We start from the raw sequence: 105,286 nt of genomic DNA, 5'->3' as shown, positions 1-105,286 counted from the left end.
TTGAAAAATGAAAGTTCCCTTTTACCCTAGCCCCTCACACAAACATACACACACACACTGCAGAACCAGAAAAAAAAGATTTTCTTTTTAGAACTCTGTTATAAAAACAAGACAAAAAGGAATACTTTGGCCTGATACTTGCTAATTCTTGCAGATAAAAGAGAAGATATGGAAAGATGTCAGTTGTCCCTTTTTTTGTTTGGTGTCCCAAATACCCTTAGGCGGCTGCCACTGGGATCTTTCCAGAATAGTTCTTTTCAGGCGACATTGAAGATCAGTTTGGCTGGTTTTCCAGGTGAGATGCACCATCAGGGGTTTCTGGCAGCCTTTTCAGGAGACATGCAGCATCAGTTTCTCTATTTCTTACACTTAATTCACAGGAAGTTCTCAAAAAGATGGAAGAGGATGCTGATGGTGACTGCTCTCTTGGCTGGTTTTCTCCAATTGCCTTGAAACAGTTTATACCCCAATACACAGTTCAAAGCAAAACCAAAAACAATATCTCGAGAGTCAAGCCTCCTGACCCCTGTACATTTTGACCTGTCACTTCTCTGTAAATATCTTCTCCAAGTCAAAAAGCCCCTGCTGATATTTATCTGAAGACAGGTAACTTCCAGTGAGTGTTGTTTACAATAAGTCCTCTCAGTGCCCTTTCAATGACCCCAGTGAAAAAAAAATCCATACAATCCTTTTCAATTTTCCCAAAATAAAACAATGTCCATAATTGTAAAATATGAGTCCTCAACAAAAACCAACGTGAAATATAGCAACACCGTCACAACGATACCTTATCATATCTATTATTCATGTTCAACATATCAATTGTAATAATTCTTTACTCTTCTATACTTGAAGAATACAAAAGTCATTAATGCAAACTGTCCTCGTAATTTAACCCTTTTATCCCTGGTATCATTCTGGTGAATCTGTGCTGCACTCCCACCAAGGTCAATATATCAAAGCTGAACACAGTACTCCAGATGTGATCTAACCAGGGCTTTATACAAATATACAATAACCTCCACCCTATGTTTTACAGACTCCTTGAGATGAAGACTAACAGTCTATTAGACATTTTAATTCATTTATGTACTAGTCCACTAGCTTTTAGTAATTTCTGTACACGGACCCCTAACTCTCTGTGCTCCTCCACAGTTCCTAGCTCCTCACCATTTGGAAAATATTCTGATTTATGTCTCTCTGTCCTCACTCTATCTGACATTGAAATTCATCTATCATAGTTTTGGCTACTCACCTAATCTATCAACATCCCTTTTCAATTTTCTGCTCCAAATTACTCTACCTACTGTAACACCTAACTTAGTGTCATTAGCAAACTTGGATATATGGCTCTCGATTCCTTCATGTCATTTAAAAATGTAATGAAAAACTGAGGCCCAGGTACAGATCCCTGGGAGAGATGACTCGTCGTATCCTGCCAATTGGAGTACATACCCATTATCTCGACTCTCGGTTTCCTACCTCCCAACCAACTCCACAACCATGTTTAAAGGTTTCCTGCAATTCCACGTGCTTCCGTTTTTCCTAATCTCTTGAGTAGAATCTTGTCAATGATGTATTTGATGTTGGCTTCTTGGAGTTTTCTCAAAGTGAACCTGATGGAATCTGTTCTCAGATTCAGAGTTTGTCAACATAATTGCAGCAGTCTGCAAATGGAACTTCATTTTGTGTTGAACACAATTAGATCCATCTCTTGGAGAATTGACACTGCGTTTGATGGGTGTAGAATGAATCTATTCTAACAATGCTAACCACAATATATTGAAAGAGATTGTCCAGCCCGAAACATTCCACAGCACATCTGCAAACCAACTGACATGTTGGGGAAATGAAAAGTGGAGAGCTTCGAACAGAACTCTGTTGCTCCGTCTAAGTGCAACATGGAGTTCAAGCCCCAGGGCATTTAGGAGTTGTAAAGTCCTGTGTTGTTGCTTCTGCAAAACTGAAGTCTATTGAGACTTGATTACGAGGGAAAATTACAACCTGACATAGAGTGTTATAACTACCTGACCCAAGTATTTCTGCACTCACTCATCCCAGACATTCGTAAGTATGGCTCCTGGTGAATAGGGGTGCAAGTAATGGTTGAACAAATGACAACCTGGCCACGAGGCAGATTAAGATGGTGAATATTTTACAATGAATAATGTCAGTCATCTATGACACAAGAGGCCATTCGGTCCACGGAGTCTCTGGTTACCAGTACACTGCATTCAGTCCCATTCTCCTACTCTCGCACCTACAAGTTTTTTTGCCTCCACATGCTCACCCAATTTCTTTTTGATGTCATTTTTTGCTTTCGGTGCAGGATGTTCCAGGTCATTAAAAAAAAAAAGCTTCACCTCAGCTATTCCGTCATCTCTTGCCCAAACCCCCTACGTGTGTGTCCCAAGTACTTGTACTATCAGTTAACAGGAATAGATCTTCCTTTGTTCCCCTGTCAGCATCTTCACATCTCTATCAAATCTCTCTGCATTGCCTTGTGCTCCAATGAGAACAGGGGTCAAAACAAAATTCAGCATCCCTTCCTCATGTTGCACACCATTTCAGCTGCAGATGTAAGAAACTACCTTTGTGATAAAAATTGCATATTTCAGATATTCCCTACAAGTTTCTCAGTGAAATTGGAAGATGTGAACAAACTATCCTAAGCAGACATTGAAATCAGTTCTCAGAAACTGGATGTAGGAGGGCAAAACTCAAAAGGCATGGTAAAGTTGCAGTGGAACCAGATATTAGACAGCTAGGTATCTTGGTAATCTGAATAATGAAATGAGTTACTTATCTATACAAAGAAAAACAAAAGACCACTCCATGATAAATACTTTTATTTCCACATACAGCAAGAAATGAGAAAACGACATAATAACCAGAAATGGATCACATTTTATTTCTACCAATATTACAGAACTATGGTTCTATAATGCTAATCAACTCAGGGTGAGCTTGTCAAACAGGTACTCTCCCATGCCATTGTCAGGGGCTCCCAGTCTCTTCAGGTTGGTGATGTGATCTCTTAGCTTCTTGATCATCTTCACTTGCTCCTCCAAGTAGAGAGGCTCCAGGAAGTCACACAACTAGAACATGAAATAGAAAATGCCAAACAGGTGTTTAATGAGGATCTTCTCCAGAAGGGAAATTACACTGGTTTGGAATTGGGACAGTGTGACATGGGCACATTTAATCAGACAAGAGCAGAATTACCCAAAAATGGCAAACCAATTTTAATAAAACAGGGAATGGACTGCACAAGAAACATTTTGATGCTGCAGATACACAGTGCCTTGGGAACAGTTTAATGATCCAGGTCTACAGCGTAGATGGCTTCTTGGCCCAAAAACAAAAATCTAAAAATGAAAAACAAACTGACACAGAAGTTTACCAATGTAGAGTGAAGGGCAGATTCCAATATCACCAATGCATGAAAAATTGCAATGTTAGGAACTTACATGAGGGTCAGTGTTGCCAGTGGAGAGTTTGTGCAGATCCAGCAGACTCTGGTTCACATCCTTCTCCATCTGCAGAGCTCTCTGCATTGCCTCCAGACCATTGCTCCACTCATCCTGCTCTGGCTTCTGAAGAGGAAAGTCAGACAGTTCACTTACAATGGATTAAAATAAAAACACATGAGAAAGTAGAAGGTGAACAATGGGGAAAAGCAACTAGTGGGTCACAAATGTATACAATTACTGCATTAAACCATGGAATCAATTCTTTCAAATACTTTCTAAAGCATCAATTTACAGGGATCCAGACAGGAGGTCACTCATTCATTAAACCCAACCTTGATGTCCTCCAAGATGATTCGGCCTCCACGTTTATTCTGGAATTTCATCAGTTTCTCAGCGTGCTCCCATTCCTCATGTGACTGCTCCTTGAAGAACTCAGCAAAGTGACGCAGGGCAACATCATCCCGATCAAAGTAATAGGACTGCAGGTAGAGACAAAAAAAAAAATTGAAGAAGCCAGGTCACATCCAAAATTCCCTCCATGGTCACATCAAAAATGGTGGCTGTATCATAGTAGATGAAATACCCATTCATGACTTCAATACCTTGCTTTTGAAAGCATTTACAGTTTAAGGGAGAAAGTATGATTCTTACAGAAAGCACAATTGGCTTCATTAATCTTTTCTGAAAAGGTTGAAAGTCCCTCCTCGTGAAGTAGAAACAAGGCAAGTGGCTAAAATTAGACAAGAGGGATCCATGATATTTTTTGGTAGAATCTATTAGAGGTCCAAGTGCAGGTTGAAAGCTCAAATTTCAGTGGGACATTGTTCCCTCCTCCCCCTCCTTGAACAATCTCTTTCCCCAATTCAGGGATTTAAATTAAAAAAAAAGTAAAACTTTGCAGATTGAGCAGTTTAACATTTTGGCACAATCAAGTACCAAGATCCAGGTTCCGTGACCGAGGATTCAAAGAATTTCACTCAATTAGTAAAAAGAGAAAGCCAGTCCATATTTCACTCACGAGTCACTCAATTAAAGTTAATTGTTGTCATCCAAGTTACAAATTTGACCAAGTTAATACTTCAAGATGAATCCTCAATTACAAGCTTCATGGAACCATGGAGCTGGTTTCAGGTATAAAATATCTCCGAATAAGACAACTACAGAGCCAGGAGCAGTCTGTTAATGAGAGCTTCTACAGAATTACTATTAAATATAATCCACTGGATTAAGTCTAGGGAGAGCTATTGAGATACATCCAAAAGCCAATTCATTAAACAACAGCATACAATGAAGTCACAGCCTGAATTTTGAATTAGGACCCCAAAACATACAAAACTCACTATGGACAGGTAAACATAGGAGGAATAGAGTTCCAGGTTAATCTGCTTGTTAACAGCATCCTCACAGTCCTTGTGGTAGTTCTGTCACACTTGGGAAACCATCTTCACTTCTAATATTGACAGAAGTTAAATCAAACACAACAACAGCAATCTAACCACTTCCCTCACAAGCTCTTGTATTTATGCAACTGGATCAGTCTGTATTCAAACAGGGAATGACATCACCAATGATGATTGACAATGCCCGATCGCCAGTCAGGAATCCTCTATGCCTCGAGGCACCAATTAAGGAGCAGGGGGTGGGGTGAGATACCCAGAGCCAATCAGGGATGTGGAGTGCAGGTTGATTTACAAGATTATTCTGTGATTGGAACAAAGGAACAGGAGGAGGCCAATTCAAGTCTGTTCCACCATTCAATTAGATCATGGCTGCTCTGTGTCTTCATGCCATTTCCCTGCCTTGGTTCATGATCTTAACTCACAAAAACCTAACATCAATTTTGAATGTTGACTTGATCCATTTTGGGGAAGAGAGTTCCAGATTTCTATTTTCCCGTGTTGTGAAGAAATGCTTTCCAATATCATCCCTGAATTGCCTAATCTGAAGATGAAGCCCTGTCCCAGAGAAAATAGTTTCTCTCTATCTACGTTATTAAACCCATTAATTATCTTCAACAGCTCAATTATAATCATCACTTAATCTTCAATACACGAAGGAATACATACCAGTCAGTGCAAAGTGACCTTATCATTTAGCCTGAGTATCATTCTGGTGAATTGGTGCTGTTCCCCCAAGGCCAACAGATCAAAATGAACACAGTACTTCAGATGTGGTTAACCCTGAGCTTTATACAACTGTAACATAACCTCCACCACTTTGATTTTCAGCCCTCGTGAGAGATGAACATTGATTTTGTTTTTTCAATTTTGTTTGTATCTCTCCACTGGTTTTGATTAATTTCTGTCCATGGAACCTTAACTTCACATTAAACTCCATCATTCATAATTTTTCACACTCACTTACTCTATCAGTGTCCCTTTGCAAATTCCTGCTCCAGTTTACACTAACTGTGCCACCCAACATAGTGGCATCAGAAAACCTGCATATCCTGCACTCTATTCCTTCATCGATATCATTTATAAATATAATGAAAAGCTGAAGCCACAGTATAGATCCCAGGAAAGGATGACGAGCCATAGTTTGGAGTACATACCCATTATCCCTACTCTCTGTCTCCCACCTCAAAAACCAAATCTCCACCCATAGTGAAAGATTTCCTCCAATTGCACAGGCTTCCATTTTTCCTTACCTCTTGTGTTGAACCTTGTCAATGATGTATTTGATATTGGCGTTCCTCAAACTGAATCTGTTCAGAGTCAGTAATTAATAATGTAATTGTATGAGTTTGTTAATGGAAATTCCATTTTGCACAGTTGGGTCCAAATTAAGATGGCTTGGAAAATTGATGTATTCCAGGTGGGTCTAGACCAAGCCAGGGATACCAATCTTGACCACAATAGATGGAAAGTGATCCACACTGACTCTGCAACCTAACCAGCAAATTAGGGAAATAGAAAATGGAGAAGCTTTAAAGTGACCATTGTTGCTCCACATAACGCTGGAGAGATGGAGCACAATCCCCATGGAATTTAAGACCTGTAAAGTCGCAGTGCACTTTCTGCAACGTGCAAGACTATTATGAGGGAAGATTTAGGAGGTCAACTCGTAGGGGTCTCCTACTACCTCACCCAAGCATCTCCCTGTACTGAGGCTAGACATTGGTAAACATACCCTTTAGGTGAATTAGGGGTACAGATATTAGTTAATCAAATGGCAGATTAAAGGTGGTTAATTCTTGTCTATAATAAGTGGACAAAAAGATCATATGCAGGTAGAAATTGGGTATCCTTTCCCCATATTCCACAAGTTCATGCTACCTCAGCTACAGCAGCAAGAACACTTCTGTCGCAGAAACTGCATATTTCCGATATCCTCTCCAAGCTTCTCGATGAAAATTGGGAGATGTGAGTAAGTTATCCTCAGAAGGCATTGAACCAAGTTTGGGAGGCTGGCCAGGGAAAGGTTTAAATGGAATCAGTATATAACTAGGCATAATGATCTGAATAATCAAGTCAGCTATTGAATTATACAAAGATCAGATCCATGATAAATACTTTTATTTCTATATACAGCAAGAGATGAGAAAACTGGCAATCAAAAAGAATTCAGAAAGTATAGAACTAATTGTTGCAGAACCCTAATTAACTCAGCGTGTGCTTGTCAAACAGGTACTCTCCCATGCCATTGTCAGGAGCTCCCAGTCTCTTCAGGTTGGTGATGTGATCTCCAAGCTTCTTGATCATCTTCACTTGCTCATCCAAGTAATGGGTCTCCAGGAAGTCACACAACTAGAACATAAGAGAAACAGGCGAGTATAGTTAGCTTAAAAAAGCAAGAATCTTCATTAGATAAGATTTTTATTTGCACTGGGATAATAGCACAAGTACTGCACATGGGAGCGAGACTTTCTCTGGAGAAAGAAGCACAGGCAGTGGGCCAAGTGGTCAGCACAGAAGGAAATCATTCAGATTCTGTGGATATATTTAGCCAGACAAAGCCTAAATTTACCCACATGTGGCAAATCAATTCCATTAAACTGGGAGTCAAGTCAAGATTGATGCCAGAGAAACCAAGTACCTTGCAAACTGTTCAGTGATCCAGATCTAGTGTGGATGTCTTGGTTTTTAAATATGAAGACAAAAAAAAACTTATGGAATTCTACCAGAGTTAAGGGTAGATTCTAATCATCACCTTCAAACCTGAAAACTCATTCCAATATTAACTTACATGAGGGTCAGTGTTGCCAGTGGAGAGTTTGTGCAGATCCAGCAGACTCTGGTTCACATCCTTCTCCATCTGCAGAGCTCTCTGCATTGCCTCCAGACCATTGCTCCACTCATCCTGCTCTGGCTTCTGGAACAGAATAGTAGTCTTTTTAGTGGGAGTGCAAAGTCCAAGGGATGTTATGCTCAAGGTCAACAATGTTATCAGTAACAAAGACAATCTGTGCACCCCAATACTATGAGGGATGGGGTTTAATCACTGGGTTGACAGACCATTACAGGACACTGGATCAGTTCATTGCCTCTGCACTGCCATTTTTGGCCAAAGCTCTGATCCCAATTCCCCCAAATATGCTAAATTTTCTTTTTCTCCTTCATAATCCTCAACTACATCTAAGGGACATCTACAGCTGTGGCCCACATTCTCAAGACTGTTACCTAGTTAAGCACTGTATGTTTCAGCCAATAGTTGACAAAGCAGACGTTGTTCCTTCTGAAAATCCATTTATTGATTTTATAAATATAGGAGACAAAGGTCAGTCATACCAACTCACCAACACTAGAAATTTTACTCATTAAACTCTAGATTGAGTACTGACATTATTAGAATAAAGGAACATAGGATGAAAGCAAAATACTGCAGATGCTGGAAATCTGAAATAAAAACAAGAAATGCTGGAACCACTCAGCAGGTCTGGCAGCATCTGTGGAAAGAGAAGCAGAGTTAACATTCCGGATTTCCGAAGAAGGGTCACCGACCCAAAACGTTAACTGCTTCTCTTTGCACAGATGCTGCCAAACCTGCTGAGTGGTTCCAGCATTTCTTGGTTTTATTTCAGATTTCCAGCATCTGCAGTATTTTGCTTTTATCCTAAAGAATCAAAACTGCAGTCCAATCTGTTGAAGGGAGCGGCTTATTAAATCTAACCTTGATGTCCTCCAAGATGATTCGGCCTCCACGTTTATTCTGGAATGTCATCAGTTTCTCAGCGTGCTCCTTTTCCTCACGTGACTGCTCCTTGAAGAACTCAGCAAAGTGACGCAGGGCAACATCATCCCGGTCAAAGTAATAGGACTGCAGGTAGAAGCAAAATGGAAAGGGAGAGGTCAGACCCAAATCTTATTCATGGTCATGTTAAAAATAACATCCTGGTAAATCATCCATTCTTTATCTCAAAAGAATTTTCTTCAATTAAGGGGCTTGGTTTTTCAAGTTAATATTGTAAAATACTAACCATGATGAAATGCTCCTCCCAGTGACATTACTAAAAGCAGTAACACTATTTGGATCCAAGTTTCATTTCAGCATTTAAACTACATTTATCAGCAGGACATCCTTCGTCCACCAATGAAGAGACAAGTGATCTAAAGGTCTTATTGGACTGAATGAGACTTCTCAATTACTGCTTCATGCAAATTCATTACTCAAAACAAAAGAATTCAGCACCACAGGATTTACTCATTTACAAAGGGGGAAAGACAGACCAGAACTAGTCAGACAGTGTTCCACTAACTAGTCACTAAACTTAATTGTTGCCATTCAAGTTGAATAGGTTTATACATGATCATGAATCCTCTATTGGAAACCACGCGGAACTTTGGAGTTACTTTCAAAATTGGACATAAATATTACAGAGCAAGGAATAGAGTCCCTGTTTCAAGGGTGTTCACTGATTGAAGTCTAGGAGAACTAGAAAGATACATTATAAACCCAATTAATATTTAGTTTTAGTTTAGAAATACAGCACTGAAACAGGCCCTTCGACCTACCGAGTCTGTGCTGACCATCAACCACCCATTTATACTAATCATACACTAATCCCATATTCCTACCACATCTCCACCTGTCCCTATATTTCCCTACCACCTACCTATACAAGGAGCAATTTATAATGGCCAATTAACATATCAACCAGCAAGTCTTTGGCATATGGGAGGAAACCAGAGCACCCGGAGGAAACCCACGCAGACACAGGGAGAACTTGCAAACTCCACACAGGCAGTACCCAGAATTGAACCCAGGTCGCTGGAGCTGTGAGACCTACAGAAATTCTAGCTACTCAAAATACATTGAAATCCCAGTCTTAACTTTGAAACAGGACCCCAAGAAAACAATACACACCATGGATAGATAAACATAGGAGGAATAGAGCTCCAGGTTGATTTGCTTGTTAACAGCATCTTCACAGTCCTTGTGGTAGTTCTGACACACTTGAGATGCCATCATAATCTTTCCTACTAACAGAAGCTAAGTTCAAACAACAATGTAACTGCTTCCTGCACAAGCTCTTGTATTTGTACTGTTGGGACAGCCTGCATTCAAACAGGGAATGACATCATTAATGATGATTGACAATTCCAGGTCGCCAGTCAGGAATAGCTATTGAGTCCAGGCACCTGTTAACAATGGAGTTAGGCTGTGGGGGTTGGACCCAGCGACAATGAGAGCTGTGGAATTCAGGCAGGTTTGGATGATGATACTGTGATTGGAACATAGGAACAGGAGGAAGCCAATCAGCCCCTCAAGCCTGCTCCATCATTCAATTAGATGATGGTTTGTCACTTAAGGACATTTGCCTGCATTGGATCCATATTGCATCATACCTGTACCGAACAAAAATCTAACAGTTTTAGTTTTGAAATGTTTAATTGATGTCAACATTTTGGGGGAGAGAATTCCAGATTTCCATATCCCCTTTTGTGAAGAAATGTTTCCTAACATCACCCCTGAATGGTCTAGTTCTAATATTCAGATTATAGCCCCTGTCCTGGACTGCTCCACCAGAGAAGATAGTTTCTCTCTATATACTGTTCTGACTGAGGTGGGAGGAGGGCATTGTTTTTTCTAGTTCCACTTCTCCACAGGTCACAACATATATTTAAATGTTTACCCAGTTACCAATATGGTCAATCATAGACTCTATTTTTACCCCAAAATAAAATACACCAACCAGGTTTCTTTAATAAACAACAAAATTATCAGTTAATTATAAAACAAGACTTAACCAGTAACACACAGATTGAAATATGGAAGTTCCCTTTTATCTTAGCCCCTCACACTAAAGGCCTGCTCAGGTCACGAAAAAAAACCCGATGCAAACCCAACAGAACCACATCTGACCCGAGCCCCATCCGGCCCGAGTCCCTCCATTTTCTTCCCATGCCCTGACCCGAGCCCGACCCCGACCCAGCCCAAACCGACCTGAGCCCAACCCAACTACCGGAATGTTCCTTTTACCTACCTTGCGACTCCCAATCTGCAGGAAGCTGCAGTATGAGCGTGATGACGTCAAAGGGACGTTCACTCGCTCACTGCGCAGACTTAGAGTTTCCCTCTTTGACGTCCCGGACTCCCACCTCAGCTGGGTTTTTTACTTTTAACACTTCTTACCTGAAGTGCCTGAAAGCCGCACCCAAATGAGCGACCCGACCCGACCTGTACCCGACACATGTCGTCAGGTCCCGTCGTGTTAGGGTCGGGTAGCAGGTCTTTACCTCACACAGACACATACACACACACACTGGATAACCAGAAAGAGAGATTTTCTTTTTAGAGCTCTGTTACAAAAAAGGCAAAAAAGAATACTTTGCCCAAATATTGTTAATTCTTGAAGAAAAAAGAGAAGATACAGAAAAATGTCTGTTGTCCCTTTTTTGGTTTGGTGTCCCAAATACATGTAGACTGCTGCCACTGGGATCTTTCCAGAACAGTTCTTTTCAGGCGACATTGAAGATCGGTTTGGTATGTTTTCCACGTGAAATGCGCCATCAGGGTTTCTGGCAGTCTTTTCAGGAGACATGCAATATTAGTTTCCCTATTTCTTACACTTAATTCACAGGAAGTTCTCAAAAAGATAGAAGAGGATGCTGATGGTGACTGCTCTCTTGGCTGGTTTTCTCCAATTGTCTTCAAAACAGTTCACACTCCAACACACTGTTCAAAGCAAAATCAAAAACAATATCTCAAGAGTCAAGCCTCCTGACCCCTATAAATCTTGACCTGTCACTTCTCTGTAAACATCTTCTCCAAGTCAAAAAGCCCCTGCTGGGATATTTATCTGAAGACTGGAGACTGCCAGTGAGGGTTGTTCACCACAAATCCTCTCAGTGCCCTTTCAATGACCACAATGACAAGAAAATCCATAGAATCCTTTTCAGTTTTCCCAAAATAAAACAATGTCCATAAATCTAAAATATGAGTCTACCAAACAAAACCAACAAGAAATGTAGCAGCACCGTTATAACAACACCTGATCAAATCTAGTACTCATGTTAAACACATCAATTATAATAATTCTTTACTCTTCTATATTTGAAGAATACAAGAGTCGTTAATGCAAACTGTCCTCGTAATTTAACCCTTTTATCCCTGGTATCATTCTGGTGAATCTGTGCTGCACTCCCACCAAGGTCAATATATCAAAGCTGAACACAGTACTCCAGATGTGATCTAACCAGAGCTTTATACAAATAAAGCATAACCTCCACCCCTTTGTATTCCAGACCCTTGAGATGAAGTCTATTCGACTTTTTAATTCATTTAAATACCACTCCACTAGCTTTTAGTAATTTCTGTACACGGACCCCTAACTCTCTCTGCTCCTCCACAGTTCCTAGCTTCTCACCATTTAGAAAATATTCGGATTTATCTCTCTCTGTTCTCGCTCTATCTCACATTGAAATTTATCTATCACAGTTTTGGCTACTTACAATCTATCAATGTCGCTTTTCAATTTTCTGCTCCAATTTACTGCACCTACTGTAACTTAGCATCATTAGCAAACTTGGATATATGGCTCTCGATTCCTTCATGTCATTTATAAATGTAATGAAAAACTGAGGCCCAGGTACAGATCCCTGGGAGAGATGACTAGTCATATCCTGCCAATTGGAGTACATACCCATTATCTCTATTCTCTGTTTCCTACCTCCCAACCAACTCCATGACCATGTCTAAAGGTTTCCTGCAATTCCATGTACTTCCATTTTTCCTAATCTCTTCAGTAGAATCCTGTCAATGATGTATTTGATGTTGGCTACTTTGAGTTTTCTCAAAGTGAATCCGATTGAATCTGTTCTCAGATTCAGAGTTTGTCAACATAATCGCAGGAGTCTGCAAATGGAACTTCATTTTGTGTTGAGCACAATTGGATCCATCTCTTGGAGAATTGACACTGCGCTTGATGGGTCTAGAATGAATGTATTCTCACAGTGCTAACCACAATATGTTGAAAAATATTGGCCAGCCCAAAGCAAATTTGCAAACCAACTGACATGTTAGGGAAATGAAAAGTGGAGAGCTTCGAACAGAACACTGCTGCTCCGTTTAAGTGCAAAATGGAGGTTTAGTCCCATGGAATTTAAGAGTTGTGAACTCCTGTGTTGTTGCTTCTGCAAAGCTGAACTTGAGACTTGTTTGCTAGCGATGATTTTAACCTGAAATAGAGGGGGTTATAACTACCTGTTCCTAGTATTTCTGCATTCACTCATCCCAGACCTTCGGAAATATAGCTCCTGGGTGAATAGGGGTGCAAGTAATAGTTGGCCAAATGACAACCTGGTCAAAGGTAGATTAAAATGGTGAAAGTTTTACAATGAAGTGTCAGTCATTTATGACACAGGAGGCTATTCGGTCCATGGAGTCTCTCGTGTCGAGTACAATACATTCAGCACCATTCCCCTACTCTAGCACCTACAAGTATTTTCCTCCAAATGCTCATCCAATTTCCTTTTGAAGTTATTTTCTAACTGCATTGCCACCATCCTCATAAGCAGCAAGTTCCAAGTCATTGCCACTGGTTGTATTAAAAAAAAATTGTCCTCAGATACTCCGACATCTCTTGCCCAAACCCCCCAAGGCTGTGTTGGCGAGTACTTGTGTTATCAGCTAACAGGAATTCATCTCCCTTGGTCAACATGTTACCATCTCTATCAACTTTGCTCCAATGAGAACCAGGGTCAAAACCAAATTCAGCATCCCTTCCTTATGTCGCACAACTGCATGATATTTCATTGCAGATGCATGAAACTAACTTTGCAATGAAACTTGCATATTTCAGATATTCCCTACAAGTTTCTCAATGAAAATTGGAAGATGTGAGCAAACTAGCCTAGCAGACATTGCATCAATTTTCAGAAGATGGATGTAGGAGAGCAAAACTCAAAGGCATGGTAGAGTTTCAGTGGAATTAGATATTAGACAGCTAGGTATCTTGGTGATCTGAATAATGAAATGAGTTACTTATCTATACAAAGAAAAACAAAATCACTCCATGATAAATACTTTTATTTCCACATCCAGCAAGAAATGAGAAAATTGCATATTAACCAGAAATGTATCACATTTTATTTCAATTATTATAGAACTAATGATTCTAGAATGCTGATTAACTCAGCGTGTGCTTGTCAAACAGGTACTCTCCCACGCCATTGTCAGGAGCTCCCAGTCTCTTCAGGTTGGTGATGTGATCTCCAAGCTTCTTGATCATCTTCACTTGCTCATCCAAGTAGTGAGTCTCCAGGAAGTGACACAACTAGAACATGAGAAACAGGTGAGTATAGTTAGCTTAAAAAAAAGCAAGAATCTTCATTGGATAAGATTTTTATTTGCACTGGGATAATGGCACAAGTACTGCACATGGGAGCGAGACTTTCTCGAGAGAAAGAAGCACAAGCAGTGGGCCAAGTGGTCAGCACAGAAGGAAATCATTCAGATTCTGTGGATATATTTAACCAGACAAAGCCTAAATTTACCCACATGTGGCAAATCAATTCCATTAAACTGGGAGTCAAGTCAAGATTGATGCCAGAGAAACCAAGTACCTTGCAAACTGTTGAGTGATCAAGATCTAGTGTGGATGTTTTGGTTTTTTTTTAAAAATAAGACAAAAAAACTTATGGAATGCTACCAGAGTTAAGGGTAGATTCTAATCATCACCTTCAAACCTGAAAACTCATTCCAATATTAACTTACATGAGGGTCAGTGTTGCCACTGGAGAGTTTGTGCAGATCCAGCAGACTCTGGTTCACATCCTTCTCCATCTGCAGAGCTCTCTGCATTGCCTCCAGACCATTGCTCCACTCATCCTGCTCTGGCTTCTGGAACAGAATAGTGGTCCTGTTAGTGGGAGTGCAAAGTCCAAGGGATGTTATGCTCAAGGTCAACAGGGTTAGCAGCAAAGATAATCTGTACAACCCAATACTATGAGGGACCATTGGAGGAGACTGGATCAGTTCATTGAGTGTGCTTTGCCATTTTTGGCCAAAGCTCCAACCCCAATTCACCCAAATATGCTCCATTTTCTCTTTCTCCAAATCCTTAACTTTGTCCATGGGAAGTCTACAACTGTAGACCACATTCTCCAGACTGTTACCTCATTAAACACCAAGAATTTAGGGAGCTAGGCAGCAGATTAAAAGCAGTACCTCAAAGGTTTAATCTCTGGATTATTCCTGGTGCCACATGCTTGTGGGTATAGGAATGAGAGGATAGAGCACAGGAATGCATGGCTGAGGTGGTGCAAGAGGGAGAGCTTTAGTCTCCAGACTCCTGGGTCAGTTTCTAGCAAAGGTGGGACCTGTTCAGATGCAATCCATCCAACTTGAACAGGACCAAGATCCTTGTTAGGAAGTTTGCTGGTGCTGTTGGGGAGTGGGGTGGGGGAAAAGGGGTGGTGGCGCTGGAGTTTAAACTAATTTGGCAGGGGGATGGGATAGAGAAGTTACAGTAGGGAGCGATGCATAGTCAAATATAGAAGAAATTGAGTCAGTCTGGAAGGCAGAGCAAATATAGATCTGTTGAGGCACAAGGGGAAAATGCATGTTGGATTGCATCTGTTTTAGTTTAGTTTAGAGATACAGCACTGAAACAGGCCCTTTGGCTCACCGAGTCTGTGCTGACCATCAACCACCCATTTATACTAATCCTACACTAATCCCATATTCCTACCACATCCCCCACCTGTCCCTATATTTCCCTACCACCTACCTATACTAGGGGCAATTTATAATGGCCAATTTACCCATCAACCTGCAAGTCTTTGGCATGTGGGAGGAAACCAGAACACCCGGAGTAAACCCACACAGACACGGGGAGAACTTGCAAACTCCACACAGGCAGTACCCAGAATTGAACCCAGGTTGCTGGAGCTGAGGCTGTGGTGCTAACCACTGCACTGCCCAGGGTTCTTCCTACTAAGGCAGATGAATTGAGGGCATTGATTAACACATGAGTGATATTGTTGCAATCACAAACATGGTTGAGGGAAGGGAATGACTGACAGCTCAATATTCTAGGGTACAGAATCTTCAGGCATGACAGGGGCAGGTGTAAAAGAGGTGGCATTGTCCTGTTGATCAAGGAGTCAATTATTGCAGTAAAGAGGGATGATATCTTAGGTTCCTCAAATGAGGCCATATGGGTAGAATTTAAAAACAAAAGGGGCAATCACTTGGAGTGTACTACAGGCCTCTAAACAGTCAGGGAGATAGAGGAACAGATATGTAGGCAAATCTCAGGTGTAAAAATAGGGTAATAGTAGGGGATTTCAACTTCCCCAATATCAACTTGGATAGTCTTAATGCAAAAGGCTTAAAGGGGCAGAATTCTTAGTGCATGCAGGAGAGCTTTTTGAGCCAGCACATGGGAAGTCCCACAAGAGAACGGTATGGGACCTAATCCTGGAGAATGAAACCAGACAGGTGGTAGAAGTGTCAGTGGGGGAGCATTTTGGAGATAGTGGCCATAACTTGAAGATTTAAGGTAGTTATGGAAAAGGACAATGAGGGACTGCAAATAAAAGTACTAATGGGGGTTGGGGGGGGGAAATAAAAAAAGTGGGGAGAGGCCAATTACAATGAAACAGGATCTGGCCAAAGTGGACTGGGAGCAGCTACTTGTAGGAAAGACTTCAACAAAGCAGTGGGAGTCATTAAAAAAAGCAAATAGTGAGTTCGGGCCAACATGTTCCCATAAAAGGTGGCAGGTAGGACCAACAAGTCCAGGGAACCCTGGATCTCAAGGGATTTAGAGGATTGGGTAAGGAAAAAAAATAAGCTTACGGCAGATTCAAAGTGCTGAAAACAGTGGAGGCCTTAGCGGAGTAAACAGAGTCTAGAAGTACTTAATGTAATAAGAGCAAAGGGACATGAAAAAACACTGGCCAGCAAGATAGAGAAAAAATACTTTTAAAACACCTTGGAATTTAAGGGCAAGAGGATAACCAGGGCAAGAGTAGGGCCCATTAGGGTCCAGAGTAACAATCTGTGTGGAGCCAGAGGACATAGTGAGCTTTTAAATGATTACTTTTCATCTGTGTTCACTCTGGGAGAAGGACGACGTAGGTGTAGAGATCAGGGAGGGGGTTTGTGATATACTTGAACAAATTAGCATTGAAAGGGAGGAAGTATTAGCGAGCTTAAAAGTGGATAAATCCACAGGCCCAGATGAGATGTACCCCAGGCTGTTATGTGAGGCAAGAGGGGAGATAGCAGGGGCTCTGAAGTTTTCAAAACATCTTTGGCCACAGGAGAAGTACCAGAGGACTGGAGGACAGTAAATCTGGTACCATTATTCAAGAAGGGTAGCAGGGATAAACCAGGTAATTACACACCAGTGAGTTTATCAGTGCTAGGTTAACTATTGGAAAATATTCTGAGGGACAGGATTAATCTCCACTTGGAGAGGCACAGATTAATCAGATAGTCAGCATGGCCTTGCTAGGGAGAGATAGAGTCTAAAACTAGATTGAATTTTGAGGTGGTGACTAGATGTGTAGATGAGGGTAAAGCAGTTGATGTAGTCTACATGGACTTCAGTAAGGCTTTTGATAAAGGTCCCAGAAGGGAGATTGGTTAAGGTGGTAAGAGCCCATGGGATCCAGGGCAATTTGGATCCAAAAATCAGCTTAGTGGCAGGAGGTTGAGGGTGATGGTCAAGGGTTGTTTTTGCGAGTGGAAACCTGTGACTGGTGGTGCACTGCAGGGATCAGTGTTGGGACTGTTCGTAACATACGTTGATGATTTTCACACAAATATAGGAGGTACAATCAGTAAGTTTGCAGATGACATGAAAATTGGTGGTGTTGTAAATAGTGAGAAGGAAAGTATTAGATTGCAGGATGATATAATGGGCTGGTAAGATGGGTGGAGCAGTGGCAAATGGAATTTAATCCTGAGACGTGCGAGGTGATGTATTTGGGAGGACTAACAAGGCAAGGGAATATACAATGGGAGACAGGACCCTAGGAAGTACAGAGGGTGAGAGGGACCTTGGTATATTTGTCCATAGATCACTGAAGGTAGCAGCACAGGTAGATAAGGTGGTTAGGAAGGCATATGGGATACTTGCCTTTATTAGCCGAGGCATAGAATAAAAGAGCAGGGAGATTGTGATGGAGCTGTATAAAATGCTAGTTAGGCCACAGCTGGAGTAGTGTACAGTTCCAGTCACCACCCTATAGGAAGGATGAGATTGCACAAGAGGGTGCAGAGGAGATTCATCAGGATGCTGCCTGGGCTGGAGAATTGCAGCTATGAAGGGAGACTGGATAGGCTAGGGTTGTTTTTCTCAGAGCGAAGGGTGGGGGGGGGGGGGGGGGGGGGGGGGGGGGGAGGGGGAAGCTGACTGGTATACAAAATTATGAGGGGCATTAATACAAAAGATAGGAAGAAACTTTTTCCTTTAGCAGAGGGATCAATAACCAGGAGGCATAGACTTAATGGAAGGGGGCAAGAGGGTTAGTGGGGATTTGAAGAAAGATGTTTTCACCCAAAGGGCTGTTAGAATCTAGAACACTGAACGGGTGGTAGAGGCAGGAACCCTCATCATTTTAGTGTTTCGTTGTGTACTTGAAATGCCATAACATGCAAGGCAAGGGGCCAAGTGTTGGAAAATAGGATTAGAATAGATCAATGCTTGATGGTTGTCTCAGAAATGATGGGCAAAGGGCCTGTATAACTGACATTTATGTTTGAGCCAATACTTCACAATGCAGAAGTTGTTCCTTCTGAATATCCATTTATTGACCTTATATCTATAGAAGAGGCAAAGATCAGCCATACCAACTCATTCTATAGCCACTCACCAACACTAGAAATTTTACTCCTTAATCTCACCATATGGAGAACTGAAGTTATTAGAACAAGGAACATTCTCTGAAAGTATCCAAGTTAGATCATAGACTCCTTCATGTTAAAAACCCAACCTTGATGTTCTCCAAGATGATTCAGCCTCCACGTTTATTCTGGAATTTCATCAGTTTCTCAGCGTGCTCCCGTTCCTCATGTGACTGCTCCTTGAAGAACTCAGCAAAGTGACGCAGGGCAACATCATCCCGGTCAAAGTAATAGGACTGCAGGTAGAGGCAAAATGGAAAGAGAGAGAAGCCAGACCCAAAACTCATTGGCAGCCATGTCAAAAATGGTAGTAATATCATGGTAGATAAATCACTCATTCTTTACATCAAAAGAGTTTGCTTTCAATTAAAGGGGCTTGGTTTTTCAAGTTTATGCTGTAAAACACCAAGTATGTTGAAAGGCCCCTCCCTGTGACATTACAAAAAGCAATAATACTATTTGGATCCAAATTCCATTTCAGCATTCAAACTATTGTTCAGCAGGCCATCCTTTGTCCCCCAATGAATATTTAAATGATTGAAGAAAAAAAAACAAATCAGTAGATGACTGCTTCATGCAAGATTATCCCTCATACAAAAAAAAAAAAAAAAGAGTTCAGCATCACAAGATTTACTCATTTACAAAGGGGGAAAAGTAAAGACAGACCAGAACTAATCAGACAAAGTTTCACTAAACTTAATAGTTGCCATCCAAGTTGGAAAAGATAACTAGGTTTATACATCTTCAAAATGAATCCTCTATTGGAAACCAAACAGAACCTTGGAATAACTTTCAAAAATTGAACACAAATATTACAGAGCAAGGAACAGGGTCTCTGCTTCAAGGGTGTTCACAGATTTAAGTCAAGGGAGGACTAGAGAAAAAGATTATGAACCCAACTGATTAGCCTAGAGAAATTCTAGATTCTCAATGCATTGAAATTCCAATCTTAACTTTGAAACAGAACCCCAAGAAAACAATACACACCATGGAAAGATAAACATAGGAGGAATAGAGCTCCAGGTTGATTTGCTTGTTAACAGCATCTTCACAGTCCTTGTGGTAATTCTGACATACGAGAGGCCATCATAATCTTTACTACTAACAAAAGCCCAGTTCCAATAACAACAATCCAACTACTTCCTACACAAGCTCTTGTATTTATACTGCTGGAACAGCCTGCATTCAAACAGGGAATGACATCATTAATGATGATTGACAATTCCAGGTAGCCAGTCAGGAATCGTTCATGAATCCAGGCACCAATTGACAATGTAGACGGGCTGAGGGGTTGGACCCAGAGACAATGAGAGCAGTGGAATACAGGCAGGTTTGGATGATGATACTGTGATTGGAACATAGGAACAGGAGGAGGCCAATCAGCCCCTCAAGCCTGTTCCACCATTCAATTAGATCATGGTTTGTGTTTTAAGGCCATTTACCTGCATTGGTTCCATATTGCTTCATACCCAAACTTGGCCCGTAGCCTAATATGCTATGACATTTCAAGTGCTCATCTAAATACTTCTTAAATGTTGTGAGGGTTCCTGCCTCTACCACCCCTTCTGGCAGTGTGTTCCAGATTCCAACCACCCTCTTGGTTAAAAAAATGTTTCCTCAAATCCTCTGTAAACCTCCTTCCCCTTCCCTTAAATCTGTGCCTCCTGGTTATTGACACCTCCGCTAAGGGAAAAGGTTTCTTCCTATCTGCCCTATTTATGCCCCTCATAATTTTGTATACCTCAATCAGGTCCCCCCTCAGCCTTCTCTGCTCCAAGGAAAACAACCCTAGCCTATCCAGTCTCTCTTCATAGCTAAAATGCTCCAGCCCAGGCAACATCCTGGTGAATCTCCTCTGCACCCTCCCCAGTGCAATCTCATCCTTCCTATAGTGTGGCGACCAGAACTGTAGACAGTACTCCAGCTGTGGCCTAACTAGCGTTTTATACAGCTCCATCATAACCTCCCTACTCTTATATTCTATGCCTCGGCTAATAAAGCCAAGTATCCCATATGCCTTCCTAACCACCTTATCTACCTGTGCTGCTGCCTTCAGTGATCTATGGACAAGTACACCAAGGTCCCTCTGACCCTCTGTACTTCATAGGGTCCTACCACCGATTGTATATTCCCTTGCCTTGTTAGTCCTCCCAAAATGCATCACCTCACACTTCTCAGTATTAAATTCCATTTGCCACTGGTTTGCCCATCTTACCAGCCCATCCATATCGTCCTGTAATCTAAGACGTTCCTCTTCACTATTTACGACAGCACCAATTTTCGTGTTATCTGCGAACTTACTGATCATAACCCCTATATTTGCATCTAAATCATTAATGTACACTACAAACAGCAAGGGTCCCAGCACCGATCCCTGTGGTACACCACTGGTCACAGGTTTCGAATCGCAAAAGCAACCGTCGACCATCACCCTCTGCCTCCTGCCACTAAGCCAATTTTAGATCCAATTTGTCCTGGATCCCATGGGCTCTTCCCTTCTTAACCAATCTCCCTTCCGGGACCTTATCAAAAGCCTTACTGAAGCCCATGTAGACTACATCCACTGCTTTACCCTCATCTACGCATCTAGTCACCCCTCAAAAAGTTCTATCAAGTTTGTTAGACATGATCTCCCCCTGACAAAGCTATGCTGATTATCCTTGATTAATCCCTTGCTCTCCAAGTGGAGATTAATCCTGTCCCTCAGAACTGTTTCCAATAGTTTCCCAACCACTGATGTTCGACTCACTGGCCTGTAATTACCTGGTTTATCCCTGCTTCCCTTCTTGAACAATGGAACCACATTCACTGTCCTCCAGTCCTCTGGCACCTGTCCTGTGGCCAGAGTTCCTGCTATCTCCTCCTTTACCTCACATAACAGTTTGGGATACATTTCATCTGGGCCTGGGCTGCTACCTTCAGTGATCTATGGACAAATATACCAAGGTCCCTCTGTACTTTTAAGCCTGCTAAAACTGTGCATACCTCCTCCCTTTCAATGCTAGTTTGTTCGAGTATATCCCGATCCCCTCACTGCACCTACATTGTCCTTCTCCATAGTGAACACAGATGAAAAATAATCATTTAAGTCCTCACTGATATCCTCTGGCAGCACACAGATTGCCACTTTGGTCCCATATGGGCTCTACTCGTTCCCTTATCTAAATATAATGAAAAGCTGAGGCCCCAAGCATAGATTCCTGGAAGGTTTGACAAGCCATAGCTTGGAGTGCATAACCTATTATCCCGACTCTGTCTCCTACCTCAAAACCAAATCTCTAAATATGTTTAAACGTTTCCTCCAATTCTACAGGCTTCCATTTTTCATCCAGTATTGAACCTTGTCCATGATGGATTTGATGTTGGCTATCCTCAAACTGAATCTGTTCAGAGTCAGAGTCAGCAATTCAAAACATAATTGTATGAGTTTGCTAATGGAAATTCCATTTTGCATCGAGTGCAATTGGATCCAAATAATTACTTGGAGAATTGATGTACCCCCATGTGGGTCGAGAACAAGTCCAGGATACTAATCCTGACCATAATATAGATGGAAAGAGATCCACACTGAATCTGCAACCCAACCAACAAATTGGGGGAAATAGAAAGAGAGGAAACTTGAAAATAAACTCTGTTTCCACTATCGCTGTCAGGTGATGTGGCAAACAATCCCCATGGAATTTAGGACCTGTAAAGGCATAGTACACCTTCTATTAAGGTAATGTCCATTGTAAGGGAAGATTGATAAGCTGAATTATTGGGTGCCTCTTTCACTACCTGACCCCCTATCTCCATGTACTCATCCCAGACATTGGAGAACATAGGCCCCTTGGTGAATAGGAATGCAGGTTTCAGTTGAACAAATAGCAGATGAAGGTGGTCAATTTTTAGCTATGATGTAGGCCAAACAGGCAAAGTGAAGGCACTAATGCAATGCCCTTTCCCAATTTCTAATATCCCACAACTGCCTGACAGTTCACTTGCAGAGGTAAGGACACTTTTACAGAAGAAGCTGCATATTTCAGATATCCCCTACAAACTGGTCAATAAAAAAAATTAGGAGATGTAAGTAAACCATCCGAAGCAGGTATTGAAGGATGTTTGGGAGGCTGGCCTGGGAGAAGGAAACATTTTCATAGAATTATTACACAGCTAGGCATCATACTGAACATTAAAATCAGCTACTGAATTATACAAAGACCAGTTCCACGATGAAGACTTTTATTTCCAAATACAGCAGGAGATGAGAAAACTGGAATTAACCAGAAAGCATTCACCAGAATTGGATCACATTTTATTTCCACCATGTGGAGAATGAATGTTTCAAGAACCCCAATCAACTCAGCGTGTGCTTGTCAAACAGGTACTCTCCCATGCCATTGTCAGGGGCTCCCAGTCTCTTCAGGTTGGTGATGTGATCTCCAAGCTTCTTGATCATCTTCACTTGCTCATCCAAGTAGTGAGTCTCCAGGAAGTCACACAACTAGAACATGAAAAAAAAAAGAGAAAAAAAAAAAAGCCAGCTGAAATAGACATTTTCATGATATTCTCCAGAAGTTATTCTTAATCCTTTGAGATTGAAAAAAAATAAATGGGAAAAGTACTGCACTTGGGGTGCATATATTTAGCTAAACAAAAACTATAATAAGTGGCAAGTCATCAATTCTATGAATTAAGGGCAAAAAAAAAAAAAAAGAGCAAAACTAGGTCATTATAGTTTGCTTAAAAAGGCAAGTATCCTCATGGGATAAGATTATTTGCACTGGGATTTAGTGGTGCAAGTACTGTACATGGGAGTGAGACTTGCTCGACAGAACAAGCACAGACAGCAGGCCAAGTGGTCAGCACAGAAGGAAATCATTCTGATTCTGTCGATATATTTACCCTCTGTGGCAAGTCAATTCCATTACACTGGGAGTAAACTCAAGATTAATGCCAGACCATCGAAGTGCCTTCTGAACAGTTTCGTGATCCAGATCTGCTGTATGGATGGCCTTTTATTTTTCAAAAAACAAAAAATATGGAATTCTACCACAGTTAAGTGCAGATTCTAATCATCACCCTAAAACTGAAAACTCATTCCAATATTAACTTACATGAGGGTCAGTGTTGCCAGAGGAGAGTTTATGCAGATCCAGCAGACTCTGGTTCACATCCTTCTCCATCTGCAGAGCTCTCTGCATTGCCTCCAGACCATTGCTCCACTCATCCTGCTCTGGCTTCTGGAACAAAATAGTGGTCCTGTTAGTGGGAGTGCAAAGTCCAAGGGATGTTATGCTCAAGGTCAACAGGGTTAAAAGCAACAGAAGTTATTCTGTCCACCTCAATATTATGAGGAAGTATGGAGGGTGGAGACTATTAGATCAGTTCATTGGCTAAAAATGGCAGGGCAGAGTCAAGAAACTCCATTCCCAGTTACACTTTAAGGGAAAAAAAAAACTTCAAATTACTTCATCCATGGAAGTTTACATCTGTGATTCATATTCTCCAAAATAGTTTCCAAGCCAAACCCATAAAATTGGAGCCAATAGTTAATTTATGGTGCACAAACTCATTCCTTCTGAGCATGCACATTTAGGGATCCTCCTATATTCATTAGCTCAGGTGGCCAGTCATAACCCCCATCGTCATATCACTAACACTCGCAATTTTACTCATTAAATCTCACTGGATTGGGAACTTATGGGTGATCATGAGGAAACATCTTTTTAGCAACCTAAAATGACATTACAGAAGACTCCTTAGTTACAATCCAACCTTGATGTCCTCAAAGATGATTCGGCCTCCACGTTTATTCTGGAATTTCATCAGTTTCTCAGCGTGCTCCCATTCCTCATGTGACTGCTCCTTGAAGAACTCAGCAAAGTGATGCAGGGCAACATCATCCCGGTCAAAGTAATAGGACTGCAGGTAGAGACAAAGAAAAAGTGCAGAAAGCCAGGTCAGATACAAATCTCCTCCATGGTCACATCAAAAATGGTGGTTGTATCATAGTAGATGATTTACCCATTCATAACTTCAATACCTTGCTTTTGAAAGCATTTACAGTTTAAGGGAGAAAGTATGATTCTTACACAAAGCACAATTGGCTTCATTAATCTTTTCTGAAAAGGTTGAAAGTCCCTCCTCATGAAGTAGAAACAAGGCAAGTGGCTAAAATTAGACAAGAGGGATCCATAATATTTTTTGGTTGAAAGTATTAATGGTCCAAGTGCAGGTTGAAAGCGGAAATTTCAGTGGGACATTCTTCCCTTTCCCCACCCCCCCCCCCTTCACTAATTCAGGTCCAATATCAGGGATTTAAAAAAAAAAAGTAAAGCCTTTCATATTCAGCATTTTAACACTTTGGCACAATCAAGTACCAAGATCCAGGTTCCATACAGAGAGGATTCAAAGAATTTCACTCAATTAGCAAACATTGGGCGGCACAGTGGTTAGCACCGCAGCCTTACAGCTCCAGCTGTAACCCTTACAGGGTTCAATTCTGGGTACTGCCTGTGTGGAGTTTGCAAGTTCTCCCTGTGTCTGCGTGGGTTTCCTCCGGGTGCTCCGGTTTCCTCCCACATGCCAAAGACTTGCCAGTTGATAGGTAAATTGGCCATTAGCAATTGCCCCTAGTATAGGTAGGTGGTAGGGAGACATAGGGACAGGTGGGGATGAGATTTCTTCTTTTGGGCCTCCTTATCTCGAGAGACAATGGATACGCGCCTGGAGGTGGTCAGTGGTTTGTGAAGCAGCGCCTGGAGTGGCTATAAAGGCCAATTCTGGAGTGACAGGCTCTTCCACAGGTGCTGCAGAGAAATTTGTTTGTTGGGGCTGTTGCACAGTTGGCTCTCCCCTTGCGCCTCTGTCTTTTTTCCTGCCAACTACTAAGTCTCTTCGACTCGCCACAATTTAGCCCTGTCTTTATGGCTGCCCGCCAGCTCTGGCGAATGCTGGCAACTGACTCCCACGACTTGTGATCAATGTCACACGATTTCATGTCACGTTTGCAGACGTCTTTATAACGGAGACATGGACGGCCGGTGGGTCTGATACCAGTGGCGAGCTCGCTGTACAATGTGTCTTTGGGGATCCTGCCATCTTCCATGCGGCTCACATGGCCAAGCCATCTCAAGCGCCGCTGACTCAGTAGTGTGTATAAGCTGGGGGTGTTGGCCGCTTCAAGGACTTCTGTGTTGGAGATATAGTCCTGCCACCTGATGCCAAGTATTCTCCGAAGGCAGCGAAGATGGAATGAATTGAGACGTCGCTCTTGGCTGGCATACGTTGTCCAGGCCTCGCTGCCGTAGAGCAAGGTACTGAGGACACAGGCCTGATACACTCGGACTTTTGTGTTCCGTGTCAGTGCGCCATTTTCCCACACTCTCTTGGCCAGTCTGAACATAGCAGTGGAAGCCTTACCCATGCGCTTGTTGATTTCTGCATCTAGAGACAGGTTACTGGTGATAGTTGAGCCTAGGTAGGTGAACTCTTGAACCACTTCCAGAGCGTGGTCGCCAATATTGATGGATGGAGCATTTCTGACATCCTACCCCATGATGTTCGTTTTCTTGAGGCTGATGGTTAGGCCAAATTCATTGCAGGCAGACGCAAACCTGTCGATGAGACTCTGCAGGCATTCTTCAGTGTGAGATGTTAAAGCAGCATCGTCAGCAAAGAGGAGTTCTCTGATGAGGACTTTCCGTACTTTGGACTTCGCTCTTAGACGGGCAAGGTTGAGATAGGAATATGGAATTAGTGTAGGATTACTATAAATGGGTGGTTGATGGTCAGCACAGACTCAGTGGGCCAAAGGGCCTGTTTCAATGCTGTATCTCAAAAAAAAAAGTGGGCAAAACCAGTCCATATTTCACTCACGAGTCACCCAATTAAAGTTAATTGTTTTCATCCAAGTTACAAATTTGACCAAGTTAATACTTCAAGAAGAATCCTCAATTACAGGTTTTATGGAACCATGGAGCTGGTTTCAGGTATAAAACATCCCAGATCAAGACAACTACAGATCCGGGAGCAGTCTGTTAATAAGACCTTCTACAGAAGTACTATTAAACATAATCCACTGGATTAAGTCTAGGGAGGGCTATTGAGATACATTCTAAAGCCAATTCATTAACCAACAGCATACAAGGACATCACAGCCTGAATTTTGAATTAGGTCCCCCCAAAAAATACAAAACTCACCATGGACAGGTAAACATAGGAGGAATAGAGCTCCAGGTTGATCTGCTGGTTAACAGCATCCTCACAGTCCTTGTGGTAGTTCTGACGCACTTGGGAAACCATCTTCACTTCAACTATTAAAAGAAGTTAAATTCAAACACAACAACAGCAATCTAACCACTTCCCTCACAAGCTCTTGTATTTATGCAACTGGATCAGCCTGCATTCAAACAGGGAATGACATCACCAATGATGATTGACAATCCCTGATAGCCAGTCAGGAATCTTCCATGCCTCGAGGCACCAATTAAGGAGCAGTGGGTGGGGTGAGATACCCAGAGCCAATCAGGGATGTGGAATGCAGGTTGGTTTACAAGATTATTCTGTGATTGGAACAAAGGAACAGGAGGAGGCCAATTCAAGTCTGTTCCACCATTCAATTAGATCATGGCTGCTCTGTGTCTTAATGCCATTTACCTGCCTTGGTTCAATATGATTTCATGATCTTAACTCACAAAAACCTAACAACATCAATTTTGAAATGTTGACTTGATCCATTTTGGGGAAGAGAGTTCCAGATTTCAATATTCCTTGTTGTGAAGAAATGCTTCCTAATATCATCCCTGAATTGCCTAATCTGAATCTGTTCCAGAGGAAATAGTTTCTATCTACATTATTAAACCCATTAATTATCTTCAACACCTCAATTATAATCATCCCTTAATCTTCAATACTCCAGGGAATACAGACTGTGCAAAGTGACCTTATAATTTAAGTCATTTAGCCCTGGTATCATTCTGGTGAATCAGTGCTGTGCCCCCAAGGCCAATAGAACTGAATGAACACAGTACTTCAGATGTGGTTAACCCCAAGCTTTATACAACTGTAACATAACCTCCACCACTTTGATTTTCAGACCTCTAGAGAGACGAACATTGATTTTGTTTCTTCAGTTTTTTTTGTATCTGTCCACTAGTTCTTATTAATTTCTGTACTTGGAACCTTGTCTTCACATTAAACTCCATCATTCATAACTTTTTTGCTTAATTTCACTTAATCTATCAATGTCCCTTTGCAAATTTCTGCTCCAATTTACACTACTAACTGCGCTACCCAACATAGTGGCATCAACAAATTTGCATATACTGCACTCTATTCCTTTATTGATATCAGATAAAAATATAACAAAATGCTGAGGCCCCAGTATAGATCCCAGGAAAGGATGACGAGCCATAGTTTGGAGTACATATCCATTATTCCTACTCTCTCCTATTTCAGAACCAAATCTCCACCCATATTTGAAAATTTCCTCCAATTGCACAGGCTTCCATTTTTCCTTATCTCTTGTGTTGAACCTTGTCCATGATGTATTTGGTGTTGGCTTTCCTCAAACTGAATCTGTTCAGAATCAGCAATTCATAGTGTAATTGTATGAGTTTGTTAATGGAAATCCCATTTTGCATAATTCAATCCAAATTAAGATGGCTTGGAAAATTGATGTTACCCCAGGTGGGTCTAGACCACATCAGGGATACCACCCTTGACCACAAAAGATGGAAAGTGAGCCACACTGATTCTACAACCCAACCAACAAATTAGGGAAATAGAATATGGAGAAGCTTTAAAGTGAACATTGTTGCTCTGCATCATGCTGTAGAGCTGGAGCATAATCCCCATGGAATTTAAGACCTGTAAAGTCACAGTGCACTTGCTACAAAGTGCAAGTCTATTTTGAGGGAAGATTTAGGATCTCAATTCGTAGGGGTCTCTTACTACCTGACCCACGCATCTCCCTGTACTCAAGCTGGACATTGGTAAACATACCCATTTGGTGAATAAGGGTAGAGATATTAAACAAATGGTAGATTAAGATGGTTAATTCTAGACTATAATAAGTGGACAAAAAGGTCACATGCAAGTACTAATTGGGTATCCTTTCCCAATATTCCACAAGTTCATAATATTTCATCTACAGCAGCAAGAACACTTCTGTAGCAGAAACTGCATATTTCAGATACCCTCCACAAGCTTCTCAATGCAAATTGGGAGATGTGAGTAAGTTATCCTCAGCAGGCATTGAACCAAGGTTGGGAGGCTGGCTTGGGAGAGGGAAAAGGTTTAAATGGAATCATTATATAACTAGGCATAATGATCTGAATAATCAAATCAGCTACTGAATAATACAAAGATCAGCTCCATGATGAATACTTTTATTTCCATATACAGCAAGGAATGAGAAAACTGGCAATCAAAAAGCATTCAGCGAGTACAGAATTAATAGTTGTAGAACCCCAATCAACTCAGCGTGTGCTTGTCAAACAGGTACTCTCCCATGCCATTGTCAGGGGCTCCCAGTCTCTTCAGGTTGGTGATGTGATCTCCAAGCTTCTTGATCATCTTCACTTGCTCATCCAAGTAGTGAGTCTCCAGGAAGTCACACAACTGGAACATGAGAAAAAAAAAAGGGTGAGTATAGTTAGCTTAAAAAGAGAATCTTCATCAGATAAGATTTATTTTTATTTGCACTGGGATAATGGTGAAAGTACTGTACATGGGAGCAAGACTTGCTTTAGAGAACAAGCACAGGCAGTGGGCCAAGTGATCAACACAGAAGGAAATCAGATTCTGTGGCTATATTTAGCCAGACAAGGCCAAAACTTACCCACATGTGGCATTTCAATTCAATTACACTGAGAGTTAACTCAAGATTGATGCCAGAGAAACCAAGCACCTTGTGAACCATTGAGTGATCCAGATCTACAGTGTAGAAGTCTTTTTCCCAAAAAGACCTGAAAAACTTACAGAATGCTACTGGAGTTAAAAGGCAGATTCTAATGATCACCTTCAAACCTGAAAACTCATTCCAATATTAACTTACATGAGGGTCAGTGTTGCCAGTGGAGAGTTTGTGCAGATCCAGCAGACTCTGGTTCACATCCTTCTCCATCTGCAGAGCTCTCTGCATTGCCTCCAGACCATTGCTCCACTCATCCTGCTCTGGCTTCTGGAAAAAAATAGTGGTCCTGTTAGTGGGAGTGCAAAGTCCAAGGGATGTTATGCTCAAGGTCAACAGGGTTAGCAGTAACAAAGATAACTTGTGCACCTCAATACTATGAGGTAGCATTGTGAGGAATGTGGTTTCACAATTGGGATGTCAGACCATTACAGGACACTGGATCAGTTCATTGACTGCCATTTTGGCAGAAGCTCCAATCCCAATTTTCTCTCAATCCTAAACTTCATCCGTGGGAAGTCCACAGCTGTGGCCCACATCCTCCAGAAAGTTAACTAGTTAAGCATTATGTTTGAGCCAATAGTTTACAGTACAGAAATTGTTCCTTCTCAATATCTATTTTTTGACCCTGTATGTATAGAAGATCTGTCATACTAACTCATCAATACTAAGAATTTTACTCATTAATCTCTAGGTTGAGAACTTCAGTTATTAGAATAAGGAAGTCACTGAAAGTATCCAAGTTAGAACATAGACTCCTTTAAGTTCAGATCCCAACCTTGATGTTCTCCAAGATGATTCGGCCTCCACGTTTATTCTGGAATTGCATCAGTTTCTCAGCATGTTCCCATTCCTCATGTGACTGCTCCTTGAAGAACTCAGCAAAGTGACACAGGGCAACATCATCCCGGTCAAAGTAATAGGACTGCAGGTTGAGGCAAAATGGGAAGGGAAGAGGTCAGATCCCAATCTCATTTATGGCCATGTCAAAAATGGTGGTAGTATCATGGTAAATAAATCACCCATTCTTTACCTCAGAAGAATTTGCTTTCAATTAAGGGGCTCGGTTTTTCCAAGTTTATGCTGTAAAATACTAAATATATTGAAATGCTCCTCCCAGTGACATTACAAAAAGCAGTAATAATATTTGGATCAAAGTTTCATTTCAGCATTTAAACTACATTTATCAACAGGACATCCTTTGTCCCCCAATGAAGGTACAAGTGTTTGAAAAGTTTCATTCAGTAGAATAAGACTTTTAGATTACTGCTTCATGTAAAATCATTACTCATACAAAAAGATTTCAGCACCACAGGATTTACTCATTTACAAAGGGGGAAAGATAAGCCAGAACTAGTCAGACAATGTTTCACTAACCTTAATTGTTGCCATTCAAGTTGGAAAAGTTAACTAGGTTTATACATCTTCAACATGAATCCTCTGTTGGAAACATCATGGAGTCTTGGAGTTACTTTCAAAACTGGAAACAAATATTAGAGCAAGGAATAGAGTCCCTGTTTCAAGGGCATTTACTAATTTAAGTCTAGGGGGAAAACTAGAAATATATATTATAAACCCAACTGATTGACCTAGAGAAATTCTAGCTACTCAAAATGCATTGAAATTCCAGTCTTAACTTTTAAACAGGACCCCAAGAAAACAATACACACCATGGAAAGATAAACATAGGAGGAATAGAGCTCCAGGTTGATTTGCTTGTTAACAGCATCTTCACAGTCCTTGTGGTAGTTCTGACACACTTGAGAGGCCATCATAATCTTCACTATGAACAGAAGCTAAATTCAAACAACAATATAACTGCTTCCTACCCAAGCTCTTGTATTTATGCTGCTGGGACAGCCTGCATTCAAACAGGGAATGACATCATTAATGATGATTGACAATTCCAGGTAGCCAGTCAGGAATCGCTCATGAATCCAGGCACCAATTAACAATGTAGACGGGCTGTGGGGGTGGACCCAGAGACAATGAGAGCTGTGGAATTCAGGCAGGTTTGGATGATGATACTGTGATTGGAACATAGGAACAGGAGGAGGCCAATCAGCCCCTCAAGCCTGTTCCACCATTCAATGAGATCATGGTTTGTCTCTTAATGCATTTTGCCTGCATTGGATCCATATTGCTTCATACCTGTACCGAACAAAAATCTAACAGTCTCAGTTTTGAAATGTTTAATTGATGTCAATATTTTGGGGGAGAGAATTCCAGATTTCCATTTCCCCTTTTGTAAGAAATGCTTCCTGACATCACCCCTGAATGGTCTAGCTCTAATTTTAAGATGATACCCCCTATCCTGGACTGAGAAAATTGTTTCTCTCTATATACTGTTCTGACCGAGGTGGGAGGAGTGCATTGTTTTTTCTAGTTCCACTTCTCCACAGGTCACAACATATATTTAAATGTTTACCCAGTTACCGATTCGGTCAATCATAGACTCTATTTTTATCTCAAAATAAAGTGCACCAACCAGGTTTCTTTAATAAACAATAGAATTATCAGTTTATTATAAAAACAGACTTAACCAGTAACACACAGATTGAAATATGAAAGTTCCCTTTTATCTTAGCCCCTCACACTAAAGGCCTGCTTAGGTCATGAAAAAATATCCCAATGCGAACCCAACAGAACCAGATCGGACCCGAGCCTGATCCGGCCCGAGTCCCTCCATTTTCTTCCCACGCCCGACCTGACCCGAGCCTGACCCGACCCGAAGCCAACCTGACTACCGGAATGTTCCTTTTACCTACCTTGCGACTCCCAATCTGCAGGAAGCTGCAGGTTGAGCATGATGACGTCATAGGGAAGCTCACTCGCTCACTGTGCAGACTTTTTAAAAATTCATTCAAGGATGTGGGCGTCACTGGCTAGGCCAGCTTTTATTGCCCATCCCTAATTGCCCTTGAGAAGGTGCTGGTGAGCTGCCTTCTTGAACCGTTGCAGTCCATTTGGGGTAGGTATACCCACAGTGCTGTTAGAAAGGGAGTTCCAGGATTTTGATCCAACAACAGTAAAGGAACAGTGATATAGTTCCAAGTCAGGATGGTGTGTGACTTGGAGGGGAACTTGCAGGTGGTGGTGTTCCCATGCATTTGCTGCCCTTGTCCTTCTAGTTGGTAGAGGTCGCGGGTTTGGAAGGTGCTGTCTAAGGAGCCTTGGTGCATTGCTGCAGTGCATCTTGTAGATGGTACACACTGCTGCCACTGTGCGTCGGTGGTGGAGGGAGTGAATGTTTGTAGATGGGGTGCCAATCAAGCGGGCTGCTTTGTCCTAGATGGTGTCGGGCTTCTTGAGTGTTGTTGGAGCTGCACCCATCCAGGCAATGGAGAAAATTCCATCACACTCCTGACTTGTGCCTTGTAGATGGTGGACAGGCTTTGGGGAGTCAGGAGGTGAGTTACTCGCCTCAGGATTCCTAGCCTCTGACCTGCTCTTGTAGCCACGGTATTTATATGGCTACTCCAGTTTAGTTTCTGGTCAATGGTAACCCTTAGGATGTTGATAGTGGGGGATTCAGCGATGGTAATGCCGTTGAATGTCAAGGGGAGATGGTTAGATTCTCTCTTGTTTGAGATGGTCATTGCCTGGCATTTGTGTGGCGCGAATGTTACTTGCCACTTATCAGCCAAGCCTGGATATTGTCCAGGTCTTGCTGCATTTCTACACGGACTGCTTCAGTATCTGAGGAGTCACGAATGGTGCTGAACATTGTGCAATCATCAGCGAACATCCCCACTTCTGACCTTATGATTGAAGGAAGGTCATTGATGAAGCAGCTGAAGATGGTTGGGCCTAGGACACTACCCTGAAGAACTCCTGCAGTGATGTCCTGGAGCTCAGATGATTGACCGCCAACAACCACAACCATCTTCCTTTGCGCTAGGTATGACTCCAGCCTGCGGAGGGTTTTCCCCCTGATTCCCATTGACCTCAGTTTTGCTAGGGCTCCTTGATGCCATACTCGGTCAAATGCTGCCTTGATGTCAAGGGCAGTCACTCTCACCTCACCTCTTGAGTTCAGCTCTTTTGTCCATGTTTGAACCAAGGCTGTAATGAGGTCAGGAGCTGAGTGGCCCTGGCGAAACCCAAACTGAGCGTCACTGAGCAGGTTATTGCTATTGGTAGAGTGGGGGATATGCCAGGCCATGAGGTTACAGATTGTGGTTGAGTACAATTCTGCTGCTGCTGATGGCCCACTGTTGGTGATGGACATTGAAGACCCCCACCCAGAATACATTTTGTGCTCTTGCCACCCTCAGTGCTTCCTCCAAGTGGTGTTCAACATGGTGGAGTACTGACTCATCAGACACAGACGTCCCGGACCCCCAGCTCAGGTAGGTTTTTTACTTTGAACACTTCTTGCCCAAAGTGCCCGAAAGCCGGACACAAAAGAGCGACCTAACCCGACTGTACCCAACATGTTGTCGGGTCCTGTCGTGTTAGGGTCGGGTAGCAGGCCTTTACCTCACACTGAAACATATACACACACTGGATAACCAGAAAAAGAGATTTTCTTTTTAGAGCTCCGTTACAAAAAAAGACAAAAAGAATACTTTAGCCAAATACTTGTTAATTCTTGAAGAAAAAAGAGAAGATATGGAAAGATGTCAGTTGTCCCTTTTTTGGTTTGGCGTCCCAAATATGTGTAGACAGCTGGCACTGGGATCTTTCTAGAATAGTTCTTTCAGGCGACGTTGAAGATCAGTTTGGCTGGTTTTCCAGATGGGATGCACCGTCAGGGTTTCTGGCAGCCTTTTCAGGAGACATGCAGCATCAGTTTCTCTATTTCTTACACTTAATTCACAGGAAGTTCTCAAAAAGATGGAAGAGGATGCTGATGGTGACTGCTCTCTTGGCTGGTTTTCTCCAATTGTCTTCAAAACAGTTCACACTCCAACACACTGTTCAAAGCAAAATCAAAAAGAATATCTCAAGAGTCAAGTCTCCTGACCCCTATAAATCTTAACCTGTCACTTCTCTGTAAACATCTTCTCCAAGTCAAAAAGCCCCTGCTGGGATATTTATCTGAAGACAGGAGACTGCCAGTGAGGGTTGTTCACCACAAATCCTCTCAGTGCCCTTTCAATGACCCCAGTGAAAAGAAAATCCATGGAATCCTTTTCAGTTTTCCCAAAATAAAACAATGGCCATAAATCTAAAATATGAGTCTGCCAAAAAAGACCAACAAGAAAGTAGCAACACCGTTATAACAACACCTGATCAAATCTAGTACTCATGTTAAACACATCAATTATAATAATTCTTTACTCTTCTATACTTGTATAATACAAGAGTCGTTAATGCAAACTGTCCTCGTAATTTAACCCTTTTATCCCTGGTATCATTCTGGTGAATCTGTGCTGCACTCCCACCAAGGTCAATATATCAAAGCTGAACACAATACTCCAGATGTGATCTAACCAGAGCTTTATACAAATAAAGCATAACCTCCACCCCTTTGTATTCCAGACCCTTGAGATGAAGACTATAAGTGTATGAGACTTTTTAAATTCATTTATATACCATTCCACTAGCTTTTAGTAATTTCTGTACACAGACCCCTAACTCTCTCTGCTCCTCCACAGTTCCTAGCTCCTCACCATTTAGAAAATACTCTGATTTATCTCTCTCTGTTCTCGCTCTATCTCACATTGAAATTGATCTATCACAGTTTTGGCTACTCACTTAGTCTATCAATGTCGCTTTTCAATTTTCTGCTCAAATTTACTCTACCTACTGTAACACCTAACTTAGTGTCATTAACAAACTTGGATATATGGCTCTCGATTCCTTCATGTCATTTATAAATGTAATGAAAAACCGAGGCCCTGGTACAGACCCCTGGGTGAGATGACTAGTTACATCCTGCCAATTGGAGTTCATACCCATTATCTCTACTCTCTCTTTCCGACCTCCCAACCAACTCCACAACCATGTCTAAAGGTTTCCTGCAATTCCATGTACTTCCGTTTTTCCTAATCGCTTCAGTAGAATCTTGTCAATGATGTATTTGATGTTGGCTTCTTTGAGTTTTCCTCAAAGTGAATCTGTTCTCAGATTCAGAGCTTGTCAACATAATCACAGGAGTCTGTGAATGGAAATTCATTTTGTGTTGAGCACAATTGGATCCATCTCTTGGAGAATTGACACTGCGCTTGATGGGTCTAGAATGAATCTGTGATACTAGTGCTGACCATAATAGATCGAAAGAGATTGGCCAGCCCAAGACATTGTACAGTGAATCTGCAAAGCAACCGACATGTTGGGGGAAATGAAAAGTGGAGAGCTTCAAACAGAACTCTTTTGCTCCGTCTCAGTGCAACATGGAGGTCTAGCCCCATGGAATTTAAGAGTTGTAAAGTCCTGTATTGTTGCTTCTACAAAGAAGACCTCTATTGAGAGTTGATAGCGAGGGAAGATTTTACCTGAAATACAGTGTTGTGATGACCTGAGCCAAGTATTTCTTCATTTACTCATCCAGGACATTGGTGAACATGAGTGTAAGTAGTAGTTGAACAAATGACAACCTGATCACAAGGCAAATTAAGATGGTGAATGCTTTACAATGACTAGAGTCACAGTCATTTATGACAGGCAGCCATTCGGTCCATGGAGTCTTTGGTGACCAGTACAATGCATTCAGTCCCATTCTGCTGCTCTGGCACCTGTGAGTTTTTTTCCCCCCTCCAACTGCTCATCTAATTTCCTTTTGAAATCATTTATTGGCTACACTGCCATCATTCACAGCACGGTTATTGCCACTGGTTTATATATCCAAAAAAAGTTCTCCTCACATATCTCTTGCCTAAACCCTTTAAGTTTGTATGCCCTAGTACCTGCCATAATCTTTACACTGCTATCAAATCTCTCTGCAATTTCCTTTTCTCCAATCAGAATAGGGGTCAAAACAAAAGCCACTAATTCATTGCCCCTCCCTAATATTCCACAACTGCATGGCATCTCATTTGTAAATGCCAGAAACTACCATTGCAGCAAAACTGAATAGTTCAAATATCCCTACAAATTTCTCAATGACAAATGGAAGCTGCATGTAGGAGGGCAAAACTCAAAAGGCATGCTAAACTTTCAATGGGGTCAGATATTGGACAACTAGCAATCTTGCTGATCTGAATAACAAAATGAGTTACTTATCTGTACAAAAGGTGAAAAGAAAAAAAACCAGTCCATGATAAATACTTTTATTTCCACATATTGCAAGCGATGAGAAAACTACATATTAACCAGAAATGGAACACATTTTATTTCAACCAATATTATAGAACTAATGACTCTAGAATGCTAATCAACTCAACGTGTGCTTGTCAAACAGGTACTCTCCCATGCCATTGTCAGGAGCTCCCAGTCTCTTCAGGTTGGTGATGTGATCTCCAAGCTTCTTGATCATCTTCACTTGTTCATCCAAGTAGTGAGTCTCCAGGAAATCACACAACTAGAACATGAAATAGAAAATGCCAAACAGATGTTTAATGAGGATCTTTTCCAGAAGTGAAATTACACTTGTTTGGAATTGGGACAGTGTGACATGTGCACATTTAACTAGACAAGAGCAGAATTACCCAGAAATGGCAAATCAATTTTAATAAATGGGGAATGGACTGCACTAGAAACATTTTAATGCTGCAGATACAAAGTGCCTTGGGAACAGTTTAGTGATCCAGGTCTACATTATAGATGGCTTCTTGGCCCAGAAACAAAAATCTGAAAGTGAAAAACAAACTGACACAGAATTTTACCAATGTAGAGTGAAGGGTAGATTCCAATATCACTAACTCATGAATAATTGCAATGTTAGGAACTTACATGAGGGTCAGTGTTGCCAGTGGAGAGTTTGTGTAGATCCAGCAGTCTCTGGTTCACATCCTTTTCCATCTGCAGAGCTCTCTGCATTGCCTCCCAACCATTGCTGCACTCTTCCTGCTCTGGCTTCTGGAACAGAATAGTGGTCCTATTAGTGGGAGTGCAAAGTCCAAGGGATGTTATGCTCAAGGTCAACAAAGTTAGCAACAACAAAGATAATCTGTGCACCTCAATACTACAAGGGACCATTGTGAGGAATGGGGTTTAACCACTGGGTTGACAGACCATTACAGGACACAGGATCTGTTCATTGCTCTGCCATTTTTGGCCAAAGCTCTAATCCCAATTACCCCGAATATGCTCCAATGTTCCTTTCTCCGCATCCTTTTAACATCAACTTCATCCACAGGAAGTCTAGAGCTGTGGCCCACATTCTCCAGACTGTTACCTAGTTAGGCACCATATGTTTGAGCCAATGGCTTTTGATGCAGAAATTGTTCCTTCTGAATATCCATTTATTGATTTTGTATCTATAGAAGAGGCAAAGATCAGTCATACCAACTCATCCTGCAGCCACTCACCAACATTTGGAATTTTACTCAACCTCACCAGATGGAGAGCTGACATTAGAATAAGGAATATTCTCTGAAAGTATCCAAGTTAGATCATAGACTCCAAGTTCAAAATCCAACCTTGATGTTCTCCAAGATGATTCGGCCTCCACGTTTATTCTGGAATGTCATCAGTTTCTCAGCGTGCTCCCGTTCCTCATGTGACTGCTCCTTGAAGAACTCAGCAAAGTGACGCAGGGCAACATCATCCCGGTCAAAGTAATAGGACTGCAGGTAGAAGCAAAATGAAAAGGACAGGGCGTCAGACCCAATCTCATTTATGGCCAAGTCAAAAATGGTAGCAACATCATGGTAAATAAGTCACCCATTCTTTACCTCAGAAGAATTTGCTTTCAATTAAGGGGCTTGGTTTTTGAAGTTTATGCTATAAAATGCTAAATATGTTGAAATGCCCCTCCCTGTGACATTACAGAAGGCAGGAATACTATTTGGATCAAAGTTGCATTTCATCATTCAAGCTATAATTATCAGCAGGACATCCCTTGTCCCCCCAATGAAGATGCAAGTGAGTTTTTTTCTCTCTTCATTCAGTAGAGAAAGACTTAGATTACTGCTTCATGCAAGATCATTACTCCTCATACAAAACAAAGAAGGAGCTCAACACCACAAAATTTACTCATTTACAAAAAAAAAAGGGGAAAGACAGACAATGTTTCACTAACTAGTTACTGAACTTAATTGTTGCCATCCAAGTTGGAAATGATGACTAGATTTATACATCTTCAACATGAATCCTCTATTAGAAACTTCATGGAACCTCGGAGTTACTTTCAAAATTGGACATAAATATTATAGAGCAAGGAATAGAGTCCTTATTTCAAGGGTGTTCACTGATTTAAGTCTCGGGGGAACGAGAGAGATAAATTATAAACCCAACTGATTGGCCTAGAAAAATTCTCGCTACTCAAAAATGCATTGAAATTCATTCTTAACTTTGAAATAGGACCCCAAGAAAACAATACACACCATGGAAAGATAAACATAGGAGGAATAGAGCTCCAGGTTGATTTGCTTGTTAACAGCATCTTCACAGTCCTTGTGGTAGTTCTGACACACTTGAGAGGCCATCATAATCTTTACTACGAACAGAAGCTAAGTTCAAACAACAACAATCTAACTGATTCCTACACAAGCTCTTGTATTTATACTGCTGGGACAGCCTGCATTCAAACAGGGGAATGACATCATTAATGATGATTGACAATTCCAGGTAGCCAGTCAGGAATCATTCATGAATCCAGGCACCAATTAACAATGTAGCCGGGCTGTGGGGTTGGACCCAGAGACAATGAGAGCTGTGGAATTCAGGCAGGTTTGGATGATTATACTGTGATTGGAACATAGGAACAGGAGGAGGCCAATCAGCCCCTCAAGCCTGTTCCGCCATTCAATTAGATCATGGTTTGTGTCTTCAGGCCATTTGCCTGCATTGGTTCCATATTGTTTCATACCCGTACCTAACAAAAATGTAACAGTCTCAGTTTTGAAATGTTTAATTGATCTCAACATTTTGGGGGAGACAGTTCCAGCTTTTTACTTCCCTTTTTGTGAAGAGATGCTTCCTGACATCACCCTTGAATGGTCTAGCTCTAATTTTCAGATTATACCTCCTGTCCTGGACTGCCCCACCAGGGAAAATAGTTTCTCTCTATATACTGTTCTGACCGAGGTGGGAGGAGGGCATTGTTTTTTCTAGTTCCAGTTCCCCACAGGTCACAACATATATTTAAATGTTTACCCAGTTACCGATACGGTCAATCATAGACTCTATTTTTACCCCAAAATAAAATACACCAACCAGGTTTATTTAATAAACAATAGAATTTTCAGTTTATTATAAAACAAGACTTAAGCAGTAACAAGGCAAAGCATTAATACACAGATTGAAATATGAAAGTTCCTTTTACCTCAGCACCTCGCACAGATACATACACACACACACCGGATAACCACAAAAAAAGAGATTTTCTTTTTCGAGCTCTGTTACAAAAAAACGGCAAAAAGAATACTTTGGTCAAATAGTTGCTAATTCTTGAAGAAAAAAGTGAAGATAAGGAAAGATGTCAGTTGTCCCTTGTTTGGTTTGGTGTCCCAAATATGCTTAGACAGCTACTACTGGGATCTTTTCAGAACAGAAACCGAACAAGAACTATAGCAGCACCGACATAACCAACCTGATCAAATCTAGTATTCATGTTCAACACATCAATTATAATAATCCTTTACTCTTCTATACTTGAGAAATACAAGAGTCGTTGATGCAAACTGTCCTCGTAATTTAACCCTTTTATCTCTGGTATCATTCTGGTGAATCTGTGCTGCACTCCCACAAAGGTCAATATATCAGAGCTGAACACAGTACTCCAGATGTGATCTAACCAGAGCTTTATACAAATATAGCATAACCTCCACCCCTTTGTATTCCAGACCCCTTGAGATGAAGACTATTCGACTTTTGAATTAATTTATATACCAGTCCACTAGCTTTTAATAATTTCTGTACACGGACCCCTAACTCTCTCTGCGCCTCCACAGTTCCTAGCTCCTCACCATTTAGAAAATATTCTGATTTATGTCTCTCTGTCCTCACTCTATCTCAAATAGAAATTCATCTTTCACAGTTTTGGCGACTCACAATCTATCAATGTCTCTTTTCAATTTTCTGCTCCAATTTACTCTACCTACTGTAACACCTAACTTAGTGTCATTAGCAAACTTGGATATATGGCTCTCGATTCCTTCATGTCATTTATAAATGTAATGAAAAACCGAGACCCTGGTACAGATCCCTGGGAGAGATGACCAGTCATATCCTGCCAATTGGAGTTCATACCCATTATCCCTACTCTCTGTTTCCTACCTCCCAACCAACTCCATGTCTAAAGGTTTCAAGCAATTCCATGTTCTTCAATTTTTCCTAATCGCTTGAGTAGAATCTTGTCAATGGTGTATTTGATGTTGGCTACTTTGAGTTTTCTCAAAGTGAATCCAATTGAATCTGTTCTCAGATTCAGAGTTTGTCAACATAATCGCAGGAGTCTGCAAATGGAACTTCATTTTGTGTTGAACACAATTAGATCCATCTCTTGGAGAATTGACACTGCGTTTGATGGGTCTAGAATGAATCTATGATAACAATGCTAACAACAATATATTGAAAAAGATTGTCCAGCCCAAAACATTCCACAGCGAATCTGCAAACCAACTGACATGTTGGGGAAATGAAAAGTGGAGAGCTTCAAACAGAACTCTGTTGCTACGTCTACGTGCAACATGGAGGTCCAGCCCCAGGGAATTTAGGAGTTGTAAAGTCCTCTGTTGTTGCTTCTGCAAAGCTGGAGTCTATTGAGACTTGATTACGAGGGAAGATTTTACCTGAAATAGAGAGTGTTATAACTACCTGATTTCTGCATTCACTCATCCCAGACATTCATTAAAATGGCTCCTGGTGAGTAGTGGTTGAACAAATGACAACCTAGCCAAAAGACAGATTAAGATGGTGAATATTTTACAATGAATAGTGTAAGAGTCATTCGGTCCATGGAGTCTCTCGTGACCAGTACATTACATTCAGCCCCATTCCCCTACTCTAGTACCTACAAGTTTTTTTCCTCCAAATGCTCATCCAGTTTCCTTTTGAACTTATTTATTGGCTACACTACCACCATCTTCATACGCAGCAAGTTCCAGGTCATTGCCAATGGCTGTACAAAGAAAAAAGATTCTCCTCAGATACTCCTACATGGGGCGGCACAGTGGCGCAGTTGTTAGCACCGCAGCCTCACAGCTCCAGCGACCCTGGTTCAATTCTGGGCACTGCCTGTGTGGAGTTTGCAAGTTCTCTCTGTGTCTGCGTGGGTTTCCTCCGGGTGCTCCGGTTTCCTCCCACCACCAAAAGACTTGCAGGTTGATAGGTAAATTGGCCATTATAAATTGCCCCTAGCATCGGTAGGTGGTAGGGGAATATAGGGACAGGTGGGGATGTGGTAGGAATATGGGATTAGTGAAGGGTTAGTATAAATGGGTGGTTGATGGTCGGCACAGACCCGGTGGGCTGAAGTGCCTGTTTCAGTGCTGTATCTCTAAATAAAATAAAAATCACTTGCCCAAACCCCCCAAAGTCTGTGTTCCCAAGTACTTGTACAATCGCTAACAGGAATAGATCTGCCTTTGTCTACCTGTCAGCATCTTCACATCTCTATCAACTCTCTCTGCATTGCCCTTTGCTCCAATGAGAACAGGGGGCAAAACAAAATTCAGTTTCCCTTCCTCATGTTCCACAACTGCATGACATTTCATCTGCAGATGGAAGAAACTAACTTGGTGATAAAAATTGCATATTTCAGATATTCCCCACAAGTTTCTCAGTGAAAATTGGAAGATGTGAGCAAACTAGCCTAAGCAGACTTTGAATCAATTTTCAGAAGCTGGATGTCGGAGAGCAAAACTTAAAAGGCATGGTAAAGTTTCAGTGGAATCAAATATTAGACAGCTAGGTATCTTGGCTGACCTGAGTAATGAAATTAGTTACTTATCTATACAGAGAAAAACAAAATGAGGCCATGATAAATATTTTTATTTCCACATACAGCAAGAAATGAGAAAACTGCATATTAACCAGAAATGGGTCACATTTTGTTTCTACCAATATTTTTGAACTAATAATTTTAGAATGCTCATCAACTCAGCATGAGCTGGGCAAACAGGTACTCTCCCATGCCATTGTCAGGGGCTCCCAGTCTCTTCAGGTTGGTGATGTAATCTCCAAGCTTCTTGATCATCTTCACTTGCTCATCCAAGTAGTGAGTTTCCAGGAAGTCACACAACTTGAACATGAAATAGAAAATGCCAAACAGTTTTTTTTCAGGTTTGCACTTGCTGCTGTTCGATATTCAGTGTATTAACACCTAATCTGTACTAATGCTTTGTCTTTCAACACACCATTAACATATTGTTTGCCTTTGCTCCGTGACCTTTTGGTTAGCTATGTGGCCTGGTCCAATCTAGACCTCCTTTGTTATCTCTTGCCCCACCCCCACCTCACTTACTTATAAACTGCGACTTTACTAATATTTGTCAGTTCCGATGAAGAGTCACTGATCCGAAACGTTAACTCTGCTTCTCTTTTCACAGATGCTGCCAGACCTGCTGAGGGGTTCCAGCATTTCTTGTTTTTATTTCAGATTTCCAGCATCCGCAGTATTCTGCTTTTATTTTAGATGTTTAGTGAGGATCTTCTCCAAAAGAGAAATTACTTTATTTTGTATTGGGATAGTTTGACATGGGCACATTTAACCAGACAAGAGCAGAATTACCCAGAAATAGCAAATCAATTTTAATAAATGGTGAATGGACTGCATAAGAAACATTTTAATGCTGCAGATACAAAGTGTCTTGGGAACAGTTTAGTGATCCAGGTCTGCAGTATAGATGGCTTCTTGGCCCAAAAACAAAAATCTGAAAGTGAAAAACAAACTTACACAGAATTTTACCAATGTAGAGTAAAGGGCAGATTCCAATATCACTAACTCATGAAAAATTGGTATGTTAGGAACTTACATGAGAGTCAGTGTTGCCAGTGGAGAGTTTGTGCAGATCCAGCAGTCTCTGGTTCACATCCTTCTCCATCTGCAGAGCTCTCTGCATTGCCTCCAGACCATTGCTCCACTCATCCTGCTCTGGCTTCTGGAACAGAATAGTGGTCCTGTTAATGGGAGTGCAAAGTTCAAGGGACGTTATGCTCAAGGTCAACAGGGTTAAAAGCAACAGAAGTTAATCTGTCCACCTCAATATTATGAGGAAGTATGAAGGGTGGAGTCCATTAGATCAGTCCATTGGCTAAAAATGGCAGGGCAGAGTCAAACTCCGTTCCCAATTACACTCCATTTAAAGAAAAATCTTCAAGTTACTTCATCCATGGAACTTTACAGCTGCGATCCACATTCTCCAGAATAGTTTCCTTGCCAAGCACCATAAAATTGGAAGCAGTAGTTCGTTTCTGGCGGACAAACTCATTCCTTCTGAACATCCACATTTAGTGATCCTCCTCTATTCATTAGCTAGGCTGGCCCATCATAACACCCATCTTCATTTCACTAACACTAGCAATTTTACTCATTAAATCTCACTGGATTAGGAATTTAAGGGTGTTCATGAGGAAACATCTTTTAAGCAACCTACAATTACATTACAGAAGTTGCAATCCAACCTTGATGTCCTCCAAGATGATTCGGCCTCCACGTTTATTCTGGAATTTCATCAGTTTCTCAGCGTGCTCCCGTTCCTCATGTGAATGCGCCTTGAAGAACTCAGCAAAGCGACGCAGGGCAACATCATCACGGTCAAAGTAATAGGACTGCAGGTAGAGACAAAATGGAAAGGAAGAGTCAAGTCAGACCCAAATCTCAGCAATGGCCAAGTCAAAAAAATTGATAGCAACATCATGGTAGATAAGTCACCCATTCTTTACTTCAGACAGTTTGCTTTCAATTAAGGGGCTTGGTTTTCAAGTTATTGCTTCAATGTTTTCCTGAATATGTTGAAAGTGCCTCCCATTGACCAGCATTAATAAAAGCAGTAATGAGTTTTGGATTAAAGTCTCATTTCAGCATTCAAACTACAGTTAATTATCAGGAGATCTTCTTGTCTCTCTTCACCATCAGCCCACCCACCCACACCACCCCCTCATATTCCCCCCCACCTCACAAACCTCATTTCCTTTCCCTGCCCCCACCACCCGACATTGAAGGTGCAAGGAAGTGCATTCCAGGGCCGAAGACAATACAATTCACAAATGCAGAAGTGGTTAAGCCAGTTAGTCACATGACTGACCTACTGGCCAACTTGGGTTTTTGTTTGTGCCATACCTGAAAAGAAATCAGGTGTGCAACTGAAGCTCGAACAAGGAAGCCCCTCTCCTGGCTGTCTCTCTCGCCTTCTCCCAAGCACCCGGCCACATGGAAGACACGTACACCTCAAGAGAGAAAAGACTCGGACATCAAAACAAGTTGAATGCTGAACGGGTCCCCAACAAATAGCAGGAGGTACCAGCACCCACACACTCCACATTGAACTCCAAGGTCAGTAAATAACTAACAGATATTGCCTCAAACTTTTCCCCCTTGACTCTATCTGCATGTGTTTATTGCGTATGCATGCTAGTGTGGTCGTGTTACATAGTTGTAGTCGTTAACTGGATTAGAGTTTAAGATTAATAAACTTCTCCCTTGTTTGCTGAAATCTAAAGAAACCTGTCTGATTTCTTAACCTGACACTTGGAGCAGTGAACAAGGATTGACTCAAGGGAGCTTAAAAGCACTTGTTAAAATTAAACCCCGTCACAGTTAAACCAGACAAAGGCTGAGAGTGAACTCCTATCCCTCTTCTCACCTAGTCATAATGTAATCCCACAAGTTTGCTAATGGGAATCCCATTTTGCATTGTGTGTGCAATTGGATCTAAATTAACATGGCTTAGAGAATTGATGTATCCCTGTGTGGGTCTAGAACAAGTCAGGGATACCAATCTTGATCACAATAGGTTCAGCAAGTTCCAGGGCATTGGCAGTATAAAAAAATATTGTTCCCCTCAGATACTGCTACTTATCTTGCCCAAACCCCTTAAGTAGTATTCCCGAGTACTTGTACTATCAGCTAACAGGATTAGATCTTCCTTTCTCAACCTGTCAGCATCCTTAGACCTCTATCAAATCTCTCTGCCTTGCCTTCTGCTCTATGAGAATAGGGGTGAAAACAAAAGGCACTAATTCAGCATCCCTTCCTCATATCACACAACTGCATGACGTTTCATCTGCAGCAAAATTGCACATTTCACATATCCCCTACAAGTTTCTCAGTGACAAATGGAAGACATGTGCAAACTATCCTAGTCAGACATTGAATCAAATTTAGGAAGCTGGATGTAGAAGGGCAAAACTTAAAGGCATGTTCAAGTTTCAGTAGAAAATCAACCATTAGCTGGGCATCTTGGTGATCAGAATAATGAAATGAGTTACTTATCTATACAAAGAAACAAAATCAGTCCATGATAAATACATTTATTTCCATATGCAGCAAGAGATGAGAAAACTGGGAATCAAAAAGCATTCAGCAAGTATAGAATTAATAGTTGTAGAACCCCAATCAACTCAGCGTGTGTTTGTCAAACAGGTACTCTCCCATGCCATTGTCAGGGGCTCCCAGTCTCTTCAGGTTGGTGATGTGATCGCCAAGCTTCTTGATCATCTTCACTTGCTCATCCAAGTAGTGAGTCTCCAGGAAGTCACACAACTAGAACATAAAACAGGAAACGAGCGAGTATAGTTAGCTTTAAAAAATGCAAGTATCTTCATAAAATTTTTTTTATTTTTTTTTTTATTTGCACTGGGATAATGGCGCAAGTACTGTACATGGGAGCAAGACTTGCTCTAGAGACCAAGCACAGGCAGCAGGCCAAGTGGTCAGCACAGAAGGACATCATTCTGATCCGGTGGATACATTTAGCCAGACAAGACCAAAATTCACCCACATGTGGAAGTCAACTCCATTACACTGGGAATAAATGCAAAAGATTGATGTCAGAGAAACCAAGTACCTTGTGAGCAGTTTCGTGATCCTTTTTTATAAAAAAAAAAGGCCCCAAAACATATGGAATGCTACCAGAGTTAAGGGCAGATTGCAAATATCATTTAATCCATCTGAAAACTCATTCCAATATTAACTTACATGAGGGTCAGTGTTGCCAGTGGAGAGTTTGTGCAGATCCAGCAGACTCTGGTTCACATCCTTCTCCATCTGCAGAGCTCTCTGCATTGCCTCCAGACCATTGCTCCACTCATCCTGCTCTGGCTTCTGGAACAAAATAGTGGTCCTGTTATTGGGAGTGCAAAGTCCAAGGGATGTTATGCTCAAGGTCAACAGGGTTAGCAGTAACAAAGACAATCTGTGCATCCCAATACTATGAGGGATGGGGTTTAATCACTGGGTTGACAGACAATTACAGGACACTGGATCAGTTCATTGCCTCTGCACTGCCATTTTTGGCCAAAGCTCTAATCCCAATTACCCCAAATATGCTAAATTTTCTTTTTCTCCTTTATGATCCTCAACTACATCCATGGGGCATCTACAGCTATGGCCCACATTCTCAAGATTGTTACCTAGTTAGTTAAGCACCATAAGAACCAATAGTTTACAATGCAGAAATTGTTCCTTCTGAAAATCCATTTATTGATTTTATAAATATAGAAGAGGCAAAGGTCAGTCAGACCAACTCACCAACACTAGAAATTTTACTCATTAATCTCTCGATTGAGTACTGACATTATTAGAATAAGGAACATAGCCTGAAAGTATCCAAGTTAGATCATGGATTCCATGAAGATAAGATCCCAACCTTGATGTCTGCCAAGGTGATTCGGCCTCCACGTTTATTCTGGAATTGCATCAGTTTCTCAGCGTGCTCCCGTTCCTCATGTGACTGCTCCTTGAAGAACTCAGCAAAGTGACGCAGGGCAACATCATCCCGGTCAAAGTAATAGGACTGCAGGTAGAGACAAAATGGGAAGGGGAGAGGTCAGACCCAAATCTCATTTATGGCCATGTCAAAAAGAATGGGTGATTTATTTACTATATGATTTATCACAAAAGAATTTGCTTTCAATTAAAGGGGCTTGGGTTTCCAAGTTTAGGCTGTAAAATGCTAAATTTGTTGAAATGCCCCTCCCTGTAACATTACAAAAAAAGCAGTAATATTATTTGGATCAAAGTTTCATTTCAGGCACTCAAACTATAGTTATCAGCAGGACATCCTTTGTCCCCCAGTGAAGGTACAAGTGATCAAAAAGAAGTTGCACTCAATACAATAAGACTTTCAGGTTACTACTTCATGCAATATCATTACTGCTCGTACAAAAGAGTTCAACACCACAGGATTTACTCATCTACAAAAAAAAAAAGGGCGGGGGGGGGGGGGGGGGGGTGGGAAGACCAGAACAAGTCAGACAATGTTTCACTAACTAGTCACTAAACTTAATTGTTGCCATCCAAGTTGGAAAAGATGACTAGGTTTATACATCTTCAACATGAATCCTCTATTAGAACCTTGGAGTTACTTTCAAACTTGGGAACAAATATTACAGAGCAAGGAATAAAGTCCCTGTTTCAAGGGTGTTCACTGATTTAAGTCAAGGGAGAACTACAGAGATAGATTATAAACCCAATTGCTGGACCTAGAGAAATTCTAGCTACTCAAAATGCATTGAAATTCCAGTCTTAACTTTGAAATAGGACCCCAAGAAAACAATACACACCATGGAAATATAAACATAGGAGGAATAGAGCTCCATGTTGATTTGCTTGTTAACAGCATCTTCACAGTCCTTGTGGAAATTCTGACACACTTGAGAGGCCATCATAATCTTTACTATTAGCAAAAAAAAAAACTAAACTCCAACAATCTAACTGCTTCCTGCACAATCTCTTGTATTTATACTAGTGGGACACCCTGCATTCAAACAGGGGAATGACATCATTATTGATGATTGACAATTCCAGGTAGCCAGTCAGGAATCGTTCATGAATCATTCAGGAATCAGGCACCAATTGACAATGTAGACGGGCTGTGGGGTTGGACCCAGAGACAATGAGAGCTGTGGAATACAGGCAGGTTTGGATGATTATTATGTGATTGGAACATAGGAACAGGAGGAGGCCAATCAGCCCCTCAAGCCTGTTCTACCATTCAATTAGATCATGGTTTGTGTCTTATGGCCATTTGCCTGCATTGGTTCCATATTGTTTCATACCCGTACCTAAAATAAATCTAACAGCCTCAGTTTTGAAATGTTTAATTGATCTCAAAATTTTGTGGGAGACAGTTCCAGATTTTTCCCTTCTTGTGAAGAAATGCTTCCTGACACCACTCCTGAATGGTATAGCGCTAATTTTAAGATTATACCCCCTGTCCTGGACTGCCCCACCAGAGAAAATAGTTTCTCTCTATATACTGTTATGACTGAGGTGGGAGGAATTCACTGTATTTTCTAGCACCAATTCTCCACAGGTCACAACATATATTTAAATGTTTACCCAGTTACCGATACGGTCAATCATGGACTCTATTGTTATCCCAAAAGAAAATACACCAACAGGTTTCTTTAATAAACAACAAAATTATCAGTTTGTTATAAAACGAGACCTAACCAGTAATATAGCAAGGTATTAACACACAGATTGAAATATAAAAGTTCCCTTTTAACTTAGCCCATGACACACACACATACACACATCGGATAACCAGAAAATTAGATTTTCTTTTTAGAGCTCTGTTAAAAAAAAGGAAAAAAAGAATACTTGGGCCAAATACTTGCTAATTCTTGAAGAAAGCAGAGAAGATACGGAAAGATGTCAGTTGTCCCTTTTTTGGTTTGGCGTCCCAAATACGCTTAGACGGTTGCCACTGGGATCTTTCCAGAACAGTTCTTTTCAGGCGACATTGAAGGTCAGTTTGGCTGGTTTTCCAGGTGAGATGCGGCATCAGGTGTTTCTGGCAGCCTTTTCAGGAGACATGCAGCATCAGTTTCTCTATTTCCTACACTTAATTCACAGGACGTTCTCAAAAGATGGAAGAGGATGCTGATGGTGACTGCTCTCTTGGCTGATTTTCTCCAATTGCCTTCAAAACAGTTCACACTCCAACACACTGTTCAAAGCAAAACCAAAAACAATATCTCAAGAGTCAAGCCTCCTGACCCCTATAAATTTTGACCTGTCACTTCTCTGTAAATATCTTCTCCAAGTCAAAAAGCCCCTGCTGGGATATTTATCTGATGACAGGTGACTTCCAATGAGTGTTGTTTACAACAAGTCATCTCAGTGTCCTGTCAATGACCACAGCGAAAAATATCTATCGAATCCTTTTCAGTATTCCCTTAATAAAACAATGTCCATAATTGTAAAATACAAGTCCTCAAAAAAAATCCCTAACAAGAAATGTAGCAGCACCATCATAACAATAACCTATCAAATCTATTATTCATGTTCAACGCATCAATTAAAATTATTCTTCACTCTTCTATACTTGGAGAATACAAGAGTTGTTAATGCAAGTTGCCTTGTAATCTAAAACCTTTATCCCTGGTATCATTCTGGTGAATCTGTGCTGCACTCCCACCAAGGTCAATATATCAAAGCTGAACACAGTACTCCAGATATGATCTAACCAGAGCTTTATACAAATATAGCATAACCTCCACCCCTTTGTATTCCAGACCCTTGAGATGATGTCTAACAGTCTAGTCAACATTTTAATTCATTTATGTACCAGTCCACTAGCTGTTAGTAATTTCTGTACACGGACCCCTAACTCTCTCTGCTCCTCCACAGTTCCTAGCTCCTCACCATTTAGAAAATATTCTGATTTATCTCTCTCTGTCCTCGCTCTATCTCAAATTGAAATTCATCTATCACAGTTTTGGCTACTTACTTAATGTCCCTTTTCAATTTTCTGCTCCAATTTACTCTACCTACTGTAACACCTAACTTAGTGTCATTAGCAAACTTGGATATATGGCTCTCGATTCCTTCATGCCATTTATAAATGTAGTGAAAAACTGAGGCCCCGGTACAGATCCCTGGGTGAGATGACTAGTCATATCCTGCCAATTGGAGTTCATACCCATTATCCCTACTCTTTGTTTCCTATCTCCCAACCAACTTATGACCACATGTAAAGGTTTCCTGCAATTCCATGTGCTTCCATTTTTCCCAATCTCTTCAGCAGAATCTTGTCAGTGATATATTTGATGTTGGCTTCTTTGAGTTTTCTCAAAGTGAATCTGTTCTCGGATTCAGAGTTTGTCAACATAATCGCAGGAGTCTGCAAATAGAAATTTATTTTGTGTTGAGCACAATTGGATCCATCTCTTGGAGAATTGACACTGCGCTTGATGGGTCTAGAATGAATGTGATACCAATGTTGACCACAATATATCAAAAGAGATGAAACATGAAACAGCCTGAAACATTCCAGTGAATCTGCAAAGCAACTGACTTGCTGGGGAAATGAAAAGTGGAGAGCTTCAAACAGAACTCTATTGCTCCGTCTAAGTGCAACATGGAGGTCAAGCCCATGGAATTTAAGAGTTGTAAAGTCCTGTGTTGTTGCTTCTGCAAAACTGAAGTCTATTGAGACTTGATTGCAAGGGAAGATTTTACCTGAAATAGAGTGTGTTATAACTACCTGACCCAAGTATTTCTGCATTCACTCATCCCAGACATTCGTAAGTATGGCTCCTGGTGAATCAGGGTGCAAGTAGTGGTTGAACAAATGACAACCTAGCCAAAAGGTAGATGATGGTGGTGAATATTTACAATGAATAGCGTCAGTCATTTTAGGCACAGGAGGCCATTCGGTCCATAGAGTCTCTGGTGACCAGTACAACACTATCAGACCTATTCCCCTACTCTTGCACCTGTAAGTATCTTTCATCCAAATGCTATTCCAGTTTCCTTTCAAAATCATTTATTGGCTACACTGTCACCATCCTCATGGGCAGCAAAGTCCAGGCCATTACCACTGGCTGTTAAAAAAAAAAAATCCCCTCTCAGCTAACAGGAATAGATCTTCCTTTGTCTACCTGTCAGCATTTTCACAACTCAATCACATCTCTCTGCATCACCTGCTGCTCCAGTCGGATCAGGGGTCAAAACAAATTTGTGCCACTTCCTCATGTTACACAACTGCATGATATTTCACTGGCAGACACAAGAAACTACCTTTGCAATAAAACGTCCATATTTCTGATATTCCCCACAAGTTTCTCAATGAAAATTGGAAGATGTGAGCAAACCAGCCTAAGCAGACATTGGATCAATTTTCAGAAGATAGATGTAGGAGAGCAAAACTCAATGGAATGGTAGAGTTTCAGTGGAATTAGATATTAGACAGCTAGGTATCTTGGTGATCTGAATAATGAAATGAATTACTTATCTATACAAAGATAAACAAAATCACTCCATGATAAATAATTTTATTTCCACATACAGCAAGAAATGAGAAAATTGCATATTAACCAGAAATGTATCACATTTTATTTCAATTATTAGAGAACAAATGATTCTAGAATGCTGATTAACTCAGTGTGTGCTTGTCAAACAGGTACTCTCCCATGCCATTGTCAGGGGCTCCCAGTCTCTTCAGGTTGGTGATGTGATCTCCAAGCTTCTTGATCATCTTCACTTGCTCATCCAAGTAGTGAGTCTCCAGGAAGTCACAACTAGAACATGAGAAATCAGGTGAGTATTGTTTAAAATAAAAAGTTAGCAAGTACCTTTGTTGGATTTTTTTTTTTTTTTTAAATTTACACTGGGATAATGGTGAAAGTTCTATACATGGAGTAAGACTTGCTCTAGAAAACAAGCACAGGCAGCAGGCCAAGTGGTCAGTACAGAAAGAAATCATTCTGATCCTGTGGATAAGTTTAGTCAGACAATACCAAAATTTACCCACATGTGGCAAGTCAAATCTATTATACAGGGAGTGAATGCAAAAGATCGATGCTGGAGAAACCAAGTGCCTTGTGAACAGTTCAGTGATCTACAGCTAGTGTGATGGCCTTTTCACCCAAAATGCGAGCATGTAACCAACCTATATGGAATTCTACTAGAGTTAAGGGTAGATTCGAATTATAATCTTCCAACCTGAAAACTCATTCCAATATTAGCTTACATGAGGGTCAGTGTTGCCAGTGGAGAGTTTGTGCAGATCCAGCAGACTCTGGTTCACATCCTTCTCCATCTGCAGAGCTCTCTGCATTGTCTCCAGACCATTGCTCCACTCATCCTGCTCTGGCTTCTGGAACAGAATAGTGGTCCTGTTAATGGGAGTGCAAAGTCCAAGGGATGTTATGCCCAAGGTCAACAGGGTTAGCAGCAAAGATAATCTGTGCAACCCAATACTATGAGGGACCATTGTAGGAGACTAGATCAGTTCATAGAGTGTGCTTTGCCATTTTTGGCCAAAGCTCCAATCCCAATTCACCCAAATATGCTCCATTTTGTCTTTCTCCAAATCCTTTTAGCATCCTTAACTTTGTCCATGGGAAGTCTACAACTGTAGACCACATTCTCCAGACTGTTACCTCATTAAACACCAAGAATTTAGGGAGCAAGGCAGCAGATTAAAAGCAGGACCTCAAAGATTTAATCTCTGGATTATTCCTGGTGCCACATGCTTGTGGGTATAGGAATGAGAGGATAGAGCACAGGAATGCATGGCTGAGGTGGTGCAAGAGGGAGAGCTTTAGTCTCCAGACTCCTGGGTCAGTTTCTAGCAAAGGTGGGACCTGTTCAGATGCAATCCATCCAACTTGAACAGGACCAAGATCCTTGCTAGGAAGTTTGCTGGTGCTGTTGGGGAGTGGGGTGGGGGAAAAGGGGTGGTGGCACTGGAGTTTAAACTAATTTGGCAGGGGGATGGGATAGAGAAGTTACAGTAGGGAGCGATGCATAGTCAAATATAGAAGAAATTGAGTCAGTCTGGAAGGCAGAGCAAATATAGATCTGTTGAGGCACAAGGGGAAAATGCATGTTGGATTGCATCTGTTTTAGTTTAGTTTAGAGATACAGCACTGAAACAGGCCCTTTGGCTCACCAAGTCTGTGCTGACCATCAACCACCCATTTATACTAATCCTACACTAATCCCATATTCCTACCACATCCCCCACCTGTCCCTATATTTCCCTACCACCTACCTATACTAGGGGCAATTTATAATGGCCAATTTACCCATCAACCTGCAAGTCTTTGGCATGTGGGAGGAAACCAGAGCACCCAGAGGAAACCCACACAGACACAGGGAGAACTTGCAAACTCCACACAGGCAGTACCCAGAATTGAACCCAGGTCGCTGGAGCTGAGGCTGCAGTCCTAACCACTGCACCACCCAGGGTTCTTCCTACTAAGACAGATGAATTGAGGGCACTGATTAACACAAGAGAGTGATATTGTTGCAATCACAGACATGGTTGAGGGAAGGGAATGACTGACAGCTCAATAATCCAGGGTACAGAATCTTCAGGCATGACAGGGGCAGGTGTAAAAGAGGTGGCATTGTACTGTTGATCAAGGAGTCAATGATTGCAGTAAAGAGGGATGATATCTTAGGTTCCTCAAATGAGGCCATATGGGTAGAATTTAAAAACAAAAAGGGGCAATCACTTGGAGTGTACTGCAGGCCTATAAACAGTCAGGGAGATAGAGGAACAGATATGTAGGCAAATCTCAGGTGTAAAAATAGGGTAATAGTAGGGGATTTCAACTTCCCCAATATCAACTTGGATAGTCTTAGTGCAAAAGGCTTAAAGGGGCAGAATTGTTAGTGCATGCAGGAGAGCTTTTTGAGCCAGCACATGGGAAGTCCCACAAGAGAAGGGTAAGGGACCTAATCCTGGAGATTGAAACCAGATAGGTGGTAGAAGTGTCAGTGGGGGAGCATTTTGGAGATAGTGGCCATAACTTGAAGATTTAAAAGGTAGTTATGGAAAAGGACAATGAGGGACTGCAAAATAAAGTACTAATGGGGGTGGGGGTAGGGGGGGGGGTGGGCAGGGGGAAAAAAAAAAAAAGAGGTGGGGAGAGGCCAATTTCAATGAAACAGGATCTGGCCAAAGTGGACTGGGAGCAGCTACTTGTAGGAAAGACTTCATCAGAGCAGTGGGAGTCATTAAAAAAAGCAAATAGTGAGTTCGGGCCAACATGTTCCCATAAAAGGTGGCAGGTAGGACCAACAAGTCCAGGGAACCCTGGATCTCAAGGGATTTAGAGGATTGGGGAAGGAAAAAAATAAGCTTACAGCAGATTCAAAGTGCTGAAAACAGTGGAGGCCCTAGCGGAGTAAAGAAAGTATACAAGTACTTAATGTAATAAGAACAAAAGGGACATGAAAAGACACTGGCCAGCAAGAGAGAAAAAATACTTTTAAAACACCTTGGAATTTAAGGGCAAGAGGATAACCAGGGCAAGAGTAGGGCCCATTAGGGTCCAGAGTAACAATCTGTGTGGAGCCAGAGGACATAGTGAGCTTTTAAATGATTACTTTTCATCTGTGTTCACTCTGGGAGAAGGACGATGTAGGTGTAGAGATCAGGGAAGGGGTTTGTGATATACTTGAACAAATTAGCATTGAAAGGGAGGAAGTATTAGCGAGCTTAAAAGTGGATAAATCCACAGGCCCAGATGAGATGTACCCCAGGCTGTTATGTGAGGCAAGAGGGGAGATAGCAGGGGCTCTGAAGTTTTCAAAACATCTCTGGCCACAGGAGAGGTACCAGAAGACTGGAGGACAGTAAATCTGGTAAAATTATTCAAGGGTAGCAGGGATAAACCAGGTAATTACAGGCCAGTGAGTTTATCAGTGCTAGGTTAACTATTGGAAAATATTCTGAGGCACAGATTAATCAGATAGTCAGCATGGCCTTGCTAGGGGGAGGTAGAGTCTAACAAACTAGATTGAATTTTGAGGTGGTGACTAGATGTGTAGATGAGGGTAAAGCAGTTGATGTAGTCTACATGGACTTCAGTAAGGCTTTTGATAAAGGTCCCAGAAGGGAGATTGGTTAAGGTGGTAAGAGCCCATGGGATCCAGGGCAATTTGGATCCAAAAATCAGCTTAGTGGCAGGAGGCCGAGGGTGATGGCCAAGGGTTGTTTTTGAGAGTGGAAACCTGTGACTGGTGGTGCACTGCAGGGATCAGTGTTGGGACTGTTAGTAGCATATGTTAATGATTTTAGCACAAATATAGGAGGTACAATCAGTAAGTTTGCAGATGACATGATAATTGGTAGTGTTGTAAATAGTGAGAAGGAAAGTATTAGATTGCAGGATGATATAATGGGCTGGGAAGATGGGTGGAGCAGTGGCAAATAGAATTTAATCCTGAGACGTGTGAGGTGATGTATTTGGGAGGACGAACAAGGCAAGGGAATATACAATGGGTGATAGGACCCCAGGAAGTACAGAGGGCGAGAGGGACCTTGGTATATTTGTCCATAGATCACTGAAGGTAGCAGCACAGGTAGATAAGGTGGTTAGGAAGGCATATGGGATACTTGCCTTTATTACCCGAGGCATAGAATAAAAGAGCAGGGAGATTATGATGGAGCTGTATAAAATGCTAGTTAGGCCACAGCTGGAGTAGTGTACAGTTCCGGTCACCACCCTATAGGAAGGATGACATTGCACAAGAGGGTGCAGAGGAGATTCATCAGGATGCTGCCTGGGCTGGAGAATTGCAGCTATGAAGGGAGACTGGATAGGCTAGGGTTGTTTTCCTCAGAGCGAAGGCCAAGGGGGTGAGCTGACTGGTATACAAAATTATGAGGGGCATTAATACCTTTTCCTTTAGCAGAGGGATCAATAACCAGGAGGCATAGACTTAATGGAAGGGGGCAGGAGGGTTAGTGGGGATTTGAGGAAAGATGTTTTCACCCAAAGGGCAGTTAGAATCTAGAACACTGAACGGGTGGTAGAGGCAGGAACCCTCATCATTTTAGTGTTTTGTTGTGTACTTGAAATGCCATAACATACCAGGCAAGGGGCCAAGTGTTGGAAAATAGGATTAGAATAGATCAATGCTTGATGGTTGTCTCAGAAATGGGCAAAGGGCCTGTATAACTGACATTTATGTTTGAGCCAATACTTCACAATGCAGAAGTTGTTCCTTCTGAATATCCATTTATTGACCTTATATCTATAGAAGAGGCAAAGATCAGCCATACCAACTCATTCTATAGCTACTCACCAACACTAGAAATTTTACTCCTTAATCTCACCATATGGAGAACTGAAGTTATTAGAACAAGGAACATTCTCTGAAAGTATCCAAGTTAGATCATAGACTCCTTCATGTTAAAAACCCAACCTTGATGTTCTCCAAGATGATTCGGCCTCCACGTTTATTCTGGAATTTCATCAGTTTCTCAGCATGCTCCCGTTCCTCATGTGACTGCTCCTTGAAGAACTCAGCAAAGTGACGCAGGGAAACATCATCCCGGTCAAAGTAATAGGACTGCAGGTAGAGGCAAAATGGAAAGGGAGAGAAGCCAGACCCAAAACTCATTGGCAGCCATGTCAAAAATGGTAGTAATATCATGGTAGATAAATCACTCATTCTTTACATCAAAAGAGTTTGCTTTCAATTAAAGGGGCTTGGTTTTTCAAGTTTATGCTGTAAAACACCAAGTATGTTGAAAGGCCCCTCCCTGTGACATTACAAAAAGCAATAATACCATTTGGATCAAAGTTCCATTTCAGCATTCAAACTATAGTTCAGCAGGCCATCCTTTGTCCCCCAATGAATATTTAAATGATTGAAGAAAAAAAACAAATCAGTAGATGACTGCTTCATGCAAGATTATCCCTCATACAAAAAAAAAAAAGAGTTCAGCATCACAAGATTTACTCATTTACAAAGGGGGAAAAGTAAAGACAGACCAGAACTAATCAGACAAAGTTTCACTAAACTTAATAGTTGCCATCCAAGTTGGAAAAGATAACTAGGTTTATACATCTTCAAAATGAATCCTCTATTGGAAACCACACAGAACCTTGGAATAACTTTCAAAAATTGAACACAAATATTACAGAGCAAGGAACAGAGTCTCTGCTTCAAGGGTGTGCACAGATTTAAGTCAAGGGAGGACTAGAGAGAAAGATTATGAACCCAACTGATTAGCCTAGAGAAATTCTAGATTCTCAATGCATTGAAATTCCAATCTTAACTTTGAAACAGGACCCCAAGAAAACAATACACACCATGGAAAGATAAACATAGGAGGAATAGAGCTCCAGGTTGATTTGCTTGTTAACAGCATCTTCACAGTCCTTGTGGTAATTCTGACATACTTGAGAGGCCATCATAATCTTTACTACTAACAAAAGCCCAGTTCCAATAACAACAATCCAACTACTTCCTACACAAGCTCTTGTATTTATACTGCTGGAACAGCCTGCATTCAAACAGGGAATGACATCATTAATGATGATTGACAATTCCAGGTAGCCAGTCAGGAATCGTTCATGAATCCAGGCACCAAATAACAATGTCGACGGGCTGTGGGGTTGGACCCAGAGACAATGAGAGCTGTGGAATGCAGGCAGGTTTGGATGATGATACTGTGATTGGAACATAGGAACAGGAGGAGGCCAATCAGCCCCTCAAGCCTGTTCCACCATTCAATTAGATCATGGTTTGTGTTTTAAGGCCATTTACCTGCATTGGTTCCATATTGCTTCATACCCGAACCTAACAAAAATCTAACAGTCTCACTTTTGAAATGTTTAATTAATCTCAACATTTTGTTGGAGTGAGTTTCAGATTTCCATTTCACTTTTTGTGAAGAAATGTTTCCTGACATTACCCCTGAATGGCTGAGGTCTCATTTCAAGATTAAACCCCCCTGTCCATTAATCGTGTTCAACACATCAATTATAATCATTCTTTAATCATCTATACTCGAGGGGATACAAGACTCTTCTAAGCAAACTGTACAAGTAATTTAACCCTGTAATCCCTGGTATCATTCTGGTGAATCTGTGCTGCACTCCCTCCAAGGCCAATATATCAGAGCTGAACACAGTACTCCAGATGTGATCTAACCAGAACTTTATACAAATATAGCTTAACCTCCACCCCTTTGTATTCCAGCCCCCTTGAGATGGAGACTAAAATTCTAGTAGACTTATTAATACATTTATGTAAGTGTCCATTAGTTGTTAGTAATTTAGTAATTTCACATTGAACTCCATCAATCACAATTTTGCTCATTCACTTAATCTATCAATGTCTCTTTGCAAATTTCTGCTCCAATTTACACTACTTACTGTGCTACTGAGCTTCGTGTCAGCAGCAAATTTGGATATACAGCACTCTATTCCTTCATCTATATCATTTATAGAGTTATACAGCACAGAAACAGGCCCTTCAGTCCATTGTACCTGTGCCAGCCATCAAACACCTTTCTATTCTAATCCCATTTTCCAGCACTTGGCCCGTAGCCTAATATGCTATGACATTTCAAGTGCTCATCTAAATACTTCTTAAATGTTGTGAGGATTCCTGCCTCTACCACCCCTTCAGGCAGTGTGTTCCAGATTCCAACCACCCTCTGGGTGAAAAAATAGTTCCTAAAATCCTCTCTAAACCTCCTGCCCCTTACCTTAAACTTATGCCCCCTGGTTATTGACACCTCTGCTATGGGAAAAAAGTTTCTTCCTGTCTATCTATCTATCCATGCTCCTGATAATTTTGTATACCTCTATCAGATCTCCCCTCAGCCTTCACTGCTCTAAGGAAAACTACACTAGCCTATCCAGTCTCTCTTCATAGCTGAAATGCTCCAGCCCAGGCAACACGCTCTGCATCCTCTCCAGTGCAATCACATCCTTCCTATAGTGTAGTGCCCAGAACTGTACACAGTACTCCAGCTCTGGCCTGAATAGTGTTTTATGAAGCTCCATCACTGTTCTTATACTCTATGCCTTGGCTAATAAAGGCAAGAATCCCATATGCCTTCCTAACCACCTTATCTACCTGTGCTGCTGCCTTCAGTGATCTATGGACAAGTACACCAAGGTCCCTCTGACCCTCTGTACTTCCTTGGGTCCGACCATCTATTGTATATTCCCTTGCCTTGTTAGTCCTCCCAAAATGCATCACCTTACACTTCTCAGGATTAAACTTCATTTGCCAGTGCTCTGCCCATCTTACCAGCCCATCCTGTAATCTAAGGCTTTCCTTCTCACTCTTTATGACACCACCAATTTTCGTGTCATCTGTGAACTTACTGATCATACCTCCTATATTCATGTCTGAATCATTAATGGACACTACAAACAGTAAGGGTCCCAGCACCAATCCCTGCGGTACACCACTGGTCACAGGCTTCCAATCGCAAAAACAACCTTCGACCATCACCCTCAACCTCCTGCCAATTTTGGATGCAATTTCCTATATTGCCCTGGATCCCATGGCTTCTTACCTTCTTAACCAATCTCCCATGCAGGACCTTATTAAAAGCCTTACTGAAGTCCATGTAGACTACATCAACTCCTTTACCCTCATCTACACATCTAGTCACCTCCTTGAAAAATTCAATCAAGTTAGTTAGACATGATCTCCCCCAACAAAGCTGTGCTGACTATCCTTGATTAATCCCTCGCTCTCCAAGTGGAGATTAATCCTGTCCCTCAGAACTTTTTCCAATAGTTTCCCTACCGCTGATGTTAGACTCACCTGGTTTATCCCTGCTACCCTTCTTGAATAATAGTACCGCATTCGTTGTCCTCCACCAACTCTCCTGTGGCCAGAGAGTATTTGGAAATTTGTGTCAGAGCCCCTACTATCACCTCTCTTGCCTCACATAACAGCCTGGGATACATTTCATCTGGGCCTGGGGATTTAACCACTTTTAAGCCCGCTAAAACAGCTAACACTTCGTCCCTTTCAATGCTAATTTGTTCAAGTATATCACAATCCCCCTCCCTGCACCTACATCGTCCTTCTCCATCGCGAACACAGATGGAAAGTAATCATTTAAAAACTCACTGACGTCCTCTGACACCACACACAGATTGCCAGTTTGATCTCTACTTTTTCCCTTATTTAAGTATAATGATAAGCTGAGACCCCAGTATAGATCCCTGGAAGGGATGACGAGCCATAGCTTGGAGTACATAGCCATTATCCCTACTCTGTCTCCTATCTCAAAACCAAATCTCCAAATATGTTTAAGGCTTTCCTCCAATTCCATCGGCTTCCATTTTTCAGCCCCTCTTGAACTTTGTGATGTATTTGATGTTGGCTTTCCTCAAACCGAATCTGTTCAGATCCAAAGATTCCTAACATAATTGTATGAGTTAGCAAATGGAAATTCCATTTTGCATTGAGTGGAATTGGATCCAAATTAACATGATTTGGAGAATTGATGTCAGCAGGGTGGGTCTAGAACAACTCAGGGATACCAATCTCGACCACACTCGATGGAACGTGATCCAATCTAACTCTGCAAGCCAATCAGCAAATTGGTGAAATAGAAAGTGAAGAAGCTTTAAAGTGAACTCTGTTCCTCCATCTCTACAGTGTGATGTGGGGCATAATTCCCATGGAATTCAAGACCTGTCAAGTCATGGCATTTGGTAAGGGAAGATTTTTAAGCTGAAGTATTGGGTGCCTCTTACCTTCATTACTTGCTATAAGCATCTCCCTATACTTAGCCCAGACATTGGAAAACATTGCCCCTTTGGTGAATAGGAATGAAAGCTTTGGTTGAACAAATGGTAGATGAAAGTAGTCAGTTCTCAACTATGATAAAAGGCCAAAAGGTGAGGTGAAGGTACTAATGCAGTGTCCTTTCCCAATTTCTAATGTTACACAGCTGCCTGACAGTTCACTTGTCATGGCAAGGACACTTTTACAGCAGAAATTGCATATTTCAAATATCCCCTACAAACTTAATTAAAATTGGCAATGTGAGTAAACCATCATAGGCAGGCATTGAATTAAGTTTGGAGGATGGCCTGGGAGAGGGAAACATTTTAATAGAATCATTATACAGCAATGTATCATACTGAAATAAATCTGAGTTATACAGAGATCAGTTCCATGATGAATACTTCAATTCCATATATAGCAAGAGATGAGAAAACTGGGAATTAACTAGAAAGCATTCACCAGAATTGGATCACATTTTATTTCTACCAATATTTTAGAACTAATGATTCTAGAATGTTAATCAACTCAGTGAGAGCTTGTCAAACAGGTACTCTCCCATGCCATTGTCAGGTACTCCCAGTCTCTTCAGGTTGGTGATGTGATCTCCAAGCTTCTTGATCATCTTTTTGAAATTATTTATTGGCTACACTGTCACCCTCCTCATACACAGCAAGTTCCAGGTTATGCCACTGGCTGTATTAAAAAAAAAAATTCTCCTCAGTTACTCCTACATCTCTTGCCCAAACCCCTTAAGTCTGTGTTGCAGAGTACTCATACTATCAACAAACAGGAATACATCTTCCTTTGTTTACCTGTCAGCATCTTCACATCTCTCTGCATTGCCTGTTGCTCCAATCAGAACAGGGGTCAAAACAAAATTCAGTGCCCCTTCCTCACATTCCACAACATTTCATCAGCAGATGCAAGAAACTACCTTTGTGATAAAATTGCATATTTCAGATATTCCCTACAGGTTTCTCAGTGAAATTGGAAGATGTGAGCAAACTATCCTAAGCAGACTTTGAATCAATTTTCAGAAGCTGGATGTAGGAGAGCAAAACTCAAAAAGGCATGGTAAAGTTTCAGTGGAATCAGATATTAGACAGCTAGGTATCTTGGGGATCTGAATAATGAAATGAGTTACTTACCTATACAAAAGGTAAACAAATTCAGTCCATAAATATTTTTATTTCCACATACAGCAAGAGATGAGAAAACTGCATATTAACCATAAATGGATCACATTTTGTTTCTACCAATATTATAGAACTAATGATTCTAGAATGCTAATCAACTCAGCGTGAGCTTGTCAAACAGGTACACTCCCATGCCATTGTCAGGGGCTCCCAGTCTCTTCAGGTTGGTGATGTGATCGCCAAGCTTCTTGATCATCTTCACTTGCTCATCCAAGTAGTGAGTCTCCAGGAAGTCACACAGCTAGAACATAAGAAACTAGGTGAGCATTGTTAGCTTTAAAAAAACCTTCATTGGATAAGAATTTTATTTGCACTGCGATAATGGTGAAAGTTCTGTACATGGGCGTGTGACTTGCTCTAGAGAACAAGCACAGGCAACAGGCCAAGTGGTCAGCACAGAAGGAAATCATTGATTCGGTGGATAGATTTAGCCAGACAAGTCCAAAATTTACCTTGATGTGGCAAGTCAATTCCATTACACTAGGAGTGAATGCAAAAGATTGATGCCAGAGAAACCAAGTACCTTGTGAAGTGTTGAGTGAGCCAGATCTACAGCATGGATGGCTTTTTAAAAAAAAAAGCCAAAAAACTTAGTTCCACTAGAGTTAAGGGCAGATTACAATTATCACCTTCAAATCTGAAAACTCATTGCAATATTAACTTACATGAGGGTCAGTGTTGCCAGTGGAGAGTTTGTGCAGATCCAGCAGACTCTGGTTCACATCCTTCTCCATCTGCAGAGCTCTCTGCATTGCCTCCAGACCATTGCTCCACTCATCCTGCTCTGGCTTCTGGAACAGAATAGTGGTCCTGTTAGTGGGAGTGCAAAGTCCAAGGGATGTTATGCTCAAGGTCAACAGGGTTAACCACCACAAAAGTATTCTGTGCACCCCAACACTATGAGGGACCATAGCGAGGGATGGGGTTTAAGCCACTGGAATGACAGACCATTACAGGACACTGGATCAGTTCATTGACTCTGCCCCACCATTTTTGGCCAAAGCTCAAATCCCAATTATGTTCCAATGCTCCTTCTCCAAATCCTCAACTCCATCCACAGGAAGTTGACAGCTGTGGCCCACATTCTCCAGACTGTTACCTAGTTCAGCACCATATGTTTAAGCCAATAATTTACAATGCAGAAATTGTTCTTCCTGAAAGTCTATTTATTGATCTTGTATCTATAGAAGAGGCAAAGATCAGTCATACCAACTCATCCTATAGCCACTCACCAACACTAGGAATTTTACTCATTAATTTCTCAATCAAAAACTGAAGTTATTAGAACAAGGAACATTCTCTGAAAGTATCCAAGTTAGATCATAGACTCCTTCTAGTTAAGAATCCAACCTTGATGTCCTCAAAGATGATTCGGCCTCCACGTTTATTCTGGAATTTCATCAGTTTCTCAGCATGCTCCCATTCCTCATGTGACTGCTCCTTGAAGAACTCAGCAAAGTGACGCAGGGCAACATCATCCCGATCAAAGTAATAGGACTGCAGGTAGAGACAAAATGGAAAGGGAAGAGAGGTCAGACCCAAATCTCATTTATGGCCATGTCAAAAATGGTAGCAATATCATGGTAAATAAAGCACCTATTCTTTACTCCAGATGAATTTGCTTTCAATTAAGGGGCTTGATTTTTCAAGTTTATGCTATAAAATGTTAAATGTTGAAATGCCCCTCCCTGTGACATTACAAAAAGCAGTAACACTATTTAGATCAAGTTTCATTTCAGACACTCAAACTATAGTTATCTGCAGGACATCCTTTGTCCCCCAATGAAGATGCAAGTGAATGGAGAAAAAGAAACATCTCACTCAGTAGAATAATACTTTTAGATCAATACTTCATGAAAGATCATTACCCCTCATACAAAAGGGCTCAACACAACAGGATTTACTCATTTATAGGGGGGGGGGGGGGGGTGAGAAAGCCAGAACTAGTCAGACAATGTTTCACTAACTCATCACTAAATTTAACTGTTGCCATCCATGTTGGAAAAGTTGACTAGATTTGTACATCTTCAACATGAATCCTCTATTGGAAACTTTGAGGAACCTTGGAATTACTTTCAAAATTGGACAAATTACAGAGCAAGGAATAAAGTCCTTGTTTTAAGGATGTTCACTGATTTAAGTCTAGGAAGGATTACAGGATTATAAACCCAATTAATTGACCTAGAGAAATTCTAGCTACTCAAAATGCATTGAAATTCCAGTCTTAACTTTTAAACAGGACCCCAAGAAAACAATACACACCATGGAAAGATAAACATAGGAGGAATAGAGCTCCAGGTTGATTTGCTTGTTAACAGCATCTTCACAGTCCTTGTGGTAGTTCTGACATACTTGAGAGGCCATCATAATCTTTACTGCTCACAGAAGCTCCACAACAACAATCTAACTACTTCCTACACAAGCTCTTGTATTTATACTGCTGGGACAGCCTGCATGCAAATAGGGAATGACATCATTAATGATGATTGACAATTCCAGGTAGCCAGTCAGGAATCGTTCATGAATCCAGGCACCAATTAACAATGTCGACGGACTGTGGGGGTTGGACCCAGAGACAATGAGAGCTGTGGAATACAGGCAGGTTTGGATGATGATACTGTGATTGGAACATAGGAACAGGAGGAGGCCAATCAGCCCCTCAAGCCTGTTCCACCATTCAATTAGATCATGGTTTGTCTCTTAAGGCCATTTATCTGCATTGGATCCATATTGTTTCATCCCCGTACCTAACAAAAATCTAACAGTCTCAGTTTTGAAATGTTTAATTGATGTCAATATTTTGGGGGAGAGAATTCCAGATTTCCATTTCCCCTTTTGTAAGAAATGCTTCCTGACATCACCCCTGAATGGTCTAGCTCTAATTTTAAGATGATGCCCCCTATCCTGGACTGAGAAAATAGTTTCTCTCTATATACTGTTCTGACCGAGGTGGGAGGAGTGCATAGTTTTTTCTAGTTCCACTTCTCCACAGGTCACAACATATATTTAAATGTTTACCCAGTTACCAATACGGTCAATCATAGACTCTATTTTTACCCCAAAGTAAAATACAACAACCAGGTTTCTTTAATAAACAACAAAATTATCAGTTTATTATAAAACAAGACTTAACTAGTAACAAAGCATTAACAGAGAGATTGCAATATGAAAGTTCCCTTTTATCTTAGCCCCTCACATTAAAGGCCTGCTCAGGGCACGAAGAAAAACCCGACGCGATCCCAACAGAACCACATCGGAACCCGAGCCCGATCCGGCCCGAGTCCCTCCATTTTCTTCCCACGCCCGACCTGACCTGAGCCTGACCCAACCCGAACGGAGCCGAGCCCAACCCGACCACCGGAATGTTCCTTTTAGCTCCCTTGCGACTCCCAATCTGCAGGAAGCTACAACATGAGTGTGATGACGTCATAGGGACGCTCACTCGCTCACCGCGCAGACTCAGAGTTTCCCTCTTTGACGTCCCGGACTCCCAGCTCAGGTAAGTTTTTTATTTTTGACACTTCTTGCTGTGTGTGTCCGACCCAGATCCAGCCCGACCCGAGCTCAAAAGCCGGACCCGAAAGAGCGACCCGACCCGACCTGACCTGTACCCGACACATGTCGTCGGGTCCCGTCGTGTTAGGGTCGGGTAGCAGGCCTTTACCTCACACTGACACATACACACACACACTGGATAACCAGAAAAAGAGATTTTCTTTTTAGAGCTCTGTCATTTAAAAAAGACAAAAAGAATACTTTGGCCAATTACTTGCTAATTCTTGAAGAAAAAAAGAGAAGATATGGAAAGATGTCAGTTGTCCCTTTTTTGGTTTGGCGTCCCAAATACGTGTAGACAGCTGGCACTGGGATCTTTCTAGAACAGTTCTTTCAGGCGATGTTGAAGATCAGTTTGGCAGGTTTTCCAGGTGAGATGCACCATCAGGGGTTTCTGGCTGCCTTTTCAGGAGACATGCAGCATCAGTTTCTCTATTTCTTACACTTAATTCACAGGAAGTTCTCAAAAAGATGGAAGAGGATGCTGATGGTGACTGCTCTCTTGACTGGTTTTCTCCAATTGTCTTCATAACAGTTCACACTCCAACACATTGTCCAAAGCAAAACCAGAGTCCAAGCAAACCAAAATCAAGAGTCAAGCCTCCTGACCCCTATAAATCTTGACCTGTCACTTCTCTGTAAACATCTTCTCCATGTCAAAAAGCCCCTGCTAGGATATTTATCCGAAAACAGGAGACCGCCAGTGTGCGTTGTTCACCACAAATCCTCTCAGTGTCCTTTCAATGACTCCAGTGAAAAGAACATCTATAGAATCCTTTTCAGTTTTCCCAAAATAAAACAATGGCCACAAATTTAAAATATGAGTCTGCCAAAAAAAACCTAACAAGAAATGTTGCAGCACCGTCATAACAATAACTTATCAAATCTATTATTCAGGTTCAACACATCAATTATAATCATTCTTTAATCTTCTATACTTGAGGAATACAAGAGTCGTTAATGCAAACTGTCCTTGAAATTTAACCCTTTTATCCCTGGTATCATTTTGGTGAATCTGTGCTGCATTCCCACAAAGGTTAATATATCAGAGCTGAACACAGTACTCCAGATGTGATCTAACAAATAAAGCATAACCTCCACCCCTTTGTATTCCAGCACCCTTGAGATGAAGACTAACAGTCTATTAGACTTTTTAATTCATTTATGTACCTGTCCACTAGCTTTTAGTAATTTCTGTACACGGACCCCAAACTCTCTCTGCTCCTCCACAGTTCCTAGCTCTTCACCATTTAGAAAATGCTCTGATTTATCTCTCTCTATCCTCGCTCAATCTCACATTGAAATTCATCTAACACATTTTTGGCTACTCACTTATTCTATCAATGTCTCTTCAATTTTCTGCTCTAATTTACTCTACTTGCCGTATTACCTAACTTAGTGTCGTTTGGATATATGACTCTCAATTCCTTTGTGTTATTTATAAATGCATTGAAAAGCCGAGACCCTGGTACAGATCCCTGGGAGAGATGACTAGTCATATCCTGCCAATTGGAGTTCATACCCATTATCCCTACTCTCTGTTTCCTACCTCCCAACCAATTCCACAACCATGTCTAAAGGTTTCCTCCAATTCCACGTGCTTCTGATTTGCCTATTCTCTTCAGTAGAATCTTGGCAATGATGTATTTGATGTTGGCTTCTTGGAGTTTTCTCAAAGTGAATCTGTTCTCAGCTTCAGAGTTTGTCAACATAATCGCAGAAGTCTGCAAATGGAAATTTATTTTGTGTTGAGCACAATTGGATCCATCTCTTGGAGAATTGACACTGCGCTTGATGGGTCTAGAATGAATCTATGATACCAACGTTGACCACAATAGATTGAAAGATATTGGCCAGCCCGAGACATTGCACAGTGAATCTGCAAAGCAACCGACATGTTGGGGAAATAAAAAGCGAAGCGCTTCAAACAGAACTCTGTTGCTCCGTCTCAGTGTAACTTGGAAATCTACCCCATGGAATTTAAGAGTTATAAAGTCCTGTGTTGTTGCTTCTACAGAAAAGATATCTATTGAGACTTGATTACAAGGGAAGATTTTACCTGAAGTAGAGAGTGTTATAACTACCTGACCCAAGTATTTCTGCATTCACTCATCCCAGACATTGGGAAGTAGGGCTCTTAGTAGTTGAACAAATGACAACCCGGCCCAGAGGCAGATTAAGATGGTGTATAGTGTATAGAGTCTGAGTCATTTTTGACAGAGGAGGCCATTTGGGCCACAGAGTCTCTGGTGATTAGTACAATACATTCAGTCCCATTCCCCTGTTTTCATCCAATCTCCTTTTGAAATCATTTATTGGCTGCACTGCCACCATCTTCATAAGCAGGAAGTACCAGGTCATTCACATTTTTGGCTACTCACTTATTCTATTAATGTCTCTTCAATTTTCTGCTCTAATTTACTCTACTTGCCGTAACACCTAACTTAGTGTCGTTTGGATATATGACTCTCAATTCCTTTGTGTTATTTGTACTCAGCAAAGGTCTCAGTTTTATCCCCTTACGCCCCCACCTCAATGAATTTCGCGCTCGGCATGACGTTGAGCTCTTCTTCCGTCGCCTCCGCCTCCGGGTTCACTTCTTCGACCAGGAGTCCTCCCCCCGACCAGCAGACCCATTCACCCGCCTCCAGCATTCTCCCTCTACCTGGACCCCTCACCCTGGCCTCTTACCCGCTCTTGATCTCTTCATTGAAAACTGTCGGCGAGACATTGGTCGTCTCAATTTCTCTGCCCCCCTCACTCACTCTAACCTGTCCCCCTCTGAACTTGAGGCACTCCGTTCTCTCAGGTCTAACCCCGACATGGTCATCAAACCTGCAGACAAGGGTGGTGCTGTTGTTGTATGGCGTACCGACCTCTACCTTGCAGAAGCTCAACGCCAACTCACAGACACCTCTTCCTACCTCCCTCTGGACCATGACCCCACCACCGAACATCAAGCCACCGTCCAAAGGACTGTCACTGACCTCATCTCCTCTGGAGATCTTCCCTCTACAGCTTCCAACCTCATAGTCCCGCAACACCGGACAGCCCGCTTCTACCTCCTTCCCAAAATCCACAAACGGGACTGTCCCGGCAGACCCATTGTGTCAGCCTGCTCCTGCCCAACTGAACTTATTTCTTCCTATCTAAACTCTATCTTTTCTCCACTGGTCCAGTCTCTTCCCACCTACATCCGTGACTCTTCTGACGCCCTACGTCATTTTGACAATTTCCAGTTTCCTGGTCCCAACCGCCTCCTCTTCACTATGGACGTCCAATCGCTCTACACCTCCATCCCCCACCAGGATGGTTTGAAGGCTCTCCGCTTCTTCCTGGAACAGAGGCCCAATCAGTCCCCATCCACCAACACCCTCCTCCGCCTGGCTGAACTTGTTCTCACATTGAACAACTTCTCCTTCAACTCCATGCATTTCCTTCAAGTAAAAGGTGTCGCTATGGGTACCCGCATGGGTCCTAGTTATGCCTGTCTTTTTGTGGGATATGTCGAGCATTCTTTGTTCCAGTCCTACTCAGGCCCCCTCCCCCAACTCTTTTTCCGGTACATTGATGGACTGTATCAGTGCAGTTTCCTGCTCCCGCCCCGAACTAGAAAACTTTATCAACTTTGCTTCCAATTTCCACCCTTCTCTCACCTTTACATGGTCCATCTCTGACACTTCCCTTCCCTTCCTCGACTTCTCTGTCTCCATCTCTGGGGATAGGTTGTCTACCAATATCCATTATAAGCCCACTGACTCCCACAGTTACCTCGACTACACTTCTTCACACCCTACCTCCTGTAAGGACTCCATTCCATTCTCCCAGTTTCTCCGTCTCCGACGCATCTGCTCTGATGATGCTACCTTCCATGACGGTGCTTCTGATATGACCTCCTTTTTCCTCAACCGAGGATTTCCCCCCACTGTGGTTGACAGGGCCCTCAACCGTGTCCGACCCATTCCCCGCACCTCTACCCTCACCCCTTCCCCTCCCTCCCAGAACCGTGACAGGGTTCCCCTTGTCCTCACTTTTCATCTCACCAGCCTCCATATCCAAAGGATCATCCTCCGCCATTTTCGCCACCTCCAGCGTGATGCCACTACCAGTCGCATCTTCCCCTCCCTTCCCCTGTCAGCATTCCGAAGGGATCGTTCCCTCCGCGACACCCTGGTCCACTCCTCCATTACCCCCACCACCTCGTCCCCATCCCAGGGCACCTTCCCTTGCAATCGCAGGAGGTGTAATACCTGCCCATTTACCTCCTCTCTCCTCATTATCCCAGGCCCCAAACACTCCTTTCAGGTGAAGCAGCGATTTACTTGTACTTCTTTCAATGTAGTATACTGTATTCGCTGCTCAGTGTGGTCTCCTCTACATTGGGGAGACCAAGCGCAGACTGGGTGACCGCTTTGCGGAACATCTCCGCTCAGTCCGCAAGCAGGACCCTGAGCTTCCGGTTGCTTGCCATTTCAACACTCACCCCTGCTCTCATGCTCACATCTCTGTCCTGGGATTGCTGCAGTGTTCCAGTGAACATCAACGCAAGCTCGAGGAACAGCATCTCATCTACCGATTAGGCACACTACAGCCTGCCAGACTGAACATTGAGTTTAATCATTTCAGAGCATGACAGCCCCCCACTTTACTTTCATTTTTAGTTATTTTTTTTTTTTGCATTCCTTTTTACATTTTTTACAATTTTTTTTGCATTTATTTCATTTCATCTTAGTTTGTTCAGTTTGCTTACCCACTGTTTTTTTTCAGGTTGTTTTTCTTCAGGTTTGCACTTGCTGATGTTCAATATATTCACACCTAATCTGTACTAATGCTTTGTCTTTCAACACACCATTAACATATTGTTTGCCTTTGCTCCGTGACCTGGTCCAATCTGCACCTTCTCCTTTGTTATCTCTTGCGCAACCCCCACCTCACTTGTTTATAATCTGTGACTTTTCTAATATTTGTCAGTTCCGAAGAAGGGTCACTGACCTGAAACGTTAACTCTGCTTGTCTTTCCACAGATGCTGCCAGACCTGCTGAGTGAATCCAGCATTTCTTGTTTTTGTTCCAGGTCATTCACACTGGCTGTATAAAAGAAATGTTTTCCTCACATTCTCCTATATCTCTTGCCCAAATCCCTTAAGTAGTATTCCTGCATACTTGCACTATCAGCTAACAGGAATAGATCTTCTTTTGTTTACCTGTCAACATCTTCACATGTCCATTAGCTCTCTCTGCATTGCCCTTTGCTCCAATGAGAACAAAAGGCAAGCATCCCTTTCTCCTGCCCCACAACTGCTTGACATTTCATCTGCATCAAAATTACATATTTCACATATCCCCTACAAGTTTCTCAGTGACAAATAGAAGATGTGAGCAAACTACCCTAGGCAGACATTGAATCAAGTTAAGGAAGCTGGATGTAGGAGGGCAAAAATTAACCAGCATGTTAAAGTTTCAGTCGAATCAACTATTACACAGCTCAGTATTTTGATCAGAATAATGAAATGAGTTACTTATTTATAGAGGAAAAAAAAAATCAGCCCCCAATAAATACTTTTATTTCCACATACAGCAAGAGATGAGAAAACTACATATTAGCCAGAAATGGATCACATTTTATTTCAACCAATATATTATAGAACTAAATGATTCTAGAATGCTAATCAACTCAGGGTGAGCTTGTCAAACAGGTACTCTCCCATGCCATTGTCAGGGGCTCCCAGTCTCTTCAGGTTGGTGATGTGATCTCCAAGCTTCTTGATCATCTTCACTTGCTCATCCAAGTAGTGAGTCTCCAGGAAGTCACACAACTAGAACATAAAATAGAAAATGCCAAATAGATGTTTAGTGAGGATCTTCTCCAAAAGAGAAATTACTTTTTGAAAATTGGAACAGTGTGACATGGGCACATTTACCCAAAAATGGCAAATCTATTTTCATAAACAGGGAATGGACTGCACTAGAAACATTTTAATGCCGCAGATACACAAAGTGCCTTGGGAACAGTTTAGTGATCCAGGTCTACAGTGTAGATGGCTTCTTGGCCCAAAAACAAGAATCTGAAAGTGAAAAACAAACTGACACAGAATTTTACCAATGTAGAGTGAAGGGTAGATTTCATCACCAATTCATGAAAAATTGCAATGTTAGGAACTTACATGAGGGTCAGTGTTGCCAGTGGAGAGTTTGTGCAGATCCAGCAGACTCTGGTTCACATCCTTCTCCATCTGCAGAGCTCTCTGCATTGCCTCCAGACCATTGCTCCACTCATCCTGCTCTGGCTTCTGGAACAGAATAGTGGTCTTGTTAGTGGGAGTGCAAAGTCCAAGGGATGTTATGCTCAAGGTCAACAGGGTTAGTGACAACAAAGATAATCTGTGCACCCCAATACTATGAGGGACCATTGTAGGACACGGGATCAGTTCATTGAGTGTGCTTTGCCATTTTTGGCCAAAGCTCTAATCCCAATTACCCTAAATATGCTCCAATCTTTTCTTTCTCCAAATCCTTTTAGCATCCTCAACTTGTCCATGGGAAGGCTACAGCTGTAGACCACATTCTGCAGACTGTTACCTTGTTAGGCACCAAGAATGTAGACAGATAGTTAGCAGATTAAAAGCAGGACCTCAAAAGGTCATAATCTCTGGATTACACCTGGTGTAATGTGCTTGTGGGTATAGGAATGGGAGGATAGAGCAAGGGAATGCATGGCTGAAGACATGGTGTAAGAGGGAGGGCTTTAGTTTCCTAACTCCTGGGTCACTTTCTAGCAAAGGTGGGACCTGTTCAAGTTGGATGGGTTGCACCTGAGCAGGACCAACATCCTTGCTGGGAGGTTTGCTAGTGCTGTTGGGGGGTTTAAATTAATTTGGCAGGGGGATGGGATACAGAGTGGAGTTACAGTCAAATAAAGAAAAATAGAGTCAGTCTGGAAGGCAGAGCAAATATAGACCTGTTAAGGCACAAGCAAATAATGCATGGCTGGATTGCATCTATTTTAATAGGAGACTTACTACTAAGGCAGATGAATTGAGGGCATTGATTAGCACATGGGATTATGATATTATTGCAATTAAAGAGACATGGTTGAGGAAAGGGCAGGATTGGCAGCTCAATATGCCAGGGTATAGAATCTTCAGGCATGACAGGGGAGTGTAAAAGAGGAGGCAGCATTGCACTGATGAAGGAGTCAACTACTACAGTAAGGAGGGATGATATCTTATAAGGTTCCCCAAGTGAGGCCATATGGGTAGAATTTAAAATCAAAAAAGGGGGCAATCACTTGGCTGGGAGCATACTACAGGCCTCCAAGCAGTCAGGGAGAGATAGAGGAGCAGATATTTAGGCAAATCTCAGGTGTAAAAATAATAGGGTAATAATAGTAGGGGATTTCAACTTACCTAATATCAACTGGATAGTCTTAGTGCAAAAGGCTTAAAGGGGGCAGAATTCCTAATGCATGCAGGAGAGCTTTTTGAGCCAGCAATGTAGAAAGTCCTACAAGAGAAGGGGCTGTACTGGACCTAATCCTGGGGAATGAAGCTGGACAAGTGGTAGAAGTGTCAGAAGGAGCATTTTGGGGATAGTGACCATAACTCAGATTTAAGATAGTTATGGAAAAGGACAAAGAGGGACTGCAAATAAAACGTACTAAATGGGGGGAGGCCAATTTCAATGAAACAGGATCTGGCCAAAGTGGACTGGGAGCAGCTACTTGTAGGAAAGACTACATCAGACTAGTGGGAGTCATTAAAAAAGGAAAGAGTTCAGGGCCAACATGTTCCCTTAAAAAGTGAAGGGTAGGACCAACAAGTCTAGGGAACCCTGGATCTCAAGGGATTTAGAGGATTGGATAAGGAAAAAAGGCTTATGGCAGATTCAAAGTGCTGAAAACAGTGGAGGCCCTACTGCAGTAGAGAAAGTGTAGGGGAGTACTTAAAAGTAATTAGGAGAGCAAAGAGGGGACATGAAAAAACACTGGCAGGCAAGATAAAGGAAAATTCCATGGTCTTTTAAAAGTATTTTAAGGGCAAGAGGATAACCAGGGAAAGAGTAGGGCCCATTAGGGACCAGAGTGGCAATGTGTGTGTGGAGCCAGATAACAGATGAGGTTTTAAATGATTACTTTTCATCTGTGTTCACTATGGGGAAGGACAATGTAGGTGTAGAGATCAGGGAGGGGGTTTGTGATGTACTTGAACAAATTAGCATTGAAAGGGAGGAAGTATTAGCAGGCTTAAAAGTGGATAAATCCCCAGGCTCAGATGAGATGTATCCCAGGCTGTTATGTGAGGCAAGAGGAGAGGTAGCAGGGGCTCTGACAAATTTTCAAATTCTCTCTGGCCACAGGAGAGGTACCAGAGGACTGGAGGACAGCAAATGTGGTACTATTATTCAAGAAGGGTAGTAGGGATAAACCAGGTAATTACATGCCAGTGAGTCCATCAGTGGTAGGGTAACTATTGGAAAACATTGAGACAGGATTAATCTCCACTTGGAGGCACAGATTAATCAGGGATAGTCAGCATGGCTGTGTCAGGGAAAGATAGTGTGTAACTAACTTGATTGAATTTTTCAAGGAAGTGACTAGATGTGTAGATGAGGGTAAAGCAGTTGATGTAGTCTACATGGACTTCAGTAAGCCTTTTGATAAGGTCCCACATGGGAGATTGGTTAAGAAGGGAAGAGCCCATGGGATCCAGGGCAATTTGGGAAATTGGATCCAAAATTGGCTTAGTGGCAGGAGGCAGAGGGTATTGGTCGAGGGTTGTTTTTGCAAGTAGAAGCCCGTGACCAATGGTGTACTACAGGGATTGGTGCTGGGACCCTTGCTGTTTGTACATTAATGACTATAACGTGAATATAGGAGGTATGATCAGTAAGTTTACAGATGACATGAAAATTAACAGCGTCATAAATAGTGATGAGGAAAGCCTTAGATTACAGGACGATATAGATGGGCTGGTATGATGCACAGAGCAGTGGCAAATGGAATTTTATCCTGAGAAGTGTGATGTGATGCATTTTGGAAGGACTAACAAGGCAAGGTAATATACAATGGATGGTAGGACCCTAGGAAGTACAGAGGGTCAGAGGAACCTTGCACTTGTCCATAGATCACTGAAGGCTGTAGCACAGGTAGATAAGGTTCAGAAGGCATATGGGATACTTGTATTCTTTGCCTTGGCTAATAAAGGAAAGAGCATGGAGGTTAAGATGGAGCTGTATAAAATGCTAGTTAGGCCACACTATAGGAAGTATTTGATTGCACTGGAGGGTGCAGAGGAGATTCACCAGGATGTTTCCTGGGCTGGAGAATTTCAGCTATGAAGCTAAACTGGATAGGCTAGGGCTGTTTTCCTTAGAGCAGAGAAGGAAGAAGGGGGACCTGATTGAAATATACAAAATGGAGGGGCATTGATAGGAAGAAACTTTTCCCTTAGCAGAGGGATCAATAACCAGGGGGCATAGATTTAGAGGGGATTTAAGGAAAGATTTTCTCACCTAGAGGGTGGTTGGAATCTGGAACTCTACCCAAAGGGGTGGTAGAGGCAGGAACCCTCAACATTTTAGCATTTAGATGTGCACTTGAAACACCATAGCATACAAGGCTACAGGCCAAGTGCTGGAAAATGGGATTAGAATAGATAGGTGTTTGATGGCCAGCACAGACATGGGCCAAAGGGCCTGTCTGTGTGCTGTATAACTGACAGCATGTTTGAGCCAATACTTTACAATGCAGAAGTCATTCCTTCTGGATATCCATTTATTGATCTATCTATAAAAGAGGCAAAGATCAGTCATATCAACTCATCCTATAGCCACTCACCAACACTAGGAATTTTACTCCTTAATCTCACCATATGGAGAACTGAAGTTATTAGAACAAGGAACATTCTCTGAAAGTATCCAAGTTAGATCATAGACTTCATGTTAAAAACCCAACCTTGATGTCCCCCAAGATGATTCGGCCTCCACGTTTATTCTGGAATTTCATCAGTTTCTCAGCGTGCTCCCGTTCCTCATGTGACTGCTCCTTGAAGAACTCAGCAAAGTGACGCAGGGCAACATCATCCCGGTCAAAGTAATAGGACTGCAGGTAGAGACAAAATGGAAGGGGAAGAGAGGCCAGACCCAAATTGCATTTATGGCCATGTCAAAAATGGTAACAATATCATGGTTGATAAATCACTCATTCTTTACCTCAAAAGAGTTTGCTTTTTATTAAGGAGCTTGGTTTTTCAAGTTTATGCTGTAAAATACTAAACATATTGACATGCCCCTCCCTGTGACATTACAAAAAGCAGTCATACAATTTGTATTAAAATTTCATTTCAGCATTCAAATTATAGTTATCAGCAGGTCATTCTTCACTCCCCCAATGAAGATGCAAGTGAAAGAGAAAAAAGTCTCAGTAGAATAAGACTTTTAGATTACTGCTTCATGCAAAGTGATTACCCCTCGTACAAAAGAGTTCAGCACCACAGGATTTACTCATTTACAAAAGGGGAAAGTCAGGCCAGAACTAGTCAGACAGTGTTTCACTAACTAGTCACTGAACTTAATTGTTGCCATTCAAGTTGGAAAAGATGACTAGGTTTATACATTTTCAACATGAACCCTCTATTAGAAAATTCATGGAACCTTAGAGTTACTTTCAAAATTGGACATAAATATTGCAAAGCCAGGAATAAAGTCCCTGTTTTAAGGGTGCTCACTGATTTAAGTCTAGCGAGGGCTAGAGAGATACATTATAAACCCAACTGTTTGGCCTAGAGAAATTCTAGCTACACAAAATGTATTGAAATTCCAATCTTAACTTTGAAACAGGACCCCAAGAAAACAATACACACCATGGAAAGATAAACATAGGAGGAATAGAGCTCCAGGTTGATTTGCTTGTTAACAGCATCTTCACAGTCCTTGTGGTAGTTCTGACACACTTGAGAGGCCATCATAATCTTTACTGCTAACAGAAGCTAAATTTAAACAACAGCAAATAACTGTTTCCTACACAAGCTCTTGTATTTATACTGCTGGGTCAGCCTATAGTCAAACAGGGAATGACATCATTAATGATGATTGACAATTCCAGGTAGCCAGTCAGGAATAGTTCCTGAATCCAGGCACCAGTCAACAATGTAGTCAGGCTGTGGGGGTTGGACCCAGAGACAATGAGAGCTGTGGAATACAGGCAGGTTTGGATGATTATATTGTGATTGGTAGGAACAGGATGAGGCCATTCAGCCCCTCAAGCCTATTCAATTAGATCATGGTTTGTGTTTTAAGGCCATTTACCTGCATTGGTTCCATATTGTTTCATACCCGTACCTAACAAAAATCTAACAGTCTCGGTTTTGGGGGAGAGAGTTCCAGATTTCCATTTCCCTTTTTGTGAAGAAATACTTCTTGACGTCACCCCTAAATGGCCGAGCTCTAATTTTAAGATTAAACCCCCTGTCCTGGACTACGCTACTGATGGAAATAGTTTCTCTCTATGTACCCTATCAAATCCATTAATCATGTTCAATACATCAACTATAATCATTCTTTAATCATCTATACTCGAGGGAATACAAGACTCTTCTATTCAAACTGTACACATAATCTAATCCTGTTATCCCTGGTATCATTCTGGTGAATCTGTGCTGCACTCCCTCCAAGGTCAATATATCAGAGCTGAACACAGTCCTCCAGATGTGATCTAACCAGAACTTTATACAAATATAGCATAACCTCCACCCCTTTGTATTCCAACCCCCTTGAAATGAAGTCTAAAATTCTAGTAGACTTTTTAATACATTTATGCACCTATCCACTAGTTTTTAGTAATTTCTGTACACTGATTCCTAACCCTCTCTGCTCTTCACCATTTAGAAATTACTCTGATTTATCTTTCTTGGTCTTCACATCGAAGTCCATCAATCACAATTTTGCTCACTCGCTTAATCTGTCAATGTCCCTTTGCAAATTTCTGCTCCCATTTGCACTGCTTACTGTGCCACCTAACTTAATGGCATCAGCAAACTTGGATATACAGTACTCTATTCCTTCATGTATATTATTTATAAATATAATGTAAAGCTGGTGCCCCAGTATAGATCCCTTGGAGTGCATACCCATTATCCCTACTCTCTTGTCTCCATAAAATATTTAAAGGATTCCTCCAATTCCACAGGCTTCTAACCTAACCTCTTGTATGGAACCTTGTCCATGATGTATTTGATATTGACTTTCCTCAAACTGAATCTGTTGTCACGCAGACCCCCATCTGCCAAGAATGAGGCATACTAATTTCATCATATGAACATTAATTTTAAACTGCTGCTGGAGTTAAGAAATGACTTGTTAAAGAGATCACCAGACAATTTGGCTGGAAGGACTTCCCTGAGCCAATTAACCCAAATGGCTTTTGATCACCAGCCATTGAAGGTGTAAGGAAGTGCACTCCAGGGCCTGCTAAGACAATACAATCCACAAACGCAGAAGTGGTGAAGCCAGTTAGTCACACGACTGAGCTGCTGGCCAACTTGGGTTTTTATTTGTGCCACACACAAAAGAATTCAGGTGGTGTGCAACTGAAGCTGGAACAAGGAAGCCTCTCTCCTGGCTGTCTCTCTCTAGCTTTCTCCCAAGCAACAAGACCCAAAGAAGACACGCACACCTCGAGAGAGAATAGACTCTGACATCGAAACAAGTTGAAGCATGAGCTGGGCCCCAACAAATAACAGGACTTACTGACAACCAAAGACTCCTCATTGACCTCATAGGACAGTAAATAACTAACACATTGCCTCAAACATTTCCACTTTATTCTTTCTGGTTTTTCCTTTCTCTATCTGCATGTGTTTGTCTCGTATGCATGTCACATATTCGCAATCCTTAACTGGATTAGAGTTTAAAATGAATAAACTCCTACCTTTCTTGTTTAAATGTAAGGAAAACTCTGATTTCTTTACCTTACATTGGAGCTGTGAACAAGTGGTTAGCACCGCAGCCTCACAGCTCCAGCGACCTGAGTTTGATTCTGGGTACTGTCTGTGCGGAGTTTGCAAGTTCTCCCTGTGACCGTGTGGGTTTTCTCCGGGTGCTCCGGTTTCCTCCCACAGCCAAAGACTTGCAGGTTGATAGGTAAATTGGCCATTATAAATTGCCCCTAGTATAGGTATGTGGTAGGAAAATATAGGGACAGGTGGGGATGTGGTAGGAATATGGGATTAATGTAGGATTAGTATAAATGGGTGGTTGATGGTCGGCACAGACCCAGTGAGCCGAAGGGCCTGTTTCAGTGCTGTATCTGTAAATAAAGAAGGGGGAAAAAGCTAAAAATAGCATCTCTGAAATTAAACCCTATTACAGTTAAACCAAGCAAAGGCTGGGATGGAACACCTAGACTCCTTCTCACCTGGTCATAACACTGTTCAGATTCAGAGATTCATAACATAATCCAATGAGTTTACAAAATGGAAATCCTATCTTGCATTGAGTACAATTGGATCGAAAGTAACATTGCTTGGAAAAATTGACATATTCCTGCGTGGGTCCAGAACAAGTCAGAGATACCAATCTTGACAATAGATGGAAAGATATCCACACTGAATCTGCAAACCAACCAAGTTGGGTGGGGCAAAGAAACAGTAGGGGGAAAAAAAACACTTTAAACAGAACTCTATTGCTCTATCTCTACAGTGTGACATAGAACACCTCCCCATGGAATTTAATATCAGTAAAGTCATGTTGCACCTTCTGCAAAGCTGATGTCTAGTATGAGGGAAGAGTTAGAAGCTGAAGTATTGGGGTTCTCTTACTTTTGCTGCCTGACCCAAGCCATTGGTAAAAGATAGCCCTTTCGGGAATAGGAGGAGTACAGGTAGTGGTTGAACAAATGGCAGACTAAAGTAATTAATTCTTTACTATGATAAGGCGGCAAAAAAAGTCAAGTGAAGGCACTAATTCAGCATCCTTCCTAATTTCTTAATATTCCACCTGTAGAGGCAAGAACACTTTTGTAGCAGAAATTGCATATCCCTTACAAGCTTCTCAATGGCAATTGGGAGATGTGAGTAAATTATCCGAGGCAGGCTGGCTTGGGATACAGAAAAGGTTTAATGGAATTATTATACAGTTAGACGTAATGATCTGAATAACCAAATAAATTTACTGAATTATACAAAGACCAGTTCCATGATGAATACTTTTATTTCCATATACAGCAAGAGATGAGAAAACTGGCAATTAACCAGAAAGCATTCACCAGAATTGGATCACATTTCATTTCCACCATATGGAAAACAAACATTTCAAACCCCAATCAACTCAGGGTGTGCTTGTCGAACAGGTACTCTCCCATGCCATTGTCAGGGGCTCCCAGTCTCTTCAGGTTGGTGATGTGATCTCCAAGCTTCTTGATCATCTTCACTTGCTCATCCAAGTAGTGAGTCTCCAGGAAGTCACCAAGCTGGGAGTGGAGAAAAAAAAAAAATGAAACTAGGAGTATAGTTAGCTTAAAAAAAAAACATTTGCAATGGTCTTCACCAGATGCAATTATCCCAGTGCAAATAAAGATGGTAAAAAGTATTGCACATGGGAGTGACACTTGTATCTGCCAGTTTGAGCAACAGGCCAAATGGTTACAGTACAGAAGGAAATCATTCTGATTCTGTGGGTACATTTAGCCAGACAAGACCAAAATTTACCAAGTGGAAAGTCATCAATTCCATTACACTAGGAATAAACTTGAATGATTGATGCCCAAGAGACGAAGTGTCTTACGAACAGTTTAGTGATCCAGATTGAGTGTGCATGGTCTTGTACCCAATAAAAGCATAAAAATAAACCTAAGCAGTTTGGGAATGAAGGGCTCATTCCCAGTATCAACTTAAAAATGTTAACAGAGGATGTTCGGCATATCTTTCACAGAAAGAAAGACTTGCTGGAATATTAGGTACAATTTAGATCTAATTAATATATTATACCTTTAGAATTAAAGATTGAATAGATGGTCAGTTCAAGACTCACTTACATTCTCCTTTAAGAAAAAATAGAGGTAGAAATTTCAAGGTCCTGGTTATGAACCAGGAACAAGTTGGCAAATCCATTTCAGTGTTTCTGTTGCCAGGAAATTGGAAGATAAATACAGAGTGAAATATCCTGTGACATCAGTAAAAAAAAAAATAACTAGCCATCATAAAAAATTGATGGTATTGGTAAGTGTAGGTAGATTGACCTACAATAAAAATGGTCTTACAGGAACAAGGTCAAGTAAACAATTATAAACAAACATTTTGACAAGATAAATGCTCACAACTTCAAGAACAGGGGAATTCCAGTAAAACATTAAGTGGAGATGTGAATGACACTACAAACTATGGATCTTGAAAGCAAGAAACAAAAAAAAAAAAAGGTGACACCTATAATGTTAAGGTCATATGACACATTATGCAGTATAAGCACGAGATGTTTTGAAGGAAAATTAGAAGTATTGAATTCCTCAAACAATGCTTCTCACCCCATGGTCTACTCAGGGAATTAAAAAAAAGTGAAAAAATTTGATGGATATTCAAAGATATTCTGCTGTAACATTAGAAAGGTTAAACTTTTGATTCTATGTTAGAAATGAGATTGGTGTTTCATCCTAGTAATATTTGATATTTATACAATACACCAAGTGGCTAAGTAGATCACATTAAATTCTTTAATACAACAAATAAAATATCTCATAACATTCTGTAGACAACTAGAAGATCCCCCCCACCCACCATCTCTACAAGAGAAGAGATATGTATTGGAGAGTTTCCGAGACTCATCTGGGATATTTATGACAGCCATAATTAAAATTAGGCCATCCGAAAGATGGTAATATTCTTAGTTTTCTCTGAGAAAAAGTTCAATTCTTTAGACCCAAATAAAATGTCCATAAGAATTGGTCTGGTTTGAATTTAATTAAAAGGAGGAGATTTGTAGGGATGTCCACCGGATTTGGTTTAGTCCCTACAAGGGGTTAAATTCATAAAATCACTTCACACTAATGAGGAAGTGCTGGAAATGGCTGAAGAGTAAACTAGTGACAGACTGACCAACCAACCTCTGGTAAGGTGATAACACCAATAAGTGAACAGAAAAGGGTAGATTGCAATTATTACCTTCAAAATCATCTGAAAAAAATCATGGCAATATTAAGAACTTACATGAGGGTCAGTGTTGCCAGTGGAGAGTTTGTGCAGATCCAGCAGACTCTGGTTCACAACCTTCTCCATCTGCAGAGCTCTCTGCATTGCCACCAGACCATTGCTCCACTCATCCTGCTCTGGCTTCTGGAAGAGAAGGGAGTCTTTAGTGTTAGGGAACAGGGTTAAATCACTGGGATAACATTGGCACTACTGGATGCTAGATCAGTACATTGCTGTAGCATTTTTAAAATCCTAGTTACAGTTCCAATTTACAAACACTTAAAAAATCCTCCGATTACTTCATCCATGGAATTTTACAGCTGTGGCCCATATTCTCCAGAGCAGTTTCCTAACCAAAGATCAAAGCTTGACTCAATAATTCATTGCACAGAAACTAATTCGCTTTCTGAATATTCAGGATTTATTGATCTACAGCCACTCGTTCAGGTGACCCAAAGATCATATCAACTCACCCTACACCCATCTTTTTTTCCCAAAGCTAACAATTTTGTTAGTCTCACTGGATTGAGAACTCAAGGCTTAAATGACAATAAACTGTTTAAAAAAACAAGGAACCTTCTCTTAAGCAATCTAAATTGCATCACACCAGACTTGATGGTTTCAATCTAACCTTGATGTTCTCCAAGATGATTCGGCCTCCACGTTTATTCTGGAATTTCATCAGTTTCTCAGCGTGCTCCCGTTCCTCACGTGACTGCTCCTTGAAGAACTCAGCAAAGTGACGCAGGGCAACATCATCCCGGTCAAAGTAATAGGACTGCAGGTAGAGACAAAATGGGGAAAAAAAAAAGTCAAGTCAGATCTAGGATCACATTCATGGATAACTGAAGAATGGTACTATCATGGTAGATAATTTCCCCATTCTTTGTCTCAATACCTTGCTTTCAATTAAAAAAGCTTTTTAAAAAAAAAAAAGTTATGCTGCTAAATTCAAATTGTTTTAATCAACATTTTCCTCAAAAAAGTTGAATGGCCTTCTGTGACCAGTCCAGTAAAATAGGAAGCAGCAGCAATAGAAAACCTTCAAAGGAGCAACAATGCTTTTTGAATTAAAGTTTGATTTCAGCACTGGTCTTTTAATTAAGGCAATTTATCAATATTTCCAATTGATTGGCGAGAAAAAAAAAACTTCTAAAGTCAGTACTTTTAACATTTTAAAGTCACTGCTTCATGTGATGCTGTACAGGATTTATTAATGTAGAAGGGGGGGGGGGGGGTGGGGGAAGAAAAGGGAGAGAAAAAAAAGGGGGAAAAGCTACCTAGAACTAGTCAGTATTTCACTAGCTAATCACCCACTTAAATTTCATTGTTCCCATCCAAGTTGGAAAAGTTAACTCGGTTTATGCATCTTCAAGATGAATCCTCCATTAGGAGCTTCATAAAAACACTTAGATTTATGTTCAGTCTTAAACCCTTCAGAATAGGACACAGTTACTATAGATCAAAGGAATAGAGTCCCTATCTTGAGTATTTGCTAGATTAGTGCTAAAGAGAACTTCAGCAGACACATTTTAAAGCCACTTCATTGACCTAAAGAAATTCTAGCTACACAAAATGCAATGAAGTCACAATCTTAATTTTGAAATGGGCTCCCAAAAATACAATACTAACCATGGACAGATAAACATAAGAGGAATAGAGCTCCAGGTTGATCTGCTTGTTAACAGCATCCTCACAGCCTTTGTGGTAGTTCTGACACACTTGGGAGGCCATCGTAATGTTTACTACTAATAGAATAACTTAAGCTCAAACAATAACCTAACTTCACCTTGCACAGCTCTTGTATTTATACTACTGGGTCAGCCTGCATTCAAACATGGAATGACATCATCAATGATGATTGACAATCCCTGATAGCCAGTCAGGAATCTGCCATGAATCCAGGCACCAATTAAGGAGAGGGGGCAGGATGTGATTCCCAGAGCTAATCAGAGGTTTAGAACACAGGCAGGTTTGGATGATTGTTCTGTGATTGGAATATTGGAACAGGAGGAGGCCATTCAGCCCCTCAAGCCAGTTCTGCCATTCAGTTAGAACATGGCTGGTCTGTATCTTAACTCCATATACCCATCTTGCTTCCATATCTCTTCATACCCTTACCTAACAAATATCTAACAATCTCAGTTTGAAAAGTTCAATTTACCACCTTCCCCCAGGTTCTGTGGGAGTTTTCTAGATTTCCACTACTCTTTGTGGAAAGAAATCCTTCCGAATATCACCCCTAAATGGCCTAGCTCTAATTTTAAGATTGTACTTCCTTGTTCTGGACTGCTCCACCAAAGGAAATAGTTTCTCTTTATCTACCCTATCAAGTTCATTAATCATCTTAAACACCTCATTTATAGTGACCCTTTAATCTTCTATACTCAAGGGAATACAAGACTCGTCTATGCAAACTGTCCTCATAATTTAACCCTTTTCGCCTTGGCACAATACTAGTGAATCTGTGCTGCACCTCCAAGGCCAATATATCTGAACAGAATACAATACTCTAGATGTGATCTAACCAGAGTTTTAAACAACTGTAGCATAACCTCCACCCCTTTGTATTCCAGCCCCCTTGAGACAAAGACTAAAATGCTATTAGACTTTTTAATTTGTTTTTGTCCATTAGTTTTTAGTAATTTCTGTACACAGACCTCCTACCCCATTCCCCAAGCACGTCTAAAAGTTGCATCCAATTCCATTTTTCCTAATAATCTCATGTGGAACCTCATCAATTCTATATTTGATGTTGGCTTATTTGAATTTCCTCAGTGAATTTGACAGCATCTTTTCTCAGAATCAGAGCTTCACAAAATATCACAAAGAGATCAATGAGTTTGCAAAGGAAAATGCCATCCTGTAGATGGTGTTGAGATCAGTTGAAAGTGAATCTGTCTCCTGCTGAATTGATAAGCAGCTTATTGGGTCCCTAATGAGTCCATAACACTACAATTCACAATGTTGACCATAACAGCTTGAAAGAGACAGATCTGCACCAGACAGTCCACAGTGAATCCACAAACAAGCCAGAGAGTTGGAAAAATGGATCAGTGGAGAAGCTTTAAACAGAACCTTGTTGCTCTGTCTCTAAAGTGCTGTATGGAGTCCTCTCCCTGCAAAATTTTGGTTTTTGGGTGGGGTGGGGAGGGTGTGGGAAGAAAGTTTGCAAACCCAAGTGTTTAAACATACACCATCTTTCCTTCTGGAAAACTTGAGTATGTTGATAAACAGTTTTATGCTAAAAACATTAAGTGTCTCATGCTTCCTGACTGAAGCATCTAACATTTCTGTTTCCCTCTTTCCCCACCTCCCCCTAGTATGGCCTTTGAATGAAATATGGTGAAGTTTAGAACAAAACTAGTGAAAGGTGGCCATTGTTACATTATGTAGAAAGGTTAAAAAAAAACACACTTTAAGCAACCCCACAAGTAACTTGTAGCATCAGTCTAATGTCGAACCACCTAAAGAGCAGGTGACTTCCCCCTTCCTTATCTAGAGAATCAGGAACAGATATTCCCTATTCTCTAACCTGAAGTTAAAACTAATTCAGCCACACTCACTCTTGCACAACTCCATTTCACTGGCAAAAATGAAAAAACCCCTTTGCAGCAGAAATTGGGAGTGATTGCAGTAATCTCCTACAAACTTCTGACTAAATATTGAAATGTCAGCAAACTATCCCAGACAGATATTACAATCAATTTAGTAAGCAGGAATGGGGCAGGGAATTTAAAAAAAAATGTATTGTTTTGTGATCAGATGGTCAACAGACTAATGCAGCTTGATTTGATTGTTCGATGATTTAGTTGATTTGAATCAAGACAAACTAGTTCAATGATGAATACTTTTATTTCCATTATAACAGAATGAGAAAACTGGAATTAACCACAAACAAAGCATCCATCAGCATTTGGATCACATTTCAATTTGTTCTATACATAAAGCATTTAGAGTCTCAATCAATTCAGCGTGTGCTTGTCAAACAGGTACTCTCCCATGCCATTGTCAGGGGCTCCCAGTCTCTTCAGGTTGGTGATGTGATCTCCAAGCTTCTTGATCATCTTCACTTGCTCATCCAAGTAGTGAGTCTCCAGGAAGTCACAAAGCTGAAGGAGGAAGAGAAATCAAATATACTTAGTGCAAACAATGATATTTTTGGACTGGGATAAGTGTTTGAGGGATTGTTACATTTAGACAGACAGGAGCAAAAACTGCCCATTTGTAGCCACCAATTCCAATAAACAGAGAGTGAATGCCTCAGATACCAAGTGCTGTGGGAACAGTTTTGTGATCCAAGTCTACAGTGTAAATGGCCTTTTTGCTCAAAATACAAACTGAAATCTCCAAGCATAGAACATACCTATATGGAATTCTACCAATGTAGGGTAGAGGGCAGATTCTCATATCACCTTAACTCAATTATTCAGAACTTACATGAGGGTCAGTGTTGCCAGTGGAGAGTGTGTGCAGATCCAGCAGACTCTGGTTCACATCCTTCTCCATCTGCAGAGCTCTCTGCATTGCCTCCAGACCATTGCTCCACTCATCCTGCTCTGGCTTCTGGAACAAAATAGTGGTCCTGTTAGTGAGAGTGCAAAGTCCAGGGGATGTTATGCTCAGGGTTAGCAGCAACAGAAATTAACCTGTGCACCTCATTATATTAGGAGGGAGTATTGTGAGTGTGGGGTGCAGTATAAATCACTGGGATGGCATTGAAGTCTATTACTGGACACTAGATCAATTCATTGCTCTGCCATTTTTAGTTTAAAAAAAAAGCTCCATTCCCAATTATACTTCAATTTGCTAATCCTTTTAAAATCCTCATGTTCCCATTTACCCAGTCAATTCTCCAACCAGCTTAATTGGAGTACTCTTCAAACACCATCTTCAGGTGAGAAAACATATCGTGATGCAATGAATAAAGACTACTTGGTCAAGGCCAGTGTAGTTTAAGATTGAAGGTTGGGCACAAAACTGGAATCCAGATGAGGTGCATTAATAGCAATGAAACTTCTGAAGTCTATTCTTCACTCATGAAAAACCCAATATACCATACCATTTACCATCAACTGCATTTTGCACTTGCAAACTAGTCAGAGAAAAAAAAAAGTGATGTACCAAAGAAATTCAATGTCACTTTAAAAAGTCATCCATCACCTTAGGATTCTTTCCCTGACAGTACTTCCATTATATTGGAAAGTACAAAGATCTGCCAATGATGCTCCTTTTAGCAACAAAGAGAACCAGAGACTGAATTTTAGGCACCAGGTTGGCATGGTACAATAAACCTATTTGAAAATAAAAAAATATAGAAAGCTTGCTCTTTAAACTGCACAAGACTTTGTTACAATCCAACCTTGATGTCCTCCAAGATGATTTGGCCTCCACGTTTATTCTGGAATTTCATCAGTTTCTCAGCGTGCTCCCATTCCTCATGTGACTGCTCCTTGAAGAACTCAGCAAAGTGACGCAGGGCAACATCATCCCGATCAAAGTAATAGGACTGCAGGTAGAGAAATTTTAGAATCATGCTAGACATAGATCTTGCCTCCATAAAACTCCAGTCTTTTTCTCCAACTATGTTAGTGAGTTTTCAACTTCTTGAAAAAAAATAGATCATTGCTGGTAAGTTAAATTCATTTTAATAATCTTTTAATATGGTGGTTAACATCCTCTCCCTACAAAGAGGCTAATGAAAGACTCAACCAGGAAAAACCCAGGAGGTTGGGATTAGATTCTCTATCAAGTCAAACTCAACATTTGAGTAAATAGCACATCCGACTTTCCATTCAACTCCAAAATTTGAGAAAATAAAATTCTTCATTCTAGGAGTTTCAAACCTTAGAGTTTAGTTTTAGAGACCTAGGCAATGTAGAAAAAGAGTTCTTACACAACTTCACCCCCAGAGAAAAGGTAGCAAGGACCTGTCAATATTACACTATCTACAGTTATCCTACTGAATCTGGCCAATACTGTCAAAATATTGGTAAACACTTGACCAAGTTTGTACTCAGTCATAAACTCAGGTCAGAGCTGAGTTACTTTTCTATATTAAGAAGGTCTTTATTGAGAGCAGCTGTTGCAAGTTACAGTCTATTAACTCACCATCACTGATTTATACACTTGAAATACTCACTACCCAAAATGTTTCCTCTCCCAAGGAAAGAAGTCAAGAGAAATATAGCTTAACTAGTTTTAAATTCCAACTTTTCAGAATGTAGCAACAAAGAATACAAGACTCACCATGGACAGGTAAACATAAGAGGAATAGAGCTCCAGGTTGATTTGCTTGTTAACAGCATCCTCACAGTCCTTGTGGTAGTTCTGACGCACTTGGGAAGCCATCTTCACTATTACTATCACTTAAAAGCTCGAAAGTTGACCTTTTCTAATACAAGTTCTTGTATTTATACTACTTGGGCAGCATGCATTCAAACAGGAAATGACATCACCGATGATTGAAAATTCCTGGTAGCCAATCAGGAATCTTCCATGAATTCAGGTACCAATTAACACAGGAGATGGGGTGTGGGGAAGTGGGTGAGACCCACAGACAATCAGAGCTTTGGAACATCAGCAGGTCTGGGAGCTTAGTTTCAGTGATGTCAGTGCTTTTAGGTTATAGAATCATAGAAACGTACAGCATAGAAGGAGGCCATTCGGCCCACTGTGCCTGTACTGGCTCTTGAAAAGAGCAGTTATGCTTTGTTCCACATCCCCACTCTTTTTCCATAACCCTGGGAGTTCCTCAGTCTCAAGTACCTGCCTATCTCCCTTTTACAATTACGATGGAATCAGCTTCCACCCCCTTTTCAGGTTTAGTGTTCCAGATGTCAAGAACTCTCATTGAAAAATAATTCTCATTTCCCCTCCAGATCTGTTGCCATACGTTTTGAATCTATGAGCTCTAGTTATTGACCGACTCACCAGTGGGAATAATAGTTCTCTATCTACTCTCTCAAAACCACTCATCATCTTGAAAACCTCTATTAGGTCACCTCTTAACCTTCTCTATTTCATGGAGATGAGTCTTAACTTTTGCAACTTCTCATAACTGAAGTCCCTGGTAACATCCTGGTAAACCTCCTCTGAACCTTTTCTAAGGATTTCTTCAAATCTGAAAGTTTCACATTGTTTAACACTCTGCAACCAGAACGTTGAAATAAATGATAACTTGTTACTTTCACCGGGCTTTTCACAATCTGGGGTCAAGTTTGTTGCTTGCAAGGAACTGTGATGCTGCTACAATATTCAAAGGAATCAGGTTTTCTTGCAAACCAACCATGGGACAGAGAAATGGAAATTCCATCCTGATCTAATATAGAGAATGGACATGTGAGGATTGGCTACAGGGGGCATCAAATAGTGGAGGATAATGGATGTGACAGGTTTTTGGTTTGTATTCTCATGAAATGTTGTCTGGTAAAACTCAGTGAGAATGAGAGGGAGTGAACATTACTGAATACAGTGTCACCCACAGACAGATCTCCATTTGCTACAGTGTGTTTTGGGGCAGGTTTGATGGACCAGTTGCTCTTTTTCTGACGATCAATTTCAGACATTAGATGAGTCCTTTTATGGTTGACATTCAATGAGGCTAAACATAGAACATAGAACAGTACAGCATAGTACAGGCCCTTTGGCCCACGATGTTGTGCCGAACCTTTAACCTACTCTAAGATCAAACTAACTACCTACCCTTCATTCCACTATCATCCATGTACCTATCCAGGAGTCGCTTAAATGCCCCTAATGTATCTGCTTCTACTACCGCCGCTGGCAGCGCAGTCCACGCACCCACCACTCTCTGTGTAAAGAACCTACCTCTGACATCTCTCCGAAACCTTCCTCCAATCACCTTAAAATGATGCCCCCTGGTGATAGCCCTTTCCACCCTGGGAAAAAGTCTCTGACTATCCACTCTATCTATGCCTCTCATCATCTTGTACCCCTCTATCAAGTCACCTCTCATCCTTCTTCGCTCCAATGAGAAAAGCCCTAGCTCCCTCAATCTTTCTTCGTAGGACATGCCCTCCAGTCCAGGCAGCATCCTGGTAAATCTCCTCTGCACCCTCTCTAAAGCTTCCACATCCTTCCTATAATGAGGCGACCAGAACTGAACACAATATTCCAAGTGTGGTCGAACCCGGGCCTTATAGAGCTGCAGCATAACCTCACGGCTCTTAAACTCAATCCCCCTGTTAACGAAAGCCAACACACCATACGCCTTCTTAACAACCCTATCAACTTGGGTGGCAACTTTGAGCGATCTATGGACATGGACCCCAAGAACCCTCTGTTCCTCCACACTACCAAGAATCCTGTCTTTAAGCCTGTATTCTGCATTCAAATTCGACCTTCCAAAATGAATCACTTCACATTTTTCCAGGTTGAACTCCATCTGCCACTTCTCAGCCCAGCTCTGCATCCTGTCAATGTCCCGTTGCAACCTACAACAGCCTTCCACACTATCCACAACTCAAGCAACCTTCGTGTCATCGGCAAACCTGCTAACCCAGCCTTCCACTTCCTCATCCAAGTCATTTATAAAAATCACAAATAGCAGAGGTCCCAGAACAGATCCTTGTGGAACACCACTGGTCACCGAGCTCCATGCTGAATACTTTCCATCTACCACCCTCTGACTTCTATGGGCCAGCCAATTCCATATCCAGAATATTTGAATCTGATTGAAATGATGAGACTCAAATGATACACAATGGGCCCAAGTGCAAACAGATACATTTGTGGGGAAACTGATTGCATTTTGTTTATACATTGATGGGTCAACCACGGGGGTGGCATGCATCGGGGAAATGTGTTTTCATGAGAAGCATCTATTTAAATAGGTGGGGCTTTAAAGTTATTTGCTTTGTACATTTAATAAAAGACTGTTTGTCGATAACACAACCACTAGATGGCACATGCAGAAATGCAGCATCATTGATAAACATAACTTAGCAAAATCTCAGACACAGTGTTAATACATTTACACCTTCCTGAGGTATCCTTCGTTAGAGCTCAGCTCTGCAAGGATCCACTCCCACCAGTACCATACCCCATTTCATATGGGAATAAGAGAGGTCATTCCAAGTGGTGGAAAGAGAGTGAAAGATGTGCTGGGATAGGGAAAAGGGCATTTAAGACCCATTCTCATTGATTAGGAAACCACACATTCCCCCAAGAGACCAGTATAAAGCAAGCAAATATGGTAACTCTGGTTGATTTGCTAAATCACATGATTGCAACTCTTTTAGTAATATGAAGCTCTAAGATTGCTGGTTTAAGGCTGTTTGTGCTGCTCAGCCCACAAAGCTTACCAGAAAGTAAATAGAAGCAGCAATGAGCTTAATTAACTACCCCTGGTTTAATCTTACACTATTAAGTCAATAGAATGATAGAAGCTTACTACACTTCCCTGGGCTTGTATCTGCTCTGAATAAAATTGTTCATTGAACTAAAAATGATGATGGCTAGTTCTTCGCAGATAAAGATCAAAAGTGAAATGGTGTGACACTAATGCATTGGAAATGGTTCTGTACATTTTAAATACTATAGCAGCTGATATTGTTATATTGAGGAGTTTGAGAGATACTATTGATGTTGGGATAGAGACTATTCATCAACATTGGTAACATTTACTTGTATTCAGCTGTCTCGGTCCTGAACTTGGGAGTTCCCTCTCTACAAAAGCACTCCTTAAAACCAACCTCTTGAATAAACATTAGGGCACCTGCTCCCTCATCGGTCCATGTCAAATTTTCCTTTTAGCGTTCGTGTGAAGTACATTGATTGACAATGCTAAAGGGGCTCTATAAATGCAAATTGTTGTATCACTGCATTTCTTGACAGATTGAAATGCATAGATACAATTTGTTCAAAAGGTACACAATTGAAGAGAGACCTTCAACAAGTGAACATCTGATTCAATCCATCAGAAGGAAAGATGGAAAAATAAAGCTGTTATACGGCCCAGTGTAATTCGTGTTTAAATGTAAAGACAAAGTTAATTGAAAATAAGCAACCACCAGAAAGTAGAGACAAAACCCAGTCCACTGAGAAAATTATTTACAGTAATTACATTCCACATCAAGAGCCCAGATCTCACAAGCCATCATTCCTCACACATTAGAACAAAAACTTTAAAGACAAAAGGGCTCAATCCTGCAGTCAGTTCAGTCACTCTCCCCCAGGGTGAGCTTGTCAAACAGGTACTCTCTCCCATGCCATTCTCAGGGGCTCCTAGTCTCCTCTGGTTGGTGATGTGATCTCCAAGCTTTTCGATCATCTTCACTTGCTCATCCAAGTAGTGAGTCTCCAGGAAGTCACAAAGCTGAAAAGAAAATGGAAACTTAAAAGTTATGTTCAGCAGCAGATATCAAATTTCCAAGCTATGCCTACCACTCAGTTGGGCTTTTAATCCTCCTGGACTGGTGTAAAGATTATTGTAAATTTGCACCAGTTATCCAGTAATTCCTGTACAATAAGTGCTGAGATCCCAGGGTCAGTGAGACACTTACTTCTCAATGCTCATAGCAAGACAACTTCCATGTCCTCTGCCCATACCCACCCAAGAACCAGGAAACACCCCAAAGTTACCAGGCATTGAAATTTTTTAAAATAAGCTCAAGGACAGTGACAGTAAAGTTCTACCAATTCCAACTCCAACTTAGCCAAAAGCCCACATTAAGAACTTACATGAGGGTCAGTGTTGCCAGTGGAGAGTTTGTGCAGATCCAGCAGACTCTGGTTCACATCCTTCTCCATCTGCAGAGCTCTCTGCATTGCCTCCAGACCATTGCTCCATTCATCCTGCTCTGGCTTCTGAAGAGGAAAGTCAGACAGTTCACTTACAATGGACAAAATAAAACACATGAGAAAGTACAAGAATAAAGAGGGGTGAAAAAGCAACAAGAAGTCCATGTTACCAGGAACTAATGAGTTACATGAATATATAATTTCTGCATTAAATCACCACAACCTTGTAATCAAATTACCGTAGCAAGTATTGAAAGAATCAGTTCCAATCAGTCCAAAGGGATCCAAACAGGAGGTCACTCAGTCATTGAATCCAACCTTGATGTCCTCCAAGATGATTCGGCCTCCACGTTTATTCTGGAATTTCATCAGTTTCTCAGCGTGCTCCCGTTCCTCATGTGACTGCTCCTTGAAGAACTCAGCAAAGTGACGCAGGGCAACATCATCCCGGTCAAAGTAATAGGACTGTGAAGAGAATTTAAAGAGCTTTATGCTAGACCCAGATCATAATATAGAATTAAAGATCAAATCACTATTTCCCCAGTTAGTGAGCTCTGAACAAAAAAAAAATACTTTTTTTTTTAAACTAGCAAAATTCATTTTACTATTTTTGAAGTTGCAAGTAAGGGGAAAGCTCTCCAGAGGAAGGATGAAAGATCCAATGACCAAAGATGGAAAAAAGATTTTGGGATTATATTTCATGTCCAATCAAGCTAAACTCTGCACACTGGCTAAGTTATCTCCCCTCCTGCTTCCAGTCAGATAGTGTTTTGTTTTGTCACCTGGATGACAAACATCACATGTCAGAAAACAGGGACATTCTCTCGTGTCCTGCCAATATTTGATATCTTGAAGCACTTGGGGGATGCTGAGGTAGAGAAAAGTGTTCTGCAAGTGATGTATTTATTTTTTAAAAAATGAACATGAAAATAAATCATCCCATTGATTTATATTAGCTTGACCAGGTTTATTCTCAATTACAACTAGCAGAGCTAGTTTCATATATTAAACTTCACAACAGAGAGCAACTGTTACAAGGAGCAGTCCATTAACTCAATACCACCCTCTATTACACACAGGAATTATTCATTGACCAAATATTCTTTCCCCTCCATCACACATGGGAGAAGATTAAGAGTAATGGAGTTTAAAGCCAATTCACAAGACTGAAGAAATTACAACTTTTCAGAATGTAAGGAATACAAGACTCACCATAGCCAGGTAAACAAAAGGAGGAATAGAGCTCCAGGTTGATCTGCTTGTTAACATCCTCTCAGTCCTGGTGGTAGTTCTGACATACTTGGGAAGCCAGCTTCACTATTTCTATGTACTATCGTCTCACTAGTACCTGAACACTTTTAGAACTGATCCTTGTCACAAGCTCATTTACACAACTGGGACAGCCTGCATTCAACCAGAGAATGGCATTAGCAGCGACGACTGGTTATCAGTCAGGAATCTCCTTTGAAACCAGGCAATTAACAAAAGGAGAGGGGGTGTGGGGGAGGGGGATAAGACCCAGAGCTTTGAAAGAGACAGGTTTGGGAGACTAGTCTCAATTTCATTGCTTTTGGCTTAGAGTCATAGCAACTGACAGCACAGAAGGAGGCCATTCAGCCCTTTGGGCCTGTGCTAGCTCCCAAACAAGCAGTAGTGCTTAATGCTACATTCCTACTTTTTGTCCATAACCCATTCAGTTTGAGCCTCAAGCACCTGTCTAGCTCCCATTAAGATTATTTATGGAATTTGCTTCTGCCACCATTTCAGGTGGAACATTCCAGATCACAACTCAAATGTCCTCTACTTTTTTTGTGTATGATTTTGAATCTACGTCCAATTCAATCCCCTCCACAAAAAAAAACTGTCCTTTCTCCACCCAACCCCCAAAAGGCAAATGAAAATACAATTGGGAAATCAACCTGAAATACCATAATCTCCTTTAGTACTTTCAATTCAGGGATGCTCATAACCTGCTCACAAAGCTCATCAGAAAGTCTAAAGTTATAAAATTGGATGTGAGAGCTACACTAGATGTATTCACATGAAGTCAAGACCAGTTAGTTATTTTAATCTTCCAATCCCAAATTTCACTTCCCAGGGCAGGCATTAACCCCAGGCACTGAAATGGTCAAATATTAATCACTAGAAAACACTGGTATTTTAAACAATTGAAGCATCTGATAAACTTCAATTCATGAATATCACTCTGCTATAAATTTAAATCTGTTGTCACCAGTAGTGACATGCTCTTGTATTCAGTCACCTACTTCAAGATCTAGAGGGCAGAGATGTTTACAGAGGGAAGTCGAAAGCAACCTCTGAATACCCATCTCAGACCAAGAGTTTAGGCACCTGCTTTCTCCTCCTGTAACTTAGTGTCACTTTCAGTAATGCTCTGAAGCTTCTTGCAATGGTTTTACGATGTTAAAGGTGATCACCAATGTACAATAATGTGTATTAAAGCATTTCTACAATTGATGTTAGCCCTTCAACATGTCACCCTGAATAGCCAAAAGAAAACTCAAGAACTTTCAAATGGGAAATGATAGAGCTCTTGTACAGATTAGTATAATTTCTATCCAACAGAAGCTACATGTTAATCTGAAAGAGGGAACCAAAGGAGGCAAAATCCAGTCCAACATTGAGCAGTTTATTTATAGTTAACATTACACTCCACATCAAGACCAGGCCCCAACTCTGTTAAGGCACTCCTGTTGTGCCAGCAATAATGGTTTCAATCTTTGTACAATTAAATTCACAGGAGCATTAAATACAGCAAGCTTAAACCCTGCAGTCAGTTCAGTCACTCTCCCCCAGAGTGAGCTTGTCAAACAGGTACTCTCCCATGCCATTGTCAGGGGCTCCCAGTCTCTTCAGGTTGGTGATGTGATCTCCAAGCTTCTTGATCATCTTCACTTGCTCATCCAAGTAGTGAGTCTCCAGGAAGTCACACAACTGAAAAAAAAAAGAGGGGAAAATGAGTTATGTCCAGCAGATCAAGGAATACGAGCTGCCCTCAAGGGTTCAATTTTATTCCTCTGGCACCACAGGATAATTAAGTGATGCAACAGAGAGCAATGGGATTATGCATCATAAAGTTCACCTACTGTGTGGCAGGGGGAAAAAAAAAAAAAAGGATTAAATTCCACGATCACTGGGATCCATGTACTGTGGACATTGAGTAAATCAGCCTCCCAGCCCTCCTCAACTGTCCCTTTCCAAAATACCAAAGATAGACATCAACACAAAACTATTGCAAATGGAAATCCTCTGAACAGGCTCAAGGACTGCAAGGTTCCATGAACTCCAACTTAGCCAATAGCCCACATTAAAGAACTTACATGAGGGTCAGTGTTGCCAGTGGAGAGTTTGTGCAGATCCAGCAGACTCTGGTTCACATCCTTCTCCATCTGCAGAGCTCTCTGCATTGCCTCCAGACCATTGCTCCACTCATCCTGCTCTGGCTTCTGAAGAGGAAAGTCAGACAGTTCACTTACAATGGATTAAAACAAAAACAAGAAAGTAGAAGGTAAACAATGGGGAAAAGCAACCAGTGGGTCACAAATGTATACAATTACTGCATTAAACCATGGAATCAGCTCAGAACCAATTCTTTCAAATACTTTCTAAAGCATCAGTTTACAGACAGGAGGCCACACATTCATTGAATCCAACCTTGATGTCCTCCAAGATGATTCGGCCTCCACGTTTATTCTGGAATTTCATCAGTTTCTCAGCGTGCTCCTGTTCCTCATGTGACTGCTCCTTGAAGAACTCAGCAAAGTGACGCAGGGCAACATCATCCCGATCAAAGTAATAGGACTGTGGAGAGAATTTGAAGCATAGAATTAATGCTAGATCCTGATCTCACTGTTAGTTCACTAGCAAAGAATTCAATTCATTTCATTATCATTGAACATGCTTAATAGCCCCACCTCCTTTCTCTACAGAAAAGGGAACCAGCAAATTAAAATAAAGTTTGGGAATACATTTCATGTCAAGTCAAACAACCTTAGTGCTGGATAAGTGGAACCTCCTACTTTCCACCATTCAGATGGGATGTTAAAGCAAGGCTCCCATTTGTCCTCTTGGGATAGGACATAACAGCACTATTTCAAACAGAGCAAGTTCTCCCCAGGGTCCAGGCCAATATTTATCCCTCAGCCAAAACCACCAAGAGATAATCTGATCACCTCACTTGGCAAGACCCCATTGTGCACAAAATGGCTGTTTTGTTTCTATATTAGAATGATAACACTGATTAAAACAAAAAGTACTTCATTGGCTGCAAAGCACTTTGAAACATCAAGGTAGCAAAAGACATTAGAAATTAATATTGATCCATACTAAACTAAATATTGGGCATGGAACAAGAGAAATCTCTAATGCCAGTAGTTTTACACAACATAGTTCAACAGTAAACAAGATTTCAACCCCAGGATTCTCAGTAGTTCTTATCCACACAAAGAGGAAAGCAAACTAGTGAGAACCAACCAACATTTCACCAACTACAATCACCCCATTGTTGACATTTGCCAAAATTCACAAACACTTGACCAGGTTTGTGCACATCAGTTACAAACACAGGCAGCAGCTGAGCTTGTTTCATATATTAAACTTCAATAGAGAGCAGCTGCTACAAGGAACAGTCCATTAACTTATCATCCCCTTGTATTACACACTTCCCAAAAGGTTTCTTCTCCCAGCACAGAAAGTCAAGAGAACTAAAGCTTTAAACAGTGAACTGGAGAAATTCCCACTTTTCAGATGCAGTGACAAGGAATACAAGACTCACCATGGACAAGTAAACATAGGAGGAATAGAGCTCCAGGTTGATCTGCTTGTTAACAGCATCCTCACAGTCCTTGTGGTAGTTCTGACACACTTGAGAAGCCATCTTCACTATCTCTGTACACTATTATCTGAAACTAAACCTTTCTCATACAAGCTCTTGTATTTATATTCTTGGTCAGCCTGCATTCAAACAGGGAATGACATCACCAATGATTGACAATCCCTGATAGCCAGTCAGGAATCTTCCATAAATCCAGGCACCAATAAACAAAGGAGAGGAGTTGTGGGGAAGGGGGGGTGATGCCCAGAGCCAATCAGAGCTTTGAAATAGAAGCAGGTTTGAGAGATTAGTCTCGATGATATCACTACTTCTGGGTTCCTTGAGCTTCTTCAAATCTGAAAATGTCTTGTTGTTTAACGCTCTCATTTGAGTTAAATGATAATGTGTTACTTTCACTGAGGTGGCTTTTCATAATCGGGCCCAGTTTGTTACTTGCAAGGAACTGTGGAGCTGATACAATATTGAAAGCAATCAAGTCGTCTTGAGTGAATTTGCAAACCAACTATTGGACAGAGAAATGGAAATGAGAGAATGAGAGGGAGTGAACATTACTGAATACAGTGTCACCCACAGACCATCTTCAGCTGCTTCATCAATGATCTTCCCTCCATCATAAATTGAGAAGTGGGGGTATTCACTGATGATTGCACAGTGTTCAGTACCATTCGCAACTCCTCAGATACTGAAACTCACAGTGTCGACAAGCAGCAAGACCTGGACAACATTCAGGATTGAGCTGATAATTGGCAAGTAACATTCACAGGTATCAGGCAATGACAATCCAACACGAGAAAACCTAACCATCTCCTCTTGACATTCAACGGTACTATCATCACTGAATGTTCCACCATCAGCATCCTGGAGATTACCATTGAAGAGAAACTTGCCTGAACCAGCCATATAAATACCGTAACTACAAAAGTGGGTCAGATGCTGGGTATTCTGTGGCGAGTAATTCTCCTTCTGACTCCCACAAGCCTGTCAACCAACTACAAGGCACGAGTCAGGAGTGTGATGGAATACTCTCCACTTGCCTGGATGAGCGCAGCTCCAACAATACTCAAGAAGCTTAATACCATCCAGGACAAAGCAGCCCCATTGATTGGTACCCCATCCACCACTGTAAATATTCACTCTGTCCACACGGTGGCAGCAGTGTGTACCATTTATAAGATGCACTGAAGCTCCTTGCACAGCAGCTTCGAAACACGCGACCCCGACCGCCGAGAAGGATAAAGGCAGCAGATACATGGGAACAGCACCTGCAAGTTCCCCTCCAAGTCACACACCATCCTGCCTTGGAACTATATAACTGTTTCTTCACTGTCGCTGGGTTAAAATCCTGAAACTCCATCCCTAACAGCAACTGTGGGTGTACCTCACACGGACTGCAGAGGTTCAAGAAGGTGGCTCACCAGCACCTTCTCAAGGGCAATTAGGAATGAGTAACAAATGCTGGCCTTGCCAGCGACATCCACAACCCATGAAAGAAAAAAAATAAGCCCCGTCTCCATTTGCTGCAGTGTGTTTTGGGGCAGGCTTGATGGGCCAGCTGTCTTTTCCTGCCCATTAATTCTGTATGTTAGATGAGTCCTTTAATGGTTAACTTTCCATGAGGCTAAAGAATATTTGAATCAGATTAAAATGATGATACTCTGACTTATAGTAGGTTTATACAGCACAGAAGGAGGCCAATCAGCCCACCGTGCCTGTGCTGGCTCATTGAAACAGCTATCCAATCAGTCGCATTGGCTTGGACTTTCCCCATGGCGCTGCAATTTAGTTCCTTTTCGAGTATATATCCAACTTCCTCTTCAAAGTTATTATTGAATCTGTTTCCAGCACCCTTTCAGACAGTGCATTCCAGATCATATCAGCTCGCTGCTTAAAAGTAATTCTCATCTCTCCCCTTCGGTCCTTTTGCCTCACATTGGTATTTGTCTGAGAGCCAATGTGTTGACATCTGGTTTCATTGCAAAAGTGGTTGAGTCCTGGATTAGGTGATGAGATGTGTTGTCTTGGATTAAATCTCTGTTTTCGATGGCAGGACAAAATCACAAATGTGGCAGTCCTCTCAAAGGCAGAGCTCCCAACTGTGTTGGCGCCGATCAAACTGAAGCAGCTTCTGTGGATCGGACATGTCTGCAGGATGGAAGATGGTCACATACCCAAGGTCTGGTGAGATAGCCAGAGGCAGATCAGTGGGGCAGCCAAAACTCCACTTCAAGGATGCTTGTAAGCATGATATGAAGACCCTAAAGGTCGAATATCACACCTGGGAGGCACCAGCTGGCACAAGAGGGAAATGGTGACACATCCAGTGGACTGGCATGCACTACCATGCCAACAAATGGCCAGAGTAGATTGACACAGGTGCCAATGCCAAAAACAACTTAGCATCACTTGGTAACTTCAGGTGCAGCACTTGTGGCAGAATGTGCCAATCAAGGATTGCCCTTCATAGCCATCAGCAAAGGTGCACCAAGAGAAGACACCCCAATGATAGGGATCAAGCCAGGGACTGGGACTGACAGCATAGCTCCGTGGAGAGCTGATATGGACTCAATGGGCTCCTTCTGTGCTGTAAATGACTAAATGGTTTGTTCACTTCATGTCCATCATCTTTCATAGATGGAAGGATGCCAACATGTGGTTTGAGCTTCATGTATTTAATGAAATATGTTCACTGCTTCCAGCAGCATTAGATTGAGGAACATTTCCACACACTCTCCTCTAACTGCACCAGCTTATCCAAGCTTTCTTGGAAGGGGGAAAAAAAAAAGGGGAGTGCCTAAATAGATTTATTCAATAGAGAGGTGGTGTAAGATTTTCAGAACCAAGTCCCTTTTCTACCCCAGAATCCTTACTTCCTCCCTCCTGAAAAGGAGTGAAATTATGGCATTTTGGGTTAATTTCCAAGTCACATAATTGTAATACATCTCAATATTTGGAATTCAGGGAGCTCCGACTTTGGATACAACAGCCATAGCAGGAAGACTGAAGCAGCAGTTATGAATTTGAGTGAGCTAGAGCAGGTGTATCCCATCATCAGAACTCAGACTGAGACTGGTAGCTTATTAAATACCAGAACTGCTCATTCCTAGGGCAGAGACTGGGACTGAAATAGTACAACATTAACTCATTCCAAAGCATCCTTTTCCATTTTAACCAGGTGCAGTTAGTATTTGTGTATTTAGGCATTAGTGAAATTTATAGAGAATATTCAGCACCAGTGGGAAGAGTTCTTGGTACTTAAGCTTCTCGTGATCTCCCCTTAAACCTCTTCCAAACATTCCTTTTAAAAATAAACACACACTTCTTTGACTAAGCTTTCGGTCACTTGTCTTCTCTCCTTGTATCTCAATGTCATATTTTGTTTAACAGTCTTGTTAAGCATTATGGAATGTTTTACAATGTTAAAAGATGCAAGAGCAAGCAGTTAACAATGTTCAATTATTGTTGAAAGTAATAAGGAAATTACATGCCTAAAAATCAAGCATTATACCAGATGGGATTATTAGATAACCCTCAGCTGAACCTCATGATGAAGCTGTTCTATAGCCCAGTGGAATTCCAGTCTGATGCAAACCACATTTTGAATTAATAAGTTAAACAATTCCATTAAGAGGAAAAATCCAGTCCAATATTGAGCAGTTTATTTACAATTAACATTACACTGCCACAAGAGACTCAACTCATTGTACAAAGACAACTCTCTAAAGAACAGAGGGGAATCTTCTTACACCATTACAGTAACAGAAATACCAAACACAATAAACTGACTGCAGTGACTGACTCAGTCGCTCTCCTCCAGCGTGTGCTTGTCAAACAGGTACTCTCCCATGCCATTGTCAGGGGCTCCCAGTCTCTTCAGGTTGGTGATGTGATCGCCAAGCTTCTTGATCATCTTCACTTGCTCATCCAAGTAGTGAGTCTCCAGGAAGTCACACAACTGAGTGGGTGGAAGGAAAAAAAGCAGCTAGTTATGTCCAACAGCAGATACCAAGCAATGAGCTTTGCTTTTACTTTGGATTTTAATCCAAAAAATCAATTGTTACAGCACAGGAGGCCATTTGGCCAGTCATGTGTGTGCTGGCTCTCCAAAAGCCATTTACCTGGAGCCACTCCTCTGGCTGTAGCCCAGCACATTCTTCCTTTTGGAAGACAAATCAATTCCCTCCATTGAACCTGCTTCCACCACTCAGGTAGTGGATTTCAGATCCCAACCACTTGGAGAGATATTTTTCACATTATTGCTTCTTACCAGAAATCTGCTCCCTCTTGGACTGGGGGAAAAATAGTCAAGAGGTGTAATAGAGTTTGATGTTAAAATTATTCCAATGCACAGCAATTGCTATTCAGTAGCTGCTTAAACCACAGGATCACTTGACTAGTCAATGTTTACAGTAGACTAACCTCCCCCACTCCCAGAAGAAACCCAAGTGAGACATCTCAACACAAAGCTATTGAGAATAGAGATCTTCTGAACAGGAAAGGTTTTAACCACCTCCACTTAATCCAACAGCCCACATTAAAGAGCTTACATGAGGGTCAGTGTTGCCAGTGGAGAGTTTGTGCAGATCCAGCAGACTCTGGTTCACATCCTTCTCCATCTGCAGAGCTCTCTGCATTGCCTCCAGACCATTGCTCCACTCATCCTGCTCTGGCTTCTGAAGAGGAAAGTCAGACAGTTCACTTACAATGGATTAAAACAAAAACACAAGTATAAAAAAGGTAAACAATTGGGGCGGGCAGAAAAAGGGGCAAAAAAAAAAAAAAACACAAGTCCATGTTACGAAGAACCAATGTGTTCAAATATAGAATTATTGCATTAACCCATCACAACCATGGATTCAAATGGGAACCAATTCTATCTAAAGGGTTCCAGACAGGAGGCCATACATTCATTAAACCCAACCTTGATGTCCTCCAAGATGATTCGGCCTCCACGTTTATTCTGGAATTTCAGCAGTTTCTCAGCATGCTCCCGTTCCTCATGTGACTGCTCCTTGAAGAACTCAGCAAAGTGACACAGGGCAACATCATCCCGGTCAAAGTAATAGGACTGTGGAGAGAATTTAAACAGCTTCATGTTGGATCTAGATCATAATATAGAATTCAAGATCATTTACCACATTTCCCCAGTTAATGAGCTCTCAATCTTTGAGAATATGGATACAATGTTAACTAGCAACAAATTCAATTTACTATTTTTGAATGTTCAAGAGGGGGATGTTATCCTAAGGAAGGAAGATTCAAATGACAAAGATTTTGGAATTACATGTCATCTCCAATCAAACTCATCTCTGCTCCTATTTCCAGGCATTCACATGACAAGATATTCACCTAAAGCACCCCCCCCAAATCAGCTGGATTGGGAACATAACACTACAAAAGAAAGAAAGTTCTCTCCTGTGTCCTGCCAACCTTTCTCAACTATAATTCACCAAACCAGATAATCTAATTGCTGTCTCATTGTCAAGAGAGAACTTCCTGCACAGAAATTGGCTGCAGCATTTCCTCCATCAGTGTTTACACAACAAAAAAAAAGCATTTCATTGACTGTATAGTATTTGGACATCCTGGGGCAGTGAAAAGTGTCAAGTGATTTTTTTTTAATAAAAAAAAAATACATCATTCCATTGAGACTAAACATTTTTCTGAAAAGAAAAAAAAAAAATCAGGCGTGTTCAGTTACAAACTCAAGTAGTAACTAAACTAGTTTCACACATTAAGCCTCAATAGAAAGCAGCTGCTACAAGCAGCAGTCCATTAACTCACAAAGACCCCCCTGTATTACACACTTACAGCACTCTGTTCAAAGAATTGCCATCTCCCTCTTTCCCCCCACAACAACTTTTCAGAGGAAAGAGAAAAGTTGTTTAAAGCTAGTTAACTACACAAGAGAAATTACAATTTTTCAGAATGCAGTGACAAGGAATACAAAACTCACCATGGATAGGTAAACATAGGAGGAATAGAGCTCCAGGTTGATCTGCTTGTTAACAGCATCCTCACAGTCCTTGTGGTAGTTCTGACACACTTGAGAAGCCATCTTCACTTTTACTATATACTATTACTACCACCTAGAAGGCTCTACAACTTACACTTACCTTTTCTAACACAATCTCTTGTTTTATACCACTGGCACAGCCTGATTTCAAACAGGGAATGACATCACCAACGATGATTGACATCCCTGATAGCCAGTCAGGAATCTCCCATGAATCCAGGTACCAATTAACAAAGGGGAGGGGCTATTAGGGAGGGGCAGAGACCCAGAGGCAATCAGAGCTTTGAAGTACAGGCAGATTTGGAAACTTAGTCTCGATGATGTCACTGCTTTTGTTCTCTATCTGTTCTATCAAACCCTCTCATCACTTTGAAGATCTCTGTTCAGTCACCTCTTAACCTTCTCTGTTCCATGGAGAACAGTCTTAACTTTTGCAGCTTCTCCTCATAGCTGAAGTCCCTCATCCCTGGTAAATCTCTGGTCAACCTCCTTTGCACCCTTCCTGAAGATTCCTTGTCTTTCTATACATCTGACAGTACCTCGTGGTTTAACATTCCAGCATCACAACTTCAAATTAAATGATAATTTGCTACTTTTGCTAAAGTAGCTTTTTATAATCTGACCAAGTTTACTACTTGTAAGGATCTGTGTAAAAATAATTCTCCTCATCTCCCCTACTGGTTCTTTTGCCTCATGGTGTTCCTCTGCCATCTAAAGCTGTGACATCTGGTTTCATTGCAGAAGTGGTTCAGTCCTGGATTAGGTGATGAGATGTGTTGTCTTGGATTAAATCTCTTTTTAGATGGACCAAATCGGGTGGCAGCGATTCACATCTGGAGCCACCAGTCAAGCTAAAGGCACGAGCCTCTCAGGAGAGATGCCATCAATGGACACAGTTGACCCACCTGAACTGAAAATGTATCCGGGTATTTACACCTGTTCTCGTCAAAAAGGATCAAAGATGCAGTGAATGTCCTGTGGTCGCAAAGGGTTTTGAACAAACTGATGGACATCACATGGTCATTCAATGGCCACCCAGGTGGATAGCAAAAATTTTGATCAAAGCCTGTGTTATTGGTTCTGAGGGAACTATTGATGTATCCTTTCCACAGAACCTCTTTGAATTCAGTGTTGTTACAGAACGTGGGGGCAGGGGTGTGGGAGGGTGGTGGTGGGTGTTGAGAGAGAGGGTGTTGTGTGGGTGATTTCCACTTTTCACCTCTCACCTGACTGTGGACAGTGTTTTTTTAAAAAAGAAATTTCATTTTCTTCCATGAGTATTTTAAATTAAATGATAATTTGCTACTTTTGCTAAAGTAG

The 105,286-nt window shown here is 41.4% G+C and overlaps 9 protein-coding genes and 3 pseudogenes across 9 annotated transcripts; all 12 read right to left on the bottom strand.

Annotated features, from left to right (window-relative positions):
- Positions 1-1,507: 1,507 nt before the first annotated feature.
- LOC137353576 (ferritin heavy chain B-like) lies at positions 1,508-4,915 on the bottom strand (annotated as a pseudogene).
- Positions 4,916-6,756: 1,841 nt separating this feature from the next.
- On the bottom strand, positions 6,757-9,884 carry LOC137353575 (ferritin heavy chain B-like). The gene is made up of 5 exons (XM_068019940.1): positions 9,780-9,884; positions 8,586-8,732; positions 7,662-7,787; positions 7,081-7,222; positions 6,757-6,950 (listed from the first exon to the last, which is right to left on the bottom strand). Exons 1-5 carry the CDS (start codon positions 9,882-9,884, stop codon positions 6,757-6,759), a joined length of 714 nt encoding a protein of 237 aa, XP_067876041.1.
- A 4,159-nt stretch (positions 9,885-14,043) lies between these two features.
- On the bottom strand, positions 14,044-27,961 carry LOC137353574 (ferritin heavy chain B-like; annotated as a pseudogene).
- A 1,255-nt stretch (positions 27,962-29,216) lies between these two features.
- On the bottom strand, positions 29,217-31,445 carry LOC137353680 (ferritin heavy chain B-like). The gene is made up of 4 exons (XM_068020041.1): positions 31,341-31,445; positions 30,449-30,595; positions 29,815-29,940; positions 29,217-29,378 (listed from the first exon to the last, which is right to left on the bottom strand). The coding sequence occupies exons 1-4, from the start codon at positions 31,443-31,445 to the stop codon at positions 29,232-29,234; spliced, it is 525 nt and encodes a 174-aa protein (XP_067876142.1). The 3' UTR covers positions 29,217-29,231.
- A 5,546-nt stretch (positions 31,446-36,991) lies between these two features.
- LOC137353573 (ferritin heavy chain B-like) lies at positions 36,992-39,209 on the bottom strand. Its single transcript, XM_068019939.1, has 4 exons — positions 39,105-39,209; positions 38,199-38,345; positions 37,510-37,635; positions 36,992-37,138 (listed from the first exon to the last, which is right to left on the bottom strand). Exons 1-4 carry the CDS (start codon positions 39,207-39,209, stop codon positions 36,992-36,994), a joined length of 525 nt encoding a protein of 174 aa, XP_067876040.1.
- A 3,608-nt stretch (positions 39,210-42,817) lies between these two features.
- LOC137353679 (ferritin heavy chain A-like) lies at positions 42,818-48,552 on the bottom strand. Its single transcript, XM_068020040.1, has 6 exons — positions 48,448-48,552; positions 47,532-47,678; positions 46,862-46,987; positions 44,347-44,493; positions 43,698-43,823; positions 42,818-42,964 (listed from the first exon to the last, which is right to left on the bottom strand). Exons 1-6 carry the CDS (start codon positions 48,550-48,552, stop codon positions 42,818-42,820), a joined length of 798 nt encoding a protein of 265 aa, XP_067876141.1.
- Positions 48,553-50,852: 2,300 nt separating this feature from the next.
- On the bottom strand, positions 50,853-58,433 carry LOC137353572 (ferritin heavy chain B-like). The gene is made up of 5 exons (XM_068019938.1): positions 58,409-58,433; positions 57,952-58,145; positions 57,059-57,205; positions 52,866-52,991; positions 50,853-51,014 (listed from the first exon to the last, which is right to left on the bottom strand). Exons 1-5 carry the CDS (start codon positions 58,431-58,433, stop codon positions 50,853-50,855), a joined length of 654 nt encoding a protein of 217 aa, XP_067876039.1.
- A 4,265-nt stretch (positions 58,434-62,698) lies between these two features.
- On the bottom strand, positions 62,699-64,971 carry LOC137353571 (ferritin heavy chain B-like). The gene is made up of 4 exons (XM_068019937.1): positions 64,867-64,971; positions 63,955-64,101; positions 63,270-63,395; positions 62,699-62,845 (listed from the first exon to the last, which is right to left on the bottom strand). Exons 1-4 carry the CDS (start codon positions 64,969-64,971, stop codon positions 62,699-62,701), a joined length of 525 nt encoding a protein of 174 aa, XP_067876038.1.
- Positions 64,972-71,828: 6,857 nt separating this feature from the next.
- LOC137353570 (ferritin heavy chain B-like) lies at positions 71,829-77,123 on the bottom strand. Its single transcript, XM_068019935.1, has 4 exons — positions 77,019-77,123; positions 76,112-76,258; positions 72,324-72,449; positions 71,829-71,975 (listed from the first exon to the last, which is right to left on the bottom strand). The coding sequence occupies exons 1-4, from the start codon at positions 77,121-77,123 to the stop codon at positions 71,829-71,831; spliced, it is 525 nt and encodes a 174-aa protein (XP_067876036.1).
- A 3,353-nt stretch (positions 77,124-80,476) lies between these two features.
- Positions 80,477-84,068, bottom strand: LOC137353437 (ferritin heavy chain, oocyte isoform-like). The gene is made up of 4 exons (XM_068019727.1): positions 83,967-84,068; positions 82,966-83,112; positions 82,353-82,478; positions 80,477-80,623 (listed from the first exon to the last, which is right to left on the bottom strand). Exons 1-4 carry the CDS (start codon positions 84,066-84,068, stop codon positions 80,477-80,479), a joined length of 522 nt encoding a protein of 173 aa, XP_067875828.1.
- Positions 84,069-86,299: 2,231 nt separating this feature from the next.
- LOC137353569 (ferritin heavy chain-like) lies at positions 86,300-95,065 on the bottom strand (annotated as a pseudogene).
- An 832-nt stretch (positions 95,066-95,897) lies between these two features.
- LOC137353568 (ferritin heavy chain B-like) lies at positions 95,898-104,008 on the bottom strand. Its single transcript, XM_068019934.1, has 6 exons — positions 103,907-104,008; positions 102,872-103,018; positions 102,498-102,623; positions 96,774-96,920; positions 96,440-96,565; positions 95,898-96,053 (listed from the first exon to the last, which is right to left on the bottom strand). Exons 1-6 carry the CDS (start codon positions 104,006-104,008, stop codon positions 95,898-95,900), a joined length of 804 nt encoding a protein of 267 aa, XP_067876035.1.
- Positions 104,009-105,286: the final 1,278 nt, after the last annotated feature.

The sequence above is a fragment of the Heterodontus francisci genome, chromosome 41 (assembly GCF_036365525.1).
Source record: "Heterodontus francisci isolate sHetFra1 chromosome 41, sHetFra1.hap1, whole genome shotgun sequence".
Taxonomy (NCBI): Eukaryota; Metazoa; Chordata; class Chondrichthyes; order Heterodontiformes; family Heterodontidae; genus Heterodontus; species Heterodontus francisci.
Note: the sequence above shows the minus strand (reverse complement) of the source record. Positions and strands in the feature narration are given on the sequence as shown.

What these genes read in the sequence shown, in the direction of transcription:
- LOC137353568 (XM_068019934.1), bottom strand. Translation starts at nt 104,008, where the DNA reads ATGGCTTCTCAAGTGTGTCAGAACTACCACAAGGACTGTGAGGATGCT. An exon ending in CCTATGTTTACCTATCCATG is followed by an intron (nt 103,019 to 103,906) that starts GTGAGTTTTGTA and finishes TTCTCTCCACAG; the next exon opens with TCCTATTACTTTGACCGGGA. An exon ending in CTGGCAACACTGACCCTCAT is followed by an intron (nt 96,054 to 96,439) that starts GTAAGTTCTTTA and finishes TTTTTTTTTCAG; the next exon opens with TTGTGTGACTTCCTGGAGAC.
- LOC137353572 (XM_068019938.1), bottom strand. Translation starts at nt 58,433, where the DNA reads ATGAAGCAATATGGAACCAATGCAG. An exon ending in GCAATATGGAACCAATGCAG is followed by an intron (nt 58,146 to 58,408) that starts GTAAATGGCCTT and finishes GTTTGAATGCAG; the next exon opens with GCTGTTCCAGCAGTATAAAT. An exon ending in CCTATGTTTATCTTTCCATG is followed by an intron (nt 57,206 to 57,951) that starts GTGTGTATTGTT and finishes CTCTACCTGCAG; the next exon opens with TCCTATTACTTTGACCGGGA.
- LOC137353679 (XM_068020040.1), bottom strand. Translation starts at nt 48,552, where the DNA reads ATGATGGCCTCTCAAGTGTGTCAGAATTTCCACAAGGACTGTGAAGAT. An exon ending in CCTATGTTTATATTTCCATG is followed by an intron (nt 47,679 to 48,447) that starts GTGTGTATTGTT and finishes CTCTACCTGCAG; the next exon opens with TCCTATTACTTTGACCGGGA. An exon ending in TCACCTTGGCAGACATCAAG is followed by an intron (nt 46,988 to 47,531) that starts GTTGGGATCTTA and finishes ATTTTGTTCCAG; the next exon opens with AAGCCAGAGCAGGATGAGTG.
- LOC137353680 (XM_068020041.1), bottom strand. Translation starts at nt 31,445, where the DNA reads ATGATGGCCTCTCAAGTGTGTCAGAACTACCACAAGGACTGTGAAGAT. An exon ending in TCATCTTGGAGAACATCAAG is followed by an intron (nt 29,941 to 30,448) that starts GTTGGGATCTGA and finishes ATTTTTTTCCAG; the next exon opens with AAGCCAGAGCAGGATGAGTG. An exon ending in CTGGCAACACTGACCCTCAT is followed by an intron (nt 29,379 to 29,814) that starts GTAAGTTAATAT and finishes CTCATGTTCCAG; the next exon opens with TTGTGTGACTTCCTGGAGAC.
- LOC137353575 (XM_068019940.1), bottom strand. Translation starts at nt 9,884, where the DNA reads ATGATGGCATCTCAAGTGTGTCAGAACTACCACAAGGACTGTGAAGAT. An exon ending in CCTATGTTTATCTATCCATG is followed by an intron (nt 8,733 to 9,779) that starts GTGTGTATTGTT and finishes TTCTACCTGCAG; the next exon opens with TCCTATTACTTTGACCGGGA. An exon ending in GTTTGACAAGCACACGCTGA is followed by an intron (nt 6,951 to 7,080) that starts GTTAATTAGGGT and finishes ATAATTCAATAG; the next exon opens with CTGACTTGATTATTCAGATC.
- LOC137353571 (XM_068019937.1), bottom strand. Translation starts at nt 64,971, where the DNA reads ATGATGGCCTCTCAAGTATGTCAGAACTACCACAAGGACTGTGAAGAT. An exon ending in CCTATGTTTATCTTTCCATG is followed by an intron (nt 64,102 to 64,866) that starts GTGTGTATTGTT and finishes CTCTACCTGCAG; the next exon opens with TCCTATTACTTTGATCGGGA. An exon ending in TCATCTTTGAGGACATCAAG is followed by an intron (nt 63,396 to 63,954) that starts GTTGGATTCTTA and finishes ATTCTGTTCCAG; the next exon opens with AAGCCAGAGCAGGATGAGTG.
- LOC137353573 (XM_068019939.1), bottom strand. Translation starts at nt 39,209, where the DNA reads ATGATGGCCTCTCAAGTGTGTCAGAACTACCACAAGGACTGTGAAGAT. An exon ending in CCTATGTTTATCTTTCCATG is followed by an intron (nt 38,346 to 39,104) that starts GTGTGTATTGTT and finishes TTCTACCTGCAG; the next exon opens with TCCTATTACTTTGACCGGGA. An exon ending in CTGGCAACACTGACCCTCAT is followed by an intron (nt 37,139 to 37,509) that starts GTAAGTTCCTAA and finishes TTCATGTTCTAG; the next exon opens with TTGTGTGATTTCCTGGAGAC.
- LOC137353570 (XM_068019935.1), bottom strand. Translation starts at nt 77,123, where the DNA reads ATGATGGCCTCTCAAGTGTGTCAGAACTACCACAAGGACTGTGAAGAT. An exon ending in CCTATGTTTATCTTTCCATG is followed by an intron (nt 76,259 to 77,018) that starts GTGTGTATTGTT and finishes CTCTACCTGCAG; the next exon opens with TCCTATTACTTTGACCGGGA. An exon ending in TCATCTTGGGGGACATCAAG is followed by an intron (nt 72,450 to 76,111) that starts GTTGGGTTTTTA and finishes ATTCTGTTCCAG; the next exon opens with AAGCCAGAGCAGGATGAGTG.
- LOC137353437 (XM_068019727.1), bottom strand. Translation starts at nt 84,068, where the DNA reads ATGGCCTCCCAAGTGTGTCAGAACTACCACAAAGGCTGTGAGGATGCT. An exon ending in TCATCTTGGAGAACATCAAG is followed by an intron (nt 82,479 to 82,965) that starts GTTAGATTGAAA and finishes CTTCTCTTCCAG; the next exon opens with AAGCCAGAGCAGGATGAGTG. An exon ending in CTGGCAACACTGACCCTCAT is followed by an intron (nt 80,624 to 82,352) that starts GTAAGTTCTTAA and finishes CTCCACTCCCAG; the next exon opens with CTTGGTGACTTCCTGGAGAC.